General features: G+C 42.3%; 1 long non-coding RNA gene across 1 annotated transcript; it reads right to left on the bottom strand.

Annotated features, from left to right (window-relative positions):
• Window positions 1-33,906: 33,906 nt before the first annotated feature.
• Window positions 33,907-86,601, bottom strand: LOC130681325 (uncharacterized). Its single transcript, XR_008994378.1, has 3 exons — window positions 86,500-86,601; window positions 34,983-35,057; window positions 33,907-34,023 (listed from the first exon to the last, which is right to left on the bottom strand). It is a non-coding gene; the product is annotated as an uncharacterized LOC130681325 (long non-coding RNA).
• Window positions 86,602-144,179: the final 57,578 nt, after the last annotated feature.

The raw sequence follows: 144,179 nt of genomic DNA on the forward strand, positions 1-144,179 counted from the left end.
GAGAGCCTACGCATAGATATATGTGCTTAGGTGTCTGCATAGGTATCTGTGTCCAACCACTTCTGCACTTTGATGTCTGCTCCGTATGAGGGGAACACCAGAAGCACAACTTATGCTCGTTTCTTTTTTAAGTGTGGGCTTCAGTTTCCTATAACTGCGGTCTCCGTTAACTCTCAGCCATGTGTGTGTGTCTGTGCGTGTGTGTGTGTGTGTGTGTGTGTGTGTGTGTGTGTGTGTACACCACTGCCCCTATCGTTCTACAATCACAGGAGATGCAAAAGTAACAAAGGAACGCAGGATAGGGCAAACATCTTGCAAACTATGACCAGAAAGAGTAAAATTTTCACTACCCTCTGGGGATATTTTTGCAGGGTGTTTCTACGCAATTATAGAAAGATATTGCTGGAAATGTTGCTTGGAACACTCTGAACCATCAAGTTAGTTAAGGTAATAAGCTAGAAAAGGAAAGCAGCAAAGAGCACAAATGGTGTGTCTCCTATGTATCAGGCCAAGGTGTACAGGCTTTAATTCTACTACACCAATTCATCAGACCATGGCTGACGTGGGATGACCTTATGCACCACCTTAATCTGTGAGTAAAAAGTTACTTCAGAATCACTTCCCTTAATATAAAATAAATAAGTGAGGGGACATAAATATTCCTAGAATTCCTGCCACCATCACCCAACTCTTTTTGCTCAGTGCTCTTTTCATATGAACGGAAACATAGCTCTCAAAGCTTCTATTCCATTACAGATAGACCTCACTCACATCTAAATGCCTAAATGAACTGAAACTCCACCTACACCTTGAAGCAGAGGGGAGCAGTTTCCCCACATGCTAGCTGGCCTGCCACCTCAACAAGACCATGGGCCACCGGCCCACAAGAGCCTCGCGGGTCACCACAAGGCAGTTCACTTAACCAGTGAATAGAAGCATGCTCTCTGGAGATGGGCCACCAAGCAGGGCCACCGAGGTGACATCGGGGCATGGGCAAAAGGACCTACTACTGGGCATGCACCTGCCTTGGACCCCAAAGGCCAACAAGTGTGCTCCCTGCATGGGGACTTGGACATGCCCTGCAACTCACACAGCCACCACAGCAGGAACGGCCCAGGGGCAGAGCATCCGGAGGGCCCTTGCCCGCACATGTTCAAGAGACCTGCCCGCCAACCACACCATCCACACCCATCAGACTAGTGCCACCTATGCAGGAGAAGTTCCCACCCAAGGCCACTTCTCTCAAGACCCAAACACACAGCTAACTCACATAAACAAACACAAGGAATTGAGACTGAGAAGGACACAGAGGAATCAAAGTGCTCCTAGTGACAGAACGTTTAAATAGTGAGAAAGCAGATACATAGACAGATGATTGATATATACATTGGACTGATATACATACATATAGATGATAGTTTAATTAGATAGATATACCGATGATAGTAGATAGATGATAGATCATAGATAGATAGACGACAGATAGATAGACAGGTAGATAGATTACATAGATAGATAAAGAGATAGGTAGGTAGGTAGATAGGAAAGCATCATAGTAAACAAAGCTGTCTTTCAATCAAGACAATCTACGTGCTCCCTTACAGGAGACCCACTTGAGAGCCAAGGACAGAGACAAACTACAAGACAAAGTGGCGGGGACACGTACCCTACACAAGTGAAACTGAGAAACAAACTAACAAACGGATTCGGTTTGAGTTCCCAGAGACAGTCAGTAGAAAATAGCTCTATCTAGCCACCATGAATTATTTTTGTTTGGTTTCAGCAGTGCCCAGCCATAGATTTAGTGGTGCAGCAAAGTCCTTCTCATTTTCTCTCACGTCAACAACTGAACTTGCTGTAAAAATATGCGTCTGTGTCTTTGAAATCAGTGCGTTTTATGATGTTCACGAATGTAAAGAAGCAATAACCAGATAAAGAGGGAAATTTGGTCACTCAAATATACACTTCACCCCACAACACACTCTTTGCTCCCAAATGAACATGTCTAGAAATTGGTGTTCCTTTTTATTTGTCTATCAGTCCTATCAGCAGTGATCATGCCGATGTCCCTCAAACATGGTGGTGAGCAAAGCACCAAGTTTACTTTCTGTGGACAATAGACCCAGAGGATCAATTCTTGTGGTTTTCAGGGAGCACTTAGTCAATGAATGTGGCTAAATACAGTCAGCCAGTGAGAAGAAGTTTAAGAGGATACAGACACAGGTTCAAGTCCCTGCACCACCATTTCATGGTTTTGCAGGTACACGCTGGTGACTCGACCTGCAAGTGTCTCGGTGAACCCAGTGCTCTCCCTACGGCCTAGTTACCTTGCAAGATTTTTGGAAGCATAATGTAGGGAAGTGACATAGTATATGTTGTTAACTGTTCTGTACACAAGGTCAGACGGGCATACCAAAAGATGATTGATTGATTGATAGACAGATAAGTAGATAGATAGACAGAAGAATAGATAGATGTAGGTACATATCAATTAACGTGAAGGTATTGCTCATAACCCAGAGAGCAATCGTGAAAGCACATAGCAAAACTACAGACAAAAGAGAAGACAGAAATCCAGTTTAAAATGTTCAGTAAGTAGCCGTAAGAAGAAAACAAGTCCTATCATTTGCAACAACGTAAATGAAGCTAGATGGTATTATGCTCAATGAAAAATGCCATGCGGAGGAAGACAAGTACCAAATGATTTCACTCATGTGTGGAGTATAACAACAAAGAAAAACTGAAGGTAAAAAACAGCAGCAGACACACAGAATCCAAGAGTGGACTAAAAGTTACCAAAGGGAAAGGGACTGTGCAGGATGGGTGGAAAGGGAGGGATAATTGTGGGGAGAAAGAAAGGCGGCATTAGGAGTAGCATGTATAATGTGTGGGGTTGGGGGAGCATGGGGAGGGCTGTACAACACAGAGAAGACAAGTAGTGATTCTACAGCATCTTACTACCCACTGATGGTCAGCGACTCTAACGGGGTGTGTAGGGGGACATGGTGAAGGGGTCTACAGCATCCAATTACGCTGATGGACAGCGACTGTAACAGGGTTTTGGGCGGAGACATGGTATACTTGGTGATCATAATGGTCTTTGCGTGACTGTAGATTAATGATAACAAAAAAAAATTTTTAAGTGCAATAAGGACACAGCTCTCAATTCTCAGAATAAAATTACAAGCTCTGAGTACTCCAATCAAAAGGCACGGGGTTAAAAGAAGGGATGAGAACTCAAGACCATCTACGTGCCCCCTTACAGGAGACTCACTTGAGATCCAAGGACGAAGATAAACTACAAGTTGAGGGAGTGGGCTCAGGTACACTAGACAAGTGAAACTGAAAAAAAGAAAAGAAAATAGATGTGCTGATGCAATTAAAGATGGTGGCTCACGTGTCAGGAGAGGCGGAAACCTCCTCCCAAAACCAAAACCACATACATACGTACTATATGGAAATAGAACAAGTACACAAAATTCTGGAAGAGCAACAGGGAAGAACGGTGCTTGTGGCAGGCTGTCACATCAAGGAGAAGTGTGACGTAAAGCCCTGGAGATGTGCTCTGGGAGCATGAACCAACCGTACACGTGCTGCACTCTGGAGGATCGGTCTGTTTGAAAAGCAAAGACAGGCAGAACACTTCGAGAGACTTGAGATTCCAGCCACTTGTGGGACAACACAGGGATCTTCATCCGGCCTCTGTGGGACAAAAGAAATGCGGACAGTCTGAGAGAATTCTTAACAGCGAGAGAACTGCTAAAGGGGCAAGGCTTCCACAGGGCTTGCTGCAAAGGAGGAAGGACAGGTGCGCCAAACTGACTGGGTTCACTATTGCCGGCCAGCTGGGGAGCTTTCAGGAGCTCCGGGCACTCCATCCCCCTGGCTGGAATCGCAGCTCCGAAGCCCCTTACCATGATGTGACTGGTACACGGCCTGCCTCCCCACTGGCAGCAGCCTGCAAAATGGCAGCCTCCACCTATGGTAGCTTCTCCATGAATGCTCCGTAAACTGGCCCTGGCAGAGGAGACGGGCAGTGCGGCCAGGAAGCAGGAAATCCCTCTTTCCTCCCGGCATGGGTGTTCACCGGCACCGCTCCCCTGTGACCCCTGCTGACCCCAGAAGGACTGAGCTTCTTTAGAGTGTAAAGCTTCTGGGAGCTAGAGGACGCCACCTACAAATAGGAACCTTCAAAGGAATCTGGTAACTGGACTCAAATCAATCTTCCTGAGAAAGAGATCTCAAAATAAACATCAGAAGCATGCTAAGGGAGCTACAGAAAATAAAACTTTCCCTGTCTCTTGAGCGCAATTCTTTCTCTCTCTCTCCCTATCCCAGGAGCGCTGCTGTGGCCCTCTTCTGGGAGGGGTGCTGCGACAGCCCAGCAGGAATGGCACAGCTCTAGGTTCCACCCCGGCCGGTGCAAGGACAGTCAAACAAGGGCTCTGACTGAACTGCAAATGGGGACGCCACATATCTAACACCGCAGGAAAGACAACAGTGTCATATCCTAGCCGTCCCATCAATGGCTAGAGGCTACGTGGCTCCACCAATACCAGGTGACCTCAACTCCCCGGGTTATTCTAAATGGCAATTTATTTTTTTGCTATGACCCTTGAAAGCAGAACATGGAAAGTTAAAACCTACCAGTCTCCACACCACCTCAACCCTCAGTTTTATCCTAGATGTTCCTGCATCACATTTCTCTTCTTCGATCCAGTTTTCTTGGCTGGTTTATGTTCTGGGAAAGAAAATATTAGTCAGATAAGGAATGAAGTGGAACTGGGATCAGTATGATTCTGTTTGAGTACCATAATTAGAGCCAAAAGACGTCCTTCAGTATGGGAGAATATATTCACTGATGACATACTTGATAAGGTGTTGCCATCCAAAACACATATCAAGAGCTCACGAACCTCAACACACAAAAGCAAATGAATCCAATTACAAAATGGGCAGTGGCTCTTAACAGACACTTCTCCACAGAAGCAATTTTAGGTGGCCGACAGGCACATGACAAGACGCTCCACATCGATAACCATTAGAGAAAAGCACATTAAAACCACAATATGGTATCACCTCACACCAGTTAGGATGGCCACCACCCGAAAGACAGACAACAACAGATGTCGGGAAGGGTGTGGGGAAAGGAGAACCCTCCTACACTGCTGGTGGGAATGTCAGTCAGCTCAACCATTGTGGAAAGCAGTATGGAGGATCCCCAAAAAAGCAAAAAACAGAAATACCATTTGTCCCAGGAATTCCTCTCCTAGGAATTTACCCTAAGAGTGCAGGAGCCCAGTTTGAAAGGGACAGGTGAACCCCTATGTTGATCGCAACACTATTTACAATACCCAAGAAATGGAAGCAACCTTAGTGTCCATCAGGAGATGAATGGATAAAGAAGAGGTGGTACATACACGCTATGGAATATCAGTAAGCCATAAGAAGAAAGCAAATCCTACCACCATTTGCAACAACAAGGAAGGAGCTAAAGGGTGTTATGCTCAGTGAAATAAGCCAAGTGGGGAAAGACAAGTATCCAAGGATTTCACTCCTCTGTGAGGTATGAGAACAAAGAAAAAACGGGAAGGAACAAAACAGGAGCAGACTCACAAAACCCAAGAATGGAGTAGCAGTTTCCAAAGGGAAAGGTACCTGGGAGGATGGGTGGGAAGAGAGGGATATGGAGGTAAAAGGGGCATTATGATCTGCACAGATAATTTAGGTGGTGGGTGTCCACGGGTATTGCAGCATAACACACACAAGACACATAGTGATTCTATAGCTTCTTACTACATTGATGGACAGCTACTATAATGGTTTGCGGACTTGATAATGGAGGGGAGGGGGTCAGAGGATGACTCTAGTAACCATAATTTTGCTTATGTAATTGTACATTACTGACACCAAAAAAAGAGAGATTCTGTTCGACTGCCCAGATAGACAGAAGGAAATAGCCCTTCCCGCCACAATGGATGCTTTCTCTTAGGTATTTTCAGTGCCCAGTCATAGATTCAGTGGTATAGCAAGGCCCTTCTCATTTTTTCTCACCTCAACAACTGACTTGCTGTAATGATATGCATCTGAGCTTTTGAAATCAGTGGATATTATGATGTTTACGAATGTAAAGTAGCAATAACCAGATACCGAGGTAAGTTTGGATGCTCAAACGAACACGTCCCTCCACAACACACTCTTTGCTCCCAACTGCTCCCGTCTAGAACTCGGTGTTCCTTTTTACCTGTCCCTCCTCCTATCAGCGGCGATGCCAATGTCCCTCAAACATGGTGGTGAGCAAAGCACCAAGTTTACTCTTCTGTCTACAACAGGCTTGTGGTACAGGTCCTCTCAGAGGAAAAGCAGTAGGAGCGGGAGAAACCCCAAAGACGTAGAAATAAAAGATGGTACAGTACAATGAAAACTGACATAAGGGACTTCTGAGACCCATACTTAATTCCTTCAGAGACATGAAAGCAGCCGCACCCATACAACAAAACTACACCAGTACGGAGTAAGCACAGGCAGAGAAAAATAAGAGATCTGGAATCTTACACCACTGGGCCAGAGAAAGGAGTCATCACAGCAGCAGCAGCAGTAGCAGCAGCTGGGGCCTGCCACAGATGCTCTGCGCTCATCGCCGTTAAAGATAAGGTTGTGGGTTCAGCTCACCTTGCCTCTCCCTAAGCAACTATGGGCATACACAGCGGGGACTGAGGGGTCGTCGGTGGCCTCTCACCCGCATTTATGTTCCGCACTGTATGGAACATAACGAATGGTTGGTGGTGGAGCGATCGGCAGCAGGTACCACTGAACGGGCAGCTGAGCTTTGAAGCCGAGTCCAGTCATTCTCTGTCACCACTGTTCAACAGATCCCGTGAACTGAAGAGTGATGTGCACGAGCTGACACACTCACATTTGATAAGGGAGGTTCTCACCAAATATGGAGAAGGGAGAGGAAGGCATGTCTAAGTGAGAGTGCACGGGAAGCCTCCAGGAGGTGGTAACTAGAGAGGTGGGTCTTCAACGATCCATGTTCTTCTGCTGGCATGAAAAGTCTTAAAAACCAGAGGCAAGAGGTGGGAACCCCCACAGGAATTAGTTCAGAGACGAAAAGGCACGAGACAGGATCTTTTCAAAGAGTCGGGAGCTTGGCTCGTAGGGATGGATATGTAGACAAAGTGAAGGCCACACCGTGAGTTGGGGCTGGAGAATTTCACATTTTATTCTGTAACAATGTCAGTGCTTCAACAGTGAAGCAGTGAGCAAGCAGGGCCTAGGTCCACCAGGAAAGACCTGAGAAACCAGAAACAGGGTTACTGACACGGGACACGAGCTTCACAGGTTATAACAAAAGGGATGAACAGTCAGGATTGGGAAAGGAAAGACTGACTGCTGAGAGGAGGCAAGGTTGCCCCCAAGCTTCCAGCCTGGCTGACGGGGAAGAACGGTGATGCCATCGAGAACAAGAGTCTAAAGGATAAGCATTTTAAAAATAAAAAGTGTTTCCTAGTTTACTGTGTTGTGTTATTCACGTACGAGACACAGGCCCCCAAAACTAGATCAGAGAGAAAACCTGGGCGGCCGGGCCCAGTCACAAAGCGGGATGTGGCTATGATGAGTCCAGGTGGTCCCCGACCTATGCTTTCTGTGAAAAGCAAAGAAAGAACATGCCCGCTGGCTAGAAAGGCAAGTCATGGGGTCTGCGCCCTCCTCAGAAGTCAGCCGCCTGCATGGCGATGGCCGAGAAGGCATGCCTGGCTAGAGGTTTCCCAGAGAAGATGGGAGGGCCTGGGAAAGGTCGGGCTGTGCCCCTGGCCACCTATGGGTAGCTCCGTGCCGTGCCGTGAACAGGAACTGGCCTCCAGGAGCATGGGGGTGGGGTAGCAAAGCACTTGCCACCCACCGCACCCTGGGTGATAAGCCCATGCAGAACCGGCAACCGGGTGGGCTGAGCTCTGATAGACGCGGGCACCACAGCCCTTGATGGTCCGTACGGTGGCCTCGTTTGTCCGAACACCAGCACAGCCCTCAGAGGGAAGTCCCGGAGGCTAGGGATTCTACTGGGGTTGGCCTTTTGCCCCACCGTGGCCTTGGCCAGGGTCTCCTCTGGATGTTGCTCGTGTGTTTAAGGCAGTGGGGGCTCGGTGATGCGGCCCCTAGGTGAGATCACTGCAGCCCTGGTCAATTTGTGATGTGTCCGCTGGCTGACATACCTACCAGGCTCGCCCTTGCTGGGCAGCTCATCCCGTGGTTGGCCTGAGAAGGAGTTAGTGGCAAAGGAGACCATCTCCCTAGCTTCAGACCCATTCCTCAGATTGTTTGGCACACACCACAACACATTTATCTATGTGGACATTTTCCTCCTTACTAAGGATCGTGCCCCACCACACCCGCCACCTCCCCAGCCACACCTTCTTAGCCCGCCATCCTTCCTGTCCCCGGGACGCTGCCCCCTATCCCTCCTGCCTGGGAGCACCCTGCACCTGCCTGCTCCCCTGGTCACAGGCTGTTCCACCGGGCTCCTCTGCTTTAGCGGCTGGCTTTACACACTTTTCCCTCCAGAGTTCCCACTTACACGGGGAACCTCCTAGGCTCTGGACCATCCTGGGCTCCCAGCAGATGGCTGGAGAGAGACCACCAAGACGAGCTCCTCTTCTTCAGTGCACATGGGCAACACTACCAGCCGCCTCGAAGTGTCCTGCCTCTGCAAAACCGACATCCAGGGTCAGCCAAGAGACAAGGCCTTGGTCAGCACAAACGCTGATCCGATGACCTGTTCTGACGCTCTGCCTCCATCCACTACCTCACACTTCCTCGAGGTTTCTTTCCCCTTGCTACTCAGGAGAACCTAGAAAATGTAGGAAACACACGTCTTTTTAAAGGGGGCGCTTTTGCCATTTCTACCTTCACCCTGGACAGGAGGCCCATGATTTGCATCCTGAGACATCTTTTAAAGGTTGTAATCACTTCCAACGTTTGTAATCTCTCTAAACCTCAATTTCCTCATGTACAAAATGAGGATGGAGACGCCCTTACAATGGGTCGGAGTGAAAAGTAAATGAGTTAGCGCATTTTTTTTCTGTTACTGTTGAGTCTGCAATGTTTCCCCAGGTCTGCTGCGCAGACAGGACCCATGTCAACCCTCCTGGCATGAACACAGCCCAGACCACGGGCCTTGGGATGCAGCAGTGGGGCTGAAGGGTGACAGACGTGGCCTCGGGCACATGAAGCAAACTCCTGCCGCAGCCCGGGATCCCCACAGTGAGACCTGTAAAATGTCAGAGACGATTAGGGGCGATCACTCTATGCTTCTCTCCACATCTCCCTGCCTTTCCCGGATGGTTAAGTCTCACGCTACGGCCCCAGCATCTTCCTTGGGGTTTGGAGCTTGACAGTCTATAAATTTTAATGAGGAATAATAGCCAAATTTGTCTCTTTTTGTTTTCTCTTGTTCAAATACTTGTATTTGTTTGCTCTCTGGATGAAAAATAGAAGTGTGTCGTGTCAGTATTGGGCTGGACATCAAATAAAAGTTAGACAGTATGGAGTGTCGGCAGTGGAGCAATGGGATTTACCCTTGACTCTGGGGTTCAGGGTATAGTCTTCCTGGCCACTGAGTCACTGGGGGGTGGCATCCTCACCAGGAGCTAGAGGCACAGGCCATTTCTTTCTGGAATCTTCTTAAAGGGTCTGTGGTATCACAAGTGTGTTCTTTACTTAAATGTTTTTAATTTTTTTCATTTAAAAGAATTCCACGTTTTCATAATGTTTTTTAAAGAATTGGAAAGCCATATAAGATGAATATGTCATTTTTGGAGTAGCTATTTATTGTGGATCTGACTTTTGGCAAACATTTTTACTTCAATATTTGAAAATATTTTAGGACTATAAAACAATGGTTTCTTCTATAGGAAGCTATTAAAATGTCAAGGCATTAAAATTTCTATCACTCTTTTTCTCTCCTCTTTTATAGGTATAGATGTAATTTAATGGAGTGTATTATTCCATCTAAGGGCAGACCTAGAAGTAGTAATTCTTTGCAGGTTGCCCAGTAAAGGTGGCAATATTGATTGTTTCTTTCAGTAATTGTTGATTGGAATATCTCATAATCATTAATATTTTCAAAGCCAGGCTTACATGATATAGAGTCATGTTACTAGCCCTATATCAATGGTCTGCTCAGAAGAGAATTTTGAAATGTAAGATCAAGTGGGTAGATATAAATGTGATATCAAGAAGTATATACCAGGAGGAGGGTTTGGAAGATGGCGTCGTAAGTAGAGCAGTGGAAATCTCCTCCCAAAACCACATATATCTATGAAAATATAACAAAGACAACCCTTCCTAAAATAAGAACAGAGGACACAGTTCAATATCCAGACCACATCCGCACCTGAGAGAACCCAGCGCCTCACGAAGGGTGTAAGATACAGGCTCCGGCCCGGCGGGAGCCGTGCACCCATCCCCCCAGCTCACGGCAGGAGGATAGGCAGAGCGGGAGGGCGACAGAGACCAGGACTGCCGAACACCCAGCCCCAGCCATCCTTGCCAGATTGCAGACACAGTGCATACTCAGGTGACCCTGGATACTAGGAAAACAAGGAAGCAAGAACAGTGAGCGGGCAACGGAGGCCTGGCACCGGAGGACACCAGAAAAGCGAGCAAACATTTTTTTTTTTGCTGTTTTGTTTTGGTTAGCGCATTTTGGAAGTCTAAAAGGGATAGGGACCCCAGTACTAGGGAAACTGGGCAGCAAGAACAGTGAGCAGGCACCAGAGGCCTGGCGCCGGAGAACACCAGTAAAGCGAGCGATCATTTTTTTTTTTTTTTGCTGTTTTGTTTTGGCGAGTGCATTTTGGAAGTCTTAAAGGGATAGGGACCCCAATACTAGGGAAACATGGCAGCAAGACCGGTGAGCAGATGCCTGAGGCTGGCGCCCAAGAATAAAGAAAAATGAGCAGCCACCTTTTATTTTTTCTTTTTTTCTTTTTTATTTGTGGTCATTGTTTTGTTTTGGCGGGTACTTTTTGGAAGTGTTAAGGGGGCAGGGCGGGATACTTAATCCAGAGGTAGGGAATCCAGGGATCTCTGGGCACCCTAACCCCTGGCCTGCAGGGTACAGGGAGGCCCCTTATGGAGATAAATAGCCTGCCTGAAGCTCCCCTCAAACGCAACTCAACCACTTTGGAGCAGGTGCCAGAGCCAGGCAGTGCCCACAGCAACAGCTGAGATGAACTCCATAGCAGCAGGGCAGGAAGCAGTAACCGTGTCTGCACGTAGCTGCCCAGCACAAGCCACTAGAGGTCACTTTTCTCCCAAGAGAGGAGGGCCACAAACCAACAAGAAGGGAAGTCTTTCCAGCCGTCACTCATCCCAGCTCGGCAGACTATTCCTATCACCATGAAACGGCAAAGCTACAGGCAGAGAGAGATCACAGAGACAACACCAGAGAAGGAGACAGACATAACCAGTCTTCCTGACAATGAATTCAAAATAAAATCATAAACATGCTGTCAGAGATGCAGAGAAATACGCGATAGATATGGGATGAAGTCCGGAGGTTGATCACAGATGCCAGAAATGAGATCACAGAAATGAAACAAACTCTGGAAGGGTTTATAAGCAGAATGGATAGGATGCAAGAGGCCATTGATGGAATTGAAACCAAAGAACAGGAACGCATAGAAGCTGACATAGAGAGAGATAAAAAGATCTCCAGGAATGAAACAATATTAAGAGGACTGTGTGACCAATCCAAGAGGAACAATATCCGTATTATAGGGGTTCCAGAAGAAGAAGAGAGAGGTAAAGACATGGAAAGTATTGTAGAAGAAATAATTGCAGAAAACTTCCCCAAACTGGGGGAGGAAATAATCGAAGAGACCATAGAAATACAAAGAACCCCCAACAGAAAGGATCCAAGAAGGACAACACCAATACACATAATAATTAGAATGGCAAAGATCAAGGACAAGGAAAGAGTTTTAAAGGCAGCTAGAGAGAAAAAGGTCACCTATAAAGAAAAACCCATTAGGCTAACATCAGACTTCTCGACAGAAACTCTATAGGCCAGAAGAGAACTGCATGATATATTTAATACAATGAAACAGAAAGGCCATGAACCAAGGACACTGTATTTAGCACGACTATCATTCAAATATGACAGTGGATTAAACAATTCCCAGACAAACAAAAGCTGAGGGAATTTGCATCCCACAAACCACCTGTACAGAACATCTTACAGGGACTGCTCTAGATGGGAGCACTCCTAGAAAGAGCACAGCACAAAACACACAACATATGAAGAATCGAGGAGGAGGAATAAGAAGGGAGAGAAGAAAAGAATCTGCAAACAATGTATATAACAGCTCAATAAGCAATCTAAGTTAGGCAGTAAGATGCTAAAGAGGCTAAACTTGAAACTTTGGTAACCACGAATTTAAAGGCTGCAATGGCAATAAGAATATATCTTTCAATAGTCAACCTAAATGTTAAAGGTCTGAATGCACCAATCAAAAGACACAGAGTAATAGAATGGATAAAAAAGCAAGACCCATCTATATGCTGCTTACTAGAAACTCACCTCGAACCCAAAGACATGTACAGACTAAAAGTCAAGGGATGGAAAAACATATTTCACGCAAACAACAGCGAGAAGAAAGCAGCGGTTGCAGTACTAATACCATACAAAATAGACTTCAAAACAAAGAAAGTAACAAGAGATAAAGAAGGACACTACATAATGTAAAGGGCTCAGTCCAACAAGAGGATATAACCATTCTAAATATATATGCACCAAACACAGGAGCACCAGCATATGTGAAACAAATGCTAACAGAACTAAAGGGGGAAATAGACTGCAATGCATTCATTCTAGGAGACTTCAACACACCACTCACCCCAAAGGATAGATCCACCGGGCAGAAAATAACTAAGGGCACGGAAGCAGTGAACAACACAGTAGAGCAGATGGAGCTAATTGACATCTATAGAACTCTACATCCAAAAGCAAAAGGATATACATTCTTGTCAAGTGCACATGGAACATTCTCCAGAAGAGACAACATACTAGGCCACAAAAAGAGCCTCAGATAATTCCAAAAGATTGAAATCCTACCAACTTTTCAGACCACAAAGGCATAAAACTAGAAATAAACTGTACAAAGAAAGCAAAGTGGTTCACAAACACATGGAGGCTTAACAACACGCTCCTTAATAATCAATGGATCAATGACCAAATCAAAATGGAGATCCAGCAATATATGGAAACAAATGACAAAAACAACACTAAGCCCCAACTTCTGTGGGATACAGCAAAAGCAGTCTTAAGAGGAAAGTATATAGCAATCCAAGCATATTTAAAAAAGGAAGAGCAATCCCAAATGAACGGTCTAATGTCACAACTATCGAAATTGGAAAAAGAAGAACAGATGAGGCCTCAGGTCATCAGAAGGAGGGACATAATAAAGATCAGAGAAGAAATAAATTAAATTGAGAAGAATAAAACAATAGCAAAAATCAATGAAACCAATAGCTGCTTATTCGAGAAAAAAAACAAAATAGATAAACCTCTAGCCAGACTTATTAAGAAGAAAAGAGAGTCAACACAAATCAACACTATCAGAAATGAGAAAGGAAATATCACGACAGACCCCACAGAAATACAAAGAATTATTAGAGAATACTATGAAAACCTATATGCTAACAATCTGGGAAAACTAGGAGAAATGAACAACTTCCTAGAAAAATACAACCTTCCAAAATTGACCGAGAAAGAATCAGAAAATCTAAACAGACCAATTACCAGCAATGAAATTGAAGCGGTAATCCAAAAACTACCAAAGAACAAAACCCCCGGGCCGGATGGATTTACCTCGGAATTTTATCAGACATACAGGAAAGACATAATACCAATTCTCCTTAGAGTTTTCCAAAAAATAGAGGAGGAGGGGATACTCCCAAACTCATTCTATGAAGCTAATATCACCCTAATACCAAAACCAGGCAAAGACCCCACCAAAAAAGAAAACTACAGACCAATATCCCTGATGAACGTAGATGCAAAAATACTCAACAAAATATTAGCAAACCGAATTCAAAAATATATCAAAAGGATCATACATCATGACCAAGTGGGATTCATCCCAGGGATGCAAGGATGGTACAACATTCGAAAGTCCATCAACATCATCCACTACATCAACAAAAAAAAGGACAAAAACCACATGATCATCTCCATAGATGCTGAAAAATCATTTGACAAAGTTCAACATCCATTCATGATAAAAACTCTCTGCAAAATGGGAATAGAGGGCAAGTACCTCAACATAATAAAAGCCATCTATGATAAACCCAAAGCCAACATTATTTTGAACAGCGAGAAGCTGACAGCATTTTCTCTGAGATCGGGAGCTAGACAGGGATGCCCACTCTCTCCACTGTTATTTAACATAGTTCTGGAGGTCCTAACCACGTCAATCAGACAAAATAAAAAAATACAAGGAATCCGGAAGAGTAAAGAAGTTAAACTGTCACTATTTGCAGATGACATGATATTGTACATAAAAAACCCTAAAGACTCCACACCAAAACTACTAGAACTGATATTGGAATACAGCAAAGTTTCAGAATACAAAATCAACACACAGAAATCAGTGGCTTTCTTAAACACTAAAAATGAAACAACAGAAAGAGAAATCAGGAAAACAACTCTATTCACAATTGCATCAAAAAAATAAAATACCTAGGAATAAACCTAACCAAAGAATAGAAAGACTTATACTCTGAAAACTACAAGTCATTCTTAAGAGAAATTAAAGGGGACACTAACAGATGGAAACTCATCCCATGCTCGTGGCTAGTTAGAATTAATAACGTCAAAATGGCCATCCTGCCCAAAGCAATATATAGATTTGATGCAATCCCTATGAAACTACCAGCAACATTCTTCAATGAACTGGAACAATAATTCAAAAATTCATATGGAAACACCAAAGACTCCGAAGAGTCAAAGCAATACTATGAAAGAAAAATAAAGTAGGGGGATCTCACTCCCCAACTTCAAGCTCTACTATAAAGCCATAGTAATCAAGACAATTTGGTACTGGCACAAGAACAGAGCCACAGAACAATGGAACAGACTAGAGAATCCAGACATTAACCCAGACATATATGGTCAATTAATGTTTGATAAAGGAGCCATGGACATACAATGGCGAAATGACAGTCTCTTCAACAGATGGTACTGGCAAAACTGGACAGCTCTTTGTAGGAGAATGAAACTGGACTATTGTCTAACCCCATATACAAAAGTAAACTCAAAATGGATCAAAGACCTGAATGTAAGTCATGAAACCATTAAACTCTTGGAAGAAAACATAGGCAAAAACCTCTTAGACATAAACATGAGTGACCTCTTCTTGAACATATCTCCCCGGGCAAGGAAAACAACATCAAAAATGAAAAAGTGGGACTATATTAAGCTGAAAAGCTTCTGAACAGCAAAAGACCCCATCAATAGAACAAAAAGGAACCCTACAGTATGGGAGAATATATTTGAAAATGACACATCCGATAAAGGCTTTATGCCCCGAATATATAAAGAGCTCACACGCCCCAACAAACAAAAAACAAATAACCCAATTAAGAAATTGGCAGGGGAACTGCACAGACAGTTCTCCAAAAAATAAATACAGATGGCCAACAGACACAGGAAAATATGCTCCACATCACTAATTATCAGAGAAATGCAAATTAAAACTACAATGAGGTATCACCTCACACCAGTAAAGATGGCTGCCACCCAAAAGACAAACAACAACAAATATTGGCGAGGCTGTGGAGAAAGGGGAACCCTCCTACACTACTGGTGGGAATGTAAGTTAGTTCAACCATTGTGGAAGGCAGTATGGAGGTACATCAAAATGCTCAAAGCAGACTTATCATTTGATGCAGTAATTGCACTCCTAGGAATTTACCCTAAGAATGCAGTAATCAAGTATGAGAAAGATCAGTACACCCCTATGTTTATCACAGCACTATTTACAATAGCCAAGAATTGGAAGCAACCTAAATGTCCATCGATAGATGAATAGATAAAGAAGATGTGGTATATATACACAATGGAATACTACTCAGCCATATGAAAAGGGAAAATCCTACCATTTGCAGCAACATGGATGGAGCTGAAGGGTATTATGCTCAGTGAAACAAGCCAAGCGGAGAAACAGAAATACCAAATGATTTCATGTATCTGTGGAATATAAGAACAAAGGAAAAACTGAAGGAACAAAACAGCAGCAGAAACACAGAACTCAAGAATGGACTAACAGGTAACAAAGGGGAAGGGACTGGGGAGGATGGGTGTGTTGGGAGGAATAAGGGGGCTGAGAAGTAGGGGTGTATTAAGATTAGCATGCGTGGGGGTGTAGGAGAAAAGGGAGGGCTGTACAACACAGAGAAGGCAAGTAGTAATTCTACAACATTTTGCTATGCTGATGGACAGTGACTGTAAAGGGGTTTATGGGGGGACCTGGTATAGGGGAGAGCCTGGTAAACATAATATTCGTCATGTAAGTGTAGATTAGTGATACCAAAAAAAAAAAAAAGAAAACAGGCAGTTCCTGTGTGGTTACACCCAATTAGTTCTACAAAAGGGTATAAAGGGCATATAAAAGTGTAGGCAAAAGATATGTTTGTGTTTATACAGAGGATCAAAGCCTAATTGGGCTAACCCGAAAATGAACTAAGATTCGATATTGAAAAGAACTTCCAACATCAGCACTCTCTGGAAGACTCATACCAGATGATGATCATCAAAAAACCCCAAAAAAGTTCCACACGGTGCTACAGCTTTGATGCACTCATCCCACCAGTTCCTGGATTTGCCATGTGAATGAAGAAGGGATATCTAAGCTGGCCTGTGCAAACAATAAACAACAAATTTGACTGGATCTCTACCGTTGGAACTCAACCAAGCATTAGTAGTGCAAATTGTAGCGCTCCAAAATCTTACAACTACAGACTATTTACTGTTAAAAGAACATAAGGGATGTGAACATTCCCCAGGAATGGGTTGTTTTAATTTGTCTGATTTCTCTCAGACTGTTCAAGTTCAGTTGGACAATATCGACCATATCCTAGATAAGTTTTCACAAATGCCTTAGGTGCCGAACTGGTTTTCTTGGTTTCAATTTAGGAGGCTGGCAATTTCAGTTATGCTTTGGTTATGTAACTATCCTCCTATTATTTTAAAGTGTGTGCACAATTTAAGTAGTAGCTTAAAACCTATACATGCTGAAGTTGCTCTACAAGAAGATATGTCAAAGAAAAAATCAATCTTCCCATTTTTTCTTCTGCCTACTACTTCTATAGCTTTTCTCCTTCCTTCCTTATTACAACCCTTAAATAGAATTCGTGCTTCATATCAAAGTTACCGAGTATCATAATTCTTCCAAGTGTTAAAGATACCTCAAGACAAATGCTGGGCATAGAATCTACAGGGTATAAATATGCAAAGAAATAAAAAGCAGCCATTTCAAGCAATAAGGCTTCTCTCTCACTAACCAACTTTACATATCCCTGTATGCCTCCAGAAGATGAGTGGTTAGCCAGAGACGGGTAACATTCCTCAAGGGAGGAATAACCTAAGACAGGCACAGTCGCAGGGGTGTCATCAGGTGAGAAATTGGGGATCAACAGAGGTGAGGCTTAGAACCTCACCCCCCCTGTTCTAATAGAAATCTTCTGCATACATGGATGTTTTATTGCCCTTGTCTAGCTTGGATTAACACATAGTCTACAGGCACACACCTGATCATCTACATTTGCTCTCTTACAACACTAAGCTATGTTTTCTACCTTTATCTTGTATTTACATACGACTTCAGCATTTTATTTAAAAAAATAATAATAAAGAGAGAAATGTGGTATTCACATATAAATCAAGTATAAAAATCAAATGAGTATTCATATTTGAACTGACTATTTATAGTTCATAATGCATGAGCAAAACTGAAAGTTTCTGTGATGACTGCCCTTGTACTGTTCACCATGAAACTTATTCACTATGTAAGAATTTGTTTTCCATGTAAGAACTTGTTTGTTATGCCTCAGAAGATTGGAGACTGACGAAAATTACGCTTGGGGTGGATTAATGATTGTGCATTGAGCATTGACTCCCCTATACAGAATTTTATTGTTGTTAACAACAATTTGATCTATAAATATGAGAGATGCCCTCACAAACAAACAAAAAAAAATGTACACTCTTTCAGTTGTAAAATAAATAAGTATCCGGGATGAAATGTATAGCATAAGGAATATAATCAAAATATTGTAACAACTTGGTATGGTGATAGCTGGTACCTAGATTTATCATTGATATAAATGTTAAATCACTATGTTGTACACCTGAAACTAATGTAATGTAATACTCTGTGTCAACAACCTTTCAATGAAAAATTAATATCTCCAAAAAAAAGATGTATCAGATAGATGATAGATATTCATAGATTAGATGAATAGATTGACAGAGATTGCAGAAAGATAAGATATATATAGATGACAGATGATAGACTAGATAGAATAGATGATATAGGGAGGTTAGATTAGACAGATAGCTGATAGATAGATACAGAGTTATGAACTGAATTTTTGGGCCCTCACCTCACAATCTTAGGCTCCTTTAATCCCCCGCCACCACCACACACAAACACACACATACACACACAAGTTCATATTTGAACTAAGACAGGGTTGAAGACCTAACCCCCACTGTCATGGTACTGGGAGGTGGGACCTTTGGAGGTAATTTGGTTTGTAAGATATCATGAGGGTGTGGGTGGAGCTGCCATTATGCAATCAGTGCTATTAAGAGGAACAGAGGACAGAGCTTTCTCCCTCGACCCTGTGAGGACACAGCAGGGATGCGGCTGTATGCAAGCCAGAAGAAGGGACCTCACCAGGAACTGGACCTGCCTTCGTCTTCGACTTCTGCTTCCAGAATAGTGAGAAATCAGTATCTATGGATGAAACCCCTACTCAATGACACACTGTTTATCAGTTTGAGTAGACAAACATAGCTATGTAGGTAAAGAGACGCACTTAGATGATGGATGGAGAGAGCCTACGCATAGATATATGTGCTTAGGTGTCTGCATAGGTATCTGTGTCCAACCACCTCTGCACTTTGAAGTCTGCTCTGTATGAGGGGAACACCAGAAGAACAACTTATCCTCGTTTCTTTTTTAAGTGTGGGCTTCAGTTTCCTATAACTGCGGTCTCCGTTAACTCTCAACCATGTGTGTGTGTCTGTGCATGTGTGTGTGTGTGTGTGTGTGTGTGTGTGTACACCACTGCCCCAATCGGTCTACAATCACAGGAGATGCAAAAGTAACGAAGGAACGCAGGATAGGGCAAACATCTTGCAAACTATGACCAGAAAGAGAAAAATTTTCCACTACCCTCTGGGGATAACTTTGCAGAGTGTTTCTATGCAATTTTAGAAAGATATTGCTGGAAATGTTGCTTGGAACACTCTAAACCATCAAGTTAGTTAAGGTAATAAGCTAGTAAAGGAGAGCAGCAAAGAGCACAAACGGTGTGTCTCCTATGTATCAGGCCAAGGTGTACAGGCTTTAATTCTACTACACCACTTCATCAGACCATGGCTGACGTGGGATGACCTAATGCACCACCTTCATCTGTGAGTAAAAAGTTACTTCAGAATCACCTCCCTTAACAAAAAATAAATGAGGGGACATAAATATTCCTAGAATTCCTGCCACCATCACCCAACTATTTTGCTCAGCGCTCTTTTCATACGAACGGAAACATAGCTCTCAAAGCTTCTATTCCATTACAGATAGACCTCACTCACATCTAAATGCCTAAATGAACTGAAACTCCACCTACACCTTGACAGCAGAGGGGAGCAGTTTCCCCACAAGCTTGCTGGCCTGCCACCTCAGCAAGACCATGGGCCACCGGCCCACAAGAGCCTCGCGGGTCACCACAAGGCAGTTCCCTTAGCCAGTGACTATAAGCATGCTCTCTGGAGATGGGCCACCAAGCAGGGCCACCGATTTGACATCGGGGCATGGGCAAAAGGACCTACTACCGGGCATGCACCTGCCTTGGACCCCACAGGCCAACCAGTGTGCTCCCTGCATGGGGACTTGGATATGCCCTGCAACTCACACAGCCACCACAACAGGAACGGCCCAGGGGCAGAGCATCCGGAGGGCCCTGGCCTGCACATGTTCAAGAGAACTGCCCACCAACCACACCACCCACACCAGCAGACTAGTGCCACCTCTGCAGGAGAAGTTCCCACCCAAGGCCACTTCTCTCAAGACCCAAACACACAGCTAACTCACATAAACAAACACAAGGAATTGAGACTGAGAAGGACACAGAGGAATCAAAGTGCACCTAGTGACAGAACGTTGACATAGTGAGAAAGCAGATACATAGACAGACAGATGATTGATACATAGATTGGACTGATATACATACATATAGATGATAGTTTAATTAGATAGATATACCGATGATAGTAGATAGATGATAGATCATAGATAGATAGATGACAGATAGATAGACAGGTAGATAGATTACATAGATAGATAAAGAGTTAGGTAGGTAGGTAGATAGGAAAGCATCATAGTAAACAAAGCTGTCTTTCAATCAAGACAATCTATGTGCTGCCTTACAGGAGACCCACTTGAAAGCCAAGGACAGAGACAAACTACAAGACAAAGGGGCGGTGACAGGTACCCTACACAAGTGAAACTGAGAAACAAACAAACGGATTTGGTTTGAGTTCCCAGAGACAGTCAGTAGAAAATAGCTCTATCTAGCCACCATGAATTATTTTTGTTTGGTTTCAGCAGTGCCCAGCCATAGATTTAGTGGTGCAGCAACGTCCTTCTCATTTTTTCTAACCTCAACAACTGAAATGCTGTAATAATATGCATCTGGGCTTTTGAAATCAGTGCGTTTTATGATGTTTACGAATTTAAAGAAGTAATAACCACCTAAAGAGGGAAGTTTGGACCCTCAACTAAACACGTCACTCCACACACACTCTTTGTTCCCAACTGCTCCTGTCTACAAATAGGTGTTCCTTTTTATTTGTCCCTCCCCCTATCAGCGGTGATCACACCAATGTCCCACAAACACGGTTTTGAGCAAAGCACCAAGTGCACTTTTCTGTCTACAACAGGCCCAGAGGAAGGATAACTGTGCTCTTCAGGGAGGACTTACTCAATGAAGGTGGCTAAAAACATTCAGCAAGCGAGAAGGAGGAAAAGAGGAAAGAAGACAGAGATACGGTTTCAAGTTCCAGCACCACCATTTACTGGTTTTGTAAGCACACGTGGCTGACTCGACCTGCAAGTTTCTCAGAGAACCCAGTGCTCTAACTACAGCCTAGTTACCTTGCAATATTTTTGGAAGCATAATGTAGGGAAGTGACGTAGGCCATGTTGTGAACTGTTCTGTACATAAGGATAGATAGGCAGAGAAAAAGATGATTGATTCATAGATAGATAGATAGATAGATAGATAGATAGATAGATAGATGATAGATGATAGATAGATAGATGATAGACATGATAGATAGATGATAGGAAAATAGATAGATAGAAAGATAGAAGGATAGATAGATACATAGATAGGTAGAAAGATAGACAGACAGAAATATAGTTAGATAGGTACAGATACATATCGATTAACAAAAAGCTACTGCTCATAATCAGGAGTTCAATTGTGAAAGCACATAAAGAAGTCACAAACAAAAAGGAAGAACGAAATCCAGTTTAAAAAGTGAAGTAAGCAGCCATAAGAAGAAAACAAATACTACCATTTGCAAAGATGTTAATGGAGCTAGACAGTTGTATGCTCAGTGAAATAGGCCACGGAGACAAAGAGAAGTACCAAATGATTTCACTCATGTGTGGAGTATAACAACAAAGAAAAACTGAAGGAAATAAACAGCAGCAGACTCACAGAACCCGAGAGTGGACTAACAGTTACCAAAGGGAGAGGAACTGTCAAGGTGGGTGTAAAGGGTGGGATAAGGGCGGGGAGAAGGCATTAAGATTAGCACGTAGAATGTGTGGTGGGGGGAGCATGTGGAGGGCTGTACAACACAGAGAAGACAAGTAGTGATTCTACAGCATCTTAATACACGCTGATGGACAGCGACTGTAACGGGGTGTGTGGTGGGAGACATGGTGAAGGAGTCAACAGCATCCAACTACGCTGATGGACAGCGTCTGTAATGGGGCCTTTCGGGGAGACTTGGTGTACTTAGTGATCATAATGATCTTCACGTGATTATAGAATAATGATAACAAAAAATTTTCTATAAGAGCAATAAGGACACTGCTCTCAATTGTCACAATAAAAGGACAGGCTCTTAGGGCTCCAATCAAAAGACACAGGGTTAAAAGAAGGGATGAAAACTCAAGACCACCTATGTGCTCCCTTACAGGAGACTCACTTGAGATCCAAGGACGAAGACAAACTACAAATTGAGGGGGTGGGCACAGGTACCCTAGAAAAGTGAAACTGAAAAAAAAAATGTGCTCATGGGTTTAAAGACAGTGGCTCACGTGAGAGTAGAGGCGGAATCCTCCTCCCAAAACCGAAACCACATACATACATACTATATGGAAATAGAATAACTACACCAAATCCTGGAACAGCAGCAGGGAAGAACGCTGCTGCGGCACGCTGTCACCTCAAGGAGAAGTGTGATGTACAGCCCTGGAGATGTGCTCTGGGAGCATGAACCTACTGTACACGTGATGCGCTATGGTAAATCGGTGCAGTTGGAAAGCAAAGACAGGTGGAAGACTTTGAGAGACTTGAGATTCCAGCCACTTTTAGGACAACACAGGGATCCACATCTGGCCGCTGGGGGCAAAAGAAAGGCGGACAGTCTGAGAGACTTCCTAACAGTGAGAGAACTGCTAAAGGGGCAATGCTTCCACAGGCATTGCCGCTCAGGAGGAAGGACAGGAGCGCCAAACGGCCCGGGTCCATTCTGCCCGGCATTTGGTGGATTTTTCAGGAGATCCGGGCGCTCCATACCCCCGGCTGACCTCACAGCTCCAAGGCCCCTTACCGTGCTGTGATAGGTACATGGCCTACATCACCGCTTGCACCTGCCTGCTAAACGGACGCACGCACCTATGGCAGCTTCTCCCTTCATGCTCCGCAAACTGGCCCTGGCAGTGGAGACGGGCACTGCGGCCCGGAAGCAGGAAATACCTCTTTACTCTCGGAGGGGTTGGGCACCGGCACCGCTCCCCTGGGACCCCTGCCATCCCCCCAAGGGCTGAGCATCTCCAGAGAGTAAAGGTTCTGGGAGCTAGATGGCACCACCTATAAATATGAACCTCCAAAGGAACCTGGTAACTGGACTCATATCAATCTTCCTGAGAAAGAGATCTCAAAATAAACATTAGAAGCATGCTTAGGGAGCTACAGAAAACAAAACTGTCAATGTCTCTCCAGTGCAATGCTCTCTCTCTCTCTTTCTCCAGTAGTACTGCTGAGAACCTGTTCCAAGAGGGGTGCTGCGACAGCCCAGCAGGAATGGCACAGCTCTTGGGTCCACCCAGGCCAGTGCAAGGACAGTCCTACACGGACTCTGACTGAACTGCAAATGGAGGACGCCGAACGTCTAACTCCGCAGGAAAGACAACAGTGATTCATGCTAGCCTTCCCATCAATGGCTGGAGGCTACGTGGCTCTACCGATACCAGGTGACGTCAACACCCCGGGCTTCATCTCCTTGGCAAACTTTTTTCCCTATGACCCTTGAAAGCAGCACATGGAAATATACAACCTACCAGACTCCACACCACCTCACATCTCAGTTTTAAGCTAGATGTTCCTGCATCACAGATTCTCCTCTTCATTCCAGTTTTCTCGGCTGGTTAGTGTTCTGGAAAAAAGGAATAATTAGTCACGTTTGGAATGAAATAGTAGGGGGTTTAGTAAGATTCTGTTTGACCACCATCAGTAGAACCAAAAGACATCCTACAGTATTGGAGAATATATTCACTGATGATATATTTGATAAGGCGTTGCCATCCAAAACATGTATCAAGAGCTCACGAACCTCAACACACAAAAAGCAAGTGAATCCAATTAAAAAATGGGCAGAGGATCTGAACAGACACTTCTCCACAGAAGCAATTTCAGGTGGCCGACAGGCACATGAAACTATGCTCCACATAAATAACCATCACAGAAATGCACATTAATCCGCAATGCGGTATCACCTCACACCAGTTAGGACGGCCACCACCCAAAGGACAGTCAACAACAGATGTCAGCAGAGGAGTGGAGAAAGGGGAACACTCCTACACTGCTGGTGGGAATGTCAGTCAGCTCAACCATTGTCGAAAGCAGTATGGAGGTTCCAAAAAAAACTAAAGAACAGAAATACCATTTGACACAGGAATTATTCTCCTAGGAATTTACCCTAAGAGTGCAGGAGCCCAGTTTGAAAGAGACAGATGCACCCCTATGTTGATCGCAGTACTCTTTACAATACCCAAGAAATGGAAGCAACCTAAGTGTCCATCAGGAGATGAATGGATAAAGAAGAGGTGGTACATACACACTATGGAATATCATTCAGTCATAAGAAACAAAATCCTTCCACCATTTGCAACAACACGGACGGAGCTAGAGGGTGTTATCGTCAGTGAAATAAGCCAGGTGGAGAAAGACAAGTATCCAAGGATTTCACTCCTCTGTGACGTATGAGAACAAAGCAAAAACGGGAAGGAACAAAACAGCAGCAGACTCACAGAACCCAAGAATGGACTAACAGTTACCAAAGGGAAAGGGAATTGGGAGGATGGGTGGGAATGGAGGGATAAGGGATTAAAGGGGGCATTATGGTCTGCACACAGAATGTAGGGTGTGCGGGGCCATGGGGATCGCAGTATAACACACAGAAGTCAGGTAGTGATTCTATAGCATCTTACTACATTGATGGACAGCAACTGTAATGGGGAGTGGAAAGCGGACTTGACAATGTGGGGCAGGGGGAGGAGGGGGAGTCTAGTAACCACAAAGTTGCTCATGTAATTGTATATTACAGACACCAAAAAATAAATAAATAAAAGTCATTCTGTTTGAGTTCCCAGAGAGACAGTCAGTACAAAATAGCCATATCTAGCCACTGTGAATTCTTTTTGTTTGGTTTCAGCAGTGCCCAGCCATAGATTTTGCGGTGCAGCAACATCCTTCTCATTTACTCTCACCTCAACAACTGAATTGCTGTAATAATATGGGTCTGGGCCTTGGAAATCAGTGGGTTTTATGATGTCCACGAATGTAAAGAAGCAATAACCAGGTAAAGAGGGAAGTTTGGACACTCAAATAAACACTTTACTCCACAACACACTCTTCTCTCCCAACTGCTCCTGTCTAGAAATCGGTGTTACTTTTTATTTGTCCCTCCCTCCTATCAGGGTTTATCACGCCGATATCATTCAAACGTGGTGAGCAAGCACCAAGTTTACTTTTCTGTCGACAAATGTCAAAAAGGAACGATACTTGTGGTCTTCAGGGAGAACTTAATCGATGAATGTGGCTAAATAGAGTCAGCAAGTGAGAAGGAGATAAAAGAGGAGAGAGGACAGAGACACGGGTAAAAGTCCCTACACCACAATTTCCTGGTTTTGTAGGTACACTTCTGACTCGACCTGCAAGTGTCTCGGTGAACCCAGTGCTCTTCTTACAGCCTAGTTACCTTGCAAGATTTTTGTAAGTATAACGTAGGGAAGGCACATAGTCTATGTTGTTAACTGTTCTACATACAAGGACAGATTTTCAGATAAAAAGATGACTGATTGAATGACAGATACATAGACAGGCAGATAGATAAATATAGGTAAATATCGATTAACACAAAGCTACTGCTCATAACAGGAGAGAATGGTGAAAGCACACAGCGAAACTACAGACAAAAGAGAAGACAGAAATCCAGTTTAAAAAGTGCAGTAAGCAGCCGTAAGAAGAAAACAAATCCTACCATTTGCAACAACGTGGATGGAGCAAGAGGGTACTATGCTCAGTGAAATAGGCCAGGAGAAGAAAGATAAGTACCAAATGATTTCACTCATGTGTGGAGTATAAAAACAAAGAAAAACTGAAGGATATAAATAGCAGCAGAATCACAGAAGCCGAGAGTGGACTAACAGTTACCAAAAGGAAAGGGACTGTGCATGGTGGGTGGGAAGGGAGGGATAAGGGCGGGCAGAAAGAAAGGGGGCATTAGGATTGGCTTTAATACTGTGTGGGGTGATGGGAGCATGGGGAGGGCTGTACAACACAGAGAAGAGAAGTAGTGTTTCTACAGCATCTTACTACACACATATGGACAGCCACTGTAACGGGTTGTGTGGTGGGAGACATGGTGAAAGGGTCAACAGCATCCAACTACGCTGATGGACAGCATCTGTAATGGGGCCTTTCGGGGGGTTCTTGGTGTACGTGGTGATCATAATGATCTTCACGCGATTATAGAATAATGATAACAAAAAATTTTTTGTAAGTGATATAAGGACACTGCTCTCAACTGTCAGAATAAAAGGACAGACTCTGAGTGCTCCAATCAAAAGACACTGGGTTAGAGGAAGGGAAGAAAACTCAAGAACACCTACATGTTCACTTACTGGAGACTCACTTGAGATCCTAGGACACAGACAAACTACAAGCAGAAGGGGTGGGGACAGGTACCCTACACAAGTGAAACTGAGAAACAAACAAACAAATGGATTCTGTTTGAGTCCCCAGAGACAGTCAGTACAAAATAGCCCTATCTAGCCACTGTGAGTTCTTTTTGTTTGGTTTCAGCAGTGCCCAGCCATAGATTTAGTGGTTCAACAATATCCTTCTCATTTTCTCTCACCTCAACAACTGAATTGCTGTAATAATATGGGTCTGGGCCTTGGAAATCAGTGGGTTTTATGATGTCCACGAATGTAAAGAAGCAATAACCAGGTAAAGAGGAAAGTTTGGACACTCAAATAAACACTTTACTCCACAACACACTCTTCTCTCCCAACTGCTCCTGTCTAGAAATCGGTGTTACTTTTTATTTGTCCCTCCCTCCTATCAGGGTTTATCACGCCGATATCATTCAAACATGGTGGTGAGCAAGCACCAAGTTTACTTTTCTGTCGACAAATGTCAAAAAGGAACGATACTTGTGGTCTTCAGGGAGAACTTAATCGATGAATGTGGCTAAATAGAGTCAGCAAGTGAGAAGGAGATAAAAGAGGAGAGAGGACAGAGACACGGGTAAAAGTCCCTACACCACAATTTCCTGGTTTTGTAGGTACACTTCTGACTCGACCTGCAAGTGTCTCGGTGAACCCAGTGCTCTTCTTACAGCCTAGTTACCTTGCAAGATTTTTGTAAGTATAACGTAGGGAAGGCACATAGTCTATGTTGTTAACTGTTCTGCATACAAGGACAGATTTTCAGATAAAAAGATGACTGATTGAATGACAGATACATAGACAGGCAGATAGATAAATATAGGTAAATATCGATTAACACAAAGCTATTGCTCATAACAGGAGAGAATGGTGAAAGCACACAGCGAAACTACAGACAAAAGAGAAGACAGAAATCCAGTTTAAAAAGTGCAGTAAGCAGCCGTAAGAAGAAAACAAATCCTACCATTTGCAACAACGTGGATGGAGCAAGAGGGTACTATGCTCAGTGAAATAGGCCAGGAAAAGAAAGATAAGTACCAAATGATTTCACTCATGTGTGGAGTATAAAAACAAAGAAAAACTGAAGGATATAAAGAGCAGCAGAATCACAGAAGCCGAGAGTGGACTAACAGTTACCAAAAGGAAAGGGACTGTGCATGGTGGGTGGGAAGGGAGGGATAAGGGTGGGCAGAAAGAAAGGGGGCATTAGGATTAGCATTTCTACTGTGTGGGGTGGTGGGAGCATGGGGAGGTCTGTAGAACACAGAGAAGACAAGTAGTGATTCTACAGCATCTTAATACACTCTGATGGACAGCGACTGTAACGGGGTGTGTGGTGGGAGACATGGTGAAGGAGTCAACAGCATCCAACTACGCTGATGGACAGCGTCTGTAATGGGGCCTTTCGGGGGGACTTGGTGTACTTAGTGATCATAATGATCTTCACGCGATTATAGAATAATGATAACAAAAAATTTTCTGTAAGAGCAATAAGGACACTGCACACATTTGTCCGAAAGAAAGGACAGACACTGAGTGATCCAATCAAAAGACACTTGGTTAGAGGAAGGGATGAAAACTCAAGAACAACTACGTGCTCACTTATTGAAGACTCACTTGAGATCCTAGGACACAGACAAACTACAAGCAGAAGGGGTGGGGAGAGGTACCAAAAACAAGTGAATCTGAAAAACAAACAATGAGTCAAATGATTTCTGTCTGTGCCCCCGAGACAGTCAGTAGTAAATAGACCTATCTTGCCACCGTGAATGCTTTTTGTTTGATATTAGCAGTGCCCAGCCATAGATTTAGTGGTACAGCAAAGTCCTTCTCATTTTTTATCACCTCAACAACTGAATTGCTGTAATAATATGCATCTGGTCTTTTTAAATCAGTGGGTTTTGTAATGTTCTTGAATGTAAAGAAGTAATATCCACCTAAAGAGGGAAGTTTGGACACTCAAACAAACACGTAACTCCACAACACTCTCATTGCTCCCAACTGCTCCTGTCTATAAATAGGTGTTCCTTTTTATCTGTCCATCCTCCTATCAGCGGTGCTCCCACCGATGTCCCTCAAACTTGGTGGTGAGCAAAGCACCATGTATACATTTCTGTCTTCAACAAACCCAGAGGAGGGATACTTGTGGTCTTCAGGGAGCACTTAGTAATTGAATGTGGCTAAATACAGTCAGGAAGCGAGGAGTTCAAAGAGGACAGAGGACGGAGATATGGGTGCAAGTCTGTGCAACACCATTTACTGGTTTTGTAAGCACACGTGGCTGACTCGACCTTCAGGTTTCTCAATGAACTCAGTGCTCTCCCTACGGCCTAGTTACGTTGCAAGATTTTTGGAAGCATATATAGAAAGTGACATAGGCGATTTTGTTAACTGTTCTGTACATAAGGATAGATAGGTGGAAAAAAATGTGATTCATTCATAGATAGATAGATAGATAGATAGATAGATAGATAGATAGATAGATAGATAGATAGATAGATAGATAAATAGATAGATAGATAGAATGTAGATGATAGATAGATAGATACATAGATAGAAGAGAGGCATGAGAGAAAGATGATAAAAATATAGACAGAGAGAGAGATAGATGGATAGAAAGAAAGATAGAAGGATAGATAGATACATACACAGATAGATAGATAGATAGATGATAGATAGATGGATAGATGCATAGATATATAGATACACAGATACATAGATAATAAGAAAGATAGCAGAATGGACTTATATACAGACAGACAGACAGACAGATAGATAGATACAGATACATATCGATTAAAACAAAGCTATTGCTCATAACCAGGAGATCAATGGTGAAAACATATAGCGAATCTACAAACAGAAAGTTAGAATGAAATCCAGTATAAAAACTGCATATAGCAGCCATAAGAAGAAAAGAAATTGTACCATAAGCAATGACGTGGATGGAGCAAGACAGAAGTATGCTAACTGAAATAGGCCGTGTGTAGAAAGACAAGTACCAAATGATTTCACTCGTGCGGAGTATAACAACAAAGAAACCCTGAAGGAAAAAAACAACAGCTGAATCACAGAACCCGAAAGTGGACTAACAGTTACGAAAGGGAAAGTGACTTTGCAGTTTGGTTTGGAATGGAGGGATAAGGGCAGGGAGAAAGAAATGGGAGATTAGGATTAGCATATATAATGCATGGGTTCAGGGGTGCATGAGAAGGGCTGTACCCCACAGAGAAGACAAGTAGAGATTCTACAGCATCTTACTACACGTTGATGGACAGCGATTGTAACGTGTTGTGTGTGGGGGGTCATGGTGAAGGAGTCTACAGCATCCAACTCTGCTGATTGACAGCAACTGTAAAAAGTTTTGGTGGCGAAGTTGGTGAACGGGGGAGCCTAGTAAACATAATATTCTTCACGTGATTGTAGTTTAATGATAACAAAAAAATTTTTATAAGTGCAATAAGGGCACTGCTCTGAATCATCAGAATAAAAGGACAGGCTTTGAGAGCTCCAAATCAAAAGACGCAGGGTTAAAAGAAGGACGAAAACTCAAGACTACTTATGTGCTCCCTTACAGGAGACACACTTGAGATCTAAGGAAACAGACAAACTACAAGCCGAAGTGGTGAGGACAGTTACCCAACACAAGTGAAATTAAAAAACAAAGAATCAAACAAATGGACTCTGTTTGAGTTCCCCAGAGACTGTCAGTAGAAAATAGCCCTATCTTTCCACCGTGAATTCTTTTCTTTTTTTTCATCCGTGCCCAGCCATGAATTTAGTGGTACAGCAACGTCATTCTCATTTTCTCTCACCTCAACTACTGAACTGCTATAAAAATATGCATCTGGTCTTTGAAATCAGTGGGTTTTAAGATGTTCAAGAATTTAAAGAAGTTATAACTATATAAAGAGGGAAGTTTGGATACACATACACGTCACTCCACAACACACTCTTTGCTCCCAACTGCTCTTGTCTAGAAATTGGTGTTCCTTTTCATTTGTCGTTCCATCCTATCAGCGGTGATCACGCCGATGTCCCTCAAACATGGTGGTGAGTAAAGCACCAAGTTTACTTTTTTGTCTAAAACAGGCCCAGAGGAAGGATACTTGTGGTCTTCAGGTAGACCTTAGTCAATGAGTGTGAATAAAAACAGTCAGCAAGTGAGAAGGAGATAAAAGAGGACAGAGGACAGAGACACGGATTCAAGACCCTGCAGCAAGATTTCCTGGTTTTCTGGGAATATGCGTATCACTCTACCTGCAAGTGTCTCGGTGAACCCAGTGCTTTCCCTGCAGCCTAGTTAGCTTGAATGATTTTTGGAAGCACAATGTAAGGAAGTGACACAGGCTATGTCGTTAACTGTTCTGTACAAAAGGACAGAGGGGCAGACAAAAAGATGACTGACTGATTGATAGACTGTTAGATACATAGATAGATAGACAGATAGATAGATATAGGTACATATCGATTAAAACAAAGTTAAAGCTCATAAAAAGGAGAGCAATGGTGAAAGCACATAGCGAACGTACAGACCAAAGAGAAGACAGAAATCCAGTTTAAAAAGTGCAGTAAGCAGCCGTAAGAAGAAAACAAATCCAACCATTTGCAACAATGTGGATGGAGCGAGAGGGTAGTATGCTCAGTGAAATAGGCCAGGCAGAGAAAGACAAGAACCAGATGGTTTCAATCATGTGTGGAGTATAACAACCAAGAAAAACTGAAGGAAAAAAATAGCAGCAGACTCACAGAACCCGCGAGTGGAACAACAGTTACCAAAGGGAAAGGGACTGGGCAGGTTGGATGGGAAGGGAGGGATAAGGGCGGGGAGAAAGAAAGGGTGCATTCGTATTTGCGTGTACAATATGAGTGGTGGGAGGAGCATGGGGTGGGCTGTACAACACAGAGAGGACAGTAGGGATTATACCCCATCTTACTACACACTGATGGGCAGTGATCTAAGAGGTTTTAGGGGGGGAATGGTGAATCGGAATCCTAGTAAACATAATGTTCTTCACGTGATTGTAGATTAATGATAACAAAATAATTCTTTAAGTGCAATAAGGGCACAGCTCTGAATCATCAGAATAAAAGGACAGGCTTTGAGAGCTCCAAATCAAAAGACGTAGGGTTAAAAGAGGGATGAAAACTCAAGACCACTTATGTGCTCCCTTACAGGAGACACACTTGTGATCCAAGGAAACAGACAAACTACAAGCCAAAGGGGTGAGGACAGGTACCCAACACAAGTGAAATTAAAAAACAAAGAATCAAACAAATGGACTCTGTTTGAGACCCCAGAGACAGTCAGTAGAAAATAGCCCTATCTTTCCACCGTGAATTATTTTCATTTTTTTCATTCGTGCCCAGCCATGGATTTAGTGGTACAGCAACGTCCTTCTCATTTTCTCTCATCTCAACAACTGAATTGCTGTAAATATACGCGTCTGGGCCTTTGAAATCAGTGGGTTTTATGATGTTCAAGAATTTAAAAAGTTATAACTATATAAAGAGGGAAGTTTTAATACTCAAATAAACACGTCACTCCAAAACACACTCTTTGCTCCCAACTGCTCTTCTCTAGAAATTGGTGTTCCTTTTCATTTGTCATTCCATCCTGTCAGCGGTGATCACGCTGATGTCCCTCAAACATGGTGGTGAGAAAAGCACCAAGTTTACTTTTCTGTCTAAACTGGCCCAGAGGACGGATACTTGGGGTCTTCAGGGAGACCTTAGTCAATGAGTGTGACTAAAAACAGTCAGCAAGTGAGAAGGAGATAAAAGAGGAGAGAGGACAGAGACACGGGTTCAAGACCCTGCAGCAAGATTTCCTGGTTTTCTAGGAATATGCGGATGACTCTACCTGCAAGTGTCTCGGTGAACCCAGTGCTTTCCCTGCAGCCTAGTTAGCTTGAAAGATTTTTGGAAGCACAATGTAAGGAAGTGACAAAGGCTATGTTGTTAACTGTTCTGTACAAAAGGACAGATGGGCAGACAAAAAGATGACTGACTGTTTGATAGACAGATAGACAGACGGACAGATAAATAGATATAGGTACATATCGATTAAAACAAAGTTATTGCTCATAACAAGGTGAGCAATGGTGAAAGCATATAGCGAAACTACAGACCAAATAGAAGACAGAATTCCAGTTTAAAAAGTGCAGTAAGAAAAAAAATCCTACCATTTGCAGCAACGTGGATGGAGCGAGAGGGTAGTATGCTCAGTGGAATAGGCCAGGCAGAGAAAGACAAGAACCAGATGGTTTCACTCATGTGTGGAGTATAACAACCAAGAAAATCTGAAGGAAAGAAATAGCAGCAGACTCACAGAACCCACGAGTGGACCAACAGTTACCAAAGGGAAAGGGACTGGGCAGGTTGGGTTGAAGGGAGAGATAAGGGCGGGGAGAAAGAAAGTGTGCTTTAGTATTAGCGTGTATAATATGTGTGGTGGGAGGAGCATTTGGTGGGCTGTACAACACAGAGAAGACAAGTACAGATTCTACAACATCTTACTACACGCTGATGGACAGCGACTGTAACAGGGTGTGTGTGGGGGGACATGGTGAAGGGGTCTACAGCATCCAACAATGCTGATGGACAGTGACTATAAAGGGTTTTTTGGAGAGGACTTGTTGTACTTGGTGATCATAATGTTCTTCACGTGATTGCAGATAAATGATGACAAGAAAGATTTTTTAAGTGCAATAAGGACACAGCTCTCAATTATCAGAATAAAAGGACAGGCTCTGAGTGCTCCAATCAAAAGACACATTTTTAAAAGGAGTGATGAAATCTCAAGACCACCTACCTGTTCCCTTACTGTAGACTGACTTGATATCGAAGAACGAAGACAAACTACAAATTGAGGGGTGCGGACAGGTACCCTAAACAAGTGATACTGAAGAAAAAAAGCAGGAAAAAGATGTGCTGATGGGATTAATGATGCAGGCTCACATGAGAGTGGATGCGGAAACCTTCTCCCAAGATCAAAACCACATAAATAAATACTATATGTTAATAGAACAACTATAACAAATCGTGCAAGAGCAGCAGGGAGGAACGCTTCTGCGGCAGCCTGTCACCTCAAGGAGAAGTGTGACATACAGCCGTGGAGATGTGCTCTCTGAGCACGAACCTACTGTACATGTGGTGTGTACTGGAGGATCGGTGGGGTTGGAAAGCAAAGAGAGGCGGAAAACTTCGAGAGACTTGAGGTTCCAGCCACTTGTGGGACAACACAGGGATCCACATCCGGCCGCTGTTTGACAAAAGAAAGGCGGACAGTATGAGAGACTTCCTAACAGCGAGAGAACTGCTACTGGGGCAAGGCTTCCACAGGGCTTGCCACTCAGGAGAAAGGACAGGTGAGCCAAACTGCGCGGATGCACTCTGCCCAGCAGGTGGGTTAGCTTAAAGGAGCTCCAGTTGCTCCATCCCCCTGGCTGGCCTCGCAGCTCTGAGGCCCCTTACCATGCTGATACTGGTACATGGCCTACCTCCCCGCCATCACCGGCCTGCAAAACGGCCGCCCCCACGTACGGCAGCTTCTCCCTGCATGCTCCGCACTCTGGCCCTGGCAGTGGAGATGGGCAATGTGGCCGGGAAGCAGGAAAGACCTCTTTACTCCCAGCAGGGATGGGCATCGGCACCGCTCCCCTTGGACCCCTGCCATCCAACCAAGGGCTGTGCATCTCCAGAGAGTAAAGCTTCTGGTAGCTAGAGTGCACCACCTACAAATATGAACCTTCAAGGGAACCTGGTAACTGACCTCAAATCAATCTTCGTGAGAAAGAGATCTCAAAATAAACATCAGGAGCATGCTCAGGGAGCAACAGAAAACAGTCAATGTCTCTCGAACACAATTCTCTCTCTACTCTCTCTCTCCAGAAAGCGCTGCTGAGGCCCTTTTCCGAGAGGGGTGCTGCGACTGCCCAGCTGGAATGGCACAGCTCTCGGGTCCACCCCGGCCAGTGCCAGGACAGTCCCACACGGGCTCTGACTGAACTGCAAACGAGGGACGCCGCACGTGTAACTCCGCAGGAAAAACAACAGTGCCGCATGCTAGCTTTCCCATCAATGGCTAGAGGATACATGGCTCCATTGATACCAGGTGACATCAAGACCCCAGGCTTCATCTCCTTGGCAATCTTTTTTACCTATGACACGTGAAAGCAGCACATGGAAAGATACAACCTACCAGTCTCCACACCAGCTCACCTCTCAGTTTTACACTAGATGTTCCTGCATCACAGCTTCTCCTCTTCATTCCAGTTTTCTCGGCTGGTTGGTGTTCTTAAAAAAAAATTTAGTCAGATTGGGAATGAAGTGGTAGGCGGTTTAGTAAGATTCTGTTTGACCACCATCAGTAGAACCAAAGGCATCCTTCTGTATGGGAGAATATATTCACTGATGACATATTTGATAAGGCATTGCCATCCAAAACATGTATCAAGAGCTCATGAACCTCAACATACAAAATGCAAATAAATCCAATTACAAAATGGGCAGAGGATCTGAACAGACACTTCACAGAAGTAATTTCAGGTGGCCGACAGGCACATGAAAAGACGCTCCACATTGCTAACCATCAGAGAAATGCCCATTAAAACCACAATGGGGTATCACCTCACACCAGTTAGGATGGCCACCACCCAAAAGACAGACAACAACAGATGTCGTCAACGGTGTGGAGAAAGGGGAACCCTCCTACACTGCTGGTGGGAATGTCAGTCAGCTCAACCATTGTGGAAAGCAGTATGGATGATCCCAAAAAAACAAAGAACAGAAATACCATTTGACCCAGGAATTCCTCTCCTAGAATTTACCCTAAGAGTGCAGGAGCCCAGTTTGAAAGAGACAGATGCACCCCTATGTTGATCCAGCACTCTTTACAATACCCAAGAAATGGAAGAAACCTAAGTGTCCATGAGGAGATGAATGGATAAATGTCCCGGCCAGTGTGGCGTTCAACAAGGGCTCGAGGGGAAGTTAAACTGGATGAGAGACAAACCAGACACAAAGAAGGAGACCAAGCCGAAAGTCTTATCAAGGTCTCAAAGTTTATTGTTACAAGGTAGATTATATAGGAGCTAGGAGAGGGAAACAGCCCCAGCTGAATTGGCAAGGATTATCTAGGTTGCTAGGATACCTAAATGAATAATGTTCTCTGGAAAAGATCATGGGTGGGGTTTTACTGAGAAAAGATAGAATGTTTTACTAAGGAGGAGATGTTATCACAGCAGCTGCTTAATCTCTATCCCAGCGTCTAATCTCAAGCTGGTCAATTGATCTTTCCTAAACGGGGCAGAAATTAGAGGCCTAGGCGGAAAGGGCTAGACCATTGTTTCTATGTCCTAAGGCTCCCGATATCTCCTCCCTTCTTATAGAAAAGAGGTGGAGGCCCGCTATTTAGCGGTGGGCATTAACCAATTGGGGGAGTAGTGACTTGGATCCTCCGAGACTCTCCATTTATGGGGGTCAACGTTGGCCCTTGGTATCTTTTGTGGAGGGGAGGAAGGGCGTATTCATTTTAGATATTAACCTCCATGCAAGCCAGGTTTTTCTCTCAGGGAATTCAGAGGCGGTTCATGGACCTTCCCTTGCAATGCTTAGCTTCGCAACCACTTTGGTGCCCATATCACACTCACTTTATTGTGAGCCTATATGCATAGGTCTGAATCCTATGCAGCTTCTAAAGGAGGGGAGTCATCTGGCACATCATAGCCTTGGTCCACCAGGACAAAATGGGGACAGTGGAATTGTATCTGTCTGCCGAGGGCAGTATTGATCTGTTCTTTAATGAAGGTGGTAATTCTCTTTAAGGCCAAAGGGCCAAAGGAGAACACAAGCATGAGACTAAGGAAGGTTCCTAGTATAGGGAGAAGATAAGGAAGAAACCTGCTCATCCCAGACCATAGGGTATTTTCAAACAGTTTTTTCTTTCTTTGCATGAGATCTTCTTGGAGTCTTTTTATTTTGTCACGAACTACTCCAGACTTGTTTGCGTAGAAGCAGCATTTCTTTTCTAAGGCTAAGCAGATTCTGACTTGTTCCGCGGTGAGAATGTCTAGGCCACGCCTGTTCTGTAAGACTACTTCTGCAAGGGAATCTATTTGGTTTTGAAGATCTTGTAAGGATCCGCGAAGAAGGTGAAAATGAGAGAGTTGATGGGCTCCATCTTTTTATAAGGTGCTGTTAAGAAGCTGAAAAACTCAAGTGTTAATATGAAAATACCATGCACATGAATGAGCAAAAGTTAAGTTACAGTGAGACTCAGTGCATGTAATTCAGTTTTCAGTGTTTACATTAAAAACCTTAATCTTAAAATGATTGTAATTCACCAAATCACAAACCTGGAAATAATGTACTCTTCTAAGCAAGTTTCATATATATTAAACAAGACATATAAAATATATACATGTAACACATAGAAAGAATATGTAACATTATAAACAATCCATTTAACCACACATTGCACTAAAACTATTCTCCTACATTTCAGATACTAACAAAGGTATTTAGAAATTTCAGATATTTAGAACTATCATAATGGCAACATTCCTTATTTATATAAAAACTCTCTTTAAGTCTATTTTCTACCAAAATCAGAAGCATTATTTAATTTTATGGTCCCTCAACTCAGTGCTATGTCATTACAGCTGAAGAGCTTCTTACCTAAACACTGATGGACCCTCCCTCCCAAAAGCTTAGAAACTGTCCTTTATGGTAATTAACTCTTTCCAAAGTGACAAATACAACATTTGCTAGTCAACTTTAAAAGTGGAATAATTGAAAGGAAATCACTTTTAAAATTAATGTTAGGACCTGGCACAGCAGCTTACCAATAGTAATTGTCAAGTGGATGAATGAGTTCTGTTTGCTAGTTAATGACCAATGTGCCATGCTTTAGATTAACCTCATGCTAGTAACATAATTTGAGTAAATCCGATTTCTACTCTATTAACTACAGGTTTTAAATAATTGTGTAAAAATTTACTTTCTGACATTCAAAAGTTTTGAGTGTCCTGATGAATCTCAAATAAGAGGTTAAATTGTTTTCTTTGTCACATTTAAGCAGAGTAGGGGAGTGATAATCTAAAATCTAGGATTTATTAATAGTTAACACCTTTCAGAGAAAATAACATACAGTATGATGTGAAATAGTTTAAAATAGAAATTTAAACATCACATCCTATTAAGATATACATTCTTATATTTTGTCCTGATGCATTCCCCAATAAAAGAGGAAGATCTGTTTTCTTATATTCACTTCACTTATCAGGCATCTATTTTTAAATATATATATTAGAATTCATACTATGAAAGTTAAAAAACAGTATTTTAAAAACTCACTATTAAGTCTCTAGATAGGCTTGCTGAATTTCTTATGGTCAAAGATACTGTCTCTGAAGTGCTTGTAAATGCACACCTGCAAATTGCACATGCTGGACAATCAACCTTCTGTAACTATAAGAACAATGATCAGATAATATGTCTTTTGAGAAGGCACAGACACACAAAGTGTATTCAAGATAAATTAGCCCCATTTCAGAAGACAATACATTTTTATTTCATTTAGGAAAAGGGATGATAAATTCACTTTGTAGTGCCAACTGCCTATGAAAAGAAAATTTCTGAATTATATAGATATCAACATAACTGACATTTATCCTAATGGCACATTTACCCAAACACTACAATTTTAGAAATAAAGCAAGCTAAACAACTGTGAAAAAGGAAAAGAAAAGAAAAGCTTCTTTCACCTGTACTTGTTAGTGTTCCAGTGAGAACCAGTGTGAGAGACATTCATAAGCTCCTGATAAAATCTACAACTGGTAGAGCCCACAAGAGCCTTTCTTCAGAGCTCACTAGGGAACTCACCGGTTCTACAATGGGATGGTCATGGGCTCAACAACCATCTCAGACAGAGACAGGGATGTGCTCCATACAGCCAGTGACCCAGGATCAGTGAGGGGGGCCCACAGTAGGCACACTGGAAGGCTGTCCCACTCCTCATGCTCACTCGTGACACTTCACTGACGGGACGGTTGAAGGAGCAAGAACAGCATAAGGCCCGACTGAACAGTGGCAGCCATGGGTTCTCAGTGAGCCACAGCAAGCCTGGTTTCCCAAAGAATTTTTTAAGACACTCTTTCTAAGACTATGAGTTGCTGCAGCTTTGGAAAATGACCACAGGCTCCTTCTAAAAATGTCTTTTAAGCCTGAGGGTAGCCTCTGGGAAGATTCCTCAGTGTATAAGGACCATTAATGCTATATTCCATTCTATGGAATCTGAGTATAGAAGGAAAACACAATTGGCAGTTCTAATCCTGGTAGGATATGTGCAATGCAGTTGTCATTCAGCAATTTTTATGCCAAATACAACAAAAAAGAGTATGCTGATGATGATTTTAAATTCCCAATTCAAACCCTACTGGTACAAGATGGAAGAGCAAGCAGGTGTGTCTACAAGCACCAAATGAGATTGCATGGGAAAAGTTTTCTTGTGCTCAACAGGAAAAGAAACCAGCAATAAAATTTTAAGTCATATCAGAGGAGTAAGTGGAAAGAAAAAAAATCAATTAAGAAAGATAATCTCTTGGATATTGACATTTATGTCCTTCTTAAACCACAGTAATTTGGTAAAACAGAATTATTTGCCCTCCTCTCACTGCTCACACAACTGAATAGCTCTGTAGAGAACAGTATTTACATGTCCAAAGCAATACAAATATAACATGTATTGTATTTTAACTTAATAATAGTTATTACAGTTACAGAAGAGAATGAGACTTTAACAATTTTGCATGTATAAATCAAATGGGTGAGATGAGAGAAGTTCTAAGAATGCAAATTTGTCATCTTTTAAAGAAAGAAGTAAATACTGTCCAAATTTAAAATCAAGGATTATAGACACTAGTGTGAGGGACAGGGTGATTATAAAACTGGAAGCAGAACCTCACAAAGAAGATACATCTTGGGGACCTGGGAGAGGTCACATGAAAATAGGGGCAGAGGAAAACTTACTCTTTACCTTTGACCCTCCTGTCAACAGGATTTACTGTCTGAACACTGGCATTAAGATGGCCCTAGTAACTTAAGCATTCTGTTTCCTTTTCATTAACTTTGCTGCATAAGGGTAAGAATGAGAGAAAAATTTTAATGGAAAGAAAATCACCAGTTTGGATTACTAAAGATAAATGGCTGGAAGCACAACTGGGGTGGCCTTTCAATATTCAGAACACAAGGCATTGTTTTTACGGAAGACATGCCACAGATTCTCATCACTGTAGAACACTGTGGCAGACATCTCAGTAAAGTGAAAATGGAAGATTAAACATTCGGACAGAAGGTAAGACAAGTGAAGAACTCCTTGATTAGGTAAGTGATGTTTTAGACAGAATAATTCTGATTTTTAAATTCAGATCAAATTTCCTAAGAAAATATTAACTGCAGGATATGTGAGCTTCTAATTGAGGCAATTTCCCAAACAGATTTCATCATAAAAACCAGAAGGTTCAGTAATCTTGCTTTGGAGACACTTGGCTCTGACTGCTATTAGAACAAGAGTGCAAATGCTACATGAGGCAATACCCAAAAGAACTGGTTACACACACTCAGCTGAAAACACCTGTAGCTATTGCCCCTTCACATAACAATTTTTGTTGAGTACGTTCTGCGTTCCTAGCATCACAACAGGTGACAGACACTACAGTAAAGACACAACAGAGCCAGCTGAGGACAAGCACAAGGTACTCAGAGCCTAGCAGAAGGCAAAGACACGAAAAAAAAACACTCCAAGATAATAAATGTCCTAAGAGTAATAAGGTTTTCTGGGCATGGGGGAGAGAGAAATAATGAGATTCCTGGTTAATTAGAGGAAGACCAACAACAAGGCCTGCTCAAATTGGGTTTTGAGACAGAAACAGTACCGACTTATGCAGGAAGTGAAAAGGGAGGATTTGGCCACCAACTGGGTAATGAGGTGCGGCAAATGGGGTGGGGCTACGTGCAGGGCTTCACTCCGTAGATGTAGCCATTAACCCTATATTAATAATGTCTACATTTTAAAGACAGAGCAAACTCTCCTGTGAACAACAATGAAATTTGGAACTTTAGCTTCCCTTTTTGTCTCTGAAGAGTTCTACTAGCACATAACTGCTGCAGCCAGTTGGGCTTCAACATAAGTCAAAATTTCTGTCCATCACTACATTCTTTTCCATTCTGCCTAAATATATGCTTAATTTTCATGGAGAGTTTGGGAACAGCTTAGCCTGTGTTTCTCAAGTGTGATCACTGAGGAGCCCCAGGAGGTAAAAGGAAATGTGAATGGACTGTCTACAGCAGGGGTCAGCAATGGAGGAGCCTGTGAGCAAGTGTGCTGTTGTCATTTTTAAAGGGTTAGAAACCAAAACAAAACAACCAAACAGAATATGCAGGATTGAACTATGTGGCACACGAAGTTTAAAGTATTCATCAAATGGCCCAACTCATGATATCGGGGATTGGAGGATATACTTTGAAGTAGCCCTTGCTAATGTAAAATTTCTTAAATCTTAAATTTCTTAAATTGAATATGGCATTTTAATCTTAAAAATTCAGGGAAATCAGTCAAGGCATCCTGCCCCACAATATATCAGTGTTTGTCTTGCTACTAAACCTTGTTATGTTTCACAATATATTCAAAATCCTCAAGTCAAATGGATGCTCTGGGAAGAGAGCTATCTTTATTCTGTGATTTTGGGAAGTCCTAGGCCCTGAGAAAAACAATTATGGTTTTGCCAGCAACACAGATCAAAATCATCTTAACTTTTCCTATTTTCCATTTCAGCAAGTGACTATTTCTTGTCCTTAAACTCATCCGGGGCCACCAACATAACCCAGCATAGCCTGACAACAGTATGAACCAAAGTATTTTTGTTTTTGACAGAGCACTAAAACAAATAGTGAAATAGCCTAATATGAAAATGTACTTTCTAAAATAACATTCAATTTAACAAACTCTTTGGAATAGCTTGCCAGTTGCAAACTAATATGGCTAGTAACAATCTAAAACCCTATAAGCAGAGAAATGATTACATTAACGATAATAATCCTTTAAAGGAATGACATGTATCTAAAAATAAGTTACCTGTATTTGGAAACTATTTTTGTTAGACAACAAAGGAGGGCAAAAAATGGTATATACAGTATGATCCAAAAAAAAAAAAAGATGTATATGGGGACTCAATAATATGGGTGATTGTAGTAAACACACTGTTTTTCATGTGAAACCTTCATAAGAGTGACTATCAGTAATATCTTAATATTAAAAAAAACACATAGACCAAATGTTTGCTGTCTTCCTTGAAAGATAAAACTGATTACTTCCACTCTTCTTTCTCATTCTCATTTTTCTAATATTCACTGCTTTCATATTCATTTTAGTGCTGGGAAAAAGAAATAATGACAAAAAAAACCACTGAATAACCAGTTCAGTTTGAAAACTTTAAATAACCCTTTCTAACAACTTAATGTGAGACCGTTGTCTAAACAGCATTTCATATATTTATGTGTGGGAATGTGTGTGTGTGACACACATACATATGAGTAACTCTTTCTTTTGAATAATCTATGTATGAATCAGGGATTTGATAAACTGCTAATTAAGAGAGTTGGTTCCTCATGCTTCAAAAGACAACCACAAATACTCTAAATATGTCCCTAACTATGATCTTCCCAAAAGTCTTACATAAACACTGCACTTGGGAACAACACAGCTTCATAAAACGTAGGAGATTTTGTGGTGCACTTCTGAGCCTTCACCAGTGGTTAGAAGATGCTAATACATCTTGTCTCCATTCATGGAAAAGAAAAGAAGAGATGCCACAATGAACTACCGCTGGGTAATGAGCCTTTCTGCACCTCCTCAAGACCAGCTACAACTATCTCCAGTCAACTTCAGGCTCCAATTAACAAAGTAAAATGGGGAAATGCTGTCACTATTGGCCCCAAATCATTACTTACATAAGGAAACTTTTATATAAACTTATTTGGTTACCAATATAACTAATGCTTAGGAACAAAATTAATACTCCATAAGCATCATCTAAAATTACAAAAATTCAAAAGTTTTAAAAGATAAATAATATTTTAACTTGCTTCATGGAAAATGGCCAAAAGTTTATTCTTCTATAAAAACAGTATTCTTTCTCTCAACTGAGCCATCCTCTCTTTATGATCAAACAAGACTTACGTGAAAAAATTCTGGAAATGTGTTTTATAATGTGAATAATCTTAACATTACTGAAATGTACAATTAAAAGCAGTTAAGATAGTAAACTATGTAATAATTTTTTACCACAATAAAAATTTTTAATGAAAAACGAAATTAAAGAAACATTTAATGAAACCCACATCATTTTTCCATGAAAAGATAAGACACGAAATGAAAGGGGAGCAAATATTCTCCTTTTGTGTAGTAGATGTGTGTGTTTTCATTTCTGGTGCATTCCACACATGCGAGTTCCATTGAGAAACAACAAAGTTTAAAAACCTTGAACATGAGGACCTGAGTTTCCTAAAGTCCAAATCAGACACTAAAGCTTCTCAGAAAAGACTAGGTGTTGGGACCCCATTTCAAGAGAAAAATCTAGCTCACAGTGGGAAACCAGAGGGAAATAGCAAGAACAACCAGTCTGTGCCAATCCTGTTCTTAACTACAAACAACAGAAATGAACGTTGGCAACTTAAAAGGGAAAGGAAACCGTGGCGGTACAGTAGGAGCTAACAGAGTTCACACTAAAGGCAGAGGACCAGTTTACTTAGAATAAATTTCCATGACTGTACCCAGGAACACACCTGACCTTGCCCAATGATCAGCCCATCACCCCTGTGCACTTACTACCACCTCCAACTGGTCCTGTGTTTCTGTACTGTTCCCTCAGTTTTCAGATTCTGGGGTGGGAAGAACTGACTGGGCATGCCAGGGAGCTTCTTTTCAAGGGGGAATTCCTCCCAATAGGCAGCATATTAAAATGCTGAGGACAGAGAGAAGGCAATTTTCCACACTGGATACCAAGGAGCTTAGCAGCCATTTATGTCTGCAGGCCTAGCTCATTCCGTTTAAAATAAGTAAGTTTCCAGCCAGTTCCAGGAAACAGAATCTTCATGCTCACTGGATCCTGCCACTTGCGATGCGGTAGGATTCCACACATTATCACCAGATAAGACTAGTCATAGAGCATCGTGGGTTAAGCATGCTGCACAAAAGCAGGTGGAATGAATGAGGCCATGGTTAGTTGCCCTCTAAGCCTTTTGCTTTTGTCTCAAACCTGCTTGACCTTGATCAGAGCAGACACTGTCTTCCAAACTCACGCCAGAACAGAGTAAGGACAGAGTGTACACCCCAGCATTATGGGGCTAACAATACCCAAGCAGAAAATATGCCATTTATCTGGCACAGTTTGGTCAATATGAAAGCCTCTAACCAGCTTCCAGTCTATCTGAACAAACTCCCACAGATACTGTAGGGCAAAGATGCACAGAGATTTAGAAAGTCACAAAGAGGTGAAAGTAAGGACAGAGAACTTTCATAATATTACATTCTCTTATTCATTCAATACATTTCTCTACTCAAAAGTCTTTGAAATTCCTCTGTTCAAAGGGCTTCTACTTTTATGATAGAGCAAAGTTGTCTCTACCACCTTTATTTTCTTGAAAAGTCAATAGAACAATTCTTTTAAAAAAATTGAACTCCATTTTTTCAATTAAAACTAGGAGACATCTAGATCCCTGCACCACAACATATGCAAAATGTATGTTGAAATGGAGAGGGATGTGAGACACAGAGCATGGCCAAACCTCAGTGTCTGAGGAGGCAGCATCAACATAAACAGGCTGCAGGGACCACCTGTGAAGGTGGCATCTGGGCAAAGGCAGAAAAAGGGAGACCATTTGAAAGTCTGTTCAAGGAGTAGTTAGACTCCAAGGATACTCCACTGTCCCCTTTGTTGTAGAGCAACAAAATTGTAACACCAGCAGTGAAGAAAATAGGGGTGAAAACAAGGTTAGAAAGTAAACATGTGCATGTCAGAGCACAAGATCCTCCAGGACTACAGGAACTCTATCCACACAGGTCAAGAACTCCAGTATCTGGACTGATATGCCCAAAACAAGAGACCGAAGGTCCATCCTCTGGGAAAATTAACCCATCTACTGAAAAGACTTACAGAAAAACTATCAGTATCTGCAATGAAAATGCCACCTGGGGACCCAGTCACCCTACAAAGTCCTGCAGAATACAAGCCCGCAGACAAGGCCTACATGGCACAAACGGGCACACTCCATTTCTTGATAGATCTCCAGTGCCTCACCTCTTAAATAAGGGAAAGAGAAGGATCACCAGACATCTGAGTAAGCCCACGATAATTAGGAGAAAAGACCAAAATAACGTGAAAAAAGTATAATTGTTGGAACAGGCAATACTGGTAAAAGAAGAAAAGTTCAAAGAAATCATACTTAATATCTCCATTGAGCTAAGATACTGCATTCATCTCATAAGAGCCTATTATTAAAAAGAAAAATATCAGGAAGAATCGAAAAGAAACAAAAAATTCAAGGAAAGGATTCAGAGGTTAGTTAAAGAAATATCATGGAAAGGAGAACAAGAAGTTAGAGAAGTGGACAATACAAAGAAAAAGGTAAGAACACTGGAAAATCAATGATAAAAAGTTTTATACCAAAATTAATATGCAGTCAAAAAAAAGGGAAACAGGAGAAAATCGTCAAAGGAAATACTATAAGAACATATTCAATAACTCAACCACATAATCTTAGGTTATAAGGACCCACTGAGCACTCAACTCAATGAAGGAAAAATAGTTTACATTGTGGTCAATTCACCAACAATTTCTAGGATAAACATGAGTAAGAGAACTAAAATACTAGCACAGAAGAAAATGACAAAAACATGCAAAAGATCAAGGAAAACGACCTCAGACTTGTCCACTGCAGCACTGGAGAGCAGATGATAAAAAAGCTGGGTGGCCAGAAAGATTTCCCACCTAGGGTTCTGAACCCAGCAGAACTACCAGGCAGCCTGAGACCACTTTCATGCCTGCAAAGTCTGAGGAAGATGTCGAAAGGGCTGGAATTTGTTTGAAGCCTCCTAGCTGTATTTGATAGCTCACTCTATCACATTACCCTAACCCTAACACTAACTCATTCCTGTACCCTATCCATAGTTCTAACCCCTTCTCTTCCTATTGTCTTATTTCAAACAAAACCCCTACGACAAACCCTACTCTTCACTGTGTTCCAATCCTCCATTTATTAAATATTAGGCAGTATTATTTTAATCCTAAATATCTAAATTATTAAATCCCTATGCTCTGAACCCTTAAATTCCAAATGTAACCTCCTAAATTAACTATGCGAAGTTACAAGAAAAAAGAACATTACACAAACATGTTTTCTTTGTATACATTAGCAATGAATAATCACAAAAGGAATTTTTTAATTCTCTACTAAATAATATCAACATTAATAATATACATGGGAACAGACTTAAATTAAGGGCAAGTATTATGCATTTAAAATTATAAAACATAGATAATAGGAAAAATAAAGAAAAGCAAAATAAATGTAAGGACCTGCTGTGGTGATGGCAGACTTAATATCTCTAAGATGGCAATGGCACAAATGCACCCTACAGACTCAATGTATTTCCTATGAAAACTCCCAAAGCTTTATGGGAAGAATTGCTCCAGCTGATTCTGTCACATATAAAATTGCAAGGGACCGCAATGAGCCCTTGAGCAGAATCTTGATAAAGAAAATCAAAGCTGGAGGCACAGGCTTCCCAAAATCAAATCTTAGTACAAAGTGAGCAGTAAATGAAACACTGTGACACTGTCATAAAGATACACAGTTGACCCTTGGACAGTAGGCATGTGAACTCCACAGGTCCACTTAAACTGACTTTTCCCCGGAAATGTATTGGGAAAATGTTAAGTCAACAATGTGAAACACTACCTTTTCTCTAGCTTACTTTACTGTAAGAATATAGCACATAATAGGTATAATGTACAAAACATTGTTAATCGAGTGTTTATATTATTGGTAAGGCTTCCAGTCAAAACAGGCAATCAGTTTTAGGATAACAAAGATTTGGCAGAGTCAGATGTTTTATGTAGATTGTGATTCTGTGTGGTTGTCAGCACTACTAACCCCCATGTTTTTCAAGGGTCGACTGTATATACAGAACAACATAACTGAATGGAAAGCCCAGAAATGGTCCTAACCAACAATGTCCAGTTGATTTCTGACAAGGGTGGACAACATTAACTTATGGAGAGAAAGTGTCTTTCCAGTAAACGGTGCTTGGCAACCAGCTGTCCACATGCAGAAGAATGAAAATGAATCCTAACTCATATCACATACAAAAATTAACTCAAAATACATAACGGCTTACATGTAATAGGTAAAACATGGGGATAAATGTTCATGACCTTGGATTTAGCTATGGTTTCTCAGATCTGAAACCAAAGTACAAGCAACAAGAGAAAGAATAAATTAATTTCCTCCAAGTTAAAATCTTTTCTGCATCAAAAGATTCCAACCAAGAAGTGAAAAAAGTCGCGGAATAGAAGAAAATATCTGCACACTGTACATCTGACAAGAGCCTGTTATCCAGAATACACCACGAACTTGTACAGTGCAACAAGACAACATCCCAACTTTTTAAATGGATGAGAGACTCCAAGACATACAAATGCTCCAACAAGCACATGGAAAGGCGTCACATAGAATTCCCTGCACACACATGGGAATGGCTATAATCAGGAAAACTGAAAATCACACATTCCCAAGGATTCCGAAGAATTGTAGCCCCTAACTTTTGCTTGTGGAAATGTAAAACGTGCAGCCTCTGTACAACACCTTGGTGTTTCCTCATAAAGATAAAATACAATTACCTAATTGTGGTTCTACACCCACTCCTAGATAATACTGCAAAGAAATGACTATGATGTTCAAACAGAAACTGGCCCACGAATTCTTGGCAGCATTGATCAGCACAGCAAAAAGTCAGAAAAAACTCAAATGCCCATCAAGGTGTGAATGGATGGATAAAACCGTGTTGATCCATAAACTGCATTTTTCTGCCATATACAGAAAGAAAGAAAAATGGTTCACAGACTCCTGGAAAACAGTGTGGGGAGGGGGGAATGTGTCCCCAGAAACTTGAACATACAGTTAATATATGAACAGCAATTCCATTTCAGGGCATCTGCAAAAAACAACAGGGCATCTGCCAAAAGCAGGGACTTAGATATTTGGACACCTATGTTCACAACTGCATGAGTCACAATGGTTAAAAGGTGGAGAAGACCCACGTGTCCACAGACAAATGAATGAACAAAGTGTGGTCTCCACACAGTGGAGTGAACAAGGGCATCCTGGCACCTGCTGCATGGATGGACCCTAAAGCCAATTTTCTCAGTGAAATGCACCAGTCACAGAAGGATGAATACTATGTGATCCCACTTATGTGAGATCTGGTGGAGCCCATCTGAGCTAAAGTCCCAGGAACAGTTCCAGAAAAAGGAAATGTGATCAGAATAGAAAGACATTTGCACACAGCTGGGGTAGGTGGAAACATCTGTGCTGGGTCTGCGCACTGGATTATCATGTGGAGACCCTAATACTTCCCTCATTTAGGGTCAGGTGGTGGCTCCCTATAAACTTGTCCCTATATAGGGTAGAGGCCAAGAGAATTTTGTGTGAAGTGGCAGGTGTGGTAAAGTGATATCAATGGGCATTTAGTGTAAAGAGTGTTTGTACTGACACTGCAAGTTTTCTGTGTGCTTGAAATTGCACGAAAGTAAATTACTTTGCAGATCAACCATGTCAGTCCTGCACCAGAAAAGCAGAGCAGACATCACACCCGGTCACAGAGGCCAAGCCCTCCCAATTCAGTTCACCCGAAGTGGACTGCTACTTAGCCTGCTGGAGTCACTACAAAGCACGTGGTAAAATTCCCTTGCAGACACTGGGCTTGGGTTTGGGACGACCTGGAGTGGAACACTGGGATTTTTAAATTCCAATTTCCACACTGCACCAAAAACCTGTTACAACTAAAAATAAAATCAATAATCTTGCAGGATACAAAATCAATGTACAGAAGTTGTTTGCATCTGTTCACCAACAACCAACCATCAGGAAGAGACATTAAGAAAACAATGCCCTTTACAACTGCATCATAAAGAATGAAGTACCTAAGGACAAGCCTAACCAATGAGACGGGAGGCTTGAAGCTTGAGGCCTGAACACTGTGGACACTGCAGATCAGGATGGGGTGGTGGTGGGGTTAGGTTATTACAAGTCCTCTCCACCAACAGGAACCTTCAGACTCCGTGGGACCCCCCATCGAAATTTCGTCTCACTTCACGAAGAAGCAAACACCCTACAGGCTGGATAGAACCACACAGGACCCCATCCATACAGCCGTCATGAGAAAGCAGAGCACGGGCATCGTGTCCTGACCTCCCACTACACTGTGGACCTGTAGCAACGGAGACCCCATGTGGCGCCGAAGCATAAGCGGGAGTCGAAACAGAACACCAGGTGCGCTTCATCAACCAACCTACTTGGCATGAAGAACCGACTCACGAGGCCCTGGTCACAGGCCGTGGGTGTGGGACGCCCTCAGGGAGCCAGGCTGGGTCAGCGCCATGCTGTGCCCATGGGGGCCTCTCAGGTGGACCCCACCTCGGGGACCCTTCCCGGGAAACCTCCCTTTGTGCTGGGCGCTCAGCAAAGGCTGTAGCACAGGTAAGCAAGCCGCTTAAGCAGCCAAGGCCCCACCGCCCCCATTCCCATTTCAGAGCCTTGTTAGGAAGGATGCCTGCAGCCCGGAGGGTTTAACACAGGTGTGTACAATCCACCCACTGCACCGGGCCCGAGGCACGCAGCGTGGAGACACAGGCTCCCGGGAAAGCGCTGGACACCACATACCCGCCCCAGCCCGGTCTCAGCCTGGGCCCGAACTCTCCCTGAGGGCAGCCCGCCACACCCTGAACTCAGCCACTCCCGTTTTGGCCCAGACTTCAAAAAGACTCCTTTTACCCCTTCAGGCCTTCCTCTCCCGGCCCCTGAAGTGGAGCGCTCAGCAGCAGATGCACGGAAAGCTTCTCCTTACCTTTCCCTACCGCAGCTCCTCAGGAAACCAAGCTGTCCCTGCGGACGCGGCCCTCGGTGTCGCGGATCTGCACGGGAGCTGGAGCAATTCCGGCACTGGTCAGAGCCGGAGAAAAGGCCTGTGTCCTGACCGCGCATGAGCCCTGCTGGCCCACAAAGAGGGCAGAGGCGCCACTTACGGGTCACGGTGAGCATTGCAGGATGCGTGCTTAAAGATCAGGGAAGGTGGTTCCCCCTTGTGGCTAAACTGATGAACCACAAATCTTTGGAAATTCAAGCCACAATGGGCACAAATTTCCTGTGTCTTCTCCACTTTGATTGAGAGTGAAATGAGTGAAAATAAGTAGGCAAAGGCTTTACAACTTACACCAAAATTAACTCGAAATTCCCCATAGGCATGTTCCTTAGAAAACTAAAAATAGAAATACCATTTGACCCGGTAATTCCACTCTTAGGAATTTACTCAAAGAATATAGTTTCTCAGATTCCAAAAGACATATGCACCCCTATATTTGTTGCAGCACTTTTTACAAGAGCCAAGATATGGAAGCAACATAACTGTCCATCAGGAGATGAATGAATAAAGAAGGTGTGGTACATAAACACAATGGAATACTACTTAACCATAAGAAAAAACATATCCTACCATATACAAGAACATAGACCGAGCTGGAACATATTATGCTCAGTGAAATAAGCAAGGTGGAGAAAGACAAATGCCAAATGATTTCCCTCATTTGTGGAGTATAAAGGCAAAGTAAAAATGAAGAACCAAAACAGAAGCAGACTGACAGACTCCAAGAAGGGACTAGCAGTTACCAAATGGTAGGGGTGTATGAGGGCAGGTGAGAATGGAGGGAGAAGGGGATTGAGGGGTATTATGATTGGCACACATGGTGTGGGGGACCACATGGAAGACAGTGTAGAACAGAGCAGACAAATAGTGACTCTGCGGCATCTTACTACTCTGATGGACAGTGACTGCAATGAGTCATGGAGGGGACTCGATAATATGGGTGGATGTAGTGACTGCAGTGTTCTTTCATGTGAAACCTTCATAAGAGTGTATGTCAATAATGCTTTAATTTTAAAAAATTTTTAGTGGTACACTCATAAAAAAAATTCTTCATAGGCAAATTTTAGATGCAAAATTATAAAATTTGTAGGTAAAGCAAGAAAATCTACACAACCTTGCTGAACCCAACACCAAAGGCCTATCCACAAAAGAAAAATAATCACATGTGTTTTATAGAGTTATAATTTCTACTCTAAAAGAACTTGCTCAGAGAACCCAAACAAAAGACACAAACTAAAAGAAAATATTTGTAAAATACATTTTTGATAAAGGATTTTTACTCAAGTTATACAAAAATCCATGAAACAAAAATGAGCCATTAAAAATATTTTACAATTAAGAAAGGTCTCACCTTGACATTCAAGAATTACATCGCCAGTATTTATAAAACTGCTTTGAAAAACTATGCCCCAACAAAAGCCACCATGCAGTTTTACATAATAGCTCTATTCATAAAGGCTAAAAACTTAAAGAAATCAGGATGTGTTTCAGCAGATGAATGTTTTGGCAAATTGGGGCACATCCATTACATTTCACTACAATTTGTACAGTGGAATGTACAGTGATTTGCCCAGTGAAGCTGGTGCCTTGATCACTGGAGGTCCCAGGTGTACCCCACATTAGAAATGGTTTCTAACAGCTTCTTTGGGATTATGAAGGCATCGGCCTTTGGCCATCAGAAGGCTTCATTCTTCCCTGTGGGGTTGGAACACATCACCCTCCCAGTACACGACATGGATCTGTTTGCCAACCTGGAGGCTCTCCAAAATCCATATTTTGAGACACTTGTATGATGTATTATTAACTCCAATTTTATCCCCTCCCCTTTCTCTGGAAAATGGTGGGGTGAGGCTGAAAATCCCAAGTTTCTAATCATGGCATGGGCTTTCTGCATCTCAGACACCCAAGCAGAACAGACCCAGAACCACCTACTTAGTATAAAAGACTCTCTTACCCAGGAAATTCCCAGGGATTTAGGAGCCCAGGATCAGGAATGAGGCAAAGACCAGAATATGTTTTCTGTTGTATTTCTGTGTTCACGGTGGCACATCCCAGGAAGAGGGTCGGGAAGTTCTGCTTGTGCTATCCTAGGATAAGGAGGATTTACAACAAAAACTGTTTACTTCTTTAAAATGTTATAATGTTTTACCCCAAGGTGTATGGATTAGATTCCAATTAAAAGGCTGATATGGCTGTAGTGACATGTATCAGCTTGCACAGCTATTTGACTGTCTGACCGAGGTAGTTTCTATGACTGTCCATTCACAGGTCTGGGTGGGGAGTGTAGGCCCCTCCCCTGGAGTGGTGGAAAGAGCCCTGGTCTCAGAGAAAAAGCCTATCTTACACCAGAACTGGGACTTTGGTGAAAAGATGCCATAGAAACACAAGTTAAATTTGAATTTCAGAGAACAAATAATTTTTTGGACATACTTATATTAACATAATTCTTGCTATCATCTGAACTATATCCTGTGTTTTTACCCAAAGACTGGCAGCCCTATCTTAGGCCAGTCAACTAAATGCTTGGAGCTTCAATTTCCTCTTCTGAGTGATAGAATGATGCCCACTGTAGTGTGCTGTGCTTAGTATCAACTGGGTCCACTGCAAGGGTTGGTGGAGTTGTTCTTGACCTTCTTAGGGTTGCTGGGTCTGAAAATGAAACTGACAAAGATTAACCAGAGAAAAGCACACCCATTTATTAATAGGTTTTATGTGATATGGGAGACTTCACAAGGAAGTGAAGAACCTGAGAAACACTTGGCCTGAGCAATTTGGGCTGGGTTTGATAAGGAGTGGACATTTGTGGAGAAATATGACAGGTTCAGGAGTATGAGATAGTGTCGTAAATAGGGGGAACTTATCAAGGCCTGCTCATTAAGATTCCTCTTTCTGTCCCTTTGTCTTCAAAGAAAAGGATTTTCCTTTCCTCTTCGTATAGGGAGGGTACCTCTCACATAAGACTTAAGACAATTAGAAACACTTGATTTTTCTACCTTACCTTACAGTTATAATACAGCACAAAACATGTGTAATGTACAAAGTATGTGTTAACTCTTTATATTATTGGTAAGTCTTCCAGTCTAAATAAGCAATGACATAAGGATAATACTTAAGTTTGGGGGCAGTGAGATGTTTAATGTGTATTCTGACTCTGTGGGATGTCAGCTACACAACCCCCCATTTTGTTCAAGGGTGAACTGTATGCACAGATCAACAGAACTGAGTGGAAAGCCCAGAAGTCACCCCAACCGTATACAGTCACTTGCTTTCTGACAAGGGTGGACAAAATTAAATTACGGAAAGAATTGTCTTCCTTGCAAACAGTGCTTGTCAAATAGCTGTCCATGTGCAGATGAATGAAACTGAACCCTTAACACATATCACATACAAAAATTAACTCAGAACAGACAAAGGGCTTACATAATGTTTAAAAAACAACAGAGTCTAGAAGAAAACATGAGGATTAACGTTCATGACCTTGGATTTAGCCATGATTTCTCAGATCTGACACCAAAGGACAAGCAACAGAAGAGAGCATAAAATTAAAAACTTTTCTGCGTTAAAAGTCACCAACCAGAAAGTGAAAAGCAGTCACAGAATGAAAGGAAATATCTCCACGTTGTACATCTAAAAAGAGCCTGTAACCCAGGAAACACCACAAACTAGTACAAGGCAACAAGACAAGACAAATGTTTAAAGTGGATTAAGATTCCAAGTAAGACATACAAATGTTCAACAAGCACATGAAGAGGTCTCACACAGCATCAGTTGCTAAGGAAATGCAAATTAGACCACAGTGACCCCCACCCAATGCAAGCACATGGCATTGGCCATACTCAGGAAAATTCAAAATCACATGTTACCAAGGATGCATAGGAATTAGAGCCCCTAACCTTGGCTTGTGGAAATATAAAACATGCAGCTTGTATACAACAGCTTGGCATTTCCTCATAATATATAATACAGTTACCTAATTGTGGGTAAAGAACCGATCCTAGATAAATACCACAAAGAAATGAAAATGCTGTTCAAACAGAAACTGGCCCAAGAGTTCTTAGCAGCACTTCTCACCACAGTAAAAAGGTAGAAACAACTCAAATGCCCATCAAGGGATGAACAGATGAACAAAACAGGGTTGATCCATAAACTATATTATTCTGCCAAATATAGAAATAAAGAAAAATGGTCCAAAGCTGATTTGAAAACACTGTGTGTGAAGTGTCCCCCAAAACTCGAGCATAGTTAACATATAATTAGCAATTCCATTTCAGGGCATTTGCGCAAATGACATGAAAGCAGGGACATAGATATTGCACACCTCTCTTTACAGCTGCATGATTCACAACAGCCAAAACGTGGAGACGACCTGGGTATCCACAGACAGATGAAAACAGTGTGGTCTCTACACAGTGGAGTAAACAAGGAGTCCTAGAACCTGCTGCACAGAAGGACCCATAAAGCCATTATGCTCAGGGAAATGCGCCCCTCCAAGAAGGACAAATATTAGGTGATCCAACTTATTCAAGGTCCCAGAGGAACCAACTGAGGTAAAGTCTCGGGAACAGTTCCAGATAAAGGAAACTGCATCAGGATAGAAAGATATGTGCACACAGCTGGAGCACATGGTGACAGCTGCGGTGGTTCTGTGCATTGGATTATCATGTGGAGACCCTAATACTTCCTTCATTTGCATTCAGGTGTTGTTTCCCTGGAAGCGTGTCCCTGTTTGGGGTAGACACCACAGAAATTTTGTGTGAAGTGGCAACTGTGGTAAAGTGAGATGCTAGGAAATTCAGTATAAAGTGAATCTGTACTGACACTACAAGTTTTCTGTATGTTTAAATTTGCTGGAATATAAATTAGTTTGCAAAATAAACATAAGAAAAGCACAGCAGACATAACACCCTGTCAAGAGAGGCCAAGCCCTTCCACCCAGTTCAAACAAATGGAACCTTGCACGGGTCCAGGGCTCATTAGAAAGTCTGTGGGAGGATCCCCTGCAGTCACTGGGCCTTGGACTTTGGAAAGATCTGGGGTAAAAGCAGTGGGATTTTAGAATTCCAATTTCCCGCCATACTTCACCAAAGACCTGTTAGAACTAAAAATGAATTCAGTAAACTTGTAAGATACCAAACCAACTTACAAAAGTCGGTTGCTTGTATTCACTATTAACCAAATATCAGAGATTAAGAAAATAATGCCCTTTACAAGTGCATCATAAAGAAGAAAGTGTTGTGTAAGAATAAAACAATTCCTACCATTTGCAACAATTTGGATGGAGCTAGAGGGTATTATGCTCAGTGAAATAAGCCAGACGGAAAAAGAGAAGTACCAAATGACTTCATTCATAAATGCAGTGTAAGAATAAAGAAAAAAATGGAAGAAACAAACCAGCAGCAGATTGACAGAACACAAGAATGGACTAACAGTTACCAAAGGGAAAGGCCCTGGGGAGGGAGGGTGGGAAGGGAGGGTAAGCAGGGAAAGGCTTTATGATTAGCACACATAATGTGCCAAGAGGGGTACGGGGAGTTCTGTCCAACACAAAGAAGACTAGTGATTCTACAGAATCTTACTACACTGATGGAGAGTGACTGTAATGGGATGCGTGCTGAGGACTTGATGATGGGGGGAAACTAGTAACCATAATGTTGCTCATGTCATTGTAGATTAATGATACCAAAGAAATAAATAAATAAGACTAACGTGCTGTGGAAAAAACTGTAGTATTTCCAAAGTATCTCACCTAGCCTTCGTGCATCTCCACATCAGTAGGTGCTTCCAAGAAGTGGAGAGAAATAGTCCATCTCTCTATCAACAGGTAATTACGAGGGCGAGAGAGGGCATATTTGGACTGGAGAAGTTCGGTGGGGCCCCTTCTTCTGAAGCCTGGTTGTGACAGACACGGGCATGCTGAAGTGGATGACTACTAGTAAGTAACAAACAGGTTTCTCCCACTTTATATCTCCCTTTCACTGATTTTGGCTAAAAGGCATTTAATCCAGGAATTTTCTCCAAAAGTTACAGGTACCTAAGAATAAAGTTAACTGAGGAGATGGGAAACGTGAAAATTGTGGACCCAGCAGACGTGGACGGGAAGAGATAGGTTGTTACAAGTCCCTCCGCACACAAAAACGTGCACAACCCTGCGACCCTCACCAAAATTCCATCGCACTTCTCACAGAAACCAAGCAAACACCCTACAGGCTGGGTGGAACTGAACGGGACCCCATCCCCACAGCCGTCCTGGGAAAGCGGAGTAGGAGCATGGCGCCCTAACATCCCATTACACAGCGGATCTGCAGGAACTGAGACCCCGTGTGGCGCCCAAGCAGAAGCGGGTGTGGTAACAGAACACGGGGCACCCTCTGCTTCCCCAAACCGGCTCTGCCCTAGGAGGCAGCTCACGAGGCCCGGACACAGGCCACGGATGGGGGGCAGTCCTCGGGATGCTGGGCTCTGTCAGTGCCGTGCTGAGCCTGGGGGAAACCTCTCAGGCGGTCCCCACACTGGGGACTCTTCTCAGGAATCCACCCTGTGTGCTCGGTGCACCACAAGTCCTGAACCCCAGGTAGGCGGGCCATTCAGCAACCAAGTCCCCTCCGCCCCATTACCGTCTCAAAGCCTCATCAGGAAGGATGCCTGGAGCCTGGAGGGCATCCCGCAGGTGCGGCCAATCCACCCACTACACGGGCTCCAGGGAAGCGCTGGGCGCCCCTCCCTCGCCCCGGCCCGGAATCAGCTGCCTTTCCTGGACTCACCCGCCCCCTTAACTCCACCCGTCGCGTCTGCCGCTCCCCCAAATTCCACAGAGACCCTTTCCCTGCCGCAGGCCTTCCTCCCCAGGCTCCTGAAGGGGAACGCTCTGCAGGCGACGCACAGGGAGCCACTCCTCACCTTTCCGTCCCATGGCTCCTCATAAAACCGAGCTTTCAGGGCGGCCACGGACGGCGGTGTCCTGGACGGAGCTGCACGGGAGCCCGAGGAATCCTGACTGCCGCCAGAACCAGAAGGATGTCCTGGGGCCTGACCGAGCATGCGCCACGCAGGTCCACAGAGAGTGCAAAGGCGTCGCCTACGGGCCACTGTGGGTAGAGTACACCCACTTATTTCTAAGTTTTATGTGATGTGGGACGACCGCTCACAGCTCGAGGAAGGTGGAGCCCCCTTGTGGCTCGATTGATGAATCACAAAATTTTGGAAAATCAAACCCCAATTTGCAGGAATTTCCCATGTCTTGTATAATTTGTTGGAGAACATACAGAATGCAATGAAGGTACTCACAAGCTTTACAACTTACACAAAAATTCACTCAACATTCTCCATAGACAATTTTAGGTGCAAAATTATAAAAATTCCATTTAAAAGCAAGAAAATCTATACACTCTTGCTGATGACATTTAACCCCCAACACCAAAATGCTATACAAAAAATAAAAAGGATACATCATGTGGGATTTATAGAATTAAGATTACTACTCTAAAAAAACCTTGTTCGAAGAACCCAAACACAAATTATACACTGAGAGAAAATATTGGCAAATGCATATTTTATAAAGTATTTGTTCTCAAGATACACAAAAATCCATACATCAAAAAAGAATCATTAAGAACTATCTTACCATTGTAAAGGTAATCTCACCTTAGGATCCAAGAATTGCATCGCTGTTATTTAGACAACTGCTTTGAAAAACTATGCCTCAACAAAATCCACCAAGCAATTTTACACATTACCTCTATTCATAATGGCTAAAAACCTAAGGAAATCAGGATGTGCTTCAGTAGGTGAATGCATTAGCAAATTGGGGTACATCCATTATCTTTTGTTAAGACTAGTACGATTTGCCCAGTGAAGCTGGTGCCATGATCAATGTAGGTTACTGAAGGTCTACCCCATGTGAGAAATGGTTTCTAACAATTTCTTTGTTACTGTGAGGGTCACCCTTGGGTCAGCAGAAGGCTTCATTCTTCCCTGTGGGGTTGAGACTCATCACCCACCCAGTACACCACATGGATATGTTTAGCAACCTTCAATCACTCCAAACTAAAAATTTTGAGACACAGGTATGACCTATTATTAAATCAGTTTTTACCCGCTCCCCTTTCTCTGGAGAATGGAGGGGTGAGGCTGAAAATTCCAAGCTTCGAGTCATGGCTTGGGCTTTCTACCTGTCAGGCACCCAAACAGTGACCACGCAGAACCATCTACTTACAATAAAAGATGCTGCTATTACCCTCGAAATTCCCAGGGCTTTAGGAACCCAGTGTCAGGAATGATGCCCAGACCAATATACACTTTCTATTGTATTTCTGTGTTCATGTTGGCACATCCAGGGAGAGGGTCAGAAAGCTGTGTTTCCACTATCCAAGGAGAAGGAGGATTTACAACAGAAACTAAGTTGACTTATTTAAAAAAGTTGTAATGTTTGACCCTAAGGTGTATGGATTAGATTCCAACTACAAAGCTGACGTGGATGTAGTGCCAAATGTTACCTTCCACGGCTATGTGATGGTCTGACTGAGGCAGTTTCTATACCTGTCCATTTGCAGCTCTGGGTTGGGAGTGTAGACCCCTCCCCTGGAGTAGTGGAAAGAGCCCTGGGTCTGAGGAGAAGCCTGTGTTACACCAGAACTGGTACTTCAGCCTAAAGTTGCCATACAAACACAAGTTAAATTTGAATTTCAGAGAAGGAATTATTTTTTGGACATACTATATTAAAATATTTTTTGCTATCATCTGAACTATATCCTGTGTTTTCACCCCATTTAACAGCCCTCACTTAGGCCATTCATGTAAATGCTTGGAGCTTCAGTTTCCTTATATAAATGATAGCATGATGTCCACTGTAGAGAGCTGTGCTTAGCATCAACTGGGACCACTGCAGGAGGTGGGGCATTATTCTTGACCATCTTAGGGTTGCTGGGTCTGAAAATTAAACTGACAGACAGACTAACAAGAGAAAAGTACACCCACTTATTTATAAGATCTGTGTGAATTGGCAGACTTCACAAGGAAGTGATGTCCCACAGAAACAGTTGGCCATGTGCATTTTTGTGCTGGGTTTGATAATGAGTGGACAGTTGTGGAAAAATAGTACATTTTAAGGAGTATGAGGTACCATAGTAAATACGGGGAACTTATCAAGGCCTGCTCAAAAGGATTCTTCTTTGTGTCCCTATGTCTTCAAAGAAAAGGATTCTCCTTTCCTCTGGGTATAGGGAGGGCACGTGTCATAAGGGATATATGATCTGTTTCAGGATATAAGGACAGTGAGATGGTCAGAGAGAACTTCCTGCCTTTTTGATTTTACCAAACTCCTTCAGTTAAAGTATTCAACATGCCAAGTTACCATAGCTTTGGATAGCATATCGTGGACCCCATCATTACAGTGTTTGAGATGACCTAGAATCTGTAGTCTTGGCCACTCCTAGAATCATTCTACAGAAGTTATAAGTCTGCCTGGAGTAAGACAAATTTGTGTTTTAATTCTTCTACTAAATATAGTTTTTGAATATCCATAAAGTGAGATAATAATAGTATTTACTTCAAATTGTATTTATGAGGCTTAAATGAGTCAATAAATGTAAAATCTTTAGTCCTGGGCATGGTACATAATAAATGCTTAATAAATAATACCTATTTACCCCAGCAGTTGTGCACATATGATGTAATATCACCCAAATGAATTGAGGAGTCTTGGAAATGTATCATTCAACTGAGGATAATTTGCTGAGTCATATTTCAGCACTAAGTGCTGATGGGCAATACCTTTCCTTCCCACTGGTTATCATAAAGGGGCATAAATTGCCAAGATTAGACGGGGAAGACATTTACAAGTCTTCCTGAGTATGTAAGAGACAAATATAACACCATTGTGATCATTTCTGAAGGGTATAAAACAACTTCCTGAATCTTAGCCCATTTTTTAAACTCAAAATGAACTGACAGCTGATGCCTGCATTTTACCAGAGGCAAAAATATGCAACATCAGCAAATGGTGGTTCACTGCAGGCTTAGGTGTACTAGCAGCGGAGGCTAAGACTCTTCCTATTTATCAAATGAAGCTGCGCCAATCTGTGTCACAGCATCGTTGAATGGCAAGATGACCTTTCAGGAATTCCCTAGATCACTGATGGCCAAGGAGAATGAATTAACCAAACAGAGCCCATCAGGGGATTTCAGGAAAGGCTATTAATACAGGAAAGCATTGAGATGTAACCATACAGATTGGTGGAAACACAGCTCGATATTAATAGCAGCAGTTTCAGTTTTAAACATTTTTTTACCTTGTTTAAAAATGGATATTTGTTCAGCTGCATCTCCTGTACCGTCAGAGCTGACCTGTCAGGGACCTGAGATCTAATGGAAAAGTGAGGTGATATGCAAATGACAGCATCAGACACAGCAGCTTTCAGACAAATGCAAAACCCAGCTTTTCTCCCCAACCCTGAGCCTATCATGATTTGGGTTGAAGATTTTTTAATGCTCCTTCTCTCTTTCTCTCTGCTGTTTTCTTTACCAACTTTTTCCATTCTAAAACTTTCACAAACCAATCTCCATGTTGCTGCCTCCTAACTCATTTCTAACATTTGGTAGGTTTACTTTCAGAAATAATTGTACCTTTCCATGAACTAATGTGCTGGATGTGGAGTGGATAAGTATCTGTTTATAGCACTTGAAGGGCAATAGGCAGAGTCACATCAATCAAGTGACTCACTATGAACTGTCATTTAAGATACCCCTTGGGAGTGATTTTTTGCTTTTTTATTCAGTTGAAGTGCTTGTCATTTCTTTAAATTTCATATTTCTTCAGATGCAACCAAGACATGTTACCTAATGTAAAATGCACAAGTAAAACATTTATTCAAATATCAACAGCTGAAACAATATAGCATTCACAAGTCAGATACAGTTTCTTATTCTGTGATAAGCATTTACAAACGTGAGGCTTTATTGTGTAAACCCATCTACATATGCAATGTTAAACAATTTTCTGACAACTTTGCTTGAGTCATGAAATGGTCTTAAAGCTGAAACATAAGTTACAATTTCTGGTAAATCCTGGGGTCTTCTGTGAAGCCTCAGAAGTTTGATTTCCCATGAAGCTCTTTAGATTACCTTGAGGTTCATAAGCCTCTGTTTTGGTTCCTTTTTTCTCACTTTCTCTTTCTTTCTCCAAGAAAAATTTAGGAAGTCATCATTACTGAACATATGTTGACTGTTTCCCACCATACGCTCCATGTGGCTTTGCATCACAGAAGGGGGCAGCTAGGCAGTGGGAGTGGCAGTATGGGAGTCTGATCAGCTGAGCAGGCTGATATAACCAGTCTATCACCCTCATCTCCCCTTCTCCTCACTTACACCCTCTGCCTTCCCACCTTCTCCCAGTCTCCCCAGGAATTTAGTCAAAGGTAATAGAACATGAGCTTTGGGGTCATTCACACCTGTCTTTGAATCCTCCCACCTCCCAAGCTGTGTGACCTGATAAGCTGCCTGCTCCACCCTGTCACTGATTCTTCAGTTGACATGTGGCCAGGGTCACCATTTGACCTGCTATTTCTGGGCTACTATAGGTGTATGCTTTGTATCCTGACATACTCATCAATATTGCCTCTGTTCAGTTTCTCAAGTATCCTGAACAGACAATAAAAATGAGGCATTTTAGGTGTCTACTATAGTGCCCAGTACATAGTTCCTTGAGATGGTAACTTCTACTGTTATTAATAATTATTTGAACTGATCTTCCCACCAGACCTCAGTGGATTACTTGATGTGGTGAGCTGGATGTTAGCTTAGAACTGAAAAGTCCACTTTGTTTTAGAAACAATAACGGCTACCTAATTTTGTTTTACAATCCCAACTGAATGTAAGGCTCATCAGAATAAAGTCACCAAAGCAAGAAGCAGTAATGACCAGTTTAAGCTGTAAAGGAGAATGGAACTAGGCACAATTTCATTGTGAGCAGGGAAAAAAGTGACACTTAAAGCAAAAACAAAACAAATAAATCATTTCACAGCAGGGTAGAATAAAGGTCTGGCATAGATGGCTTTTCCAAAATTAGTTCTCCTCAGTGAGCTCCGTGGGTAGAGCCTGAGATGAACAGCCTGCCAGCACAGGGCCTTGGGAAGACAGGTGATGTATCTCAGCAGAGAGGAGGGGTACCCCGTGATGCTCAAGGTGAAACATCATCTATAGTGGAAATAGCAGACGAATTCACAGGAAAACCTTTGTTAGGGAGAAAAGCAATAACTGGCCTTGTCTTACTTTTTCTGAGTCATCAACCCACTGCCAGACAGATTAACTGCTCAAAGTTATATGCCAGACCCTGGAATACTCCCTGGTCATGTGGGATGTGACACACATTCCCTTCCCCACGTAGCTCAGACTACAGACAAGTAGAGACACATGGCAGTGACAGCACTCTGTGCTGTGGAAAGGCATGCTGTGTAAGTTGGGAAGGGTAACCTCAGTAACAAAGGGCCCCAAGCCCTGTTGCTAGCCACAATAGATGGCATTTCGTGCTGTTATTACAGAATAGTGCAGGAGTTTGCAAGGTAGTTTTCAGGTGGCTATAACTATTCCCATGGCCTTAGAGTTCTCTTTTGGATACTTCACATCCAGTCAACAGGGAAAAGAAAGAGGAAACTGGAGGGTGTTACAGGAATATTTCTTGGAATAGGTTTGGAAGTGGTGCCCAAAGCCATTTGTCAGAGTTAGTCACATTGGCCCCACATAATGCTGTACCTGGGCAGCCATTTTCTGGTAACAATTCTACAGGATGAAGGGGGAGAATTAATCTTTTCTGAACATAAGTCATGGGACTTATACATGGAGGTGGTATGTGAGGGCAGCTCAGAGGAGAGAGATAACCCAACTGTGCATGTGTGTATGTGGTGGGGGGTGTATTTCTTGGGTGAGGGATAGATCTTAGCAATATCTCCATGCAATAATTGATATTTTAACCAGGTTTTACAAGAGAAATAGTATTTAACTCATGAAGTGCATTGGGAGAAGGAAGACAGTTTAAATATAAGGAACAGCATGTGCAAAGGTACTGGAGAATTCATCCCATCATCTATAAAACAAATCCTATAAAAGTGTCTTTGAAGTGCCAGAAATCATTCAAAATTCTGGGAATGCTGCTGTACACAGAACAGACAATGCCTCCACTTGCCTCACTCTATATTCTATTGGAAGGGGACAAACCACACAGAAGCAACTAAGTACACAACTCCAAATATCAAATAGCATGTTGTGTGGGAGAAGCGCATGTCTGTAAGTAGGGCTGGAGCAAAGGTTGAATGTTGAAAGTGTGGAAAAAGGAAGTGATAAATGATGAGACTGGAGAAGATGGAAAAGGCCAGCCAGGAAGTGGCCTTCATGCATTAATGGGCACCAGCTAGAGGAGACCGGAAGTGCTGTGAATTGCAGAATATCCCTGGCTTATGGCAGAGAGACGCCAGGTGTGGGTGCAGGGAGCCTGGTTATAAGGCGTCTGAATAGACTAGGGATGAAATACGAGCCATGTTTGGAGTGTTGGAAATGTGAGTGGGTGCAGTGCACACGAGGGGCTTACCCCTCCTTCCAGGTTTCAGGCAGAAAATTGGAAGAATGTGTTTCCCTAACCCAGTCCAGTCCTTGTGGTTTGTGTACATTTTTACTTTTAAAAATTTGTATATATACCCTCACAGAAAAATCTAAAACTTAAAATGTTACCCTGAGTTATCTGACAGTGCTGGGTATAGAGGAAAACATGTACGTGTCTGTGTGTACACAGACACATATATATTTATGTCTATGCGCATAGATATATTTTGTAGACTGTGCTCCACCTGTGTGTACACAAGCTCCCCAGCTGTCTCTGCCCCTTTCCCCACCGCAGACAATATCCTCCCTCCACCTGTACTCTGATACTTGCATCAGTTGGAATCAATGTGTGGAAGCTCACACCTTGCTGGGGCTACAAGGTAGCCCCCCTCGGAATTCCCTCCACACCCTGCTCAGACACTGACTACCCATCCCAGGCCAGGCCACCACCTACTGAGGCTGCCCTCTTCATTCGGCCTGGGCTCTGGGCCCTACTTCAGTCATCACAACATCCCTACACTCCTCCACAGCCACCTACCTCACTCAGACCTCCTTAGGAGCTCTACAACAACACATTTCCAGAAAAGAAGGGGGGAAAGAACAAGGGCAAGAAAAAAAGTTGAAATGCACACATTTTTTGTTAAATCAGAAAATGGAGTTGACAGAGATGGAAGCAAGTCTCATGTGTTTTTATTTAATGTTGATTTTTTGACGAAGCAAATCCTTAAATATTTAAAACAACAGATCCTAAAATTGAAAGTAAGTAGACTTACATCCCTAATTGGTAACACATCAAGAAAATAATTGTTGCAATGCTTTAAGGCAAATATTTTAGCCTGCTTTGGGGGATGTGTTCTCAGGATAAAAGAAATGTAAAGTTTAATTCAGGAGATATTAGCAATAATAGTGATAATGTTCTTTTAGAACTAATATATGTATTAAAATATACAGAAATAAAAATGTTAATATTAGCAAATATTTTCTGTGTAAGAGAAAAGCAATGTAAGTATAAAAATTTAAGTTAAAGTAGAACTTCAGTATTATTACATTTGTATAGGAAATTTCAATATGAACAAAGAATTTAAAATATATACATGTGTATTTTCCCCTATTTTTGACCATTGAAGAGCCTAGAAGCATTGATGACCCAGTGGCAGTGAGCACCCTCAGCAGCCAGAGTTTTGTCTTTAACTAGTTTCCCCATGAAAGGAAGCAGGGCTCTTTAGAGAAGTGGCTGGTTCTGGGTCTGGGAGAGGGAGTGCACTTGGTGAGCTGGGGACACGTTGCTGTGCCAGGAAAATAGGCAGTTTGAAGGAGCTGTTACTGGCCAAAGATAGGAAATTGAAACTTCAAAATGAATGAAATCTACTGACTATATGCAAACCTGTAAGTTTATAAAATGATACTCAGAAAAGAGAAAAACAAAGATAAAACAGGCAAAAAATATTTGAGGTCTACTCCTTACTATTAAAGGGACAATCCAAATACATAACTATATACCTTGCCTTTCCAGAAGAAGCAGTTGATGAGATAAATCTCTCCCTTGCTCTTTCTCTCTGACAAAGACGGCCAAATAATAAACATAAAAGGAATGATAAAAATAGAGAAATCAACATTTTGCAAACCCTGGTGAAGTCACTGTTGGAGGCAAGAATCAACAATGAATGATTAAGCCATTAATTAGGTGATACACTGATGGAGAGCTGGATCCCCTAGTACTGCTCAAGTCTGACTCCACAGATTATCTGATGGTTTAAAAAAAGAAATAGAACTTTATGAGGGAGAGATGAGGCTGTCTTTGCCACTGATAAAGGGTCAGTTAGATTTACCTCATGAGGTAAAGTAATATCATACAGTATCAATGATGATGTCTTGCCTGAAATGTTTAACCTGAATGTAATTCAGCCTCTATATCCACACTCCAGGTTACAGAGAATTCATGGGTAAGTGAAATAAGGTAAATGCCAACAAAAATTCAGAAGCTGGACAAATTCAGAAACTAGGCCATTCTGAGGGACATCTGGCCTTGTCTCCTCACCAAGATAATGTCATGCTAGAGAAAGGGGCATTAGAGCACCATTCTAGATTACAAGTGACTTAAGAGATGTGACAACCAAATACAGTGGGGAGTGGATCCTGGTAGGACAAAAATGGGGGTAACATACAATTTTTGGAGCGATTGGAAAATTTTGAATATGGATCAGATATTAGATGATGATAATAGAAAATTACCATTACTTATGTTAGCTATACAATGGTATTGATTTTATGAAGGAAAAGATTCTGATTTTCATGATGTCCATTTACCTTATTTAAAATATTTTGGCTAAAATAATTGATGATGTAAACATGGCAAAACTGTTAATAACTATTAATTTAGGTAATGGATATACAGGCAGTCATTATACTTTATTTTACTGTATTTGGAAATATTTATGATAAAAAGTTAAAAGCAATTCTGATTCCTAGGCTCCAACCCAGACCCACCAAATGAACCTAAATCCTTCCTGGCATCTGTATTTTACCAAATATCCCATCTCAATGAAGGAATGAGTGAATTAATGACTTTTTCATCTGTTGTAATCTTTCTAAAAATATATTTATCAGGCCGCTACTAGAGGCCAGGAACTTTTCTAGGTGCTGAAGATTCAACTCTGAATGAAACATACACAAAGGATCATAAATCTGTGGAGCTTGGTACCCTGTCTTGTATACAGTAAGCCTCTTTAAAGCCAACCTTATTTTTAAAACTGTTAAATATAACACAAATCCTGAACACTGCCTGAAACAGATGGACAGATTAATGAATTGTTAGGCACTAATACCCCCACCTCCCACAGGACCCGGATTCCTGCCCGTCAGCCAGGAGTCTCCCAGGCCCCCGCTCACCTCCTCACCCTCCCCAAGAGCAGGACTCAGAATGCCACTGTGAGGAGCAGAGGCAGAGTTCAGAGCCCAGTCCCCAACATTCCTCTGAGCATTACCTTGCCCCACAAAAGAAAGATCCTACATATTCCCATTTGTTCAAAAGGACCTATTTGCAAACTTTCACAGAACATCACAACTTAGACATGTGTATTACACATTTGACACTCACTTTATAATATCAAGTAAATGCAGCAGCTCCAGGAAAGCTTATTTCTGATTCACAGCTAATTTCAAGAACATAAAGTCATAAAAGGTGCAAACACATAATTCTATGATGGTGGGATAAAGAAATTTAAGTGTTATTTAGAATAACCTCAGTGTCAGCCTCAAATGAGTAATGGTAATGTCGATGAGGCTGTCTACTGTCATGTGGAGTGATGTTAAGAGGTTACCTGAGGTGTTGCTTGTTACTTAGGCTGGTTGAATCAACATAGAAATAAGCTTTTCTCCATTTTTAATTTTTTTAAAAAACAGAGAACTTTAATCTTCTCTGCATATTTTATGACTTTTTCCCCTCTTCTGATCTCTAGGTCTTTCAGACCCAGAGATGAAATATTGTGAAAATGGACAATGTGTCCCCTGCCTGACTGTTCTCAGAATGCCCAAACCTTGGAAACAATGCAAGGATTGAAAACTACAGAGACTGCATTTCATGCGGCAGTCTCAAAGCTCTAACACTATGTGATTGTAAATGCACAGTGAAACACCACGTAGGCAGGCTGCCGTGAGAATTAAGTAAATAATAGGCACACTGTGCAGCTTGGGGCATATCCCAGGAAAGGGAGAGTTCAGGGGCAGCTGATGAGAGTGGGCAGGTCTCCCCTTTCAGCAACTCCATTTCCTGACTGTGTGGCCTGGGGCCCATGTGGAGCAGTAGTCTTAGCCCCTTGTGAGCAAATTGGGAAGATGCCGGTGCCTCCCAGGAAAGCCGTGAGGACTGATGGCAACTCCCATACAACTGGCGTCCCCAGGGACACTCTGCCTCCATCCACTATCTCACACCTCCTCGAGGTTTCTTCCCCCTTGCTACTCAGAAGCAACTAGAAAATGTAGGAAACACACGTCTTTTTAGAGGGGGTGCTTTTGCCATTTCTACCCTCACCCAGGACAGGAGGCACCATGTTTGCATCCTGAGACATCTTTAATGGTTGTAAACACTTCCCAACTCTGTAATCTCTATAAACCTCAATTTCCTCAAGTACAAAATGAGGATGGAGACGCCCTTACAATGGGTCGTAGTGAAGAGTAAATGAGGTAGGGCATTTTTGTTTCTGTTAGTTGTGAGTCTGCGATGTTTCCCCAGGTCTGCTGCACAGACAGGACCCACGTCATCTCTCCTGGCATGAACACAGCTGAGACCACGGGTCTTGGGATGCAGCAGTGGGGGCTGAAGAGTGACAGACATGGCCTCGGGCACATGAAGCAAACTCCTGCCGCAGCCCGGGATCCCCACAGTGAAACCTGTAAAATATCAGAGATGATCAGGGGCGATCGCTCTATGCTTCTCTCCACCTCTCCCTGCCTTTCCCGGGTGGTGAAGTCTCCCGCTACGGCCTCAGCATCTTCCTTGGGGTTTGGAGCTTGACACTCTATAAGTTTTAATGAGGAATAATAGCCAAATTTGGCTCTTTTTGATTTCTCTTGTTCAAATATTTGTATTTGTTTGCTCTCTGCATGAAAAATAGAAGTGTATCATGTCAGTATTGGGCTGGACATTAAATAAAAGTTAGACAGTATGGAGTGTCGACAGTGGAACAATGGGATTTACCCTTGGCTCTGGGGTTCAGGGTATAGTCTTCCTGGCCACTGTGTCACTGGGTGGTAGCAACCTCACCAGGAGCTAGAGGCACAGGCCATTTATTTCTGGAATTTTCTTAAAGGGCCTTCGATATCACAAGTGTGTTCTTTACTTTCATGTTTTTAATTTTTTACTTTTAAAAGAATTCTATGTATTCATAATGTTTTTTTAAAAATTGTAAAGCCATATCAGATGAATATGTCATTTTCGCAGTAGCTATTTATTGTGGATCTGACTTTTGGCAGACTTTTTTACTTCAATATGTGATAAATTTTTAGGACTATAAAACAATGGTTTCTTTTATAGGAAGCTGTTAAAATGTCAAGGCATTAAAATTTCTATCACTCTTTTTCTCTCCTCTTTTATAGCTATAGATGTAATTTAATGGAGTGAATTATTCCATCTAAAGGCAGACCTAGAAGTAGTAATTCTATGCAGGCTGCCCAGTAAAGGTGGCAATATTGATTGATTGTTTCTTTTAGTAATTATTGATAGGAATATCTCATAATCATTAATATTTTTAAAGCCAGGCTTACATGATATAGAGTCATGTTACTAACCCTATATCAATGGTCTTCTCAGAAGAGAATTTTGAAATGTAAGATCAACTGGGTAGATATAAATGTGATATCAAGAAGTAGATATGTGTACACCTTTTGGTGAATTGAATCCAGGTTCTAATCCAAACTCTTGCAGAAGCAAAATTATTTAATGGACTTATTCCTTCAGAATGCAAAATAGAATTTTACATAGGGGAAATCTCCATTCCCACAGCTGATGGTTGGTAAAAAGGTATGACTCATTGCCATCAGACAATCCTATATTCAGTTTTATTTCTTTAATGAGCTTAATTATGTTTTTAAACATCCAAAAATAAATAATATAAGGGTAAATTCTTAGGTAAATAATGTTAAAGTATAATAAAGATAACTTATAAGCCTGAATTTTTTTAAACATTAATATGCTTTTTATTCTTCTTAATTAATTCAGTGTTCCCAATAATTTGGTCCATGGAACCAGAGCTCCATTAGTGTCCCTGGGCCAACATGGGTGAGACAGAGACCATGGGCTTAGACAGAGTAGTGTGAGGGCCTCCAAGGAAAAGCAAGGCAGGATATTTACAGTCAGAGCAATGTAACAATGTAAAGTCCCTATTGAAACTCTGTGTTCAGCATTATGCAAAATCAAGGTCACACTAATTCTCTAGAGTAAAGATACTAGACTAGGAATACAGACATCTTCAGTGAGATCAGTTAAAGGTCAAAAAGCTAGGAGAAACTTGGCCTGGAATGTTTGAATGTTCCCCAAGGACATCTCAGCATAACCTGTGACTTCACTGTAAACATCCCTGACAAAAAGGCAGCAACTCAGTCCACCTTGAGGGCAGGGAAGCTGGCACAAATCCACACCCTACACCCTCAATTCCAGCAAATCCTCAACTGTCTATAAATCCCCTAGTCAATGCACCACCCTGGGTTCTCTTGTCCCCTCCTGGCTTGAGCCAGGAGCTCTTTCCCCTCACTTTATTCCTAATAAAAGCCTATACCTTGCTATCCTACCTTGACTGTTTGCGAAGTTCATTCTTCAACTCCACAAACAAGAACCCCGGCATCATGGGGATGCGATTATAAGTATGGGAAACATTTTCCTTCTTTTGAAAACTTACAAAGCATGTTTATCTTTCTGAGAAGACTTCAGGACTTTGACTGGCTTCATTTAATCTAGCATTTCCCAAATGTACCCGACCACAATTTTTTGTAGGTACATAACACCCATTATGGAACTCTGGAGCTGGACTTGCTTTTATTCCTTTTAAGAATACAAGTCTACTATACAAGTACTACCTGCCATGTTCTGTACTAGGCCCAGAAATTACAAAAGTGAAGTCATGCACAACACTGCCATTATATACTCTTTGGGTAAGTGAATCTTATATCTCTTATTTTTAATGGTTCTCTACGCTTTTGTTATTGTTTCTCAACCTGTGGAGAAAATACATAACAGGTATTTCTAAATCTTCTGGGAATGTTTGTCAAAATCCACTCACTCCTCTCAACACCATGTCTTCCCAATATTTAAATGTTTTCAAGGTGGAAAAGAATGTGTATTAAAATAATAGCTATTTTAATTCTAAAACTGATTCTCTCTTTATAGCTACTGCCTTAGTTGCCAGAACCCCTTAAATTCACCCTGGAAGGCTGTATCCTAAACATTAAACCAGTGGTCCTGTATCTTTTCCTCCCACTGCCTTAGTTCTTTGAACATCAGCTTGTATAACCCTTTCTTTTAATCTCTCTTTGGTAGTGGTAATTGGTGGCCACAAGCTTTAATCAGATAGAAGAATCCCTCCTAACAGTCAGTTATTAAATCTCTGTCAGTAAATCTATTATAAAACACTACTAAGAAATTCAGATGCCTTCTCTTTATACAAAGCCTAACAGAGAATGTAAAGAAACCTAAGTCAGGGAATGACCTCTTGAAAGGCCTGAGTGGCTTACTTATGAATAGTTAGATAAGAGTGAAAGGCACTCTTTCAGTCAACCAAGCACAAATGGAACCTGAGAATGCAGTAAGAGTCACTGAGCAGTTCTCTGAATGAGGGTCCTTTCACACAATGAATAGGGCATCTAAAATAAGAGTACAAAATTAAGTCACAGGGGATTGAAAGACAAAGACACACTTAAAATAAAGTTACATTTACAATATATTTGACTAGATAAGAACATGGTAGCAGAAAAATTTGGCAAATGAAGGGAAGTCACTGTCAAAAGCAGAGTTCAAGGTCAAGGCAGAAAAGAAGAAAAACATTGTATTTTCCCATTTTTCTCTTTTTACTGTTTTCATTAATCATAGCCAAGTCACTCTGCCTAAACTGGTAACATCCCTCATGATCTCTACTTGGGAAAACAAAAGCCATAGAAAACCCCAGGGACCATGTAAAAAATACTTCTTATTCTGAAAAATAACTTGTGAGCCATAGAGGACCGCACTTAGAAAAAGATATTTTTTTCTGTACTCTTCTGTTGACTATATAATTATCAAACCTACCTTTTTACTTCAGATATTTACTTTTAGGAATTATGACTTGAAATTCCCGACCGCTGTCATCTACTGATGAATGAGCTGATTGCCGAGTTTTCGCTGCTCGATAGATTCTTGATAAGTAGATGCAAAGAGAAATCCTTCAGTTCAGCCTTCTTCCATTGTTTTAGAAAAACCTGTGGTTCACCTCCCCGTCACAACAGCAGCAGTGCCTGTTGGAATGTATTTGCATTAGTAATCTCTGACAAATGGTTTACTTGTTCAATCAGTATTTTCAAGGAGTAGAATCCAGACAAAAACCCATGAGCACTTGACATCCATTTCCTGTATTTTTACAGGAAAATGAGAATGCATACTCTTTCAGCTAATAATAATTTCCAGTGGGTAAAAATTTCATTTCATATGTTTGGTATGGTTCTGACCTATAATGTGGTGACAAAAGAAAACACTCTAAAAAACACAATTGGAAAGTCTGCGGGTTCCAGCAGATTCATGATGGGACAATGCAAAAGATGCACAATGTTAATGCACAGGCAAGGAAATGTATGCATGTCTTTGAAGATCATTTATGCAAAACCTGGGGGTACTGCTTAGCCATTGCACTTCAGCAAATGTAAAATTCACAAATGTCATTATAAAAGGCGGACTTTATTTTATCTTTCCATGGCTGTGATCATTAAGTATGCCTTAAGATGTCAGGTACAGCACTATCTATTCCCCTTCCACATCCCTAGTTTCTCCAGCCTCAATGTTAAAAATATGAAGTGTAAGACATGAGTTAAAAATGTGGGTGGGAAATGTATTTTGTTTCTAAAAGAGGCAGAAACTCAGATTTATGTAACATGAGCAGTTAGTTATTTCTCCATAAGAAAAACAAGATAAAAATAAAGCAAGCCTTCTGAGAGGGATTTCACCTTGAATATAGGGTTCTGCTTTCTCTGTGGACACCATGCAACTTTTGAATGTAATAGGCAAGCAATTTTTATATACATTTGGAAAGAAACGCATTAACCACAAGAAACAATATTTGGTTTAGGAATGTCAATTAGAAATAGGAGTGCTGACCTATTTAGTCAGCATGAGTATCTTTAACATAATCTTAAAGAAGGACTGGTCAAATTCCGTGAATCTTCAGTGATGGGTGGCAAAATTAGGGGATTGCAAAATACAGGTAATTCAGAATTCATGATTAAATTGAAATTGTCAGGGAAAATAAATATATACAGACATGGAAAGATAAGCAATGATAGAAGCTAACCTAGAAATGTAAAATATGTGTTGTTAATTAGAACTTTCCATGGAGTTTTAAAGAAAAGAGAACGCAGTGGGTACTGATAGGGAATGATTTACAAGAACAGCGATCTAGCCTGGGTGGCTCCCCTCCGCCTGCCACCTCCTCAACACAAACAACAAAAAGAAAACACTCCCTTAGTTTCCTGCTCTACCAAGCACCGGTTCCCAAGGTTCACTCCCTAAACTCCCTCCCCCTGGCCAGCTCGCTTGCTGTGCATGTGGGAATCTTATAGATATGGAAGCAGAAAGGTATATATTGCTCCCTTTGCCTTTTTTCGGGGCTCAGACTTTTTGGGGAATGACTCTCCTCTGAGCCCGCTGGTGTGAAATAAAGCCTCAACACTCCAAAACCTCCGAGTGCCATTTGGTTCTTCCGTCAGTGATTCGGTCCAGGTTTTTTCAGCATTTTCCACAACAGTATTAGCAGAAAGCTTTGTATTTTCACAGGACACTGAAAAAAAGTGATTAGAAAGACTTTCCATCATTGACAATTCAGAGTGCAATTAGCCTCCAGATTCTTGATCATAACATTTTCATATTCCAGAATAATGATAGTATAAGGTCTTCTTTATATATTGTTTGGAGCAGGAAACAAGCATACAGCGAAAAGAGAACAGATAGAGAGGAAATCCAGATGAAGCCTTAAGTCAAAGTGTGAATATATGTTTGCTCTGTAATACAAATTTTAGGACAGAAACTAGTTGTCTTTAATTTAACTCTTAGAATATATAAATTGCAGAATATTCTCTCTTAGCTGGTCTGTTACTCTTTTGTCACCTAAGTTTCAATTTCCCAGTCTATGTGATAGGGAATTGGTTCCATGTGCATGCATTGGACTCAGCTGTGAGACTTGTTACCCCACGGGTTAGGGGCCCCATCCCCAGACTTTCTAATTCAAAAGAACTGGGAAGTGGCTGAAAATTATATTTTTGACATATTCCTAGAGGCTGCTGTTGGTGGTCTTTGGATGACACTTTGAGAGTGACAGGTAGAGTGGAATGTACATTATCAATTGATGAAAGTTTTCATTGTTTTGAATTGGAAACAGGTTAAAGAACATCATGTAGGTTTCTCTTCAACAGTGTTTCTCAAAGCATTCATTACACAATGTACTTTTAAACATTGCCAAAGAAATACTGCACTCGATGGAGTTAAAACAAGCAAGGAATACTTTATTCAACTATTGAAATATGGAGAGTGTGACCTCCACTGTGATGAAACAAATGGTAGTAGTATTTAAGTCTTGGAGTGAGTCAGTGGGAAAGTCCTAGATGCCTTGACGTGGGAGGCTGGTCAGTGTGATTAGGCATTCTGTGTTTGCTGGGGGTGTTTGTCTAGTTAGGCTCTGACCCTCCACGGGAAGTGGGAGGTAGCCACTCTTTCTTGATGACTACATTTCCCAGGGAAGCTCTCAGATGCTTGAGAAAGACATTCCTTGGGCATTAAAATGGCAAGAATCTGAAAGAAGACTTACAAAGGGGCAAAGAATATGCACTTGCAAGTTTTCTACATACAGTAAATACTCCTTAAAAAGGGAGGCAAGGGGCCTACAGTCGGTAACAAAACTGTCTAATGTTTCATTATGCTGAGGGGAATATTAAGGCCCTTTTTGCCAATGTGCAAGATGGCAGTGTAATGTGCCTCAATTCCAGAATTTATTTGTCATAGTATTACTCTTTTGAAGGAGAAGGAGCACCTTCTGATATTATTTTTCTGAAGAATAAATCCTCAGAAACATTTCTCTGTGAGGAAGTTTGTATACAAGGCTGAAAAATTCTTGAGTATATGATATTTAAGCTGTTTATGCTGTTAATTGCCAAACCAAACAGTATATTCCTATGAGTAGTAATTGCCAAAGGGATAAATGGCGCAATAAGAACGAAGACTAGAGGTGGGAGACACATAAGGTAGATGAGTTTTGTGAAATATGGTACTTGTTTTTAAAATGCTAACACATCAATTAGCTTTGATGTGAATGTTACATATGCACATGGCAGTAAAAATACTTAGCATCTTTAGATGTATGCATGTATTTTTAGCTGCATATGTACTGTCAAAAGTAAATGCTAGAGGTATAAAATTCATACACACAAATGAAACCTGGTCTTTATTCTTTCATATTCTTCATGTTTCTTTCCACTGTTTTACTTAAAATACAGATGAGTAGAGATTTTTAATTTTTCATATAATTTACTTTTCAACTATTTAATTATGGTGTCCAAACATCCTAAGTTTATAAGATACTAGGTAACACTGAAAACAATATTTATCATTTGTCCTTGATTACAAAAACATGCTTTCATTTTCTAGATTTATTACACTGTAAGACATAATAAAGAGGGAATAAGCAACTACCCTCTATCCCCCTATTCTCATTCAAAGGGAAAAACACATATTTTAGAAGATATTTGTCACCATATATATAAATTTCATACTCATAATGCAATCTATTAATTCTTTATTTACACATCTTATCTATTGACTTCCTAACAAGGACAATAAGATTTAAGCACTCTTATCAACTCCCTGCACATTAAAGTCATACATTAAGTATTCTATCAATCTACTTATATTACAATGTGGGGGTAGTTTAGTGTTACATACTTTCATTATTATGAAACACATTATTTATAGCATTGTTCACAATCGAGATACATACCATCCTATGATTACATTTTTTATACTTCTCCCCACCATCCACCTAAATTAATTTTAAATTTAATTATAACTTAAAATTAAATAAATTTAATTATTGTCTCACTCGATGCTTACCTATACATGTTTTCCCCCTAAATGAACTAAAAATACAAACACCTTGTTATGTGGTCAACACTTCATGTGATTTATTAGGGTCAGGATTTCTTGGAAACAGTTTTTGGACCATATCATCCTGCTTCCATTTGGACTGGTGATTCCCTACCACATCAAAATACAGACATCACTGGAACTTGACTTTACCCCCACCCTGAGGATTCTCTTCTCCCTCCTGTAGTGGGGATCTTCTTTTCTGCGCTCCTCATCTCCTCTCTTCCTTATTCCCTCCTTGAGGAGGCCTTCCTTCTGTAGCTTCTTGAGAAAGTACCCATGGGAAGTTAATTTTTTACGCTTATGAAAGTAGAAAAATGTGACTTCTGTCCTCAGGCTTAGTGATGGATTTTGACCGTTTCCTCTCTTTGGTCATTTTAATTGCAAAATGGTGTTTTAAGAATAATGACAAAGCAGGAAATGGATACATTGTGGGTTCTGCCAGATTGTCAGTGACACTTCACAGTTTAAATCCTCTATACTCTGTAATACAGACACTGGAAGCCTAAAACTACATTTCCTAGGCTCTCTGCCAGTAGTGATCTGAGCAAGAATCCATTAGCAGCTCACAGAGAAGTGGGAGTCTGAAGGACACAGCGACCCTATTGTTGCTTCTCCAACAGAAGATGCTAGATGGTGGGCTTCAGTTAATAGGAGACTCCTCGATCTCTGCTTCCCTATAATCTGCTTCTGTGCAGAAGAGAGCAGGCATTATAGAGCATGGGCACAATTAGTCATTATAAGATCCTAGTTCTGAGAAAGCTGAAAGCAGGAACTGAGCTAGCAATGGCCTTCATAACCTTTTTCCTTCTAGCTTTTCCAATGGTTTTACAAATTCTTAAGCCCCATTAGCAAATAAATAGGTAAATAGGTGATGATGGATGATAGGTAGATAGGCCACACACACATACACACATAAACACAGACAAACAAAAACCTTCATTTCTGCAATATCTAGATTGCTTCCTCTCTTAAACACTTACTCACTAATAAGACTTTTATCCACAAAAGGAAGTCATTATTAAAGTTAAAAATTAGTTTTGGATTTTTTATTTTTATGTTTTGTAATGTACAAGAAGGATTAGTAAAGAAATAGAGGACAAGTCTGGAGGAAAAAAATCTTTCAAGATTCTCATTTGTGGTGAAAAAATTTGATATTGGAAAAAGCAGAGAAAAATTAACAAATGACAGAAAGCTAAGAGATCCAAGAGAGCAGGCTCTAAAGGGAGAGTGGCATGAGTGAAACATACAAAAACAGAAGTGAGAGAGAAGAAAATAATGAGGGAAGTTGGGCACAATTTTGTGTTTTAGGACAAAGACAGAAGAGTTATAAAAATGTGTGAGGGAATTATTAATTAAAGCTCCTTAATGTTTCCGTAGAGATGTATGTTTGAAATTCCTTTTAAAGATTACTTTGTATTGATGGCTAGCTACAGCCATTCTCTTTGTATACAGTGCTGACCAAAACTGGTTTATACAAGACACTTTAATTTATATGTATTCAATTCAATACTAAATTGTATTGGAAACAACTTGCTCAAATGTAGCTTGAGTTGACCAACAGAGCTCCACTCACTGTCCGCTATCTGGAGTCTTCTGCAGTTCTTTGACCTATCATGGAAAAAATATAAAGATTTCCTTCAAAATATCTATAAGCAGAAATTTCCCAGAATGACAAAGTTCCATATTTGAAGTTTCATCCCACAGGGGAAAAAAAAAACTTGGATAATAAAAGTAAAATGTTCTTTTAACACTTATCATCTCAGGGTCTCTGCCGAACCTAAACTTTCTTTCCTGATAACACATATGACTGGTTTCCTATCTCCTGTCTCACACACTCACACACACACACGTAACAACAAACATCAATCACATACTATTTTCTGATATTTGACCATTTCTTGGGAACAAACTGCTCCATCATCATTCTCTGCTTTCCTTTCATGTGATTGTGTAGGTTATGTTTTCCAAGATTTTGAATATAAAGGAGAAAATTATTTATGTCAAATGAAATACTAACACTAAAGAAACCACCATCAAAAATTGGCCTCTATTTTTTATCTCCTATTATGTATCATCTGTTATGGTAAATGTTCTCACATATATTTTCTCCTCAGTCCCTCAGCAATCCTGCAAGACACAGTTAGATGTGCACTTGACAAAATGCATGACATAAAAACATATCCTTGCTCACACAAATACATAGTATCTATTTGAATTTTAGAAGCTCTACTTCCTGGGTCTTTCTGCTATATTCTTATTAGCTAAATCTGCAGGTGCCAATGATCTACTTGTGTTCTTTCCCACCTTTTAATCCCCCAGTGTTAAGAGATATAATTTTCAAATAGAATCACACAATAAAATTGCTTTTCTTATTGTTCCCTTATTCTTCAGATGTATTTTAGCTACAGATGTTCTATTTCCTGTTCTGAATCTTAATTCATGGTTCTCACCTTAGACTCATTTCTATGTTCTGCTGTTGCTTCAAGCTTTAGATACCCTTCTTTTGTATCACTCATTTCTCTCAGTGAAAGCAAGGAATTTTCAAAAACGGTAGGATTAAGTACTAAAAATTATCATGTTTTATGGGATATAATTTTAATCATATCTTTTGGAATTTCTTTCAACTTATCAAGGGAAGAAAATTTATGTCCTTTAAAATATATTTGTTTTAGCATAAAGATTAGACTACATTCTACTCAGCTATACTATTTTATTTTCTATTAGTTGCTATAGAAAGCAGAACACACACTTTTGTATTGAACATGCTGTGTTTCCAAACACTTAGTACTTCTGTGTACAGGACATAGGATGTGAAGTATAGAGAGGGTCAATTGTCTCCTCTGAAAGAAATGACACAAGATTACATCTCATACCTGGGAGTTTTGCTACCTGTGGTCTTTGAATGCTTGCTGACTGGCAGTCTCTTTATTTGAAATACACACACAAAAGCCTGCTATGTTCTTGGGCTTTCCAAAGTCTTTTATACAAAGAAACATGAAGTGAAATGGAAGATGGGGAAAGGAAGAGGCTGAGAGAAGTTCTACTTACATATACTAAGTTCTTCATGATAAGTTCTTTAAAAAGAAAGGGAGAAAAGGATCAAAGAAATCATCTGTCAGACAAATGCTTTCATTTGGGATTGAATACTTTACACTTCACCCCCAAAATTTTAAAGGCATTCTTCTGGATTGATTCAGGAGGCACTTCTAGTCAAACTTCATATATTTCTATCGAGAGTCAAGAAAATGAAATTAGTCATTATGTCTGGCAAAATCTACCTATCCAGTTTCTTGTCATTACTTCATAGTATGACAAATGTACTAAGCCTGACATTTTGAGTCCATCTGAGGCATTTCGCAAATAATATCACAGTTCATTCATTTGGTATTGTTACAGATGAATTAGGTACCCCTGCTGCCTCCCCAGAAACCCTATGTTGATGTCCTAATACCCAGTACCTCATGATATGGCCGAATTTAGAGCAAAGGCCACTGCAGTGGGAACCAGATAAGATGCAACCACCCTGCAGCAGGCTGGGCCCCAAATCCGATATGACTGGCATCCTTACAAAAAGAAGGTTGAACACAGATATGCACACAGGCCTAATGGCATATGAAGGTCAAGACAGAGTTTGGGGGAACACTTCTATAAGCCAAATATTGCCAAAACCCACCAAAAGTGAGGGGAGAGGCATGGAGCAGACCCCCGGCCACAGCCCTCACCAGGAACCCAATTGGTGACACTTCACTCTCAGACTTCTAGACTCCAAACTGTGAGAGGATTCATGTCTGTGGTTTAAACAATCCAGTGTGTAGTACTATGGTACAGCAGAGCCTTACAAAGAAATATAGGTATCTATTTCCTTACCTTTTCTATAAATAAAACTTCCCATGTTGGGAGTCTTACTCCTAAACCAATCGTGCTGTTTCACACCACAGGTAATTGCTAAAAATTTCCACTATTTTCAACCTGGAAACCCACATACGACCATCTCTATCTTAACTGACATAATCTTTGGCCTATTTTCCCCACTCTTTCTAAGTGTTGAGGCCATAACTGGCCAAAATGTATCTTTTCCTCAAATGTCCCAAGCTCTTTCTTGCTCTAAGGCCTTTAGCCACTTGGTTTCCTCTATTAGAAATACTCTTCCTCTCCCTCTTCTGCTGCTTAACTCCTACATAATCTTCGTTTTTTAGCTTAAGTACCGTCACTGCATAACTGCCAGCTTCTTCGTGCTATACAATTGCTAAAACACTTGTTCAGCTCACTTGTATCCTTGTTACCAAAACAATTGTTAGTATACTTGATATAATCATTGGCATAAAAATATCTGCCATTCTTCTGAAACTGTAATTTCCAAAGAAGGAAGATAAAAAAGGCTGAAGATGTTAATAGTGTAGACTATTTGAAATCAAACACGCTGTGCAAACCCAGATTTCTCACTTAACAGCTCTGGATAACATTGGGGAAAATCACTAACCTCAAACTAATCTTGTGCATGATGGACTTCACAGAGTTGTTTAGAGACTCAAAGGAAATAATTTACATACATCACTTGCACTAGTATATATGATATTTGCTTAGCCTTCCATTGATAGTTACCTCAGTGCCAGGGACATGATAAGCTTTTAAATAAATATTTGTTGGAAAAGATATTTACCGACTCATTACTTTGTTGTAGAGTGGCTAATGATAGGATTTTGACACACAAATGAGTTGGAAATAAAAGTCAGGCAGTCTGTCCATTCAAGCACAACACACTGGTGGTGTATTTCCCATTTACAAATATGTGAACTTGTATGAAAAATCCAAGATAAATGCTGACATTAAGTGAGGCAGGTCAATACAAGGAGGAAATGTGACATCACACCATGTCATTACTGTGTATGTGTATGCACATGTCTTAGTGTGGAACTCACTGAAAACAGATTGTATGCTAAATTGGGAGTCAAGGAGTTAATGTGCACCTAGTTACAGAACATTGACAAAAGCAAATAGATACATAGATACACGTTTGATAGATTAGACTGATATAAATATAGATGATATATTAATTAGATAGACACAAAGATGGTAGCAGATAGGTAGATGACAGATCATAGATAGACACATTAGATAGATAGATAGATAGATAGATAGATGATAGATAGATAGATAGATAGATAGATAGATAGATAGATAGATAGATAGATAGATAGATGATAGATGATGGATAGATAGATGAAGAGATATGAAGGTAGGTAAGATACAATCATACTAAACAAAGCTATCATTCACTCAAGAACAGCTATGTGCTTCCTTAAAGGAGAGTCACTTGAGATCCAAGGATAAAGACAACCTACAAGCTGAGGTGTGGAGACAGGTACCCTACACAAGAGAAACTTAAAAACTAACAAAAAAATGGATTCTGTTTGAGTCCCCAGAGACTGTCAGTAGAAAATAGACCTATCTAGCCACCAGGAATTGTTTTTGTTTGGTTTCAGCAGTGTCCAGCCATAGATTTAGTGGTACAGCAACGTCCTTCTAATTTTTTCTCACCTCAACAACTGAATTGCTATAATAATATGTGTCTGGCCTTTTGAAATCAGAGGGTTTTATGATGTTCACGAATGTAAAGAAGAAATAACCACATAAAGAGGGAAGATTGGACACTCAAATAAACACGTCACTCCACAATACACTCTTTGTTCCCAACTGCTCCTGCCTAGAAATTGGTTTGCCTTTTTATTTGTCCCTCCTCTTATCAGCGGTATTCATGCAGATGTCCCTCAAACACGGTGGTGAGCAAAGCACCAAGTTTACTTTTCTGTTGACAACAGGCCCAGAGGAAGGATACTTGTGGTCTTCAGGGAGCAGTCAGTCAACAAATGCAGCTAGAATACCATAGGCAAGGAGGGCAAAGAGGACCAGGGACAGAGAAATGGGTTGAAGTCCCCGCACCACCGTTTACTAGTTTTGTAGTCACACGCTGTTGACTCGATGTGCAAATATCTCGGTGAACCCAGTGCTGTCTGTCTCTAGGGCCTAGTTACCTTGCAGGCTTTTGGAAACATAAGTAGGGAAGTGACATATAAGCCATCTTGTGAACTGTTCTGTGCATAAGGACCGATGGGTAGACAAAAAGATGATAAATAGGACAGATAGACAGATAGATAGATGACAGATTAGATAGTATAGATGATAGGTATAGAAAGGTAGAACAGATAGATGATAGATAGATGACAGATAGATACATAGATACATAGATACATAGATAGATAGATAGATAGCCATGTTAGATAGCAGTGTTGTTATCTGTTTGTAAGGCTGGGGTCACTGATGGGAGGAGCAAGCACATCAGACACTGGTGATGTGCCAAAGTCTACAGCTGCTGACCCCGCCCACATGGGAAACTGATGATGTGCCAAAGTTCTTGGCTGTTGCCCCCTCCCAACCTGAAAAATGTGCCTTGGGCTAGCCAATCCTCATGCTGCCGTAAAACTAAGCTCTGCCTCCCCGTACCTTCTTTAAAATCTCGCTGCCTGTCTACTTAAGTGTGAATTCCCCAGCCTCCATTTCTATAGACTGGGGAAATCTCACCCGAGTATTTGCATTCAAATAAACTACTGGGCCCTTTGTGGCCTCTCTTCACCTGCTTATTTCAGCTAAAATTTATCTTACACTGTTCTGTATATAAGGATAGATGCGTAGACAAAAAGATGATGACAGATAGATGACAGGTGATAGATGATAGATTAGAAATAGATACATTAGATAGATGATAGATATTCATAGATTAGATGAAAAGATTGACAGAGATGATAGATAAGATATATACGGATGACAGATGATAGACGAGATAGGATAGATGATATAGGTAGGTTAGATTAGACAGATAGATGATAGAAATTGATAGATTAGATAGAAAATAGATAGATAGATACTGAGTTATGGACTGAAGTTTTGGGCCCTCACCTCACCATCTTCCGCTACCCCTAACACCCAGCCGCGACCACACACACACACAAACACACAAACAAACACACACACACACACACACACACAAGTTCATATTTTAATTGAGTCAGGGTTGAAGCCCTATCCGCCACTGTCACGGTATTGGTAAATGGGGCCTTTATAGGTAATTAGGTTCCGACGATATCATGAGGGTGTTGGTGGAGCCTCCATTACACAATCAGTGCTATTAAGAGGAAGAGAGGACAGAGCTTTCTCCCATGGCCATGTGAGGACACAGCAGGGATGTGGCCATATGCAAGCCAGAGGAAGGGACCACATCAGGAACTGAACCTGCATTTGTCTTGGACATCTGCTTCCAGAATGGCGAGAAATCAGTGTCTATGGATGAAGCCCGAACTCAATAACACTCTGGTTATCAGCTTGAGTAGACTAATATAGATATGTAGGTAAACAGACACACTTAGAGGTTGGATGGAGAGAGCGTACGCATAGATATCTTTGCTTAGGTGTCTGCATAGGTATCTGTGTCTAACCACCTCTGCACTTTGTAGTCAGCTCCCTATGGGGGGAACACCAGGAGCACAACTTATGCACGTTACTTTTTTAAAGTGGGGGCTGCAGGTTCCGATATCGGGTGTCTCCATTAACTCTCAGCCATGTGTGTGTGACTGTGCGTGGACGTGTGTGTGTATACACCACTGCCCATGTCGGTCTACAATCACAGGAGATGCAAAAGTAACAAAGGAACGCAGGATTGGGCAGACATCTTGCACACTATGACCAGAAAGAGTAAATTTTTTTACTAGCCTCTGGGGATATCTTTGCCAAGTGTTTCTATGTAATTTTAGAAAGATCTTGCTGGAAATGTTGCTGGGACTACTCTGAACAATCAACTTAGTTAAGGTAATAAGCCAGGACAGGAGAGCAGCAAAGAGCACACACGGTGTGTTCTCCTATGTATCAGGCTAAGGTGTACAGGCTTTAATTCTACTACACCACTTCATCTCACCATGGCTGACATGGGATGACCTTATGCACCACTTCAACCATGAGTAAAAAGTTACACCAGAATCACCTCCCTTAACAGAAAATAAATAAGTATGGGGACGTAAACATTCCTAGAATTCCTGCCACCAACACCCAACCCTTTATGCTCAGCACGCTTTTCATGCGAATGGAAACATTGTTCTCAACGCTACTATTCCATTTCAGATAGACCTCACTCACATCTAAAAGCCTAAATGTATTGAAACTCCACTTCCACCTTGACAGCAGTGGGGAGCAGCTTCCCCACAAGCTAGCTGGCCTGCCACCTCAGCAAGCCCATGGGCCACCGGAGCACAAGAGCCCCGCATGTCACCAAAAGGCATTTCCTTTACCAGTGACTACACGCATGCTCTCTGGAGATGGGCCACCAAACATGGTCGCCAAGGTGACTTCAGTGCACAGGCAAAAAGACCTACTACTGGGCATGCACCTGCCTCGGACACCGCAGGCCAGCCAGAGTGCTCCCTGCATGGGGCCTCGGATATACCCCACAGCTCACGCAACCGCCACAGCAGGAATGGCCCAGGTGCAGAGCAGCCAGAGTGACCTGGCCCACACAGGATCAAGACCCCAGCCCGGCAACCACACCATCAACACACAGCAGACTCATGCCATCTTTGCAGGAGAAGTTCCCACCAAAAGCCACTCCTCTCAAGACCCAAACACACAGCCAAGTCACATAAACAAACACAACGAAGTGAGACTGAGAAGGACACAGAGGAATCAAATTGCACCTAGTTACAGAACGTTGACGAAAGTGAGAAAACAGATACATAGACAGACAGATGATTGATACATAGATTGGGTTGACATCCATACATATAGATGATAGATTAATTAGATAGATACACAGATGATAGTAGATAGATGATAGATTATAGATAGATAGATGACAGATAGATACATAGATAGACAGATAGATTACATAGATAGAAAAAGAGATAGGAAGGTAGGTAGATAGGAAAGCATCATACTACACAAAGCTATCTTTCACTCAAGAAGATCTACGTGCTCCCTTACAGGAGACTCAATTGAGATCCAAGGACACAGACAACTACAAGCTGAAGGGGAGAGGACAGGTACCCTACAAAAGTGAAACTGAGAAACAAACAAGCAAATGGATTCTGTTTAAGTCCCCAGAGACAGTCAGTAGAAAATAGCCCTCTCTAGACACCGTGAAATCTTTTTGTTTGGTTTCAGCAGTGCCCAGCCATAGATTTAGTGCGACAGCAAAGTCCTTCTCATTTTTTCTCACCTCAACAACTGAATTGCTGTAATAATATGCATCTGGACTTTTGAAATCAGTGCGTTTTATGGTGTTCAAAAATGTGAAGAAGTAATAACCACCTAAAAGGGGAAGTTTGGAAACTCAAATAAACATGTCACTCCAGAGCACACTCTTTGCTCCCAACTACTCCTGTGTAGAAGTTGGTGTTCATTTTTATTTGACCCTCCTCCTATCAGCAGTGATCTTGCCGAGTTCCCACAAAAACGGTGGTGAGCATAGCACCAAGTATACTTTTCTGTCTACAACAGGCCCAGAGGAAGGATACTTGTGGTCTTCAGGGAGCACTTAGTCAATGAATGTGGCTAAATACAGTCAGCAAGCGAGAAGGAGGTAAAAGACGACAGAGGAAAGAGACAAGCGATCAAGTCCCTGCACCACTATTTACTGGTTTTATAGGTACATGGTGCTGACTCGACCTGCAATTGTCTCAGTGAACTCAGTGCTCTCCCTACGGCCTAGTTACCTTGCAAGATTTTTGGAAGCATAATGTACGGAAGTGACATAGGCTATGCTCTTAACTGTTCTGTACACAAGGACAGATGGGCAGACAAGAACATGCTTGATTGATTGATAGATGATGGATAGAAAGTTAGATAGATAGATAGATAGACAGACAGTCAGATAGACAGATATAGGTACATATCTATTAACACAAAACTATTGCTCATAACCAGGAGAGCAATGGTGAAAGCACATAGCGAAACTACAGACAAAAGAGAAGACAGAAATCCAGTTTAAAAAGTGCAGTAAGCAGCCATAAGAAGAAAACAAATCCTACCATTTGCAACAACGTGGATGGAGCTAGGTGGTATTGTGCTCAGTGAAATTGGCCAGGCGGAGAAAGACAAGTACCAAATGACTTCACTCATGTGTGGAGTATAACTACAAACAAAAACTGAAGGAAAAAAACAGCAGCAGACTCACAGAAGCCGAGAGTGGACTAACAGTTACCAAAGGGAAAGTGACTGGGCAGGGAGGGTGGGAAGGGAGGGTTATGGGCGGGGAGAAAGAAAGGGGGAATTGGGATTAGCATGTATAATGTGTGGGGTGGGGGGAGCATGGGGAGGGCTGTAGAACACAGAGAAGACAAGTAGTTATTCTACAGCATCTTACTACACGCTGATGGACAGCGACTGTAACAGGGTGTGTGTGTGGTGAAATGGTGAAGGGGTCTACAGCATCCAACTACGCTGATGGACAGCGACTGTAATGGGTTTTTTTGGTGGGGACTTGGTGTACTTGGTGATCATAATATTCTTCGCGTGAGGGTAGATTAATGATAACAAAAAAATATTTTAAGTGCAATAAGGACACAGCTCTCTATTGTCAGAATAAAAGGGCAGGCTCTGAATGTTCCAATCAAAAGACACAGGGTTAAAAGAAGGGAATAAAACTCAAGACCACCTGCGTGCTCCCTTACAGAACACTCACTTGAGATCCAAGGACGAAGACAAAATACAAGTTGAGGGGCTGGGGACAGGTACCCTAGACAAGTTAAACTGAAACAAAAAGGAAAAAGATGTGCTGATGGGATTAAAGATGGCGGCTCACGTGAGAGGGGGGTGGAAACCAACTCCCAAAACCAAAACCACATATATACGTACTATATGGAAATAGAACAACTACATCAAATCCTGGAAGAGCAGCAGGGAAGAACGCTGCTGCGGCAGGCAGTCTCCTCAAGATGTGTGACGTACAGCCCTGGAGATCTGCTGTAGGAGTACAAACCTACCATACACGTGCTGCGCTCTGGAGGATCGGTGGGGTTGGAAAGCAAAGACAGGCGGAAGACTTAGAGAGACTTGAGATTCCAGCCTCTTGTGGGACAACACAGGGTTACACATCCGGCCGCTGTGGGAAAAAAGAAAGGCGGACAGCCTGAGATACTACCTAACAGTGAGAGAACTGCTAAAGGGGCAAGGCGTACACAGGGCTTGACGCTCAGGAGAAAGGACAGGTGCGCCAAACTGCCCGGGTGCACTCTGTCCGGCAGGTGGGGGAGCTTTCAGGAACTCTGGGCGCTCCATCCCCTTGGCTGGCCTCGCAGCTCCGAGGCCACTTACTGTGCTGTGACTGGTACAGGGCCTGCTTCACCGCCGGCACTGGCATGCAAAACGGCCACCCCCACCTATGGCAGCTTCTCCTTGCGTGCTCCACAAACTGGCCCTGGCAGTGAAGATGGGCACTGCGGTCGGGAAGCAGGAAAGACCTCTTTCCTCCTGGCGGGGATGGGCAATGGCACCGTTCCCCTGGGACCCCTGGGAACCCCCCTGGTGCTGAGTATCTCCAGAGAGTAAAGCTTCTGGGAGCTAGAGGGTGCCACCTACAAATATGAACTTTCAAAGGAACCAGGTAACAGGACTCAAATCAATCTTCCTGAGAAAGAGATCTCAAAATAAACATCAGGATTATGCTCAGGGAGCTACAGAAAATAAAACTGTCCCTGTCTATCGAGCACAATTTTCTCTCTCTCTCTCTCACTCCTGAGAGAACTGCTGTGGCCCTGTTCCAAGAGGGGTGCTGCGACAGCCCAGCAGGAATGGCACAGCTCTCGGGTCCACCAAAGCCGGTGCCAGAAAAGTCAAACACGGGTTCTGACTAAAGTGCAAACGGGGGATGCTGCTCATCTAACACAGCAGGAAAGACAACAGTGCCACATGCTAGCCTTCCCATCAATGGCTAGAGGCTATGTGGCTCCAATGATACCAGGTGACATCAACACCCAGGGCTTCATCTCCTTGGCAATCTTTTTTCCCTATGACCCTTGAAAGCAGCACATGGAAAGATACAACCTACCAGTCTCCACACCACCTCACCTCTCAGTTTTATGCTAGATGTTACTGCATCACAGCTTCTCCTCTTTGTTGCAGTTTTCTCGGCTGGTTGGTGTTCTGGAAAAAAAAAATTAGTCAGATTAGGAATGAAGTGGTAGGAGTTTCAGTTGATTCTGTTTGACCACAACTAGTAGAACCAAAGATTCCTTCAGTATGTGAGAATATATTCACTGATGACATATTTGATAAGGTGTTGCCATCCAAAACATGTATCAAGAGCTCACGAACCTCAACACACAAAAAGCAAATGAATCCAATTACAAAATGGGCAGAGGATCTGAACAGACACTTCTCCACAGAAGCAATTTCAGGTGGCCGACAGGCACATGGAAAGACGCTCCACATCGCTAACCATCAGAGAAATGCACATTAAAATCACAATGGGGTATCACATCACACCAGTTAGGAAGGCCACCACAGAAAAGAGAGAAAACAACAGATATCAGCAGGGGTTTGGAGAAAGGGGAACCCTCCTACATTGCTGGTGGGAATGACAGTCAGCTCAACCATTGTGGAAAGCAGTATGGAATTTCCCCAAAAAACCAAAGAACAGAAATACCATTTGACCCAGGAATTCCTCTCCTGTGAATTTACTCTAAGAGTGCAGGAGCCCAGTATGAGACAGATGCACCCCTATGTAGAATGCAGCACTCTTTACAATACCCAAGAAATGGAAACAACCTAAGTGTCCATCAGGAGATGAATGGATAAAGAAGAGGTGGTACATACACACTATGGAATATCATTCAGCCATAAGAAGAAAACAAATCCTACCACCATTTGCAACAACAGGGAAGGAGCTAGAGGGTGTTCTGCTCTGTGAAATAAGCCAGGTGGAGAAAGACAAGTATCCAAGGATTTCACTCCTCTGTGAGGTATGAGAACAAAGCAAAAACTTGAAGGAACAAAACAGCAACATACTCACAGAACCCAAGAATGGACTAACAGTTACTAAAGGGAAAGGTAACTGGGAGGATCGGTGGGAATTGAGGGATAAAAGGGTAAAGGGGGCATTATGATCTGCATACATATTGTAGGGGGTGGGGGCCACAGGGATTGCAGTAAAACACACAGAAGGCAGGTAGTGATTCTATAGCATCTCACTACACTGATGGACTGCGACTGTAATGGGGTGCGGGGAGCAGACGTGATAATGGGGGGAAGGGTGGAGGAGGGGGAGTCTAGTAACCTTAATGTTGCTCATGTAATTGTACATTACTAACACACACAAAAGAAGTGATTTTGTTTGAGTGCCCAAAGAGACATTCAGTAGAAAATTGTCCTTTACGCTACTGTGGATGCTTTCTGTTCGGTTTTGCCAGTGCCCAGTCATAGATTCAGTAGTATAATGAGGCCCTTCTTATTTTTTCTTACCTCAACAACTGAATTGCTGTAATAAAATGCATCTGTGACTTGAAATCTGTGGATTTTATGATGTTTACGAATGTAAAGAAGCAATAACCAGATACCGAGGGAAGATTTGATACTCAAACAAACACGTCACTCCACAACACACTCTTTCCTCACAACTGCTCCCATCTAGAACACTGTATTCCTTCTTACATGTCCCTCCTCCTATCAGCGGTGATGCCAATGTCCCTCCAACATGGTGGTGAGCATAGCACCAAGTTTACTGTTCTGTCTACAAAAGGCCTGTTGTACAGGTTGTCTAAGAGCAAAATCAGTAGCAGCGGGAGAAAACCCAAAGATGTAGAATTAGAAGATGGTACAGTACAATGAAAACTGACACAAGGGACTTCTGAGACCCATACTTAATTCCTTCAGAGACACGAAAGCAGCCACCACCATACAACAAAGCTACACCACTATGGAGAAAGCACAGGCACAGAACAAGATATCTGGAATGTTACCCCACTGGGCCAGAGAAAGGAGTCATCACAGCAGCAGCAGCAGCTGGGGCCTGCCCCACACTTTCTGCGCTCATAGCCATTAAAGATAAGATTGTGGGCTTGGCTCGCTGGGCCTCTCCCTAAGCACCCGGAGACATACACAGCGTGGAATGAGGGTTCGTCGATGGCATCTTGCCCGCATTTATGTTCCGCACAGTTTGGAACATAATGAACGTTTTGCGGAGGAGCGAGCAGCACCGGGTACTACTGAACGGGCAGCTTAGCTTTGAAGCCGAGTCCAGTCATTCACTGTCACCACTTTTCAACAGATCTCATGACCCAAAGAGTGATGTGCACGATCTGACACACTCACATTTGATAAGGGAGGTTCTCACCATGTACAGAGAAGGGAGAGAAGGGCACACCTAAGTGAGATTGCACGGGAAGCCTCCAAGAGGTGTTGACTAGAGAGGTGGGTCTTCAACGATACATGTTCTTCTGCTGGGGTGAAATGTCTTAAAAACCAGAGGCGAGAGGTGGGAACCCGCAAAGGAAATAATTCAGAGAATAAAAGGCACAAGACAGGATCTTTTCAAGGAGCAGGGAGCTTGGCTCATAGGGATGGAGATGTAGACAAAGTGAATGCTAGACCGTGAGTTGTGGCTGGAGAATTTCACATTTTATTCTGTAACAATGTCAGTGCTTCCACAGTGAAGCAGTGACCAAGCAGGGCCTAGGTCCACCAGGAAAGACCTGAGAAACCAGAGGCAGGGTTACTGACACAGGACACGAGCTTCACAGGTTGTAACATAAAGGATGAACAGTCAGGATCGCAAATGGACAGGTTGACTGCTGAGAGGAGGCGAGGTCGCCCCGCAAGCTTCCAGCTTGGCTGACGGGCAAGAACGGCGACGCCATCGAGACCAAGACTCTAAAGGAGAAGCATTTTAAAAATAAAAAGTGTTTCCCAGTTTACTGTGTTGTGCTATTCACATACGAGACACAGGCCCCTAAAACTAGATCAGAGAGAAAACCTGGGCGGCCGGGCCCAGTCAGAATGCGGGATGTGGTTATGCTGATTCCTGGTGGTCCCTGACAAACGCATTCTGTGAGAAGAAAAGAAAGAACCTGCCTGCTAGCTAAAAAGTCAAGTCTTGGGGTCTGTGCCCTCCTCAGAAGTCAGCCACGTGGCTGGCCATGACCGAGAAGGCATGGCTGGCTCCAGGTGTCCCAGAGAAGCTGAGAAGGCCCAGGAAATGGTAGACCGTGCCCTGGGCATCTTCTTGGTGTCTCCGCACCGGGCCGTGAGCAGGCCCGGGCCTCTGGGAGCGTGGTGGTGAGGGTCAAGGCACTTGCCGCCCACTGCTACCTGGGTGCCTAGCCCATGCAGAGCCAGCACTTGGGCGGGCTGATCTGTGGCAGACGTGGGCACTGCAGCCCTAGACGGTCTGCATGGTGGCCTCGTTGGTCCAAACACCTGCACGGTCCTCAGTGGGCAGTCCCGTTGCCTAGGGATTCTACTGGGGTTGGCCTTGGGGCCGCACCATGGTCTTGGCCCAGGGTCTCCTCTGAGCAGGGCCGGTGTGCTTAAGGCTGTGTGGGCGTGGTGATATGGCCCCTGGGTGAATTCACAGCGGCCCAGGCCACTTTGTGATGCGTCCGCTGGCTGACATACATACCAGGCTTGCCCTAGCTGGGTAGTTCAGTGCGTGGTAGGCTTGAGAAGGAGATAGTGGAAAAAGGAGACCCTCTCCCTAGCTTCAGACCCTTTCCTCGGATCGTTTGGCGCACACCACAACCCACTTTTCCTTGTGGACTGTTTTCTCCTTCCTAAGGTTCGTGCCCCACACCGCCCACCACCTCCCCAGCCCCACCTTCTTTGACCGCCAGTCCTTCCCATCCCCAGGACGCTGCCCCCTATCCCTCCTGCCAGGGAGCACCCTGCACCTGCCTGCTGCTCTGGTCACAGGCTGTTCCACTGGGATCCTGTGACTTTACTGGCTGGCTTTTCCCACTTTTCCCAGCAGAGTTCCCACTTCCACGGGGAACAGTCCTGGGCCTCTGGAACATTCTAGGCTCCAAGCAGACGGCTGGAGAGAGAACACCCAGTAGAGCTCCTCCTCTGCAGGGCAAACGGGCACCACTACAAGCCCGCCTCGAGGTGTCCTGCCTCTGAAAAACCGCCATCCAGAGTCAGCCAACAGTTAAGGCCTTGGGCAGCACAAGTGAAATCGCAATGGCTAGCTCTGATGCTCGGGATGAGCCGATGAACACGACGCCACCACCGCTGGCCATCAACTTCCGGTCCCCACCGTCCCCGCATGAGGCTGTGGGCAGCACAACCGCTGGCCTCCTGTGCGCCTCAGACAACATCTGTGTGGGCGGTCGTCGTCTGTTCTCCCCTGGACCCATACGATGCCATGGGAAGTACAGACGAAACCTCGGCCCTACACGCAAGGCGGATGACAACCCGATGGGCAAGCCTCCACCTTTGGGAAAGGAACCAAAAACTGCCCCCTTCTCCGGACATGTCCGTGGGCTGCACAGGCACCAGATTGAAGGCTGATGCTCAAGAAGAGCTGATGGACACGAAACCACCCTCGATGGCCGTCAACTTCCTGTCGCACCCAGCCCCACACGAGGCCATGGACGGCACCACTGCCATCCTCCTGCACGCCTCAGACACCCACCGCGCAGACGGTGATCCTCCGGTCAGACCTGGACCCATACGATGCCATGTTAGGCACAGCTGAAGGCCACGGCCCTTCCCCTAACTCGGCCTCCAACCCGGTGGACACACCACAGCCCTTGTCAACAGCACCTACAGGTATCACCCGGCTCCAGATAAGGCCTATGTCCTCCTATACATTTAAGAAAGTCTTTCCAACTATACGTGTGTATATTATATATACACACTAAACCCTGCTCTGGCTAGTATGCCTCTGCTCTGTTTACTTTTTGACTCGGTGACAGAGGAAGAACACACATACGTGAGTGATAATGTTCTGAGCCACACTTAACTATGCAACGTGTTCCATGTCCCAGTGACTTTGATGTGGAAGTAGCCGCATTTTATAACTGTGCATGCTCACTGCGATTTCTGCGTGCTGAGCGTTCAATGGATGAGAGCCCAGGGGGAGGCAAGTCCAGAGGAAGGAGACCGGGTTGGCTTATGTGGCCCCTTCCCTCTCCTCTCCCACTGCTCTGAGCTCACTGGAGGCTAGGGAATTCCTGCTGTGAAACAGGAAATCCCTCTTTTCATTTTGGATTTTAATCATGTTTAATTCTGTATGTGTGTGCCTTGTGTAACTTAAGACTTTAGCCGATCATCCTCACACATTCCCACTTCCCCATGTGAGAACGGATTTGTCATCCATAACCTCCAGGCTGGAGTAATGACAGAAGGAAGTGCTTCTGCCTACTATGTGAGTATTGAAAAATTTTTAAGCTTACTTAGAATTTGTGAAGTAGCTTAGTAATATCAGAAAAGGTCCTCTTTAATGACTGCCTGGCCTGACTCTAACCTAAACTGCTAACATGTCAAACAATGTTGAGTTACAACTGTGCCCACTTCTCGCTGACCCTAGAGTCTGCATGGTCTCCACCAGACGTACTACACGCAGAATTCCTAACCTGTGGGGACCACATTCTAGTTGGAGGGGAAGAAAGAGACAATGAACATCTGTAAGTTTTCCGGTAGCTTAGCAGGTAACAAACACTATGAAGAATAAAAAGCAGTTTATGGAGGACTGAGATTATAGGCAGAGAGAAGCAGGGCTTTCAAAATAAACAGTGGACAGGGTAAGCCTCACCAGGGAGGTGGGACTTGAACAGTCTAGAAGGAGGTGACAGAACCAGGTATCTGAGGGAAAAGCATTCCATACAATGGGATAAATTACTGAAAAAGAGAAGAGAAAGGATGCTTGTGGTCTTCAGGGAGCAGTCAGTCAACAAATGCAGCTAGAATACCGTCAGCAAGGAGGGCAAAGAGGACGGGGACAGAGATATGGGTTGAAGTCCCTGCACCACCATTTAATAGTTTTGTAGTCACACGCTGTTGACTCGATGTGCACATGTCTCGATGAACCCAGTGCTGTCTGTCTCTAGGGCCTAGTTACCTTGCAGGCTTTTGGAAAGATAAGTAGGGAAGTGACATATAAGCCATCTCGTGAACTGTTCTGTATATAAGGATAGATGGGTAGACAAAAAGATTATTATAGATAGATAGGACAGATAGACAGATAGATAGATGATAGATTAGATAGGATAGATGATAGCTATAGATAGATTGAGTAGATAGATAGATAGATAGATAGATAGATAGATAGATAGATAGATAGATAGATAGATAGATAGATATGTTAGATAGCCGTGTTGTTAACTGTTTGTAAGGCTCGGGGCACTGATGGGAGGAGCGAGCACGTCGGACACTGATGATGTGCCAATGTCTCCGGCTGCTGCTCTCTCCCACATGGAACACTGATGATGTGCCAAAGTTTTTGGCTGTTGCCCCCTCCCAACCTGAAAAATATGCCTTGGGCTAGCCAATCCTCATGCTGCTGTAAATCTAATTTCAGACTCCCCCTACCTTCTTTAAAATCTCGCTGCCTGTCTATTTATGTATGAATTGACAGCCTCCATTTCGATACTCTGGGGAAATCTCGCCCGGGTATTTGCATTCAAATAAACTACCGGGCCCTTTGTTGCCACTCTCCACCTGTTTATTTCAGCTAGAATTTATCTTACACTGTTCTGTTCATAAGGATAAATGGGTATACAAAAAGATGTTGACAGGTAGATGACAGATAGATGACAGGTGATAGATGATAGATTAGAAATAGATACATTTGATAGATGATAGATATTCATAGATTAGACGAATAGATTGACAGAGATGACAGATTGATAAAATATATATAGATGACAGATGATAGACTAGATAGGATAGATGATATAGGTAGGTTAGATTAGACAGAGAGATGATAGATAGATACAGAGTTATGAACTTAATTTTTGGGCCCTCACCACACCATCTTCAGCTCCTCCTACCCCCCACCGCCACCACACACTCACACGCAAAGTTCATAATTGAACTGAGTCAGGGTTGAAGCCCTAACCCCCCATGTCATGGTATTTGCAGGTGTGGCCTTTAGAGGTAATCAGGTTTGGAAGATATCATGAGGGAGTGGGTAGAGCTGCCATTATGCAATCAGTGCTATTAAGAATAACACAGGACAGAGCTTTCTCCCTCGATCCTGTGAGGACACAGCACGGATGCAGCCGTATGCAAGCTAGAAGAAGGGACCTCACCAGGAACTGAACCTGCCTTGGTCTTGGACTTCTGCTTCCAGAATGGCGAGAAATCAGTGTCTAGGGATGAATGGATGAAGCCCCCACTCAATGACACTCTGGTTATCAGCTTGAATAGACTAACATAGATATGTAGGTAAACAGAGATGCACTTAGACAATGGATGGGGAGAGCCTACGCAAAGATATCTTTTCTTAGGTGTCTGCATAGGTACCTGTGTCCAACCAACTCTGCACTTTGAAGTCTGCTACCTATGGGGGAACACCAGGAGCTCAACTTAAGCACGTTTCTTTTTTAAAGTGTGGGCTGCAGTATCCGATAACTGGGGTCTCCGTTAACTCTCAGCCATGTGTGTGTGTCTGTGCGTGTGCGTGTGTGTGTGTACACTACTGCCCCTGTCGTTCTACAATCACAGGAGATGCAAAAGTAACAAAGGAACGCAGGATAGGGAAAACATCTTGCAAACTATGACTAGAAAGAGTAAATATATCCACTAGCCTCTAGGGACATCTTTGAAAAGTGTTTCTATGCAATTTTAGAAAGATCTTGCTGGAAATTTTGCTTGGACCACTCTGAACCATCAAGTTAGTTAAGGTAATCTGCCAGGAGAAGAGAGCATCAAAGAGCACCCACTGTGTGTTCTCCTATGTATCAGGCCAAGGTGTACATTCTTTAATTCTACTACACCACTTCATCTCACCATGTCTGACGTGGGATGATCTTACGCACCACCTTCATCCGTGAGCATAAAGTTACTTCAGAATCAACTCCCTTAAGAGAAAATAAATTAGTGTGGGGACATAAAAATTCCTAGAATACCTGCCACCGTCACCCAACTCTTAATGCTCAGCACCATTTACATACATACGGAAACATAGCGCTCAACGCTACTATTCCATTTCAGATAGACCTCACTCACTTCTCAATGCCTTAATGCACTGAAACTCCACTTCCACCATGAGAGTGCAGTGGAGCAGTTTCCCCACAAGCTAGGTGGCCTGCCACCTGACCAAGCCAATGGGCCACCGGCACACAAGAGCCCGCATGTCACCAAAAGGCATTACCTTTAACCAGTGACTACACGCATGCTCTCTGGAGATGGGACACCAAGCATGGCTGCTGAGGTGACATCGGTGCACAGGCAAAAAGACCTACTGGGCATGTACCTGCCTCGGAATATGCAGGCCAGACAGGTTGCACCCTGCATGGGGCCTTGTATATGTCCCGCAGCTCATGCAGCAGCCACAGCAGGAACGGACCAGGCATAGAGCACTCGGAGGGCCCTGGCACGAACAAGATATAGAGCCAAGAATGCCAACCACATCATACACACACAGCACCCTCGTGCCACCTATGCAGGAGAAGTTCCCACCCAAGGCCACTCCTATCAAGAAGCAAACACACAGCTTACTCACATACACAAACACAAGGAATTGAGACCGAGAAGGACACAGAGGAATCAAAGTGTACCTTGTGACAGAATGTTGACAAAAGTGAGAAAACAGATACATAGACAGACAGATGGTTGATACATAGTTTGGACTGATATACATACATATAGATGATAGATTATTTAGATACACACACAGATGATAATAGATAGATGTTAGATCATAGACAGATAGATGACAGATAGATAGATAGATAGGTAGATAGATTACATTGATTGATAAAGAGATAGGTGCATAGGTAGATAGGAAAGCATCATACTAAACAAAGCTATCTTTCACTCAAGACCATCTACGTGCTCCCTTACAGGAGACTCACTTAAGATCCAAGGACACAGACAAACTACAAGCTGAAGGGGTGGGGAAAGTAACCTACACAAGTGAAACTGAGAAACCAATAAACGAATGGATTCTGTTATAGTCCCCAGAGACATTCAGAAGAAAATAGCCCTATGTAGACACCGTGAATTCTTTTTGTTTGTTTTCAGCAGTGGCCAGCCATAGATTTAGTGGTACAGCAACGTCCTTCTCATTTTTCTAACCTCAACAACGGAATTGCTGTAAAAACATGCATCTGGGCTTTTGAAATCTTTGGGTTTTATGATGTACACGAATGTAAAGAAGTAATAACAACATAAAGAGGAAAGTTTGGACACTCAAAAATATCACTTCACAGCACTATCTTTGCTCCAAACTGCTCCTGTCTAGAAATTGGTGTTCCTTTTTATTTGTTCCTCCTCCTATCAGAGGCGATCATGCAGATGTCCCTCAAACATGGTGGTGAGCAAAGCAGCAACTTTACTTTTCTGTCTACAACAGGCCCAGAGGAAGGATTCTTGTGGTCTTCAGGGAGCAATTAATCAAAAAATGTGTCTAAATACAGTCAGCAAGCGAGAAAGAGATAAAAGAGGACAGAGAACAGAGATACGGGTTCAAATTCCTGCACCACCATTTCCTGGTTTGGAGGTACACTCGACTGACTCGACCTGTAAGTGTCTCGCGTGAAACCAGTGCTCTCCCTACGGCCTAGTGACCTTGCAATGTTTTTGGAAGCATACTGTAGTTAAGTGACATAGGTGATGTTGTTAACTGTTCTGTACATAAGGATAGATGGGCAGACAGAAAGATGATTGCTTCATAGACAGACAGACAGATAGATGATAGATGATAGATAGATAGATGATACACATGATAGATAGATGATAGGAAGCTAGGTAGATGGATAGATAAATAGAGAGCAGGATGGAGAGATAGATAGAAGGATATATATAAAGATAGATATAAGGACAGACAGAGCCATAGAAAGATACAGATACATATCGATTGACACAAAGCTGTTGCTCATAAACAGGAGATGAATGGTGAAAGCACATAGCTAAACTATAAACAAAAAGGAAGAATGAAATCCAGTTTACAATGTGCAGTAAGCAGCCATAAGAAGAAAACAAATTTTACCATTTGCAATGACGTGGATGGAGCTAGATGGTAGTATGTTCAGAGAAATAGGTAAGGCCGAGAAAGACAAGTATCAAATGATTTCACTCATGTGTGGAGTATAACAGCAAAGAAAACTGAAAAAAAAAAAACAGCAGCAGACTCACAGAACCCGAGACTTGACTAAAAGTTGCCAAAGGGAAAAAGACAGGGCAGGGTGGTTCTGAAGGGAGGAATAAGTGCTGAGAGAGAATGGGCTCATTAGGATTAGCTTCTACACTACGTGGGGTCGGGGGGCATGGGGAGTGCTGTACAACACAGAGAAGACTAGTAGAGATTATATAGCATCTTACTACTCGCTGATGGACAGCGGCTGAAGAGGATTTTCGGGGGGACTTGGTGAAAGGGGAGAAGAGTAAACATAATGTTCTTCACGTGATTGTAGACTAATGATAACAAAAATATTTTTTTAAGTGTAATAAGGGCACAGCTCTGAATCATCAGAATAAAAGGTCAGGCTCTGTGTGCTGCAAACAAAGATACAGGGTTAAAAGAATGGATGTAAACTCAAGATACCTACGTGCTTCCTTAAAGGAGACTCACTTGAGATTCAAGGACACAGACAAACTACAAGCGGAAGGTGTGTGGACAAGAACCCTACACAAGTGAAACTGGAAAACAAACAATCAATCAAATGGATTCTGTTTGAGCACCCAGAGACAGTCAGCAGAAAATAGCCCTATCTGGCCACCGTGAATTCTTTTTGTTTGTTTTCAGCAGTGCCCAGCCATAGATTTAGTGGTGCAGCAACGTCCTTCTCATTTTCTCTCACCTCAACAACTGAGTTGCTGTAATAATAAGCATCTGGGTCTTTGAAATTGGTGGGTTTTATGATCTTCACGAATGTGAAGTAATAACCACCTAAAGAGGGAAGTTTGGACACTCAAATAAACATGTCACTCCACAGTACACTCTTAGCTCCCAACTGCTCCTGTCTAGTAATTGGTGTTCCATTTTATTTGACCCTCCATACTATCAGCTGTGATCATGCCAATGTCCTTCAAACATGGTGGTGAGCAAACCAACAAGTTTACTTTTCTGTCAACATCAGGCCCAGAGGAAGGATACTTGTGGTCTTCAGGGAGCACTTAGTCAATGAATGTGTCTAAATACAGACAGCAAGTGAGAAGGAGATGAAAGAGGACAGAGGATACAGACAGAAGTTCATGTCCCTGCACAACCATTTACTGGTTTTTTAGTACACGCGGCTGTCACGACCTGTAAGTGTCTCGGTGAACCCAGTGCTCTCCCTACAGCCTACTTACATTGCAGGATTTTTGGAAGCATAATGTAGGAGTGTGACATAGGCTATGTGGTTAACTGTTCTGTACACAAGAACAGATGGGCAGACAAAAAGATGATTGATTGATTGATTAATTAATTGATAGACAGATTGATAGATATAGGTACATATCGATTAACCCAAAGCTATGGCTCAAAACCATGAGAGCAATGGTTGAAGCACATAGCAAAACTACAAACTAAAAAGAAGAATAAAATCCAGTCTAAAAAGTGCAGTAAGCAGCCATAAGAAGAAAACAAATCCTATCATTGGCCTAACGTGGATGGAGCAAGAGGGTATTATGCACAGTCAAATAGGCCAGGCGGAGAAATACATGTACCAAATGATTTCACTCATGTGTGCAGTACGATAACAAAGAAAAACTGAAGGTAAAACAGCAGCAGACACACAGTACCCGAGAGTGGACCAACAGTTACCAAAAAGAAAGATACTGGTTAGGGTTTGTGAGAAGGGAGTGTTAAGGGCACGGAAAAGGAATCGGGGCATTAGGATTAGCATGAATAATGTGTAGGGTGTAGGGTCATGGGCAGGGCTATACAACACAGAGAAGACAAGTAGTGATTCTACAGCATCTTACTACACGCTGACGGCCAGCGACTGTAACTGTGATTTGGCGAGGACTTGGTGATGGGGTTAGACTAGTAAACATAATGTTCTGCATGTGATTGTATATTAATGAGAACAAAAAAAATTTCAAAGTGCAGTAAGAGCATAGCTCTCAAATATCAGAATAAAAGTACAGGCTTTGACTGCTCCAATCAAAAGTTACAGGGTTAGAAGGACTGATCAAAACTCAAGATCACCTACGTGCTCCCTTACTGGAGACTCATTTGAGATCCAAGGACACAGACAAACTACAAGCTCAAGGGGCGGGGACAGGTATCCTATACAAGTGAATCTGAGAAACAAAGAAACAAATGGATTGTGTTTGAGTCCCCAGAGACATTCACTAGAAAATAGTCCTACCCAGCCACCGTGAATTCTTTTTGTTTGGTTTCAGCAGTGCCCAGGTAAAGATTGAGTGGTACTGCAATGTCCTTCTCAATTTTTCTCACATCAACAAATTAATTGCTGTAATAATATGCGTCTGGGCTTTTGAAATCACTGGGTTTTATGATGTTCACGATTGTAAAGATGTAATAACCACATAAAGAGTGAAGTTTGGACACTCAACCAAACAAGTCACTCCACAACATACTCTTTGCTCACAAACGCTTCTGTGTAGAAATTGTTTTATCTTTTTATGTGTCCCTCCTCCTATCACTGGTGATCATGCAGATGTCCCTCAAACATTGTTGTGAGCAAAGCATCAACTTCACTTCACTGTCGACAACATTCCCAGAGGAAGGAAACTTGTGGTCTTCAGGGAGCACTTAGTCATTGAACGTTGCTAAATAGAGTCAGTAAGCGAGAAGGAGGTTAAAGAGGACAGAGAACAGATATAAAGGTTCAAGTCCCTGCACCACCATTTCTTGGTTTTGTAGGCACACGTATCTGACTTAACCTGCAAGTGTCTCAGTGAACCCAGTGCTCTCCCTATAGCCTAGATACCCTGCAAGATTTTTGGAAGCATAATGTAGGAAAGTGACATAGGCTATGTTGTTAACTCTTCTGTACACAAGGTTAAATGGGGAGACAAAAAGATGATTGATTCATAGATATATAAATGGATAGATAGATAGATGATATATAATTGATAGACAGAAAGAAATATAGATATAGGTACATATCGATTAAGACAAACTATTGCTCATAACCAGGAGAGCAATGGTGAAAGCACACAGCAAAACTTCAATCAAAAAGAAGAATGAAATTCAGTTAAAAAAGTGCTGTAAGCAGCCATAGGAAGAAAACAAATACTACCATTTGCAATGACTGAGAAATAGGTCAGGCGGAGAAAGACAAGTACCAAATGATTTCACTCATGTGTGGAGTATAACAACAAAGAAAACTGACGGGAAAAAAACAGCACAGACTCACAGAGCCCGAGAGTGTACTAACAGTTACCAAAGGGAAAGGGATTGGGCAGGGTGTTTGGGCAGGGAGGGATAAGGGCGGGGAGAAAGATAGGGCACATTAGGATTAACATGAATAATGCCTGGGGTGGGGGGTGCATGGGCAGGGATGTACAGCACAGAAAAGACAAGTAGTGATTCTGCAGCATCTTACTACACCCTGATGGACAGCGTGTGTAAAGGTTTTTATTGGGAGGAATTGATATACTTGGTGATCATAATGTTCTTCATGTGATTGTAGGTTAATGATTAAAAAAAATAATTTTTAAGTGCAATAAGGACACAGCTCTCAACTGTCAGAATAAAATGACAGGTTCTGAGTGCTCCAATCAAAAGACACAGGGTTAAAAGAAGGGATGAGAACTCAATACCACCGACGTGCACCCTTACAGGAGATGCACTTGAGATCCAACGACGAAGACAAACTACAAGTTGAGGGGGTGGGGACTGGTACACTAGACAAGTGAAACTGAAAAAAAAAAAATGTGCTGATGGGATTAAATACGTCGGCTCACGTGAGAGGGGCGGTTGAAGCTCCACCCAAAACCAAAAGCACATACATACGTACAATACGGAACTAGAACAACTACACCAAATCCTGGAAGAGCAGCAGTGAAGAACGCTGCTGCTTCAGGCTGTCACCTCAAGGAGAAGTGTGATGTACAGCCCTGGAGATGTGCTCTGGGAGCACGAACCTACCATACATGTGGTGTGCTCTGGAGGATCGGTGGGTTGGAAAGCAAGGACAGGCGGAAGACTTAGAGAAACTTGAGATTCCAGACACTTGTGGGACAACACAGGGATCCACATCCGGCTGCTGTGGGACAAAAGAAAAGCAGACAGTCTGAGAGACTTCCTAACAGTGAGAGAACTGCTAAAGGGGCACGGCTTCCACAGGGCTTGCCGCTCAGGAGAAAGTACACTTGTGCCAAACTGCCCGGGTGCACTCTGGCCTTCAGGAGGGGGAGATTTCAGGAGCTCTGGGCACTCCATCCCCCCGGCTGGACTTGCAGCTCCGAAGCCCCTTTCCATTCTGTGACTGGTACACAGCCTGCCTCCCCCCCGGCACTGGCCTGCAAAACGGCCGCCCCCACCTATGGCAGCTTCTCCCTACATGCTCAGCAAACTTGCCCTGGAAATGGAGACGGGCACTGCGCCTGGGAAGCAGGAAAGACCTCTTTCCTCCCGGCATGTTGGGAAACGACACTGCTCCCCTGGGACCACTGCTGTCCCCACAAGAGCTGAGCATCTCCAGAGATTAAAGCTTCTGGGAGCTAGAGGGTGCCACCTACAAATATGAACCTTCAAAGGAACCTGGTAACTAGACTCAAATCAATCTTCCTGATAAAGAGATCTCAAAATAAACATCAGGAGCATGCTCAGGTAGCTACAGAAAATAAAACTGTCCCTGTCTCTCCAGGGCAATTCTCTCTCTCTCCCTGGGAGCGCTTCTGAGGCCTTGTTCCGAGAGGGGTGCTGTGACAGCCCAGCAGGAATGGCACAGCTCTCAGGTCAACCCCGGCCGGTGCCAGAAGAGTAATACACGGGCTATGACTGAACTGCATATGTTGCATGCCGCTCGTCTAACACCGCAGGAAAACAACAGTGCCGCATGCTAGCCTTCCCATCAATGTCTATAGGTTATGTGGCTTCATAGATACCAGGTGACATCAACACTCTGGGCTTCATCTACTTGGCAAACTTTTTTCCCTATGACCCTTGAAAGCTGCACATTGAAAGATACAACCTACCAGTCTCCACACCACATCACCTCTCAGTTTTAGGTTAGATGTACTTGCATCACAGCTTTTCCTCTTCATTCCAGTTTTCTCGGCTGGTTGGTGTTCTGGAAAAAAGGAGTAATTAGTCAGATTTGGAATTAAGTGGTTGGGGGTTTAGTAAGATTCGGTTTGAGCACCACCAATAGAACCAAAATACAGCCTTCAGTATGCTAGAATATATTCACTGATGACTTATTTGATAAGGTTTTTCATCCAATACATGTATCAAGAGCTCACAAAACTCAACACACAAAAAGCAAATGAATCCAATTACAAAATGGGCAGTGGATCTGAACAGACACTTCTCCACAGAAGCAATTTCACGTGGCCGACAGGCACATGAAAAGATGCTCCACATCGCTAACCATCAGAGAAATGCACATTAAAACCACAAAGGGGTATCACCTCATACCAGTTACGATGGCCACCATCTAAAAGACAGACAACAACAGATGTCGACAAGGTTGTGGAGAAAGGGGAACCCACCTACACTGCTGGTGGGAATGTCAGTCAGCTCAACCATTGTAGAAAGCAGTATGGAGGTTCCCCAAAAAACCAAAGAACAGAAATACCATTTGACCCAGGAATTCCTCTCCTAGGAATTTACCCTAAGAGTGCAGGAGCCCAGTTTGAAAGAGACAGATGCACCCCTATGTTGATCGCAGCACTCTTTACAATACCCAAGAAATGGAAGTAAAGTAAGTGTCCATCAAGAGATGACTGGATAAATGCCCTGGCCGGTGGAGATTTCAACAAGGGCTGGAGGGGAAGTTAACCTGGATGAGAGACAAACCAGATACAAATAAGGAGACCAACTCGAAAGTCTGATCAAGGTCTCAAAGTTTATTCCTACAAGGTAGATTATATGTTAGCTAGGAGGGGGAAACAGCCCCAGCTGAATTGGCAAGGATTATCTAGGTTGCTAGGATACCTAACTGAAGAATGTTCTCTGGAAAAGATCATGGGTGGGAGATTACTGAGAATAGACAGAAGGTTTAACTAAGGAGGAGATGTTATCATGGCAGCTGCTTAATCTCTATCCCAGTGGTCTAATCGCAAGCTGGGTCAATTGATCTTTCCTTAACGGGGCAGGCTTGAGAAACTAGAGGCCTAGGCGAAAAGGGTGAGACCATTATTTCTATGGCCTACAGCTCCCGACATCTCCTCCCTTCTTTTATACCAAAGAGGGGAGGCCCGCTATACAGCGGCGGGCATTAACCAATTGGGGGAGTAGTGACCTGCCTCCTCCTAGACTCCACATTGATGGGGGTCAACGTTGGCCCTTGGTATCTTTTGTGGAGGGGAGGAAGGGGGTCTTTATTTTAGATACCAACCTCCATGCAAGCCAGGTTTTTCTCTCAGGGAATTCAGAGGTGGTTCATGGACCTTCCCTTGTGATGCTTAGCTTCGCACCCACATTGGTGCCCATATCGCACTCACTTTATTGTGAGCCGATATGCATAGGTCTGAATCCTATGCAGCTTCTAAAGGAGGGGCGTCATCTGGCACATCATAGCCTTGGTCCGCTAGTTCATGCCAGTGATAGTGGACTTGTATCTGTCTCCAGAGGGCAGTATTGATCTCTTCTCTAATGAATGTGGTAATTCTTCAGAAGGCCCAAGGGAAAAGAGAGAGCACAAGCATGAGACTAAGGAAGGGTCCTAGAATAGGGAGATGATAAGGAAGTAACCCACTCATCCCAGTCCATAGGGGATTTTAAAACAGTTTTTTCTTTCTTTGCACGAGATCTTCTTGGAGTCTTTATATTTTGTCATGAACTATTCTGGACTTGTGTGCATAGGAGCATCATTTCTCTTCTATCTCTAAGCAGATGCTGCCTTGTTCTGCGGTGAGAAGGTCTAGGCCACGCCTGTTCTGTAAGACAACTTCTGCAAGGGAATCTATTTGGTCTTGAAGATCTTGTAAGATTCCGCCAAGAAGGTGAAAACATGAGAGTTGATGGGCTTCATCTTTTTATAAGGTGCAGTTAAGTGCGAAGATGCCAACAAGGATCCAGTAAGTGGTAACAAGAATATTCTGCTGTACAAGGGTCCACTGAGGATGGGTGGAGACGGCGAGTCCTAGGCCTAAGATATAGGCAAGGGTTAAACCGGCAGCCAGAATCTACGGAGAGAAGAAGAAAAAGGATGTCTCAGGGGGTGTCACCACCCTGAACAGTTGGATAAGATTTTTAAAAATCTTCTGGTAAATCTATTGGATTAACCAAACGCTTTGGCAGCCAGTAAGCAGCTCTTCCTTTGGTGTCGAAAACACAGGCAGATTCCCGGCTCCATATGAGTATGGGGTCGGGGCCATTCCAATGGGAAGTGAGGGGATCTCTCCACATGAAAGTGGCATAGTTTTATCAGTTTGTGGATGCCAAAGGTGATCAGCTGCAGATTTGCCATGGGCGTCCGACGTTAGAAAATTAAGAATAAACAAGGCATGATGAAGAGTATTTCTTGGAGAGACTTTCATGGGATATAAATCTCCCGTTTTTAATTTGTGGAAGGTATGTTTCATAGTTAAATGGGCTCTTTCGACAATCCCTTGACCTTGGGGATTGTATGGTATGCCTGTAACATGCTTAATTTGTAATTGGCGACAAAATTCTTGGAATTTTTTTCCAGGATATCCAGGACCATTATCAGTCTTGATAATCTCGGGTTTTCCCTTGACACTAAGACAATTGAGTACATGAGCAATAACATTTTTTTGAAGCTTCTCCAAAGTGGAGGCTGGCAAAAATAAATCCACTAAAGGTATCTGCAGTAACATGAAGATATTTTAGATTTCCAAATGATGGGATGTGTGTTACATCCATTTTCCAGATCTCATTAGGAACTAGGCCCCTAGGGTTCACACCCAAGTCAGGAACAGGCAGGAGAGTGACACAGTTTGCACATTGTTTAACAATCTGACGGGCTTGTTCTCTAGTAATTTTAAAAAGAAGACAAGGTTTGAGCATTAAGGTGGTGTAAAGAGTGAGCTTCTTTGGCTTGAGCCACAGGATCGAGCTCAGTGAGAAATGCAAGCTGGGTAGCTTTATCAGTCACAGCATTGCCTGTGGCTAGAGATCCAGGAAGACCAGAATGGGTACGAATATGGCTTATATGAAAGGGATGTTGCCTTTAATGTATGCACTGCTGGATGGAAAAAAACAGAGGGGTGGCGTTTGTAGTGGGTTTTATATAGGGCACAGTCTCTAAAAGGGGAATGGATTGAGCAATATAAGCACTGTCAGTGTATAGGTTAAATGGAATATTTGGTAGTTGTTGAAAAACATGTAAAGTAGCAAAGAGTTCAACCAATTGAGCAGAATGGAATGGGGATTGTAGGGGAGTGGTTTGATTATCTATGGTGATGGCTGCCACTCCATTGGAGGAGACATCGGTGAAAACTATGGGGGCATGAGGAAGGGGTTGGGAGGAGGTCAATGTAGGGAAAACAAATGGTTGGGTCCTTAGAAAATGGAGAAGCTTGTTAGCAGGGTAATGATTGTCAAGTGCTCCCTGAAAACAGATGCAGGATGTTGCCCATTCATCGTCATTCTCTATCAACCACTGGATTTGGGTAGGGGAATAGGGTAGAATAATTTTGTCAGCGCCTTTACCAAATATATTCCTGCTGTGTTCACGTCCGATTTTTATCAGTTCAGCCACCCAGGAGGTATAGGGGATAAGGACTTTGGGTGGGGAGGCAGGTAAATGGACCAAAAAAGGGGCCCCTCTTGCCAGAACACTCCGGTGGGTGTAAAATCAGTAGCACAAATGACTAGGAGAAGAGGCTTATCGTAAGAGATTAAGGTGACCCTTTGGTTTAGAATTGTGCCTTCCACTGCCTTTAGGGCTTCTAGGGCGGGGGCTGTTAATGAGCTACTGGAAGTAGGATCTGAGTCCCCTTTAAGTATCTCAAACAAGGGTTTAAGCTCCCCAGTAGTTAGCTTGAGATAAGGCCTCAGCCTATTAATATCTCCTAGATATTTTTGAAAATCATTTAAAGTTTTTAAGCAATCGGTTCAAAGTTGAACCGTTTGTGAAAGAATCTTATTATGAAAGAGTTCAAAGCCTCAAAGGAAGTAAGGGGGTTTTAATTGAATTTTCTCAGGGGCTATCTGAAGACAGCTCTGGTAAGGGCCCTAGAAATCTCTTGGGAATAAGCAAGGAGTTCAGTGGGGTTAGGACCAGCCATGAGGATGTCGTCCATGTAATGAATTAAATATATAGAAGGCCATCTTTGTCTAAATGGGTCTGTAATTTAAGCTACAAATTTTTGGCACTGCGTAGGGCTGTTTGCCATTCCTTGGGGCTGAACTTTCCATTGGAATCTTAGCACAGGGCCTTTAAAATTAATCACCGGCAAACTAAATGCAAAATCCTTGCAGTCTTTAGGATGTAGGGGGATTGTGAAAAAGCAATCTTTTAGGTCAATAATGATTTTACAGTATCCCGCAGGAATCGCCACAGGAGTGGGGAGGCCTGGTTGAAGGGCCCCCATAGGTATCATAGCTTTATTAATTTCTCTAAGATCTTGAAGTAACCTCCATTTCCCTGATTTTTTCTTTATGAGAAAAATAGGAGCATACCAGGGGGAGGTGGTGGGCTCGATATGGCCTGCAGCAAGTTCTTCCTGTACTAACATTGTGGCTGCATCCAGCTTTTCAGAAGTTAAGGGCCATTGATCATCCCATACAGGCTCTGCTCTTTTCCAGGATATTTTATCTGCATGTGGTACAGGTATGTCAATGGCCGTTAGGGTAAATTTTCAAAGCCAATTCCAGCATGATCAGTTTTTATGGTGATCGGGGCCGGCTCTTTTGAGTCCTGAGAGTGTTTGCCCAACCCTTTCTTAGGGCGAAAGCCTTGATTGAGCATCTGGTGAGTGACAAGTTCATTAGGGCTGCACATAATGAGCTTCACTTGAGAGAGAATATCTCTGGCCCAGAGTTTGATAGGTAGGCCTGCAACCACGTAGGGCTGGACAGTACCGTGATTGTCTTCTTCATCCTCCCATTGAATAACTTTGGAGCTTTGTAGTGGGTTGGAGGTCTGTCCAATACCTCTAAGGTGAGTCATGGAAGCGGTGAGAGGCCAAGATGAGGGCCAACCCATACTGGAAATAATTGTGGCATCCGCGCCAGTATCTATAAGGCCTTCAAAGTTTTTCCTGTTAATTTTAACTGAAGAAGGGGTCTTTTGTGAGTGACCTCTTGTGCCCAACAAAAAATCTGATGATCCAAACCCATGGGGCCTCTCTTTTGCATATAGCAAGGATTTTTATCATCGAGGGGGAGTTATATTAACTGAGCAATCCGTTGGCCAGAGGAAATGGTATTTGGTCCCTGAAAAGCTGTAGCTATAAGTTTAATTTCTCCAGTATAATCATTGTCAATGACTCCTGGAGAAATATTGAGGCCCTGAATACTGGAGCTGGCACGACCCAGAATAAGATGAAAAGTGCCTTGCAGCAAAGGGCCAAACATCCCCGTTGAAAGAATTTGAGTTCCCATTTCTGGGGTCAATATTGACTGGGAGGTGGAACAGAGGTCCAGTCCTGTGCTACTGGAAGTTGCTCGGGAGAGGATAGTAATGCTGGATTTTGGACTGACTAGGGGATGAACCTGACGACCCCAGGGTTGTGTTCCAGGTAGGTTTTAGGGCCCTGGGGTGTGCCCTGTATCAACATTCACTGCTTCAGAGGCAGAGGGTTACCCTGTATATCAGCTTTGCAGCAGAATTCGGAGGTCCAATGCTTACCCCATTTGCATCGGGTGCACATATATGATGGGAGCGATCGTTCGGTCCTAGGGGCTGTGCACTCTCTTGAACAATGACCTGGTTGCTTGCAATTAAAGCAAGTCTTGGGCCTGGCTCCCTGAGTAAAAACTTTAAGAGCTGCTCCTATGGCTATTCCGATATTGCGAGAGGTTGGGTCATCGGCACAAAGTTTTATAAAATCAGAGACATTTTTGCCGCGGTGATGAGGACGCACAGTCGCTTGACAAGCTGAATTAACATTTTCAAAGGCAAGATGTTTAATGAATTCATTATCTGTTTCCTCCCTTCCCATGAGGTGTTCGGCGGCCTCTGTAAGGCTGCCTATGAATTCACTGTAAGGTTCCTGCGGCCCCTGTCTAACCTTGGCAAGAGAGGTGACGGCCGACCTTTTAGAAGGGAGGCTCTTCCAGGCCTTAAGGGCTGCATGTTGGATTTGTGTGAGTAAGCCTGGAGAAAACTTAGCCTGTTTTTCATTTGTGTCATAGGGGCGATTGCCCAGAAGTTTGTCTAATATCCAGGATTTGGAAGGACCGCTGGCAGCCATATTGTGGTAGGCAGTATCCTGGCATCTTTCAGTGTAATCAGCTTTCCATAAAAGAAAGTCACCTCTTGTTAAGGTGGCTTTAGTTAACATGCCCCAACCATTAACTGTAAGCCAGTCTTCGCTTAGGGACTCTAACAATGAAATAGTAAAGGGGGCAACAGGGCCATATGAGGAAACAGCATTCTTTAAGTCTTTTATATTTTTAAATTTAAGGCGGCGGTACCACTGAGTCCTAATGGTTGAAGTTGCATTCTCGTCCTCTCCCTCAGTGTTTTCAACTCAGGCTGGGCTATAGGCTCTTCTGCATCCGTATCTCCCCCTTCTGATTCTCGTGGTTCAACTTCATTTGACCCTCCCTCAGTTGCTTCTCCCTCAGTCAGTCTAGTTTGGGAACTTGTCACCGAGAAGACATGAAGGGTTATATTTTTCATTTTAACTTTCTGAACGGGTTGAGCAGAGGGGGAACTTAGTTTTATATTCTGAACGGTGGGACGGCGGGTAGCTTATTTCTAAGTCAACGTCATGTAAATGCCTAACCAATTGGGATCTCTCCCTTTTGATCTGAAGCAGTGCCTTAAAGGATTGCCACTCCTGAGAGAGTTTAACAGTGGCTTGTTAAAAGGGGTGGTATAATATAGGGAGGTGGAATGTTATAGGTCGTGGTATGTTATAGGGTGGTGGACCTGCACCTAAAGTTGCTTGAGGGGGCCAATCATGATTATGGTGCTTAGCGGCGGCATCTTTTACTTTGGCCTCCTCTTCAGGATAGAGAGGATCATCATCAGAGCTTTTGGACTTGAGACCGAACAGGACTGGGTAAATAGATTTTAGAGGGGGGGCCGCTAGATGGCGGATAATTCTTAACCTTGGGCATGGGAATGGAGACAGAGGGACAGTTAGAGGCTGGGGAGGAGGGACGAAGATCCTCAGTGACCTCCTTTTTGTGGAGAGAAGTCTGCTTTTAAACTTTCCCTTCAGATAATTTTCACTATCGCCAACAATCTTTGAAATATCTGGGTGACAGTGGCAGACCTGCAACACATCGTTTATGAGATTCCAATAAGAAAATGCCTGTACTGGGACCTTCTCAGGACCAAAGGACTGATAATAATAATTCAGGCAGTTGCCAACTCGGCACCACTGCTTTTCATCTATAGATCCTTCCTGTGGGATCCATGGGCAGACATCCTCTAGCAAGATAAAGAATTTAACTAAATCTTTTTTCTTAACCCATATTCCTCGTGTCTTGAGAGAAGCCTTAAGTCCCTTAACAAATAACTCATGCTTATTTAGTGTTTGCCCCATGATTGCATCGCTTTCCTTACGTTTATCGATCTGTGTCACAGGCGGGTACTCCTGTGGTGATCTTCATGCGGATCTTCACTCACAGGTGGGGTGGCAATCCAAAGAAAGAAGGACGGTCGTCCATATGAGCGACATCCAGATCAGGCTTCGTACCTTGAGCCCCACGTTGGCCGGCCTGTGGGGAGTTCAACAAGTTCTCGAGGGGAGGTTAACCTGGATGAGAGACAAACCAGACACAAAGAAGGAGAACAAGTCAAAAGTCTGATCAAGGTCTCAAAGTTTATTCTTACAATTAAGATTATATAGGAGCTAGGAGGGGGAAACAGCCCTAGCTGAAGTGGCAAGGATTATCTAAGTTGCTAGGATACCTAACTGAAGAATGTTCTCTGGAAAAGATCATGGGTGGGGGATTACTGAGAAAAGACAGAAGGTTTAACTAAGGAGGAGATGTTATCACGGCAGCTGCTTAATCTCTATCCCAGTGGTCTAATCGCAAGCTGAGTCAATTGATCTTGCCTAAACGTTGCAGGTTTAAGAAAATAGAGACCTAGGCACAAAGGGAGAGAACATTGTTTCTATGGCGTACATCTCCCAAGACCTAAAGAAGAGATGGTATATACACACTATGGAATATCATTTAGCCATAAGAAGAAAACTAATCATGCCACCATTTGCAACAACACAGCCAGAGCTAGAGGGTGTTATGCTAAGTGAAATAAGCCAGGGGGAGAAAGACAAGTATCCAAATATTTCACTCCTCTGTGAGTTATGAGAACAAAGCAAAAATGGGGAGGAAAAAAACAGCAGCAAACTCACAGAACCCAAGAATATATAACAGTTACCAAAGGGAAAGGGACCTGAGAGGATGGGTGGGAAGGGGGGATAAGGGGTTAAAGGGGGCATTACGATCCACACACAGAATTTAGGGCATGGGGGCCACGGGGATTGCAGTATAACACACAGAAGACAGGTAGTGATTCTATAGATTTTTAGTACATTGATGGAGAACGACTGTAATGGGGTGCGGTGAGCTGACTTGATAATGTTGGGAGGGGGGAGGAGGGGGAGTCTAGTAACCATAATGTTGCTCAAGTAATTGTACATTACTGACAACAACAACAACAAAAAACTGATACTGTTTCAGTGTCCAGAGAGACAGTCAGAAGAAAATAGCCTTTCCCGCCACCATGGATGCATTCTGTTCGGTTTTGGCAGTGCCCAGTCATACATTCAGTGGTATACCGAAGCCCTTCTCATTTTTTCTCACCTCAACAACAGAAATGCTGTAATAATATGTTTCTGGGCTTATGAAATCAGTGGATTTTGTAATGTTTATGAATGTAAAGAAGCAATAAACAGATACCGAGGGAAGTTTGCTGAAGGGGCGGAGACAGGTACCTACAGAAGTGAAGCTGAGAAACAAACAAACAAACAAATGGATTCAGTTTGAGTCCCCAGTGACAGTCAGAAGAAAACAGCCCTATCTAGCCCTATCTAGAAAGCGTGAGTTCTTTTTGTTTGGTTTCAACAGTGCCCAGCCATATATTTAGTGGTACAGCAACATCCTTCTCATTTTTTCTCAGCTCACCAACTGAATTGCTGTAATAATATGCATCTGGGCTTTTGAAATCAGTGGGTTCTATGATGTTCTTGAATGTAAAGAAGTAATAACCACCTAAAGAGGGAAGTTTGGACACTCAAACAAACACGTAACTCCACAACACTCTCTTTGCTCCCAAATGCTAATGTCTAGAAATTGGTGTTCTTTTTATTTGTCCCTACTCCTATCAGCGGTGCTCCCGCTGATGTCCCTCAAACTTGGTGGTGAGCAAAGAACCAAGTATACTTTTCTGTCTTCAACAGGCCCAGAGGAAGGATACTTGTGGTCTTCAGGAAGCACTTAGTCAATGAATGTGACTAAATACAGTCAGCAAGTGAGAAGGAGGCAAAAGAAGACAGAGGACAGAGATATGGGGGCAACTCATTGCACCACCATTTACTGCTTTTGTAAGCACACGTGGCTGACTCCAACTGCAATTGTCTCAGAGAACCCTGTGCTCTCCCTATGGCCTAGAACCTTGGAAGATTTTTGGAACCATAATGTAGGGAAGTGACATAGGCGATGTTGTTAACTGTTCTGTACATCAGGATAGATGGGCAGAGAAAAAGATGATTGATTCATAGATAGAAAGATAGATGACAGATGATAGAGAGAAAGATGATAGACATGACAGATAGATGATAGGAAGATAGATTGATTGATAGATAGATAGACAGACAGACAGACAGACAGATAGATAGATAGATAGATAGATAGATAGATAGATAGATAGATAGATAGATAGATAGATAGAAGGAAAGGTAGATAGATAGATAGATAGATAGATAGATAGGTAGATAGATAGATAGATAGATAGATAGATAGATAGATGATAGATAGACAGACAGATACATACATATATATATTTATTAACACAAAGCCATTGCTCATAACCAGGAGATCAATGGTGAAAGCACATAGCGAAACTACAATCAAAAAGTTACAATGAAATCCAGTTAAAAAATTGCAGAAAGCAGCCATAAAAAGAAAACAAATCTAAGCATTTGCAATGATGTTGATGGAACGAGAGTGTAGTATGCTCAGTGAAATATTCCAGGTGGAGTAAGACATGTACCAAATGATATCACTCATGTGTGGAGTATAACAACAAAGATACACTGAAGGAAAAAAAACACCAGCACACTCACAGAACCCGAAAGTGGACTAACGGTTACAAAAGGGAAAGGGACTGGACAGGGTGGGTGGGAAGGGAAGGATAAGGGCGGGGAGAAAGAAAGGGGACATTAGGATTAGCAAGTATAATGCGTGGGGTCAGGGGGGCATGGGGAGGGCTGTACAAAACAGAGAACACAAGTAGAGATTCTAAAGCATCTTAATACACACTGATGGACAGGGAATGTAACGGGGTGCGCGTGGGGGGACATGGAGAAGGGGTCTACAGCATCCAACTCTGCTGAAAAACAGCAACTGTAAGAGGTTCTTGGGGGGAACTGGTGAAGGGGGAAGCCTAGTAAACATAATATTCTTCACGTGATTGTAGGTTAATGATAACAAAAATAATTTTTTATGTGCACTAAGGGAACAGCTCTAAATCATCAGAATAAAAGGACAGGCTTTGAGTGCTCAAAATTAAAGACACAGGGTTAAAAGAAGGGAAGAAAACTCAAGACCACCTATGTGCTAACTTACAAGAGACTCACTTGAGATCCAAGGAAACAGACAAACTACAAGCCAAAGGCGTGGGGACAGGTACCTTACACAAGTGAAACTGAGAAACAAACAAACAAATGGATTCTGTTTGAGTCTCCAGAGACATTCAGTAGAAAATAGCCCTATCTAACCACCGTGAATTCTTTTTGTTTGGTTTCAGCAGTGCCCAGCCATAGATTTAGTGGTACAGCAATGTCCTTCTCATTTATTTTCACCTCAATAACTGAGTTGCTGTAATAATATGCGTCTGGGCTTTTGAAATCAGTGCCTTTTATGGTATTCACGAATGTAAAGAATTAATAACCAGATAAGAAGGGAAGTTTGGACACTCAAATAAACACGTCACTCCACAACACACTCTTTGTTCAAAACTGCTCTTCTCCAGAAATAGGTGTTCCTTTTTATTTGTCGCTCGTACTACCAGCGGTGATCACGCCGATGTCCCTCAAACTTGGTGGTGCTCAAAGCACTAAGTATACTTTTCTGACTACAACAGGCCCAGAGGAAGGATACTTGTGGTCTTCAGGGAGGATTTAGTCAATTAATGTGGCTAACTACAGTCAGCAAGCGAGAAGTAGGTGAAAGAGGACAGAGGACAGAGATACGAGTTCAAGTCCCTGCACACCATTTACTGGTTTGGTAAGCACATGTGGCTGATTCGACCAGCAAGTGTCTCAGAGAACCCAGTAGTCTAACTACGGCATAGTTACTTTGCAAGATTTTTGGAAGCATAATATAGGGAAGTCACGTAGGCCATGTTGTTTTCTGTTCTGTACATGAGGATAGATAGGTAGACAAAAATATGATTGATTCATAGATAGGTAGATAGATAGATGACAGATGAAAGATAGATAGATACATAGAGGGATAGATGATAGACATGATAGATAGATGATAGGAAGATGGATAGATAGATACATATATACATAGATAGACAGAAGGATAGAAGGATAGATAGAAAGATAGAAGGAAAGATAGATAGACAGACAGACAGACAGTCAGATAGTTAAATAGATACAGATACATATCGATTAACAAAAAGCTACTACTCATAACCTGGAGTTCAATGGTGAAAGCACATAGCAATACTACAAACAAAAAGGAAGAATGAAATCCAGTTTAAAAAGTGCAGTAAGAAGCCATAAGAAGAAAACAAATCCTATCATTTGCAATGACATGGATGGAGCTAGACGGTAGTATGCTCAGTGAAATTGGCCAGGCGGAGAAAGACAAGTACTAAATGATTTCACTCATGTACGGAGTATAAAGACAAAGAAAAATTGACTGACAAAAACAGCAGCAGACTCACAGAACCCGAGAGTGGACTAACAGTTACCAAAGGGAAAGGGATGGGGCATGGTGGGTGGGAAGGGAGGGATAAAGGCAGGGAAAAAGTACTGGGGCATTCAGATTAGCATGTATAATGTGTGTGGGGGTCATGGGAAGGGCTTGACAACACAGAGAAGACAAGTAGAGATTCTACAGCATCTTACAACATGGTGATGACCAGCGATTGTAAAAGGTTGTGTGAGGGTTTATTTATTGAAGGGTTCTACAGCATCCAACTAAGTGGAAGGTCAGCATGTGTAAAGGTTTTTGGTGGGGAAATGGTGAAGGAGGAGCCTCGCAAAAATAATGTTCCTCACGTGATTGTAGATAAATGATAACAAAAAAAAATTTTTTTAAGTGCAATAAGGGCACAGCACTGAATCATCAGAATAAAAGGACAGGCTTTGAGTGCTCCAAACAAAAGACACAGGGTTAAAAGAAGGGATGAAAACTCAAGACCAGCTATGTGCTCCCTTACAGGAGACTCACTTGAGATCCAAGGAAACAGAGAATCTACAAGACGGAGGGGTGGGGACAGGTACCTTACACAAGTGAAACTGAGAGACAAACAAACAAATGGATCCTGTTTGAGTCCCCAAAGACAGTCAGTAGAAAATAGCCCTATCTAACCACCGTGAATTCTTTTTGTTTGGTTTCAGCAGTGCCCAGCCATAGATTTTGTGGTACAGCAAAGTCCTTCTCATTTGTTTTCATCTCAATAACTGAGTTGCTGTAATAATATGCGTCTGGGCTTTTGAAATCAGTGCCTTTTATGGTATTCACGAATGTAAAGAAGTAATAACCAGATAAGAAGGGAAGTTTGGACACTCAAATAAACACGTCACTCCACAACACACTCTTTGTTCAAAACTGCTCTTCTCCAGAAATAGGTGTTCCTTTTTATTTGTCACTCGTACTACCAGCGGTGATCACGCCGATGTCCCTCAAACTTGGTGGTGCTCAAAGCACTCAGTATACTTCTGTGTCTGCAACAGGCCCAGAGGAAGGACACTTGTGGTCTTCAGGGAGGATTTAGTCCATTAATGTGGCTAACTACAGTCAGCAAGCGAGAAGGAGGTAAAAGAGGACAGAGGACAGAGATAAGTGTTCAAGTCCCTGCACCACCATTTACTGGTTTTGTAAGCACATGCGGCTGATTCGACCAGCAAGTGTCTCAGAGAACCCAGTAGTCTAACTACGGCCTAGTTACTTTGCAAGATTTTTGGAATCATAATATAGGGAAGTGACGTAGGCCATGTTGTTTTATGTTCTTTACATGAGGATAGATAGGTAGACCAAAATATGATTGATTCATAGATAGGTAGATAGATAGAAGACAGATGATAGATAGACTGATACATAGAGGGATAGATGATAGGAAGATGGATTGATAGATAGACAGATAGATAGATAGACAGACAGACAGACAGTAAAATAGATACAGATACATATCGATTAACAAAAAGCTACTACTCATAACCTGGAGTTCAATGGTGAAAGCACATAGCAATACTACAAACAAAAAGGAAGAATGAAATCCAGTTTAAAAAGTGCAGTAATAAGCCATACGAAGAAAACAAATCCTATCATTTGTAATGACATGGGTGGAGCTAGACGGTAGTATGCTCAATGAAATAGGCCAGGTGGAGAAAGACAAGTACCAAATGATTTCACTCATGTACGGAGTATAAAGACAAAGAAAAATTGACTGACAAAAACAGCAGCAGACTCACAGAACCTGAGAGTGGACTAACAGTTAACAAAGGGAAAGGGATGGGGCATGGTGGGTGGGAAGGGAAGGATAAAGACGGGGAAAAAGTACTGGGGCATATGGATTAGCATGTATAATGTGTGTGGGGGTCATGCGGAGGGCTGGACAACACAGAGAAGACAAGTAGTTTTTCTACAGCATTTTACTACCCGCTCATGGACAGCGACTGTAACGGTGTGTGCGTGTGGGACACGGTGAAGGGTTCTACAACATCCAACCACGCTGAAAGACCATGACTGTAACAGGGTTTAGGGGTGGAATTGTTGATGGGGGTAGCGTAGTAAGCATAATGATCTTCATGTGATTGTATATTAATGATAACAAAAAAAATTTTTTTTAAGTGCAGTAATGGCACAGCTCTCAATTATCAGAATTATAGGACAGGCTTTGAGTGCTCCAAAAAAAGACACAGGGTTAAAAGAAGGGATGATAACTCAAGACCACCTATGTGCTCCCTTACAGGAGACTCACTTGAGATCCAATTACAAAGACAAACTACAAGCTGAAGGGGTGGGGACAGGTACCATACACAAGTGAAACTGAGAAACAAGCAAACAAACAAAGGATTCTGTTTGAGTCCCCAGAGACAGTCAGTAGGAAATAGCCCTATCTAGCCACCATGAACTCTTTTTGCTTGGTTTCAGCCATGCCGAGCCATAGATTTAGTGGTACAGCAACATCCTTCTCATTTTTTCTCAGTTCAACAACTGAATTGCTGTAATAATATGCATTTCGGCTTTTGAAATCAGTGGGTTTTATGATGTTCACGAATGTAAAGATGTAATAACCACCTAAAGAGGGAAGTTTGGACACTCAATTAAACACGTCACTCCACAGCACACTCCTTGCTTCCAACTGCTCATGTCTAGAAGTTGGTGTTCATTTTTATTTGTCCCTCCTCCTATCGGCAGTGATGACGCCAATGTCCCTCAAGCACGTTGGTGAGCAAAGCACCAAGTATACTTTTCTGACTACAACAGGCCCAGAGGAAGGATACTTGTGGTCTTCAGGGAGGACTTCGTGAATTAATGAGACAAATTACTGTCAGCGAGCAAGAAGGAGGTAAAGGAGGACAGAGGACAGAGATACGGGATCAAGTCCCTGCACCACCATTTACTGGTTTTGTAAGCACATGCAGCAGACTCGACCTGCAAGTCTCTCAGTGAACCCAGTGCTCTCCCAACGACCTAGTTACTTTGTAAGATTTTTGGAAGCATAATGTAGGGAAGTAACATAAGCGATGTTGTTAAATGTTCTGTACAAAAGGATAGACGGGAAGACAAAAAGATGATTGATTCATAGATACATATATAGATAGATGACAGATGATAGATAGATGAAGACGTAATAGATAGATGATAGAAAGATAGATAGAAAGAAAGAAAGATAGAAGGATAGATAGATAGATTGATAGATAGATAGACAGACAGACAGATATATAGATTCAGATATATATCGATTAACACAAAGCTATTGCTCATAACCAGGAGATGAATGGTGAAAGCACATAGACAAAACTACGAACAAAAAGGAAGAATGAAATCCAGTTTAAAAACTGCAGAAAGAAGCCGTAAGAAGAAAACAAATCCTACCATTTGCAATGACTTGGAAGGAGCTAGAAGGTAGTATGCTCAGTGAAATAAGCCAGGCAGAGAAAGACAAGTACCAAATGATTTCACTCATGTGTGGAGTATAACAACAAAGAAAAACTGAAGGAAAAAAAGAGTAGCAGACTCACAGAACCCGAGAGTGTACTAACAGTTACCATAGTAAAATGGACTGGGCAGGGTGGGTGGATAGGGAAGATAAGGGCGGGGAGAAAGAAAGGGGACTTTTGGATTAGCATGTATAATGCGTGTGGTCGGGGGGGCATGGGGAGGGCTGTACAACACAGAGAAGACAAGTAGAGATTCTACAGCATCTTACTACATGGTGAAGGACAGCGATTGTAAAAGGGTGTGTGAGGGTTTATTTATTTAAGGGTTCTACAGCATTCAACTAAGTTGAAGGTCAGCATGTGTAAAGGTTTTTGGTGGGGAATTGGTGAAGGAGGAGCCTCGCAAAAATAATGTTCCTCACGTGATTGTAGATTAATGAAATAAAAAAAAAATTTTTTTAAGTGCAATAAGGGCACAGCTTTGAATCATCAGAATAAAAGGACAGGCTTTGAGTGCTCCAAACAAAAGACACAGGGTTAAAAGAAGGGATGAAATCTCAAGACGAGCTATGTGCTCCCTTACAGGAGACTCACTTGAGATCCAAGGACACAGACAAACTACAAGCCGAAGGGGTTGGGATAGGTTCTCTACACATGTGAAACTGAAAACACATGTGAAACTGAAACAACAAACAAATCGATTCCGTTTGATTCCCCAGAGACAGTCAGTAGGAAACAGCCCTATCTTGCCACCGTGAATTATTTTTGTTATGTTTCAGCAGTGCCCAAACATAGTTTTAGTGGTGCAGCAATGTCCTTCTAATTTTCTCTAACCTCAACAACTGAATTGCTGTAATAATATGCGTCTGGGCCTTTGAAATCAGTGGGTTTTATGATGTTCACGAATGTAAAGAATTAATAACCAGATAAATAGGAAAGTTTGGAAACTCAAACATACACTTCATTACACAACACACCATTTGCTCCCAACTACACATGTCTAGAAATTGGTTTTCCTTTTTATTGGTCCATCCCTCCTATCAGCGGTGATCATGTCGATGTCCCTCAAACATGGTGTTGAAGAAAGCACCAAGTTTACTTTCTGTGGACAACAGGCCCAGAGGAACAACACTTGTGGTCTTCACGGAGCACTTAGTCAATGAATGTGGCTAAATACAGTGAACCAGTGAGCAGAAGATAATAGAGGATACATACACAGGTTCAAGTCCCTGCACCACCATTTACTGGTTTTGTAGGTACACGTGGCTGAGTAGACCTACAAGTGTCTCGGTGAACCCAGTGCTCTCTCTATGGCCTAGTTACCTTGAAATATTTTTGGAAGCATAAAATAGGGAAGTGACATAGGCAATGTTGTTTACTCTTCTATACATAAGGATAGATGGGCAGGCAAAAAGTTGATTCATTCACTGATAGATAGATAGATGACAGATGACAAAAAGATAGATAGACATGATAGAAAGATAGACAGATAGATAGATAGATAGAGAGAAAGAATGTTAGAATGAGAGATAAATAGAAAGATAGATAGATAGACTGACAGATAGAGAGAGAGATAGATAGAGAGATAGATAGAAAGATAGATAGATAGAAAGAAAGATAGAAGGATAGATAGATAGACAAATAGACAGACACACAGATAGATAGATAGATACAGACACATATCGAAAAACACAAAGCAATTGCTCATAACCAGGAGAGTAATGGTGAAAGCACATAGCGAAAGTACAACCGAAAAGATAGAATGAAGTCCAGTTTAAAAACTGCAGTACGCAGCCATAAGAAGAAAACAAATACTACCATTTGGAATGACGTGGATGGAGCTAGACAGTAGTATGCTCTGGGAAATAAGCAAGGCGTAGAAATGTAAGTACCAGATGATTTCACACATGAGTGGAGAATAAAAACAAAGAAAAACTGAAGGAAATAAACAGCAGCAGACTCACAGAATCCGAGAGTGGACTAACAGTTACCAAAGGGAAAGGGACAGGGCATGGTGCGTGGGAAGGGAGGGATAAGGGCGTGCAGAAAGAAAGGGGGCACTAGGATTAGCATTTATAATGTGTGGGATGGTGGGAGTATAGGGGGGTCTGTACAACACAGAGAAGAGAAGTAGTGTTTCTACAGCATCTTACTACACGCATATGGACAGCAACTATAACGGGGTGTGTGTTGGGTGACATGGTGAAGGGGTCTACAGCATTCAACTACGCTGACGGGCAGCGTCTGTAATGGGGCTTTTGGGGGAGACTTGGGGTACTTGGTGATCATAATGATCTTCACGTGATTGTAGATTAATGATAAGAAAAAAATTTTTGTAAGTGCAATAAGGACACTGCTCTCAATTGTCAGAATAATAGGACAGACTCTGAGTGCTCCAATCAAAAGACACAGGGTTAGAGGAAGGGACGAAAACTCAAGACCACCTACTTGATCCCTTACTGGAGACTCACTTGAGATCCAAGAACACAGACAAACTACAAGCTGAAGGGGTGGGGACAGGTAAGCTACACAAGTGAAACCGAGAAACAAACAAACAAAAGGATTCTGATTGAGTACCCAGAGAGAGTCAGTACAAAATTGCCCTATCTAGCCACTGTGAATTCTTTTTGTTTGGTTTGAGCAGTGACCAGCCTTAGATTTAGTGGTACAGCAACGTCCTTCTCATTTTTTCTCACCTCAACAACTGAATTGCTGTAATAATATGCATCTGGTCTTTGGAAATCAGTGGGTTTTATAATGTTCTTGAATGTAAAGAAGTAATAACCACCTAAAGAGGGAAGTTTAGACACTCAAACACGTAACTCCACAACACTCTCATTGCTCCCAAATGCTCCTGTCTAGAAATAGGTGCTCCTTTTCATTTGTCCCTCCTCCTATCAGCGGTGCTCCCGCCGATGTCCCTCAAACTTGGTGGTGAGCAAAGCACCATGTATACTTTTCTGTCTTCAACAAACCCAGAGGAGGGATACTTGAGGTCTTCAGGGAGCACTTAGTAATTGAATGTGGCTAAATACAGTCAGGAAGCGAGAAGGAGTTAAAAGAGGACAAAGGACAGAGATATGGGTGCAAGACCCTGCAACACCATTTACTGGTTTTGTAAGCACACGTGGCTGACTCGACCTGCAAGTGTCTCAATGAGCTCAGTGCTCTCCCTATGGCCTAGTTACCTTGCAAGATTTTTGGAAGCATAATGTAGGGAAATGAAATAGTCGATGTTGTTAACTGTTCTGTACATAAGGACAGATAGGCAGAAAAAAAGATGACTGATTCATAGATAAATAGATAGATGGTAGATGATAGATAGATAGATATATAGATAAAAGAGAGACATGAGAGATAGTTGATAAGAAAATAGATAGATAGATAGATAGAAAGATAGAAAGATAGAAAGATAGATATATAGATGATAGACAGATAGATAGATAGTAAGAAAGATAGAAGGATGGATAGACAGACAGACAGACAGATAGATAGATAGATAGATAGATACAGATACATATCGAGTAACACCAAGCTATTGCTCATAAGCAGGAGATCAGTGGTGAAAGCACATAGCGAAACTACAAACAGAAAATGAGAATGAAGTGCAGTTTAAAAACTGCAGTTAGCAGCCATAAGAAGAAAACAAATGGTACCATTTGCAATGACGTGGATGGAGCAAGACGGTAGTATGCTCAGTGAAATAGGCCAGGCGGAGAAAGACAAGTACCAAATGATTTCACTCGTGTGGAGTATAACAACAAAGAAACACTGAAGGATAAAAACAGCAGCAGACTCACAGAACCTGAAAGTGGACTAACAGTTACGAAAGTGTAAGGACCTTGGCAGGATGGTTGGAAAGGGAGGGATAAGGGCGGGGAGAAAGAAATGGGAGATTAGGATTAGCATGTAAAATGCGTGGGTTCAGGGTGGCATGGGGAGGGCTGTACAACACAGAGAAGACAAGTAGAGATCCTACGGCATCTTACTAATTGCTGATGGACAGCGATTATATCAGGCTGTGTGGGGCGGGACATGGTGAACGGGTCTACAGCATCGAACTCTGCTGATTGACAGTATCTGTAAGAGGTTTTCGGGGGGTCTCCGTAAACGGGGGAGCCTAGTAAACATAATGTTCTTCACGTGATTGTAGTTTAATGATAACAAAAAAATTTTTTTAAGTGCAATATGTGCACAGCTCTGAATCATCAGAATAAAAGGACAGGCTTTGAGAGCTCCAAATCAAAAGACGGAGGGTTAAAAGAAGGACGAAAACTCAAGACCACTTATGTGCTCCCTTACAGGAGACTCACTTTATATCCAAGGAAACAGACAAACTACAAGCCGAAGGGGTGAGGAGAGGTACCCAACACAAGTGAAACTAAAAAACAACCAATCAAACAAATGGACTCTGTTTGAGTCCCCAGAGACAGTTTGTAGAAAATAGCCCTATCTTTCCACCGTGAATTTTCTTTTTCTTCATCCGTGCCCAGCCATAGATTTAGTGGTACAGCAATGTCCTTCTCATTTTCTCTCATCTCAACAACTGAATTGCTGTAAATATACGCATCTGGGCCTTTGAAATCAGTGGGTTTTATGATGTTCATGAAAGAAAAGAAGTAATAACTATATAAAGAGGGAACTTTGGACACTCAAATAAACATGTCACTCCACAACACACTCTTTGCTCCCAACTGCTCCTGTCTAGAAATTGGTGTTCCTTTTCATTTGTCATTCCATCCTATCAGCGGTGATCACGCTGATGTCCCTCACTCATGGTGGTGAGCAAAGCACCAAGTTTACTTTTATGTCAAAAACAGGCACAGAGGAAGGGTACTTGTGGTCTTCAGGGAGACCATAGTCAATGAATGTGACTAAATACAGTCGGCAAGTGAGAAGGAGATAAAAGAGGAAAGAGGACAGAGACACGGGTTCAAGACCCTGCAGCAAAATTTCCTGATTTTGTAGGAATATATGGCTGTCTCTACCTGCAAGTGTCCCGGTGAACCCAGGGCTTCCCTGCAGCCTAGTTAGGTAGAAAGATTTTTGGAACTACAATGTAAGGAAATGACACAGGCTATGTTGTTATCTGTTCTGTATAAAAGGACAGACGGGCAGACAAAAAGATGATTGACTGATTGATAGATTGATAGATAGATACATAGATGGACAGACAGATAGATAGATATAGGTACATATCGATTTAAACAAAGCTATTGCTCATAACAAGGAGAGCAATGGTGAAAGCACATAGCGAAACTACAGACAAAAGAGAAGTCCGAAATCCAGTTTAAAAAGTGCCATAAGCAGCCATAAGAAGAAAACAAATCCTACCATTTGCAACAACCTGGATGGAACTAGAGGGTAGTAGGCTCAGTGAAATAGGCCACGCAGAGAAAGACAAGAACCAGATGATTTCACTCATGTGCGGAGTATAAAAACCAAGAAAATCTGAAGGAAAAAAAGAGCAGCAGACTCACAGAACCCGCGAGTGGACCAACAGTTACCAAAGGGAAAGGGACTGGGCAGGTTGATTGGGAAGGGAGGGATAGGGTCAGGGAGAAAGAAAGGGGGCATTAGTATTAGCGTGTATAATATGTGTTTTGGGAGGAGCATGGTAGGGCTGTACAACACAGAGAGGACAGTAGGAATTATACACCATCTTACTACACGATGATGGGCCGTGACCTAAGAGGTTTTAGGGGGGGAATGGTGAATCGGAAGCCTAGTAAACATAATGTTCTTCACGTGTTTGTAGATTAATGATAACAAAAAAATTTTTTTAAGTGCAATAAGGGAACAGCCCTGAATCATCAGAATAAAAGGACAGGCTTTGAGTGCTCCAACCAAAAGACACAGGGTTAGAAGAAGAGATGAATACTCAAGACAACCTATGTGCTATCTCACAGCAGACTCACTTGTGATGCAAGGACACAGACAAACTTCATGCCGAATAGGTGGAGATAGGTACCCTACACAAGTGAAACTGAGAAACAAACAAAGAAACAAATGGTTTCTGTTTGATTCCCCAGAGACAGTCAGTAGAAAATAGCCCTATATAGCCACCGTGAATTCTTTTTGTTTGGTTTCAGCAGTGCCCAGCCGTAGATTTAGTTTTACACCAACGTCCTTCTCATTTTTTCTCACTTCAACAACTGAATTGCTGTAATAATATGAGCCTGGGCTTTTGAAATCAGTGGGTTTTATGATGTTCACGAATGTAAAGAAGTAATAACCCACTAAAGAGGGAAGTTTGAACACTCAAACAAACACGTAACTCCGCAACACTGTCTTTGCTCCCAAATGCTCCTGTATAGACATAGGTGTTCCTTTTTATTTGACCCTCCTCCTATCAACAGCGATCACGCCAATGTCCCTCAAACATGGTGGTAAGCAAGGCACCAAGTATACTTTACTGTCTACAACAGGCCCAGAGGAAGGATAGTTGTGGTCTTCAGGAATCACTTAGTCAATGAATGTGGCTAAATAAAGTCATCAAGCGAGAAGGAGGGAAAAGAGGACAGAGGACAGAGATATGGTTTCGAGTCCCTGCACCACAATTTACTGGTTTTGTAAGCACACGTTGCTGACTCGAATTGCAAGAGTCTCAGTGAACCAAGTGCTCTCAATACAGCCTACTCACCTTGCAATGTTTTAGGAAGCATAATGTAGGCAAGTGTCATAGGCGATGTTGTCAACTGTTCTGTACATAAGGATAGAAGGGCACACAAAAAGATGATTGATTCATAGGTAGATAGATAGATTACAGAAGATAGATAGATAGATGATAGAAATGATAGTCATGATAGATATATAGGAATACAGGTAGATAGATAGATAGATAGATAGATAGATAGATAGATAGATAGATAGATAGACAGATAGAGAGGTAGATAGATACATAGATAGACAGACAGACAGACAGACAGACAGACAGACAGACAGACAGACAGACAGACAGACAGATAGATAGATAGATAGATAGATAGATAGATAGATAGATAGATAGATAGACACAGATACATACAATTAACAGAAAGCTATTGGTCATATCCGGGAGATAAATGGTGAAGGCACATAGCAATACTACAAACAAAAAGGAAGAATGAAACCTGCTTAAAAACTACAGTAAGCAGCCATAAGAAGAAAACATATCCTACCATTTACAATGATGTGTGTGGAGCTAGATGGAAGTATGCTCAGTGAAATAGGCCAGGAAGAGAAAGACAAGTTCCAAATGATTTCCCTCATGTGTGGAGTATAAAAACAAAAAAAACTGATGGAAAAAAACAGCAGCAGAATCACAGAACCCGAGAGAGGACTAACAGATAACAAAGAGAAAAGGACTGGGCTGGGAGGGTGACAAGGGAGGGATAAGGGTGGGAAGAAAGAAAGGGGACATTATTATTAGCATGAATAATGCGTGGGTCGGCTGGGCATGGGGAGGGCTGTGCAACACAGAGAAGAAAATTAGAGATTCTACAGCATCTTACTACACGCTGATGGACAGCGACTGTAACGCGGTGTGTGTGGGGGGACATGGTGAAGTAGTCTACAGCATCCAACTATGCTGATGGACATCGACTGTAAAAGGTTTTTTGGGGCGAACTTGGAGAAAGGGGGATCCTAATAAACATAATGTTCTGCATATGATTGTAGATTAATGATAACAAAAAAAAATTTTTTTAAGTGCAATAAGGGCACAGCTCTGAATCATCAGAGTAAAAGGACAGGCAGGCTTTGAGTGCTCCAAACAAAAGACACAGGTTAAAAAGAAGGGATGAAAACTCAAGAACAACTACGTGCTCAGTTACAGGAGACTCACTTGAGAACCAAGGACACAGACAAACTGCAAGCCGAAGCGGTGGGGAGAGGTACCCAACACAAGTGAATCTGAAAAACAAACAATTAGTCAAATGGATTCTGTCTGTGCCCCCGAGACAGTCAGTAGTAAATAGACCTATCTGGCCACCGTGAATGCTTTTTGTTTGGTATCAGCAATGCCCAGCCATAGATTTAGTGGTGCAGCAACATCCTTCTCATTTTCTCTCAACTCAACAACTGAATTGCTGTAATAATATGGGTCTGGGCCTTTGAAATCAGTGGGTTTTATGATGTCCACGAATGTAAAGAAGTAATAACCAGGTAAAGAGGGAAGTTTGGACATTCAAATAAACACTTCACTCCACAACACACTCTTCTCTCCCAACTGCTCCTGTCTAGAAATTGGTCTTACTTTTTATTTTTCCCTCCCTCGTATCAGGGTTTATGACGCTGATATCCCTCAAACATGGTGGTGAGCAAGCACCAAGTTTACTTTTCTGTCGACAAATGTCAAAGAGGAACGATACATGTGGTCTCCCAGGGAGCAATTAGTCAATGAATGTGGCTAAATACAGTCAGCAAGTGAGAAGGAGATAAAAGAGGAGGGAGGACAGAGACACGGGTAAAAGTCCCTGCACCACAATTTCCTGGTTTTTTAGGTACACTTCTGACTCGACCTGCTAGTGTCTCGGTGAACCCAGTGCTCTCCTTACGGCCTAGTTACCTTGCAGGGTTTTTGTAAGCATAACGTAGGGAAGGGACATAGACTATGTTGTTAACTGTTCTGCATACAAGGACAGATTTTCAGGTAAAAAGATGACTGATTGATTGAATGATAGATAGATAGACAGGCAGATAGATAAATATAGGTAAATATCGATTAACACAAAGCTATTGCGCATAACCAGGAAAGCAATGGTGAAAGCACATAGCGAAACTACAGACAAAAGAGAAGACAGAAATCCAGTTTAAATAGTGCAGTACGCAGAAGTAAGAAGAAAACAAATCCTACCATTTGCAACAACGTGGAAGTAGCTAGAGGGTACTATGCTCAGTGAACTATGCCAGGCAAAGAAACATGAGTACCAAATGATTTCACTCGTGTGGAGTATAAGAACAAAGAAACACTGAAGGATAAAAACAGCAGCAGACTCACAGAAAACGAAAGTGGACTAACAGTTACGAAAGGGTAAGGGACCTGGCAGGGAGGTTGGGAATGGAGGGATAAGGCGGGGAGAAAGAAATGGAAGATTAGGATTAGCAAGTAAAATGCGTGGATTCAGGGGGGCATGGGGAGGGCTGTACAATACACAGAAGACAAGTGGAGATTCTACAGCATCATACTACTCGCTAATGGACAGCGATTATAACGGTGTGTGTGTTGGGGACATGGTGAACGGGTCTACAGCAACCAACTCTTCTGATTGAAAGTATCTGTAAGAGATTTTTGGGGGGTCTTGGTGAATGGGGGAGGCTAGTAAACATAATGTTCTTCACGTGATTGTAGTTTAATGATAACAAAAAAAATTTTTTATGTGCAATAAGGGTACAGCTTTGAATCATCAGAATAAAAGGTCACGCTCTGAGTGCTGCAAACAAAAGACACAGGGTTAAAAGAACGGATAAAAACTCAAGAAACCTACGTGCTTCCTTAAAGGAGACTCACTTGAGATCCAAGGACACAGACAAACTACAAGCTGAAGGTGTGGGGAAAAGTACCGTACACGAGTGAAACTGAAAAACAAACAGTTAAACAAATGGATTCTGTTTGAGCACCCAGAGACAGTCAGTAGAAGATAGCCCAATCTGGCCACCGTGAATTCTTTTTGTTTGTTTTCAGCAGGGCCCAGCCATAGATTCAGTGGTGCAGCAACGTCCTTCCCATTTTCTCTCACCTCAATAACTGAGTTGCTGTAATAACAAGCATCTGGGCCTATGAAATCGGTGGGTTTTATGATCTTCACGAATGTGAAGTAATAACCACCAAAAGAGGGAAGTTTGGACACTCAAATAAACACGTCACTCCACAATACATTCTTAGCTCCCAACTGCTCCTGTCTACAAATTGGTGTTCCTTTTTATTTGACCCTCTGTCCTGTCAGCAGTGATCATGCCGATGTCCTTCAAACGTGGTGCTAAGCAAAGCAACAAGTTTACTTTTCTGTCGACAACAGGCCCAGAGGAAGGATACTTGTGGTCTTCAAGGAGCACTTAGTCAATGAATGTGGCTAAATACAGACAGCAAGTGAGAAGGAGATGAAAGTGGACTGAGGATAGAGACACGGGTTCATGTCCCTGCACAACCATTTACTGGTTTTGTAGTACACGCTGCCGACACGACCTGCAAGTGTCTCGGTGAAGAAAGTGCACTCCATACAGCCTAGTTACCTTGCAGGATTTTTGGAAGCATAATGTAGGAAAGTGACATAGGCTATGTGGTTAACTGTTCTCTACACAAAGACAGATGGACAGAGAAAAAGATGATTGATTGATTGATAGATAGACAGAAAGATAGATAGATATAGGTACATATCGATTAACACAAAGCTATTGCTCATAACCATGAGAGCAATGGTTGAAACACGTAGCGAAACTACAAAAAAAAAGACGAATAAAATCCAGTTTAAAAAGTGCAGTAAGCAGCCAAAAGAAGAAAACAAATCCTATCATTGGCAATAACGTGGATGGAGCTAGAGGGTATTATGCTCAGTCAAATAGGCCAGTCGGAGAAATACATGTACCAAATGATTTCACTCATTTGTGGAGTACGATAACAAAGAAAAACTGAAGGAAAAAACAGCAGCAGACACACAGTATCCGAGAGTGGACTAACAGTTACCAAAGAGAAAGGGACTGGGTAGGGTATGTGGGAAGGGAGTGATAAGGGCGGGGAAAAAGAATGGGGGCATTAGGATTACCATGAATAATGTGTAGGTTGTAGGGTCATGGGCAGGGCTATACAACACAGAGAAGACAAGTAGTGATTCTACAGCATCTTACTACACGCTGACGGAGAGCGACTGTAACTGGGATATGGCGAGGACTTGGTGAAGGGGGTACACTAGTAAACATAATGTTCTGCATGTGATTGTATATTAATGAGAACAAAAAAAAATTTCAAAGTGCAGTAAGAGCATAGCTCTCAAATATCAGAATAAAAGTACAGGCTTTGACTGCTCCAATCAAAAGACACAGAGTTAGAAGAACTGGTGAAAACTCAAGATCACCTACGTGCTCCCTTACTGGAGACTCACTTGAGATCCAAGGACACAGACAAACTACAAGCTGGAGGGGCGGGTACAGGTACACTATACAAGTGAATCTGAGAAGCAAAGAAACAAATGGATTCTGTTTGAGTCCCCAGAGACAGTCACTAGAAAATAGTCCTACCTAGCCACCGTGAATTCTTTTGGTTTGGTTTCAGCGGTGCCCAGGTATAGATTGAGTGGTACTGCAATGTCCTTCTCATTTTTTCTCACATCAACAAATGAATTGCTGTAATAATATGCGTCTGGGCGTTTGAAATCACTGGGTTTGATGATGTTCACGATTGTAAAGAAGTAATAACCACATAAAGAGGGAAGTTTGGACACTCAACCAAACACGTCTCTCCACAACACACACTTTGCTCCCAAATGCTCCTGTCTAGAAATAGGTGTTCCTTTTAATTTGTCCCTCCTTCTATCAGTGGTGAACACGCCAATGTCCGTCAAACACGGTGGTGAGTAAAGCACCAAGTATACTTTTCTGTCTACAACAGGCCCAGATGAAGTATACTTGTGGTCTTCAGTGAGCACTTAGTCAATGAATGTGGCTAAATACAGTTAGCAAGCGAGAAGGAAGTTTAAGAGGACAGAGGACAGAGATACGGGTTCAAGTCCCTGCACCATTTACTGGTTTTGTAAGCACACGCGGCTGACTCGATCTGCAATTGTCTCAGTGAGCCCAGTGCTCTCCCTACGGCCTAGTGACCTTGCAATAGTTTTGGAAGCAAAATGTAGGGAAGTGACATAGGTGGTGTTGTTAACTGTTCTGTACATAAGGATAGATGGGCAGACAGAAAGATGATTGATTCATAGATAGACAGATAGATAGATGACAGATGATAGATAGATAGATGATACACATGATAGACGATAGGAAGCTAGATAGATGGATAGATAAATAAAGAGAAGGACAGAGAGATAGATAGAAGGATATATAGAATGATAGATAGATTTACAGACAGACAGAGCGAGAGATAGATACACATACATATCGATTGACACAAAGCTGTTGCTCATACCCAGGAGGTGAATGGTGAAAGCACATAGCTAAACATCAAACAAAAAGAAAGAATGAAATCTAGTTTACAAAGTGCAGTAGGCAGCCATAAGAAGAAAACAAATCCTACCATTTGCAATGACGTGGACGGAGCTAGACGGTAGTATGTTCAGAGAAATAGGTCAGGCGGAGAAAGACAAGTATCAAAAGATTTCACTCATGTGTGGAGTATAACAACAAAGAAAAACTGAAGGAATAAAACAGCAGCGGACTCACAGAACCCGAGAGTTGACTAAAAGTTGCCAAAGGGAAAAGGACTGGGCAGGGTGGTTCTGAGGGGATGGATAAGTGCGGGGAGAAAGAATGGGTTCATTAGGATAAGCATGTATATTGCGTGGGGTCGGTGGGGCATGATGAGTGCTGTACAACACAGAGAAGACTAGTAGAGATTATATAGCATCTTTCTACTCGCTAATGGACAGCGACTGAAGAGGATTTTCGGGGGTACTTGGTGAAGGGGGAGAAGAGTAAACATAATGTTCTTCACATGATTGTAGACTAATGATAATAAAAAAACATTTTAAAGTGCAATAAGGGCACAGCTCTGAATCATCAGAATAAAAGGTCAGGCTCTGAGTGCTGCAAACAAAAGACACAGGGTTAAAAGAACGGATAAAAACTCAAGAAACCTACGTGCTTCCTTACAGGAGACTCACAGGAGATCCAAGGACACAGACAAACTACAAGCTGAAGGTGTGGGAACAAGTACGCTACACGAGTGAAACTGAAAAACAAACAGTTAAACAAATGGATTCTGTTTGAGCCCCCAGAGACAGTCAGTAGAAAATAGCCCTATCTGGCCACCATGAATTCTTTTTGTTTGTTTTCAGCAGGGCCCAGCCATAGATTTAGTGGTGCAGCAACGTCCTTCCCATTTTCTCTCACCTCAATAACTGAGTTGCTGTAATAACAAGCATCTGGGCCTATGAAATCGGTGGGTTTTATGATCTTCACGAATGTGAAGTAATAACCAGCTAAAGAGGGAAGTTTGGACAATCAAATAAACACGTCACTCCACAATACACTCTTAGCTCCCAACTGCTCCTGAACAAACTCTAGAAATTTGTGTTCCTTTTTATTTGACCATCTGTCCTGTCAGCAGTGATCATGCCGATGTCCTTCAAACGTGGTGGTGAGCAAAGCAACAAGTTTACTTTTCTGTCGACAACAGGCCCAGAGGAAGGAGAGTTGTGGTCTTCAGGGAGCACTTAGTCAATGAATGTGGCTAAATACAGACAGCAAGTGAGAAGGAGATGAAAGTGGACTGAGGATAGAGACACGGGTTCATGTCCCTGCACAACCATTTACTGGTTTTGTAGTACACGCTGCCGACACGACATGCAAGTGTCTCGGTGAAGAAAGTGCACTCCATACAACCTAGTTACCTTGCAGGATTTTTGGAAGCATAATGTAGGAAAGTGACATAGGCTATGTGGTTAACTGTTCTCTACACAAAGACAGATGGACAGAGAAAAAGATGATTGATTGATTGATAGATAGACAGAAAGATAGATAGATATAGGTACATATCGATTAACACAAAGCTATTGCTCATAACCATGAGAGCAATGGTTGAAGCACATAGTGAAACTACAAACAAAAAAGAAGAAAAAAATCCAGTTTAAAAAGTGCAGTAAGCAGCCAAAAGAAGAAAACAAATCCTATCATTGGCAATAACGTGGATGGAGCTAGAGGGTATTATGCTCAGTCAAATAGGCCAGTCGGAGAAATACATGTACCAAATGATTTCACTCATGTGTGGAGTACGATAACAAAGAAAAACTGAAGGAAAAAACAGCAGCAGACACACATTACCCGAGAGTGGACTAACAGTTACCAAAGAGAAAGGGACTGGGTAGGGTTTGTGGGAAGGGAGTGATAAGGGCGGGGAAAAAGAATGGGGGCATTAGGATTACCATGAATAATGTGTAGGTTGTAGGGTCATGGGCAGGGCTATACAACACAGAGAAGACAAGTAGTGATTCTACAGCATCTTACTACACGCTGACGGAGAGCGACTGTAACTGGGATATGGCGAGGACTTGGTGAAGGGGGTACACTAGTAAACGTAATGTTCTGCATGTGATTGTATATTAATGAGAACAAAAAAAAATTTCAAAGTGCAGTAAGAGCATAGCTCTCAAATATCAGAATAAAAGTACAGACTTTGACTGCTCCAATCAAAAGACACAGAGTTAGAAGAACTGGTGAAAACTCAAGATCACCTACGTGCTCCCTTACTGGAGACTCACTTGAGATCCAAGGACACAGACAAACTACAAGCTGGAGGGGCGGGGACAGGTACACTATACAAGTGAATCTGAGGAGCAAAGAAACAAATGGATTCTGTTTGAGTCCCCAGAGACAGTCACTAGAAAATAGTCCTACCTAGGCACCGTGAATTCTTTTGGTTTGGTTTCAGCGGTGCCCAGGTATAGATTGAGTGGTACTGCAATGTCCTTCTCATTTTTTCTCACATCAACAAATGAATTGCTGTAATAATTAGTGTCTGGGCGTTTGAAATCACTGGGTTTGATGATGTTCACGATTGTAAAGAAGTAATAACCACATAAAGAGGGAAGTTTGGACACTCAACCAAACACGTCTCTCCACAACACACACTTTGCTCCCAAATGCTCCTGTCTAGAAATAGGTGTTCCTTTTAATTTGTCCCTCCTTCTATCAGTGGTGAACACGCCAATGTCCGTCAAACACGGTGGTGAGTAAAGCACCAAGTATACTTTTCTGTCTACAACAGGCACAGATGAAGTATACTTGTGGTCTTCAGTGAGCACTTAGTCAATGAATGTGGCTAAATACAGTTAGCAAGCGAGAAGGAGGTTTAAGAGGACAGAGGACAGAGATACGGGTTCAAGTCCCTGCACCATTTACTGGTTTTGTAAGCACACGCGGCTGACTCGATCTGCAATTGTCTCAGTGAGCCCAGTGCTCTCCCTACGGCCTAGTGACTTTGCAATATTTTTGGAAGCATAATGTAGGGAAGTGACATAGGTGGTGTTGTTAACTGTTCTGTACATAAGGATAGATGGGCAGACAGAAAGATGATTGATTCATAGATAGACAGATAGATAGATGACAGATGATAGATAGATAGATGATACACATGATAGACGATAGGAAGCTAGATAGATGGATAGATAAATAAAGAGAAGGACAGAGAGATAGATAGAAGGATATATAGAACGATAGATAGATTTACAGACAGACAGAACGATAGACAGATACAGATACATATCGATTGACACAAAGCTGTTGCTCATACCCAGGAAGTGAATGGTGAAAGCACATAGCTAAACTTCAAACAAAAAGGAAGAATGAAATCCAGTTTACAAAGTGCAGTAAGCAGCCATAAGAAGAAAACAAATCCTACCATTTGCAATGACGTGGATGGAGCTACACGGTAGTATGTTCAGAGAAATAGGTCAGGCGGAGAAAGACAAGTATCAAAAGATTTCACTCATGTGTGGAGTATAACAACAAAGAAAAACTGAAGGAATAAAACAGCAGCGGACTCACAGAACCCGAGAGTTGACTAAAAGTTGCCAAAGGGAAAAGGACTGGGCAGGGTGGTTCTGAGAGGATGGATAAGTGCGGGGAGAAAGAATGGGTTCATTAGGATAAGCATGTATATTGCGTGGGGTCGGTGGGGCATGATGAGTGCTGTACAACACAGAGAAGACTAGTAGAGATTATACAGCATCTTACTACTCGCTGATGGACAGCGACTGAACAGGATTTTCGGGGGGGACTTGGTGAAGGGGAAGCAGAGTAAACATAATGTTCTTCTCATGATTGTAGACTAATGACAATAAAAAAACATTTTTAAGTGCAATAAGGGCACAGCTCTGAATCATCAGAATAAAAGGTCAGGCTCTGAGTGCTGCAAACAAAAGACACAGGGTTAAAAGAACGGATAAAAACTCAAGAAACCTACGTGATTCCTTACAGGAGACTCACAGGAGATCCAAGGACACAGACAAACTACAAGCTGAAGGTGTGGGGACAAGTACCCTACACGAGTGAAACTGAAAAACAAACAGTTAAACAAATGGATTCTGTTTGAGCCCCCAGAGACAGTCAGTAGAAAATAGCCCTATCTGGCCACCGTGAATTCTTTTTGTTTGTTTTCAGCAGGGCCCAGCCATAGATTTAGTGGTGCAGCAACGTCCTTCCCATTTTCTCTCACCTCAATAACTGAGTTGCTGTAATAACAAGCATCTGGGCCTATGAAATCGGTGGGTTTTATGATCTTCACGAATGTGAAGTAATAACCACCTAAAGAGGGAAGTTTGGACAATCAAATAAACACGTCACTCCACAATACACTCTTAGCTCCCAACTGCTCCTGTCTAGAAATTGGTGTTCCTTTTTATTTGACCCTCTGTCCTGTCAGCAGTGATCATGCCGATGTCCTTCAAACGTGGTGGTGAGCAAAGCAGCAAGTGTACTTTTCTGTCGACAACAGGCCCAGAGGAAGGATACTTGTGGTCTTCAGGGAGCACTTAGTCAATGAATGTGGCTAAATACAGACAGCAAGTGAGAAGGAGATGAAAGTGGACTGAGGATAGAGACACGGGTTCATGTCCCTGCACAACCATTTACTGGTTTTGTAGTACACACTGCCGACACGACCTGCAAGTGTCTCGGTGAAGAAAGTGCACTCCATACAGCCTAGTTACCTTGCAGGATTTTTGGAAGCATAATGTAGGAAAGTGACATAGGCTATGTGGTTAACTGTTCTCTACACAAAGACAGATGGACAGAGAAAAAGATGATTGATTGATTGATAGACAGACAGAAAGATAGATAGATATAGGTACATATCAATTAACACAAAGCTATTGCTCATAACCATGAGAGCAATGGTTGAAGCACATAGCGAAACAACAAACAAAAAAGAAGAAAAAAATCCAGTTTAAAAAGTGCAGTAAGCAGCCAAAAGAAGAAAACAAATCCTATCATTGGCAATAACGTGGATGGAGCTAGAGGGTATTATGCTCAGTCAAATAGGCCAGTCTGAGAAATACATGTACCAAATGATTTCACTCATGTGTGGAGTACGATAACAAAGAAAAACTGAAGGAAAAAACAGCAGCAGACACACATTACCCGAGAGTGGACTAACAGTTACCAAAGAGAAAGGGACTGGGTAGGGTTTGTGGGAAGGGAGTGATAAGGGCGGGGAAAAAGAATGGGGGCATTAGGATTAGCATGAATAATGTGTAGGTTGTAGGGTCATGGGCAGGGCTATACAACACAGAGAAGACAAGTAGTGATTCTACAGCATCTTACTACACGCTGACGGAGAGCGACTGTAACTGGGATATTGCGAGGACTTGGTGAAGGGGGTACACTAGTAAACATAATGTTCTGCATGTGATTGTATATTAATGAGAACAAAAAAAATTTCAAAGTGCAGTAAGAGCATAGCTCTCAAATATCAGAATAAAAGTACAGGCTTTGACTGCTCCAATCAAAAGACACAGAGTTAGAAGAACTGGTGAAAACTCAAGATCACCTACGTGCTCCCTTACTGGAGACTCACTTGAGATCCAAGGACACACACAAACTACAAGCTGGAGGGGCGGGGACAGGTACACTATACAAGTGAATCTGAGAAGCAAAGAAACAAATGGATTCTTTCTGAGTCCCCAGACACAATCACTAGAAAATAGTCCTACCTAGCCACCGTGAATTCTTTTGGTTTGGTTTCAGCGGTGAACAGGTATAGATTGAGTGGTACTGCAATGTCCTTCTCATTTTTTCTCACATCAACAAATGAATTGCTGTAATAATTAGCGTCTGGGCGTTTGAAATCACTGGGTTTGATGATGTTCACGATTGTAAAGAAGTAATAACCACATAAAGAGGGAAGTTTGGACACTCAACCAAACACGTCTCTCCACAACACACACTTTGCTCCCAAATGCTCCTGTCTAGAAATAGGTGTTCCTTTTAATTTGTCCCTCCTTCTATCAGTGGTGAACACGCCAATGTCCGTCAAACACGGTGGTGAGTAAAGCACCAAGTATACTTTTCTGTCTACAACAGGCACAGATGAAGTATACTTGTGGTCTTCAGTGAGCACTTAGTCAATGAATGTGGCTAAATACAGTTAGCAAGCGAGAAGGAGGTTTAAGAGGACAGAGGACAGAGATACGGGTTCAAGTCCCTGCACCATTTACTGGTTTTGTAAGCACACGCGGCTGACTCGATCTGCAATTGTCTCAGTGAGCCCAGTGCTCTCCCTACGGCCTAGTGACTTTGCAATATTTTTGGAAGCATAATGTAGGGAAGTGACATAGGTGGTGTTGTTAACTGTTCTGTACATAAGGATAGATGGGCAGACAGAAAGATGATTGATTCATAGATAGACAGATAGATAGATGACAGATGATAGATAGATAGATGATACACATGATAGACGATAGGAAGCTAGATAGATGGATAGATAAATAAAGAGAAGGACAGAGAGATAGATAGAAGGATATATAGAACGATAGATAGATTTACAGACAGACAGAGCGATAGACAGATACAGATACATATCGATTGACACAAAGCTGTTGCTCATACCCAGGAAGTGAATGGTGAAAGCACATAGCTAAACTTCAAACAAAAAGGAAGAATGAAATCCAGTTTACAAAGTGCAGTAAGCAGCCATAAGAAGAAAACAAATCCTACCATTTGCAATGACGTGGATGGAGCTAGTCGGTAGTATGTTCAGAGAAACAGGTCAGGCGGAGAAAGACAAGTATCAAAAGATTTCACTCATGTGTGGAGTATAACAACAAAGAAAAACTGAAGGAATAAAACAGCAGCGGACTCACAGAACCCGAGAGTTGACTAAAAGTTGCCAAAGGGAAAAGGACTGGGCAGGGTGGTTCTGAGAGGATGGATAAGTGCGGGGAGAAAGAATGGGTTCATTAGGATAAGCATGTATATTGCGTGGGGTCGGTGGGGCATGATGAGTGCTGTACAACACAGAGAAGACTAGTAGAGATTATACAGCATCTTACTACTCGCTGATGGACAGCGACTGAACAGGATTTTCGGGGGGGACTTGGTGAAGGGGAAGCAGAGTAAACATAATGTTCTTCTCATGATTGTAGACTAATGACAATAAAAAAACATTTTTAAGTGCAATAAGGGCACAGCTCTGAATCATCAGAATAAAAGGTCAGGCTCTGAGTGCTGCAAACAAAAGACACAGGGTTAAAAGAACGGATAAAAACTCAAGAAACCTACGTGATTCCTTACAGGAGACTCACAGGAGATCCAAGGACACAGACAAACTACAAGCTGAAGGTGTGGGGACAAGTACCCTACACGAGTGAAACTGAAAAACAAACAGTTAAACAAATGGATTCTGTTTGAGCCCCCAGAGACAGTCAGTAGAAAATAGCCCTATCTGGCCACCGTGAATTCTTTTTGTTTGTTTTCAGCAGGGCCCAGCCATAGATTTAGTGGTGCAGCAACGTCCTTCCCATTTTCTCTCACCTCAATAACTGAGTTGCTGTAATAACAAGCATCTGGGCCTATGAAATCGGTGGGTTTTATGATCTTCACGAATGTGAAGTAATAACCACCTAAAGAGGGAAGTTTGGACAATCAAATAAACACGTCACTCCACAATACACTCTTAGCTCCCAACTGCTCCTGTCTAGAAATTGGTGTTCCTTTTTATTTGACCCTCTGTCCTGTCAGCAGTGATCATGCCGATGTCCTTCAAACGTGGTGGTGAGCAAAGCAGCAAGTGTACTTTTCTGTCGACAACAGGCCCAGAGGAAGGATACTTGTGGTCTTCAGGGAGCACTTAGTCAATGAATGTGGCTAAATACAGACAGCAAGTGAGAAGGAGATGAAAGTGGACTGAGGATAGAGACACGGGTTCATGTCCCTGCACAACCATTTACTGGTTTTGTAGTACACACTGCCGACACGACCTGCAAGTGTCTCGGTGAAGAAAGTGCACTCCATACAGCCTAGTTACCTTGCAGGATTTTTGGAAGCATAATGTAGGAAAGTGACATAGGCTATGTGGTTAACTGTTCTCTACACAAAGACAGATGGACAGAGAAAAAGATGATTGATTGATTGATAGACAGAAAGATAGATAGATATAGGTACATATCAATTAACACAAAGCTATTGCTCATAACCATGAGAGCAATGGTTGAAGCACATAGCGAAACAACAAACAAAAAAGAAGAAAAAAATCCAGTTTAAAAAGTGCAGTAAGCAGCCAAAAGAAGAAAACAAATCCTATCATTGGCAATAACGTGGATGGAGCTAGAGGGTATTATGCTCAGTCAAATAGGCCAGTCTGAGAAATACATGTACCAAATGATTTCACTCATGTGTGGAGTACGATAACAAAGAAAAACTGAAGGAAAAAACAGCAGCAGACACACATTACCCGAGAGTGGACTAACAGTTACCAAAGAGAAAGGGACTGGGTAGGGTTTGTGGGAAGGGAGTGATAAGGGCGGGGAAAAAGAATGGGGGCATTAGGATTAGCATGAATAATGTGTAGGTTGTAGGGTCATGGGCAGGGCTATACAACACAGAGAAGACAAGTAGTGATTCTACAGCATCTTACTACACGCTGACGGAGAGCGACTGTAACTGGGATATTGCGAGGACTTGGTGAAGGGGGTACACTAGTAAACATAATGTTCTGCATGTGATTGTATATTAATGAGAACAAAAAAAATTTCAAAGTGCAGTAAGAGCATAGCTCTCAAATATCAGAATAAAAGTACAGGCTTTGACTGCTCCAATCAAAAGACACAGAGTTAGAAGAACTGGTGAAAACTCAAGATCACCTACGTGCTCCCTTACTGGAGACTCACTTGAGATCCAAGGACACACACAAACTACAAGCTGGAGGGGCGGGGACAGGTACACTATACAAGTGAATCTGAGAAGCAAAGAAACAAATGGATTCTTTCTGAGTCCCCAGACACAATCACTAGAAAATAGTCCTACCTAGCCACCGTGAATTCTTTTGGTTTGGTTTCAGCGGTGAACAGGTATAGATTGAGTGGTACTGCAATGTCCTTCTCATTTTTTCTCACATCAACAAATGAATTGCTGTAATAATTAGCGTCTGGGCGTTTGAAATCACTGGGTTTGATGATGTTCACGATTGTAAAGAAGTAATAACCACATAAAGAGGGAAGTTTGGACACTCAACCAAACACGTCTCTCCACAACACACACTTTGCTCCCAAATGCTCCTGTCTAGAAATAGGTGTTCCTTTTAATTTGTCCCTCCTTCTATCAGTGGTGAACACGCCAATGTCCGTCAAACACGGTGGTGAGTAAAGCACCAAGTATACTTTTCTGTCTACAACAGGCACAGATGAAGTATACTTGTGGTCTTCAGTGAGCACTTAGTCAATGAATGTGGCTAAATACAGTTAGCAAGCGAGAAGGAGGTTTAAGAGGACAGAGGACAGAGATACGGGTTCAAGTCCCTGCACCATTTACTGGTTTTGTAAGCACACGCGGCTGACTCGATCTGCAATTGTCTCAGTGAGCCCAGTGCTCTCCCTACGGCCTAGTGACTTTGCAATATTTTTGGAAGCATAATGTAGGGAAGTGACATAGGTGGTGTTGTTAACTGTTCTGTACATAAGGATAGATGGGCAGACAGAAAGATGATTGATTCATAGATAGACAGATAGATAGATGACAGATGATAGATAGATAGATGATACACATGATAGACGATAGGAAGCTAGATAGATGGATAGATAAATAAAGAGAAGGACAGAGAGATAGATAGAAGGATATATAGAACGATAGATAGATTTACAGACAGACAGAGCGATAGACAGATACAGATACATATCGATTGACACAAAGCTGTTGCTCATACCCAGGAAGTGAATGGTGAAAGCACATAGCTAAACTTCAAACAAAAAGGAAGAATGAAATCCAGTTTACAAAGTGCAGTAAGCAGCCATAAGAAGAAAACAAATCCTACCATTTGCAATGACGTGGATGGAGCTAGTCGGTAGTATGTTCAGAGAAACAGGTCAGGCGGAGAAAGACAAGTATCAAAAGATTTCACTCATGTGTGGAGTATAACAACAAAGAAAAACTGAAGGAATAAAACAGCAGCGGACTCACAGAACCCGAGAGTTGACTAAAAGTTGCCAAAGGGAAAAGGACTGGGCAGGGTGGTTCTGAGAGGATGGATAAGTGCGGGGAGAAAGAATGGGTTCATTAGGATAAGCATGTATATTGCGTGGGGTCGGTGGGGCATGATGAGTGCTGTACAACACAGAGAAGACTAGTAGAGATTATACAGCATCTTACTACTCGCTGATGGACAGCGACTGAACAGGATTTTCGGGGGGGACTTGGTGAAGGGGAAGCAGAGTAAACATAATGTTCTTCTCATGATTGTAGACTAATGACAATAAAAAAACATTTTTAAGTGCAATAAGGGCACAGCTCTGAATCATCAGAATAAAAGGTCAGGCTCTGAGTGCTGCAAACAAAAGACACAGGGTTAAAAGAACGGATAAAAACTCAAGAAACCTACGTGATTCCTTACAGGAGACTCACAGGAGATCCAAGGACACAGACAAACTACAAGCTGAAGGTGTGGGGACAAGTACCCTACACGAGTGAAACTGAAAAACAAACAGTTAAACAAATGGATTCTGTTTGAGCCCCCAGAGACAGTCAGTAGAAAATAGCCCTATCTGGCCACCGTGAATTCTTTTTGTTTGTTTTCAGCAGGGCCCAGCCATAGATTTAGTGGTGCAGCAACGTCCTTCCCATTTTCTCTCACCTCAATAACTGAGTTGCTGTAATAACAAGCATCTGGGCCTATGAAATCGGTGGGTTTTATGATCTTCACGAATGTGAAGTAATAACCACCTAAAGAGGGAAGTTTGGACAATCAAATAAACACGTCACTCCACAATACACTCTTAGCTCCCAACTGCTCCTGTCTAGAAATTGGTGTTCCTTTTTATTTGACCCTCTGTCCTGTCAGCAGTGATCATGCCGATGTCCTTCAAACGTGGTGGTGAGCAAAGCAGCAAGTGTACTTTTCTGTCGACAACAGGCCCAGAGGAAGGATACTTGTGGTCTTCAGGGAGCACTTAGTCAATGAATGTGGCTAAATACAGACAGCAAGTGAGAAGGAGATGAAAGTGGACTGAGGATAGAGACACGGGTTCATGTCCCTGCACAACCATTTACTGGTTTTGTAGTACACACTGCCGACACGACCTGCAAGTGTCTCGGTGAAGAAAGTGCACTCCATACAGCCTAGTTACCTTGCAGGATTTTTGGAAGCATAATGTAGGAAAGTGACATAGGCTATGTGGTTAACTGTTCTCTACACAAAGACAGATGGACAGAGAAAAAGATGATTGATTGATTGATAGACAGAAAGATAGATAGATATAGGTACATATCAATTAACACAAAGCTATTGCTCATAACCATGAGAGCAATGGTTGAAGCACATAGCGAAACAACAAACAAAAAAGAAGAAAAAAATCCAGTTTAAAAAGTGCAGTAAGCAGCCAAAAGAAGAAAACAAATCCTATCATTGGCAATAACGTGGATGGAGCTAGAGGGTATTATGCTCAGTCAAATAGGCCAGTCTGAGAAATACATGTACCAAATGATTTCACTCATGTGTGGAGTACGATAACAAAGAAAAACTGAAGGAAAAAACAGCAGCAGACACACATTACCCGAGAGTGGACTAACAGTTACCAAAGAGAAAGGGACTGGGTAGGGTTTGTGGGAAGGGAGTGATAAGGGCGGGGAAAAAGAATGGGGGCATTAGGATTAGCATGAATAATGTGTAGGTTGTAGGGTCATGGGCAGGGCTATACAACACAGAGAAGACAAGTAGTGATTCTACAGCATCTTACTACACGCTGACGGAGAGCGACTGTAACTGGGATATTGCGAGGACTTGGTGAAGGGGGTACACTAGTAAACATAATGTTCTGCATGTGATTGTATATTAATGAGAACAAAAAAAATTTCAAAGTGCAGTAAGAGCATAGCTCTCAAATATCAGAATAAAAGTACAGGCTTTGACTGCTCCAATCAAAAGACACAGAGTTAGAAGAACTGGTGAAAACTCAAGATCACCTACGTGCTCCCTTACTGGAGACTCACTTGAGATCCAAGGACACACACAAACTACAAGCTGGAGGGGCGGGGACAGGTACACTATACAAGTGAATCTGAGAAGCAAAGAAACAAATGGATTCTTTCTGAGTCCCCAGACACAATCACTAGAAAATAGTCCTACCTAGCCACCGTGAATTCTTTTGGTTTGGTTTCAGCGGTGAACAGGTATAGATTGAGTGGTACTGCAATGTCCTTCTCATTTTTTCTCACATCAACAAATGAATTGCTGTAATAATTAGCGTCTGGGCGTTTGAAATCACTGGGTTTGATGATGTTCACGATTGTAAAGAAGTAATAACCACATAAAGAGGGAAGTTTGGACACTCAACCAAACACGTCTCTCCACAACACACACTTTGCTCCCAAATGCTCCTGTCTAGAAATAGGTGTTCCTTTTAATTTGTCCCTCCTTCTATCAGTGGTGAACACGCCAATGTCCGTCAAACACGGTGGTGAGTAAAGCACCAAGTATACTTTTCTGTCTACAACAGGCACAGATGAAGTATACTTGTGGTCTTCAGTGAGCACTTAGTCAATGAATGTGGCTAAATACAGTTAGCAAGCGAGAAGGAGGTTTAAGAGGACAGAGGACAGAGATACGGGTTCAAGTCCCTGCACCATTTACTGGTTTTGTAAGCACACGCGGCTGACTCGATCTGCAATTGTCTCAGTGAGCCCAGTGCTCTCCCTACGGCCTAGTGACTTTGCAATATTTTTGGAAGCATAATGTAGGGAAGTGACATAGGTGGTGTTGTTAACTGTTCTGTACATAAGGATAGATGGGCAGACAGAAAGATGATTGATTCATAGATAGACAGATAGATAGATGACAGATGATAGATAGATAGATGATACACATGATAGACGATAGGAAGCTAGATAGATGGATAGATAAATAAAGAGAAGGACAGAGAGATAGATAGAAGGATATATAGAACGATAGATAGATTTACAGACAGACAGAACGATAGACAGATACAGATACATATCGATTGACACAAAGCTGTTGCTCATACCCAGGAAGTGAATGGTGAAAGCACATAGCTAAACTTCAAACAAAAAGGAAGAATGAAATCCAGTTTACAAAGTGCAGTAAGCAGCCATAAGAAGAAAACAAATCCTACCATTTGCAATGACGTGGATGGAGCTACACGGTAGTATGTTCAGAGAAATAGGTCAGGCGGAGAAAGACAAGTATCAAAAGATTTCACTCAAGTGTGGAGTATAACAACAAAGAAAAACTGAAGGAATAAAACAGCAGCGGACTCACAGAACCCGAGAGTTGACTAAAAGTTGCCAAAGGGAAAAGGACTGGGCAGGGTGGTTCTGAGAGGATGGATAAGTGCGGGGAGAAAGAATGGGTTCATTAGGATAA

The sequence above is a fragment of the Manis pentadactyla genome, chromosome 16, assembly GCF_030020395.1.
Source record: "Manis pentadactyla isolate mManPen7 chromosome 16, mManPen7.hap1, whole genome shotgun sequence".
Lineage (NCBI taxonomy): Eukaryota > Metazoa > Chordata > Mammalia > Pholidota > Manidae > Manis > Manis pentadactyla.